Source organism: Dryas octopetala, chromosome 1 (assembly GCF_963921425.1).
Source record: "Dryas octopetala chromosome 1, drDryOcto1.1, whole genome shotgun sequence".
NCBI lineage: Eukaryota > Viridiplantae > Streptophyta > Magnoliopsida > Rosales > Rosaceae > Dryas > Dryas octopetala.
Genome location: NC_141366.1, coordinates 19,382,304 through 19,490,637, shown reverse-complemented (window position 1 = coordinate 19,490,637; position 108,334 = coordinate 19,382,304). Strand labels below are relative to the sequence as shown.

Below are 108,334 nucleotides of genomic sequence, written 5' to 3'. Positions count from 1 at the left end.
CTGGATGTACGCCACGTGTCACATCTTTTTTTGTATTTTTGTATTTTTTGTATTTTTCTATTTTTATAAACTTTGAAAATTAATTAAAAATAGCTCTGAGCTTAGAAAAATAAACTGAAAATTCTTATTGACTTGTCTTGACTAGTACTAATTTACTATGGGGTCAAAATGCCAATTTTCCCTCTAAAAATTTCCAAAAAATTTGGAAAGTCTAAATTTATTTCTAGAAAATCAAAATACTCTAGACTCTTTGGAAATTCATAGAATAATCTCCCGAACTTCAAAAAATATGAGGTCTGCACCGTTAGTCTTCTAAAAACTAACAATACCTTTCTCATGAACACTTGCTACCCAAAAGACCTCTCGGTCTTAGAGGAAAATAAAATTCCCTATAAAATAAATTCTAGAAAAATTCTAGAATTTCTGTAAAGTCTCAAAATAATTCTCTAAAACAAACTTTTGGTAATTTTTCAAAATATTTTTGAGAATTTGTCCAAGAGTTTACGAAAATTCTAGAATTTTTTCTGGAATTTATTTAATAGAGGAAAATTTATTTTAATTTTTTAGAAATAAATTTGGACTTTCTAATTTTTTTGGAAATTTTTAGAGGGCAAATTGGTAATTTAACCTTATAGTAAATTAGTGCTAGTCAAGACGAGTCTGTTGAAATTTTTCGTGTATTTTTCTGAGTTCGGAGCTATTTTTTAATTAGTTTTCAAAGTTTATAAAAATAAAAAATACGAAAAATAAAAAAGATGTGACACGTGGCGCACATCTAGTGCGCCACGTCAGCATTAACGGCCAGATCGTCAACATTAACGGAATTGTTGACGGAACAAGGTAAAATGGGACACGGATGTAAGTTATAGGTGGTAATCTGGGACAAAAAAACTTTAAGGTGGTAAAGTGGGAATGAGTTACAGTTTTGGGTGGTAAATCGATAATTAAGCCTAATATATATATGTCTTATGAATAGTGCATAAGGTGTTATATATATCTGTATACTTTCTTTTATTAGATCATATCTCAACTATGCATTATATATCTTTTTATTTACACTTTTTTTTTTGGGTTACATGGGATCAAGGAGTTAAATTTCGAAATTTCGTCGAAAATTTCGTTTTCTAGGGGTACAGAAATTTTAACACTAGTTCATCAATTTTTCGATCATATTTCGCCGAAATTCGATAATTTCGCGTCGCTCAGCCCAACCACCTCTCGATCTGTCTTCTCCTTGCTGGCAGCCATCTATGTCAATCTGTCTTCTCCTTGATGGCGGTTACAAACCCAGCCGAGGAGGGAGGATAGAGAAGGGAGAAAAGAGAGAGAAGAGAGAAAAGATCATATTGGGGAAGAAGAGAGAGATTAGTGCGACTGCAGGAGAAGAAGGAGAGATAAGAGAAAGATATATCTCATTTGTCATATGTGACATAGTGGCAGTGGCTGGGAGAGAGAATCATGGGAAGAAGAAGAAGGATTTGTCATATGCGACACAGTGGTAGTGGCTGGGAAGAAGAAGGAAAGAAAAGAAAAAAAAAAAAAGAGAAAAAAAAAAAGTGGAAAGAAAGAAAAGAAAAGAAAAAAAAAAAAAGGTTTAGGATTGATTGGAGTTTGGGGTCTTTGGATAATTGGAAAGAAAAAAAAGAGTTTGAGATTTCATTTGGCTTTTTGGGGTTTTGTTTAGTTATTTTTAAAACCTAAACCATAATACATTTCTATATATAAAATAATTAAAAATATTCTAAAGAGTCTAAATCCTAATATCTTACACCATATCTCAAACACTTTAGAGTATATAGGGTTTAGTATATAGATTATAGAGTATAAAGAGTATCAGAGTATATAGAGTATACAAAGTTTACTATTAGGTTTTAGTGTATAGATTATAAAGTATAAAGAATATACAAATTTTATTTATTCATTATACTAATTTTATTTAATAGTATTTGCCTCCAGAACGCATTATATTCATTTTATATCACATGAAACCTACTATATAATTTGGTTTTTTCAATATTTTTTATCAATGTAGTAGATAATATGTTAAATAAACATATAGTAAAGTTTCATTCAAAATTTCCGTATTTTGATAACAATTTCTGTCATTTGTCTAAATTTTGTCTAAATTTAAAAATCTTCGAAATTTCCTCGAAACTCGAAATTTTATTCCTTGCATGGGATGCAAAAAAGCTCATTTTTATAGTTATTTTGCAAGAAAGGTAAATCATAGATAAAAGGGATTTTTATTTTAAAGTCCAAATCAGAGGCCTTATTGATAAAACAGTCCATGCGGAAAACAGAATACCAACTAAGTCTACTTTTAAAAATTCCAAATTGACATGGTACAAAAGGTATTAAAAATCAGTGTTATTACATAAATGCCACCGGTTAACCCAAACCAACTCTAGAATGGCCGTTACATTTCATTTATTTGCAAACACTCAAGACGCTGACACATGTCTTCTACGTACACACACACACATACACACACATATATATATAGAGAAGTGCTCTAAAACTAACTAGTTAGTAAGTTAATACGAAACTAACCATGTTTTTGGGCCCACCACGTAACTAATCTTATAATACGAACCATCCATTTTTTAGTTCATACTTCAAAAATCATCATTGCAAAAAATCAACTAAATCGGAAATTATGTAGTCATCTAATTCAGATCAAATAAATAGACGATCACTGTTTTCGATAAAAGCATAGATTTAGTTGTTGTTATAATTAAATGGCTAAATGACTTCCGATTTTGGAGATTTTTTACAGAGATGATCTTTGAAGTAGGGCCTAAAAAATAGACGGTTCGAATTTTAAGATTACATTGTGCAGTGAACCCAACAGTGTGGTTAGCTTTGTATTAATTTACTAACAAGTTAGTTTTAGAGCATTCTTGTATATATATTCAAATTGATGATGAATATGTTATACACACTGACACATAATTAGCCTAAACATATCATGGTCCGACAACTTTTTCCCTTCAACTTCCTGGGCACCCACAACTCTTTCACTTCATCAACAATAAAATTCTCCACACCATTATAAAGCTTATGTTTATTTACTAATAACACCGGGGATTGCACATTTTTTTCACCAACACTTGGTGAAACCCACACTATCTTGCAAAGAAAAGCCTATGAGAAAGTGGCAACAATTATCACATGCACATAAAAAATCAAAATAAGTGAGACAAAATAGTCATTGACGCTACAGGAACATATTCAACTATTCTATATAAAAAAAATCAAAATAAATGAGATTTCATACTGTACAAGAACATCAAAATCACAGCAAAATATTATTATTATTAAACAGTAACAAAAATAAGTTGTTACTGACAAACAATAACAACCAAAACCTCACTTACATTTTCAATTTTAAGTAAACAATTGACAAAAAATCTTACATATTCAACTATTCAGTATGAAAAATCAAAATAAATGAGATTTTCATACCCTAGGAACATAAAAATTACAGTGAAAGATTGTTACTGTCAAACAATAACACTGATACCCTAGGAACATCAAAATCATAACAAAAGGTTGTTACTGTCAAACAGTAGCAATAAGAGGTTATTACTGATATTTAGTAACAATTAGAGCCTCACTTATATTTTCAATTTGAAGTCAAGAATTGATAACAAACCTTACATATTCAACTATTCAGTATGAAAAAATCAACATAAATGAGATTTCATATCCTAGGAACATAAAAATCACAAAAAAAGGGTTGTTAATGTTAAACATTAACAATCAAAGCCTTACTTACATTTTCGATTTTAAGTCAAGAATTGACTACAAACCCTACATATTCAACTATTTAGCTTGAAAAAATAAAAAATAAATGAGATTTCATACCCTAGGAACATAAAAATCAAAGTGAAAAGCTGTTACTGTCAAACGGTAGCAATAACAAGTTGTTACTGTCAAACAGTAGCAATAACAGATTGTTACTGACGAACAATAACAACTAGAGCCTTACTTACATTTTCAATTCTAAGTTAAGAATTGACAGCAACCCTAACACTTTCAACCATTGAACATAAAATAAAAAAAAAAAATCAAAATAAGTGAGATTTCTTAGCCTATAAAAACATGAAAATTACAAGAAAATATTGTTATTATCAAACAGTAACAATAGCAGATTGTTACTAACAAACAGTAACAACCAAAATCTCACTTACATTTTCAATTCTAAATCAAGTATGGACATCAATAGTTTATTTCTATTGTATACACCATTCAATAGTTTATTAGTAAGAAATTCATAATTGTATTATGCAGGTAGTGGTTAAGAAACATGTAGATTATTGCTATAAAGTACATGGGCAATGACATGGGCTTGAAAAGCATATTGGAAGTGGCAAATATGCATATAAAGTGGCTAAAAAATACATAGAAATTAGCTAGAAAGTCCATAGACAATGGCTACCAAAAGAAATTGACTACAAAGTAGCAAGTTATGGTTGTTACTTTTTGACAGTGGCAACATATAATCTTTTAAAAGGACATTGAGAAATGAATTTTTAGAGTTTTACATGTATTTACAGTGGCAAATAAACATAGAAACTAGTTAGAAACACCAATTTTTATTGCACATATTGACTTTTGCAGCAGTTTATTTAAGATATGGTATTTGTTACTATCTGACAGTGGAAACCTATTATCTCTTAAAAGGACATTGAGAATGAATTTTTAGAGTTTTACATGTATTTACAATGGCAAATTATAATAGAAACTAGTTAGAAAGATCATTTTGAATGCACATTTTGAGGTTGACAGCAGTTTTTTTAAGACATGGTATTTGTTACTGTCCGACAGTAACAAAAAACATGTCTAAATGCTGCAGTTTCTGCTAGTTTCTATAAGTTCTTTTGTACAAATTAGTGTTAGTAACAATCATATATATCAACTAACATTGGTTCAAATTAGTGTCACCGAAATTACACAAATGTAGTAGAGTCTCCAGCTGCACATCCACAATTACCTTTTCACAATTACACAAATGCAATTTAGAGGCATATTAGTTCTATACTCAAACAAATAAATAATTATAAAATTGTAAACAATTTTAACAAAATTTAACACTACATAGAAAAAATTGCATATATATTACAAATTCTAAAACCACATATGAATTCTCAAAATAAATTGAATTTTTATACACTAATTCAACCAAACTAAGCCAATTTATTAACATCATACATAACTTATAAAACCTACAAATGAATAAAACCTAATTAGGTTAACCTAATCAGATCCACACTGGAAATAAAACGGCAGAAAGAGAAATTACTGGAGAGAGATATCGTCGAAAGGAGAGATCGCCGGGGACTAAGATTACTGGGAGAAAGAACGACAAAATGAAAGGACGACGAGGAGAGAAAGATGAAAAACAATATTACACACAGAGATCGAACACTGAGAGGAAGATCACAAGAGAAAGAGAAAGAGAGAGAGAGAGAGAGAGAGAGAGAGAGAGAGAGAGAGAGAGAGAGCTTACCATAAGGAGATGGATGAGCTGCTTTGGACAATAGGTGATAATCAAATGAATGACAAGAACTGTTACACATATAAGGGCAAAAGTGGAAAAAATTATTTTAAACCCAAAGCCCCAAACATAATGTGGACCAGGTTAGGAGTGAGTGGGCCTACTTAAAACAAATAGTAAGGATGAGGATCCAAGAGAGAATAAGAGTCAAAATTTGCACTTTATAATCATTTACTTTATTGAATTACTTTTGTCGGTAAAGACCATTTGGCAACCATGTATATATATGATATTTTTGACCTATAATAAGATTTTGAACCTTCCTAAGAACAAGGGTTTAAATTTCGATTTTATGGGGGTTCGAAATCGAAATGCATAATCGTCAATTTTTCGGGATAATTTCGCTGAAATTTTCAAAATTTCGTCGAAATCCTCAAAATTTCTGCGAAATTTTAGATGATCTCAGATCTATGGAGCAAGAGAGGGCGGCGGTCAGGGGCGGCGGCATGGAGGAGATGAGGGAGAAAGAGATAGAGGGAGGAAGAGTTGAGCGGCTGAAGCTTGGAAGCAGTTGCTTTTCGGTGGGTTTCGGCGGCAATGGGGGAAAAGGGAGAAAGAGATGAGGGTGAGGGTGAGGGTGAGTTGGTGAGTTGGTGATGGTGATGCAGAGAGAGAGAGATAGAGATAGAGGAATAAAAGTGAGAGAGAGAGAGAGAGAGAAGCTGCTGCACAGGCGGAAGGAAAAAGAAGAAATGAGAAGAAAAAGGAGGAAGGAAAGAAAAGGAGAAAAGGAGAGTCACAGGGAAAGAAAAGGAAGGAAAGGAAAAAAAAAGAAAAAAAAAAAGAGAAAAGAAAACAAAAAAAAAAAAAAAGGAAAAAAAAAGAAAAGAAAAAAAAGAGAAAAGGTTTTCTTTGATTGGGGTTTAGGACTTTTGGGCAATTAAAAAGAAAAAAAATGGTTTGGGATTTCGTTTGGCCGTTTTGAGGTTTTGTTTAATTGTTTTTAAACCCTAAACTAATAAACTCTAATATATTTTTATATAAAAAATAATTAAAAATACCCTAAAGGACCTAAACTCTAATATCATATACGATATCTTAAACAATATAGAATATAGATTATAAAGTATATAGGGTTTAGACTGTTTAGTATATAGATTATAGAGTATAAAAAGTATTAGGGTATATAGAGTTTAGTATTAGAATTTAGTGTATAAATTATAAAATATAAAGAATATACTAAGTTCATTTATTCATTATACTAATTTCATTTAACAGTATTTGCCTTCAGCGCGCATTATATTCATCTTATATCACATGAAACATACTATATAATTTGGTTTTTTCAATGTTTTTTTATCAATGTAGTAGATAATATGTTAAATAAACATATAATAAAATTTCATTCAAAATTTCCGTATTTTGATAGCAATTTTCGTCGTTTCTGTCTAATTTCTATCGAAATTTAAAAATCTTCGAAATTTCCATCGAAATTTTCATCAAAACCCGAAATTTTATTCCTTGCCTAAGAATATAAGGTTTTTGTCTTTTTAAAAAAATTATACTTATGATATGTTTCTTGTATCATTATTAGGGGTGGGTTCGGTACGGTTATCGAACCGAAAACCCCAAACCGTGTACCGACCGAACCCTCCTCGGTTAGCCATTTTAGTTACCAAGACCGGTACCAGAATGTCGGTAAATCGGCACTTGGTTGGACCGGCATTCTTGGTCGGCTCGGCTCGGAATGGGTCCTGACCGGAAACAGAGAAAGAAAGATTATATAGAGAAGGAGGAGAGAGAGAGAGAGAGGAGAGAGAATAGTGAGAGAGAGATCACATCAGAAAGAAATGAGCAGAGAGGGAGAAGAGGAGCACTTACGGTTACCGAACCGAAAACCCCAAACCGTGTACCGATCGAACCCTCCTCGGTTAGCCATTTTAGTTACCGAGACCGGTACCGGAATGTCGGTAAACCGGCACTCGGTTAGACCGGCATTCTTGGTCAGCTCGGCTCGGAATGGATCCTGACCGGAAACAGAGAAAGAGAGATCACATAGAGGAGGAGAGAGAGAGAGAGATCGCATCAAAGAGAATGAGCAGAGAGGGAGAAGATGAGCACTTGGGGCAGCAGCTGATCCTTGCAAGTTTTTCTCCAGCAAATTAAAAAAACTTTCTCAATCCCAGCACTTTGGCCACAACCACCGGCATGATTGACTTCATCACCAGCTCCGGCCACATCACTCCAATCGAGGCCACCTCCACGCCGCTCTTCGCAGTCCCATACGCTGCCCCCATGCCGGCATGAAATAAATCACAATTTTGATTAATTTCAATTGAAATTTTTAGAATAAGAAATCAAGAAAATTAATTGAAAATTTGAAATTAAATTTGATGATAAGGCCTTATTTGACTTTTGGGTGTTGTTGCAAATTTTGATAGTTTTTTTTTTTTTTTTTTCTGGTTTGGTAATTGGGTTTATGGGTTTATGGGTTTATTTCAGTGTTGTTGCAGAAGGATGGGGAGGCGAAGAAGGATGAGGAAGATGAAGGAGGGGATGAGGGTTGGTGGGATATCCTAGGGGTGGGCACGGTACGGTATGGTACGGTATGAGCTCCATACCGATACCATACCGAAATTTTTATTCGGTACGGTATGGACATTTTTAAAACTGGTACCATACCATACCAGTGTTCTATGAATTCGGTATGGTTCGGTATGGTTTCGGTATATACCAACATTTTAAACTTTTTTTTTTTTTTTTTTGTCAAAAAACAATATTTAACAACCAAAAAGAAATACTTTTTCCCAACTAAAAGATAAAACAAAACCTAACCTGACAGTCCTCAAAGCCAAAATAGTTAAACCTTATGGCTTATTACAACATGGATGTCAGAGAAGAACATGAATTTAGGAAATTAGGGATTATACTAACAGGGATGTCGCTGACTCGCTAGGGAGTGGCCCGAGTGGGGATTGGGGATTTAGGGATTATACTGGAATAGGAAATTCGATGTGCCCACCCCTATATTATAGTCTATAGACTTGCCCCAAATAGCCACTAATTTGGCAACATTTAATTAAAATAATATTAAATAATTAAATTATAAATATATCGGTACGGTACGGTATTTTTCGGTATTGAAAGTTTCATACCTATACCATACCGATTTAGACTCGGTACGGTACGGTATCGGTACGGTATATAATCGGTATTGTTTTTCGGTATAACGTCGGTATGGTACGGTATGGTACGGGTTCGGTTTCGGTATTTCGGTAATAAATGCCCACCCCTAGGATATCCGCAAGTGAGTGTGGTGTGGGTTATTTTTATGTTTTTTAGTTTCTTGTGGTAGACATCAAAGTCTTTTCAATTGGCCATCAAAGCCACCTATGTCATTCAAGTTTTTTGTGATTTGTGGGAATTGTGATTCAATGGGGTAGGGTGTATCGTAAGAATGAAAACAACTAATCAAAGAATGTCATATATTTAAAAAAATAAATAAAAAAAAAGGTCTTAATTATTATATTTTATATTCTTAAAAAGAACTGGGGTTGTTTTGTTTAAGTCTTATTTTATTATATTAATTAATTTAATTTAGACATTAGGGTATTTTGGGGTTTGGTTTGGGGTTTGGAGTTTGAAGTTTTTACTTTTAATACATAAAATATATAATACATTTTTATACCCTAAAATATCTTTCTATATAATTTATATAATACAATTCTATATAAAAATTAATTAAAAATACCTTAAACCCTAATATTATACCATATCCTAAACCTTAGGATATACAGGGTATAGATATAGTGATATACCATATTCTAATATTATACCATATCCTAAACATTTTTATAGTTATATACTTATATACCAACTATGAAAGTATGCATTATAGTCTTAGGGTATAGGATATAAGGTATATGATTTAAAATTTTTAAAACACACAATAGGGTTTAGACTTGAGGATTTAGGGTGTGGGATATATGATATAGGGTTTAGAATTTAGTGTATAGTTATATAGTATAATATACAGTCATATATGATATATTTATGGTTCAATTGAAATAATTATATTAATTATATTATATAATTGTATTATATAAATTATTAATCATAGGTTTTAGGGTTTATAAATTATAGAAATGTATATACATGTATTATAGAAAGGTATTTTAGGGTATAGAAAATTAGAAATGTATAAAATTATATTATTTAAAATTAAATGTTATATATACTCGGTCCGATTCGGTAAACCGACGGTTCTAAGATCTGAGAACCAAAACCGAAACCAAACATACCGGTTCGGTTGGCAAACCGATATCTCGGTATGGTTCTTCTCCGGTACGGTTATTCTCGACATCGATTAGGCCGGTTTCGGGTTCGATCTCAGTTTTTCGGTCAAACCGACCCAGCCCTAATCATTATGGGTCAGAGCTGCATAGTTTTGCACTTATTTGATAAAAAATATAAACTGTGGATAAATATTGAATGTTTCTGAGTCACGAGTGAGGTGTTATATCTATTTTATCTAATAAACATCATATGTGAATCATGTAATTTTATATACTGTGACAAAAAAGGAAATCTATTTACCGATACTATGAATGTGGACAAGAATGCTCTAAAACTAACTAGTTAGTAAGTTAATACAAATCTAACTACTATGTTGGGCTCACCGCACAATGTAATCTCAAAATCCGAACCGTCTATTTTTTAGGTCCTACTTAAAAGATTATCCCTGTAAAAAATCTCTAAAATTGAAAGTCATGTAATCATTTGATTATAACAACAACTATTTATATGCTTTTATCGAAAACACTGATTGTCTATTTATTTGATCTCAATTAGATGACTAAATGATTTCCGATTTAGTTGATTTTTTGCAATGATGATTTTTGAAGTATGACCTAAATAATTGACGGTTTGGATTATGAGATTAGTTATGTGGTAGTCCCAAAAGTATGGTTAACTTCATATTAACTTACTAACCAGTTAGTTTTAGAGCACTCCTTTGAATGTGGATATAGCTAGATCTATTTTGGTGTAGTATTTGCTTGTTTGTTGAGTTTTAGCCCCCTTGGACCAAAAATAATAAGAAAGAAATAGTACAATTTTTTTTTATTTGGCAACCTTATTTTTTAAGAAATGATCATAATCGTTTGACCGCAAAAAACTGCAAAATGCAATGAATACTTTGAAGTAATTAAATTATTTTTATCAACCAAATTGCTTTCTTTAATAGTGATTTCCAAATTATAAATGAGATGTACTCATAGATCCTTGTATTTAAAAAAATTCAAAATCCCAATCATTGTTTTTACCAATCATCATCACATATATATATATATATATTTTTGGGTCGGACCAAAAAGGAAAATATATAGAATCTTTTCATAAAAATACAAAAATAAATTGGTAGATAGCAAGGTATTAAATTTCATTTTTTTAGGGTGCCAAAATCGAAATACATGTTTAATAATTTTTCGGGAAGATTTCGCTGAAATTTTCCAAATTTTGGCGAAATTTACTGAAATTTATCGAAATTTTCATATTTTCTCCAACTTCAGAAATTCACCAAAAATGGCTCGAGACTCCAAATAATTCACCGAAAAATTCTACGGACTCGTATTGATGAGTACTAATTTCCTATAATCTCAAAATAGTCAAATTATATTAAAAAAAATTATGAAAAATCCTACTCTTATAATTTAATTCTTAAAAAAATAATAATCGCCAAATTCTTAAATTTTCATTTTCTAAAATTCATTTCCACACAACTAAGCTCTAGAACCACAACCAAAGATCTAACTTAGTTAAAATAAATTTAAAGAAATTTCTAATTCCTTTAAACAAACTTTAAAACAAATTTGAAAAATTTAAGTAACAAAATTAACATAAGCCAAAATTTGGGTTGTTACACTTAGTGAAGACAAAGCTTGGCTAGATGAGAGGCACGGGAAAAAAGGAAGGAAAAAAAAAAGACTGAAGAGAGAAGCATGAGGAAAAAAAGTAAGGAAAAAAAAAAAGAAAAAAGGAAGGGGGTTTGGGCAATTAGAAAAAAAAAAAAGGTTTGAGATTTCGTTTAGTTATTTTAAACCTTAAACTTTAATATATTTCTATATGAAAAAATAATTAAAAGTATCCTAAAGGGCTTAAAATCTAATATCCTAAAAAATATAGAGTGTATGAAGTTTAATGTATAGATTATAGAGTATAAAGAGTATTAGAGTATATAGAATATATAGAGTATTAGAGTTTAGATTTTAGTGTATAATTAAATTATACAGTATAAAAAATATACTAATTTTGTTTATTCATTATACTAATTTTATTTAACAGGATTTGCTCCAGCGCGCATTATATTCACCTTATATCATATGAAACCTACTATATAATTTGATTATTTCAATGTTTTTTATCAATTTAGTAGATAATATGTTACATAAACATATTGTAGAGTTTCATTTAAAATTTCCGTATTTTGATAGTAATTTTAGTCATTTCCGTCTAATTTCTGTCGAAATTTTCATTAAAATTTTTTCGAAACCCGAAATTTTATTCTTTGTAGATAGGTTGCAAAATGAAAATAAACAAAAATTAGAGGACTGCATGCATAAAATCCTATAAAAGAAAAGACATCGTGGCGCCAGGGGTAGCCTCGTCATTGAAGAAAATTACAGGTGTACAGTTTCTTTCCTCCCTCTCTTTTCATACCTGGTTGTGGTGGTCTTCTGCTATTCTTCAAACGGACCTGACCTTCCCTATTAGTCTATTACCTCCCAAAACGCTCGTACAAATCTCTCTCTGTCTCTCTGTCTCTCTGTCTCTCTCTTTCTGTGAAACCCTATTTTTTCCTCTGGCACGAAATCCAATTCTGATTCAAACGAACCTGACCTTCCCCATTTTAATTTTAACGCATTCACACCAATCCCAATCCCAACCCCAACCCCACACACATAGAATTGAAGGAGCAGTCTCGGTTTGGATTTCCCAAATCTGAACCAGGGATTGGGGAAATTTCTAGGGTTTTGAATCTATTTTGAGGGGGGTGCATGGCGAACGGTACGGATTCGGAGGAGTTTGTGGTGATGTCTCGTGTGCGGACGGGCCTGAAGCGCGAGTTCGCGTTTGCGTTGAAGGCTCAGGCTGAGATCTCTGGCTCTTTGGGCCGAACTCGGGGCAGTAAGGCCCGGAATAATGGGGGCTCTGAGAATGACAATGGTAAGAGGTTGAAGAGCGCGACCAAGTACTACGGGGACGAGAAGCCGGCGGATGGTAGCGAGAAATTGACGAGTGGCGAGGTGGATGAGGGGGAGAATGTGAAGGTTGTGGAGGATTTGGGCGAGTCTATGAGTGAAGAGGATGCCAAGAGCGATGTGGTGGATTTTATGAGCGATGACGAGCCGAAAAGCCATGTGGCTGAGTCTGTAATGCTGACCCAGAGGGTCGGCGAAGACGAGTTCAAGAACGGTGTGGTGGAGATGGAGATGGCAATCGATGACGAGCCCAAGGTGGAGCTGTTGAAGAAGAGTGAACCCGAAAAGCCTTTGGTTAATGAAGAAATGGGTGTTTCAGTTAAGAACGGTGATAAGGTGGAAGGTGAGGTGATTGAGAAGCCAGTGAGGCGGTTTACTAGGTCGGCATTGAAGCCGAAGGTAGAGAAAATGGAATATTCACCGGTGAAAAGTGAACCCCCAGAGTTTAATTCGGATATGCAGAAGGTAGAGCAAATGAAGAATTCACTTGTGAAAAGTGAACCCCAAGAGTTTAATTCGGATATGGGTATGGATGACGAGCCCAAGACCAGTTGTATTTTTAATTTGGTGAATAAAGATGAGCCTAAGGAGGTGCAATTGAAGAATAGTGAACCTGAAAAGCCTTTGGTTGAGGACCGAATGACCATTTCAGTTGAGACTAGGGATAAGGTGGAAGGTGAGGTGATTGAGAAGCAGCTGAGGCGGTTTACTCGGTCAGCATTGAAGCCAAAGGTGGTGCAAATGAAGATTTCACCAGTGAAAAGTGAACCCCAAGAGTTTAATTCGGTTATGCAGAAAAACCCATTGGTTACTCCAATGAAACATGAGGTGAAAATGCCGAATACTGCGAGGAAGTTCACGAAACTGAAAGAACTTCTTGATACTGGCATTCTCGAGGGGCAGCCCGTGAGGTACCTTAGGGGAGCAAAGGTAGATTCTGTCCTTTTAGATTGTTGGTGCTGTTTCTTCATTGTATGTGTGTATTATTATTGATTTGTGGTTTTTGGTTTTTGGGTTGTTATGGCTTATTATTATAATTTTACTTGTTGTTAGGTAAGGGGAGCTGGAGAAACAGGGCTTAGGGGAGTGATTACAGGCTCTGCTATAACATGTCACTGTGATTCTTGCAAAGGAACTGAAGTGAGTATTTTGTAAAGCTATTTTATTTTTACTTTGTAAGTTTTATTTTGACTCTCATCTTTGAAGATTTGATAGATTAATTTATCAAATTTTGTAGGTTGTTACACCTACTGTATTTGAGCTGCATGCGGGTAGTGCAAATAAACGTCCACCGGAATATATATACCTTGAGAATGGGAAGACCCTTCGGGATGTCATGATTGCATGCCAAAATTCTCCAGTGGGAACTTTGGAAGAAGAGGTCCGACTTGCTGTTGGCTGCTCATCTATAAAGAAATGTATCATCTGTCTCCATTGCAAAGGTTGCTTTTTATGTCCACTTAAAAAAGTTACAATGTCTATTAATGAGTATTTGGCATATAACGTAACTTTATTGTATTATAATAAAATGTAGAATCTATTCATGAAGATGGTACTCGGTCAGCAATGCTACTCTGTAGTTCATGTATGGAGTTAAAAGAATCCCAAGCCAGGCCTGCCATAGCTACTAACAGTAGTGATGAGTAAGGTTTCTTTTCCCTGATTTTTTGGTTATACGTTATCGGTTTTTTTGAAAAATCTCTGTCACTGTGGGGTGGGTTTAATGTAATTTTGACAGCGAAAGTTACATTTTATGATAATGATCTTCAAATATTTCAAAATCTTTTGGTTTTTATATTTACTAAGATTTTGAATAACAAATGGGAGCCTCTTGTGGGATCTTGTACGGCTTGTAGCTCTAGCAGTTGAGAGTTACACCCTACACCCGAGGTCCTGAATTCGAATTTCTCCTCCCCGAATATTTTTGATAAAAAAACCATGGGAGCCTTGCTAAGAATAGGGGCCCATGTGGTTAGAATAGTGACTTCTTGACAATAATTGTTATTTTCTTCACATTTGATTGCATAGTTGTATTGTTTATGAAGTATTTGTTGTGAACAGTTTTCATGTCTTAGTAGCTTATAGCTGTGCAGTTGTGAATCTAGCAACAATTTCAGTTGTGCATCTTTACTGATTTTTACGTGTCTATCAGGATGTATGATATGTCATTCAGGGTTTTTATTCTTCTGTGAGATATTAGTACAAAAGAATATCTTAAATAATCTATTTATTTTATGTTCCGATTTCCAATTTAGGATGCGTCTGTTTTAAAATATTTCAGATCACCAAAGCCGGTTACAGTTTCAAAGTGTTTATATAGCTCGTCAAAGTGTTCAGATAGCTCGTCGAAGTGTCCAGATAGCTCGTTAAAGTGTTCAGATAGCTCGTCAAAGTTTTCAGATATTTTGTCAAAGTGTTCAGATACCGTGCCAAAGTGTAGCTCGTCAGAAAATAGGAGTCAGGGAAGAGTAACCAGAAAGTATCCATCCTCTCTCTCTCTCTCTCTCTCTCTCTCTCGCATGGCTTTTGCATCTGTGTCATGTTTATTTATTTATTGTCGGGCATTTACAATTGAGGCACTTGCTGTTTCATTTTCATCCTAGTCAGAGTACTTAATTCTTGTTGTCTGACATTCTTTTGAAAGGGATATTCGATTGCACAAGTTGGTTTTTAAGGAAGATGTTTTGCCGGATGGAACTGAAGTAGCTTATTATGCTCGTGGAGAGGTTGCAATTTAAATTCGTGAAGTTGTTTTTTTGCCTAATTGAAGTAGAATTTTTTTTTCTGAGTAGTCATTTTTTATTGGCAGAAATTGTTGGTTGGATATAAAAAGGGCCCTGGCATCATTTGTAGTTGCTGCAATGAGGAGGTAGTTTTACTTTCTGTTGAAATTGATATCATTGATGGTATAATTGGCAGAAGTATGATTCTCTTACATCTAATGAGCAGGTCAGCCCCTCGCAGTTTGAAGCTCATGCTGGTTGGGCATCGCGTCGCAAACCGTGAGTCCTTTGTTAAATTCTTTGGTTGTTGGATCTAAGTTCATGGTCTTGTATTGAGTCAGACTCATTATGGCTCTGTTCCATGACATGATTGAATTTGCAAGACCTCCATGGGCCAGAGCACCTGATTTTTGGGTGGAAAAGTGTTGGAAATTTACATTAATATGTTCTTTATCTGTTTTTTGTTTCTCTAAATTATTGACTTGACTTTTATTGGCAGTTACCTACACATTTACACATCTAATGGGGTATCTCTCCATGAATTGGCACTATCTCTTTCAAGAAATCAGAAGTCATCTACCAAGGAGAACGATGACCTATGCACTGTGTGCCTAGATGGGGGAGGTCTCATGTGTTGCGATAATTGCCCAAGGGCCTTTCATCCAGGTGATTTTCTCAGTTTATTTTGTTGATTTTTTCAGTTTATTTTGTTGATTTTCTCAGTTTATATTGTCTCATCAGTACATATTTCTCATATAACATGTGGAATTCTTATATAGTACATGTTATAAATAATTATACTATCGCAGCTTCTATTTGCATCCATAAAACTGCTCAAAATACCCCCTCACTAAAGAAAATAAAAAAGAAAGGAACTGACCAGCGGGGCAAAGAGATAGGGGGGAAGGGCAATTTTCTTTTTCAAATTCTTTTTTAACATTTGCTTTTAAAGAGTTGAAGAAGGGTAAAAATGGGCATTAAATTTAGGGGTGTGTTTGAGTAGTGGGTTGCTTCAATTTGCACCCTCTTTTTTTTTTCATCACACCCCTACAAAATTTGCATAACTATCCCATTTTATCCTCACTTTTTTATTTTTCTTTAGTTTCTGTTAAACTTCAGAAAAAAAGTATAAAAACAGGACTGATCTTGGGTGCTTCCATGGCAGTGCCATGGCTTGCAACAATGAAAATTTGGGTGATTTATACTATTTTGACTCCATGTCAGTGCCATGGTGTGCAAAGGGGGAGCAGAGAGGAGGAGAAGAGGAAAAAAATTTCATTTTCTTATTTTATACTATTAATAGTCTTATTATTTTGAAAAATATATATTGTTAACAATCTTATCCAATGTGAGCCTTATAATTTAATCAATAATTTTAATTTTTTTAAAAAAATTAGATAAATAAGGTCAAGATGAGTATTATGACATTTTGTGGGTGTGGTGAGCATAAAAAAGGGGTGTAAATAGAATTATCCTGAACTTTGGTGCAAATAGAAATACCCTTATTTTAAATATGAAAATGAGATGCAGTGTTTTTTTTTTAGTGGGAAGTTGATAACATAAGCATACATAAAAGCTAGCCATTTGACCGAAATACCGCAGATCAAATTGCAACTTAAATATTTTAGACTCATAATTCCTTTTTGTGTGCTGCACAAGCATGCATGTATATTGTGTTTCAAATGCATTAATATTCATCCAAAACATAGTTTAGATATCTGTGTTGTAGTTATAAACATATGGAAAAGGAAGAGAGAGAGAGAGAGAGAGAAAGAGAAGGGGATTGTACCCTTTATATCCTTGAAGTGTTCTTATGTTATGTGTACTTGTAACCTCTTGTGCATGAACTACATGTTTCATTTCTTTTTTTTGGCCAATTGCAGAGTGTGTTTCTCTACCAAGTGTCCCTGGTGGTACTTGGTACTGTAAATTATGCCAGAATTTGTTCGATAGAGAGAAATATGTGGAGAATAATGCCAATGCTGTTGCAGCTGGAAGGGTTGCAGGAATTGATCCTTTAGAACAAATAACCAACCGATGCATTCGTATCGTCACATCTTTTGAGGATAAATTTGGTGGATGTGCAATATGCAGGTTTTGTCTCATTTTAGTTGTCATGAACCAGCAAAATAATTTTTTACTATTATATCACACAAATATTTTGTCAACACCCTTTAATTATATTATGTTGTATTTCCAGTCATCTATATTAATATCTGCCATTGAGCAGTTAATGCTTTTCATATGTGTTGGTGGATTAACTTATTTTTTAATTATGATATGTTCATCACTTTTTTATAGATACATATTCTTGATTTTGATGTCTGCAGAAGCCATGAATTCAACCAGGAGGGTTTTGGTCCTGGCACAGTTATTTTGTGTGATCAGGTATTTTGATTGCTAACTAATTCCTGAACTTGCCGAGTCTTGACCTTTTGAACTGCTTTGCATTTCTACTTGGTTTATGAACAACCATTATGTTCTAAATGATGTGCTTCTTGTTTCCTCACTTCCCAGTGTGAAAGCGAGTTTCATGTAGGCTGTTTGAAGGATAAAGGAATAGAAGATTTGAAGGTGCCCCAGTCTTCCTCTGTTTTTATTGTGCACAGTATATTATCTGCATTTTCCTTGTTATGTTCTGTATTTTTGCTGTCTTTATAATATTTCGTGAATGTTAAAAACATTTGTTCTCCAGGAATTGCCAAAGGGGAAGTGGTTCTGTTGCCCAGATTGCGTCAAGATTCATTCAGCTTTGCAGAAGTTGGTAGTTCATGGGGAACAGAAGCTTCCAGACTCTCTCCTGAATGTTGTAAGGAAGAAGCAAAATGATAAAGGTGCGGAGAGTGGGGCTAATCTTGACATAAAGTGGAGGGTGCTGAATGGGAAAACTTCTACTGATGATGAAAGTTTGGAATTGCTTTCCAAGGCTCTTTTCATCTTCCATGTGAGTAAACTAGTTATTTGTTGCTCTGTTAAGAATATCTGTGATTTTTATAATAGTACCCAAGCTAGAGCAGTAGTAAATCATTTGATGTTTGTTTCTAAGAATGGGTAACATGTTGCTGTCATTGGTTGTATTTAGTGCTGTTAATGGATGATAGCACATGCAAGGTATTAAATATTGGTGTCCAATGGAAATATCTAGGACCCAAAAACTCGGAAATATCAATAAAACATAAACAATTATAAGAAAAATGTAGAAATTTTGGATGAAACATCATTAAATGTTTATTTGATCAATTATTTACTATTCTGACTGAAAACTAAAAAAATTGGTACACCATAGATTTACATGTATAATGTCCGTTTATAAGATTTAGGTTGAATATAGTATGCACACTGGCAACACTATTACTCAGAAATTGCTTAGTAGTTATTGAAATCTTCAAATTTTCATTCATAATGATGTAATACGATTGTCCACACTTTGTATTTGTATGGTGGATTTTGCGAGCAACTTAGTACCACATAGATCTCTGGGGTTCAAATACTTAATCATGCACATATGATCACTCATTCTTTCATTAATTAAATAAAATTATCTAATATAATAGATACCTTACCAATCAATGCATATAAGCACTTAATCAGCTAAACATTCATAAATTTATCAACACTTGACTCTAAACTAACAATATTAAGTAATTAACAATAATAAAAATATAATTAACAAAACATTAGGGAATATATAATTAATTAACAATGATAACGCTATTTTATGAAATCAAGTAATCAATACTCTTCAATTGCAAGTCTATTCTTTTTAACTAACAAATGCAATATACATGGCCATTTTGATCAAAAGAGATTGCTGTGGTTGGTTATTGTCCCTTTGATGACAGTGGAGGTTAGGGATGGACCCCCCAGCCTCCAACAGGATTATTTTTGTGCTCAGGTGTGTGCACAATGTGAGGCGGATGCCAAAAATTTGTTATAATTTGGCAAAATAGCAAAAAAAAACTTAAATTTCATTATATTCACAAATTTATTGGCCGTTTAATGCCAATATATTTCCACCTGTGAAAATCGAAATTGTCGGTGTTATTTCGCTTATAATTTGGTTATTTCAACCTTGCTCATGTTCCCTTTGTCCATATGGTGCATAATTGGGCTTCTGTGAAGTTATGTGATGATTTTTTGAGCGGTTATAATTTGAGGCAAAGTACTTATACTTCAATTTCATTTTTGTGATCTAGGATCGTTTTGCTCCAATAATTGATCCTGCCTCACGCCTTGACTTCATCAAGGAAATGCTTTATGGGTGAGCCACAATATTCTCTTTTTCATTAGTCATACTTAGCCTTTACTATTTTGGTTGCTTTCATTGTGCTAACTATTACAAATTGTAATGCCCGTTTGAATTCCACTTTTTACTGTTTATATAAACTGAATTTTGCAGAGGGACCATCGGAACCCAAGAATTTGGTGGGATGTACTGTGCAATAATTACCCTCAAGTGAGAATAAAGTCTAATTGTTTTTATATAACATTGCTAAGTAAACTTTTTGGTTTTGACATATATTGCTTATCATGCAGCCAATCGGTCATTTCAGCTGGAATGTTCCGTATCTATGGCTCAGAAGTGGCAGAGCTTCCTTTAGTGGCAACAAGTGCTGATTTCCAAGGACAGGTTATTTTAATACTGCTGCATGGATGATTGCCAGTTTTTTTTTTTTTTGGAATAAATGAAATTGATGGGATTTTTGGTTGTGATAGTTTTTTTCTTACCTGAGCTGTTATTGTTCTGTAGGGTTACTTCCAGACCTTATTTTCATGTATGGAGAGGCTTCTTGCGTTTCTAAATGTGAGAAATCTTGTGCTGCCAGCTGCTGATGAGGCAGAATCAATATGGAGAAATAAATTTGGTTTTGAGAAGTTAACCCAGAATGAGGTATGTGAACTTTTGAATGTTTTCTTGAAGTGCGTAATTAATTCAAGTTTCTTCTTTTCTTTTTTTTTTTGGGTCAGATTGTTCATTTATGTGTTTTCTTTTGCAGATATTCAAATACAGGGAACGTTACCAGATGATGATCTTCCATGGTACATCCATGCTGCGGAAGCCAGTCCCTAAGTGCCGAATTGTTGGTTGACAGGAGAGTAATTAATGTTGGATCATCTACGAATTATCTTTTGAATTGAAGAAGCCGCTATTTTGTACAGACAACCTTTTCTCTTGGGTGTACAGGAAAGCTGAAAATATACCTCAACCCCACAGGCCGATTTTGTTTTAGGATAGCATATAGAAATGAGAGAATTTCAGTTGGGAGACCAAACTGGGAGTAGTTTCTTAAAGAAAGCTTAATTTTTGTAACTGTTGTCTCCTGAAACTTTGCTTTATTATGGATGGTACTGTTACTTCTGTTTCTGGGCCTGGGATTCCATTTTTGTAGCCTATGTTTTCTTCCTTTTTCTGGTTGTCTTTGTAATTTCAAACTTGGATTGAGCTCCTTTAGCAGATCTAAATTAGTAAAGAAGGCTTCCAAAGGGATGATTTTCTAACTTGTATCTTTGTTGTCACCGTGTTATTTAATTTACATGTCAGATTCAAAATACTCTATATTCTTAGCTTATTAGTCATCAATTTCTAATACCGCATTTTTGGTTAAAAGTAAATTGTAGGCTTTGCTTTGGTAATGATCATCTTTGATGCTCATTGCTTATGGGAACCAAGATTGTGTCAAGCAAAACCCTAAAAGCCATACCTATCAATAATGATAGGATCATCGAATATGTTTAATCAAATTTTTCTTAGTATGTTTAACAGAAGATCTGCTCTTCTGTCGGGGTTGTCCCACGCAACTCCAGACAGCAACAACTGATAAATCCGTAGTTGTTGACGAGCATGTGGAACGCAACTCTGGACGGCAGCATGGCAACATATTTCTGCCGGTGTTGCTCGTCATTGTGTGTGGTTTGAATTGTAGACACAACTTATTGTTCAATCCCCCCTATATAGCGAGGGGATCACAAGAGTTGTGATTGGCTTGTTTTTCATTATTTTATTCTATGATATTTCAAATAATAATTCCGTTGAGGAACTAATTACGTGACAAATCAGGAACCAAATAAAAGCGGGAAAATTTGTACAATTTGAAATTCAAAACGATATAAAGCCGTTTCCTTTTATTATTTTTTTTCCAAATACCAAAATAATAATAAAAGGGAAAAGCACATTTTAAGAAAGCAAATTTACAAGATGGCCCCTCTAGAAGTTTCCTTTTATACCTGTATCCCATATCCCATCCCTCTTATTATAATTTGCCACACTCCCCCGCTCTCTCTCATTTCGTCTCTTTCGTTCTGTGTGCGTGGTATGTGCTTCTCCCTGTGACTCCCTTCTTCAACTTGTTTTTCCAAGAATTTCGATTCCATTTTATTTCATGAAAATCGTTTCACTTTGCGCAGATCAAACTCGGAAATTGGCAAAACGCTGTTCTTGATTTTGCTTTGGAATCGTGGTCTGTGAGAAAGATGGGTCAGATCCAGTACTCCGAGAAGTACTTCGATGATACTTACGAGTACAGGTACACTCATTCTTCCTTCATTTTCTTTAAGTTTCTCCTTCATTTTCCTGTTTCTTTTTTTTTTTCTTTTTTTTAATTGATTCAACTTTTTTTTTTTTTTTTTTTTTTTTCCGAATATCATCACAGGCATGTGGTTCTTCCTCCAGAAGTCGCCAAACTGCTCCCCAAGAATCGCCTTCTTGCTGAAGTAAGTGCTTAGGTTTTTTTTCTTCTATTTTTTATTCTCTCTCCCCTTTTCATATATGCATTTATCCATTGGGTTCTTTCTGTTTGTTATTTGGTACAATGTTTGTGTTTGATTGCTGAGGAAATGAAAGGAAATTAATTCAAACACTGAACTTGGCTATGCAAATGTGTGAACCCAGAATTCAGTTGGTGTTAGTTCGTTATTTGGTTTCATTGGGTTAATATTCCAATCTTAGAACCCAAATTAATATGTACTACGTTATACTGGTGTATGGTACTTCATCTAGTGGATTCTTTCTTTTTAGTTACTAAATCTTGGAACCCAAATTATTAAGATTTTTCTTTGTCAACGTGCAAGTTCTTGAGTTTGCCATTTTTTTTTTTATAAATATTTTCCTGATGTGTGAATGGTTTAGTGATAAGCCTAGTCCTTTTTTTGCTTTCTCTTTAAAAATCAGTGTGCTGTTTGGTTTCTGAGAATCTCAAGAAAAGGCAAAGGGGATTTAGATAGTGAAATATATGATTATACCAAGTTCTAAAAGCAGAAGCATTCCTTCACTTCAGTGAATTTTGGCCTTTGTTGATGTTAAAATTCCTTTTTTCTTTAAAAATCATTGTGCGGTTTGGTTTCTGAGAATCTTAAGGAAAGGGCAAAGAGAAATTAAGATAGTGAAATGTATGATTATACCAAGTTCTAAAAGCAGAAGCATTCCTTCACTTCAGTGAATTTTGGCCTTTGTTGATGTTAAAATTGCTTTTTTCCTTTAAAAATCATTGTGCGGTTTGGTTTCTGAGAATCTTAAGGAAAGGGCAAAGAGAAATTAAGATAGTGAAATGTATGATTATAACAAGTTCTAAAAGCAGAAATATGGTCTTTGTTGATGTTTAAATTCAGTAGAAGTATTCCTTCACTTCAGTAGAAATTTGGTCTTTGTTGATGTTAAAATTTATCAAGTATCTGAAATAAAATAACCCATATTTTCTATTTGCATTTTGTTTTCAGACTGAATGGCGTGCTATTGGAGTTCAGCAGAGCCGTGGTTGGGTCCACTATGCAATTCATCGCCCTGAGCCACACATCATGCTCTTCAGGAGGCCGCTGAACTATCAGCAACAGCAGGAGAACCAGCAGAACGTGCTTGCAAAGTGATCGTTGTGCTCAATGGAACTTGTAATCTCTAGAATTAAAGTGTTAGATAAAGAGGTTTATGGTTTGATCAATAGTAATTTGGATGTTTGGATCTTGGCACTCTAGTTTAATTCTCTCATTTGGAGAATTGTGAGGCGTAGGGGACTATTACTATTGTAAACTGCAGTGTTGATGACTTCTAAAAGATATATGTTGGTTGTTTACCTCTGGTTTACTGCTTTTCTTGTGTGGATTTGAATGATAATGTTCTGGTTATGGCTTTTAAGCTTTTTGTGGCACTGGTTTTTTAGTTGTTGGTTGTTTACCTCTGGTTTACTGCTTTCTGCTTTTAAGCTTTGAAGTATTCGAGTAATTGAAACTAGTCTTGAATGCTGAACAATATCGTAACTATGTACAAGCAAAGCTGATATCTCCTTGTTTGTTGAAACGTGGAAGATCGGGAACAATCATGTGCTTAGTTTGGTTGATGATTTTGTTTTCATAATTCAGCTTAGTTTCTATATCATGTAGGTTTCCTCATTGTTCTTGTTTGAATTATAGATTTACTTTTTGTTGCATGCTTTTATCTCGTGAGGCAAAAGGTACCGAATTATCTCAAGTCTTGATATGATGACTACAATTGTTGATGAGGGTGAAATTCTTTGGTTACCCTTTTCATGTTCTACGCTTTTTATTGGCAAACTCTTCGATTGCTAAGAAGAAAAGATCAAACCTCAAACTTTAAATGTTTGAATTATGACTTGTACAGGAGAATTGTCATATCAGATATTCTGAAAGTGTGTATGCCCAATGGGTTGCAAGTATATAGTGTGCTCTGGGAAGAGTGGGCATTTTGATCGATTAAATTGACCACAAATCAAACCATTCCGGGGCGGTTTGAAAGTTTATTTGACTCATAAACTGAACTTGCTATTTGCGATTTAGTAAGCATTTTAAACGATTTGTAAACTATCTAAACCAAACCAAATGGAATAGGATGTTTTTAATATTATCATACTCATTACATATTTATATTCTCTCATTTCTCATGTCTCTTCTCCCCTCTATCTCAATTCTCAAGTTCTCAACCTCCTCTAGTTAATGTCTCCATCTCCTTTCTCTCTTTGCAACTTCCCTCCATTTTCTTTTTAATTTCTTCATATTTTTCTTCATATCTCACCTTTAAAATTTGCACCCATAAGCAATTAGGACTTGAGAGAAGCCATAATTAATTTGAACCAAGCTCTGTTGAAACTCATCTTGAGCATAACTACCTCTACGAAATCTAATTCAACTCCACCGTAGGCTTTATTCATGTCGAGATCACAGGCTAAATCAAAAGAATCATCTGTCGTTTTATGGTTACGGTATTGGAACACTTGGTGAGTCACCAAAATCTCTCTTTGAATTTGACGATCAGGGACGAATGCACATTTAAAATGGGAGATCAATTTTGGAAACCAAGTCTTCAATCTGTTAGTAAGCAGTACTTTAGCAAGAATTTTATATGACAAGTAGCATAAACTGATTGGGCAGAATTGGGGTATATTTTTGGGTAAAGGACAATTTCTCAAGATTTCATCTAAATTTTCATCCAAAAAACCGCACGAGGGCAAAATAGACAATTGACACCCAAAGTCTTACCTAGTTTAGACGCAGTTTGACATTACCAAGAGTTATCCCCTTTCTCGAAAGAGTAGTGCTAAGGATCCGAATTTGTATTTTAAATCTAGGATCCCAAATGATGTGTCAGTATTTCATTGATTCATACATGAGCACTCAAATACTCATTTATTTGAGTGAAAGTAAAACACTAACATGTGTAGTGACACATTATTTGAGATCCCATCATTATTGTTCTCGAAATTTAGGGCACAAAAATGAACAAAGTTTGGTTAAATAGAGTGAAATACCTAACGTAAATTGTCAATTTTTCTCTCACTTGAAGGACACATGACATATTTTGAATGGAAATTTGGATGAGATTCTTGGAAACTAGCTGACATCGATGTATTTTTAAAAGTTTGATACTTAATTCACCAAATTTTTTTAATGAGAGTTATATTTAGCCACTTTGGTACAAGAAACAAGCCCTAATTAGACTCAAATTTCTTGCCCAATTCTGTTTTGGGTCACATCTTTGAGCCCAACACTTTGTTCCATCCATTTATAGTCTGTCGGGCTTGGCCCAAAACCTACCCAACCAATTGTTTTTTGTTTTTTTTTTTTATAACTATTTTCTCTGTTTCTTTTCCCACACACACATACAACATTTGATAAACCGAAAAGCAAAGATTTTTCCGCTGGCGAGCTGCTATTTCATTCTGCAGCAACCCGCGTCAGCTGGAAGTGACTCAGGTGAGTCAACATCTCCATGTACTTTTCTTTTTTCCTGCAATTTTTGGATGTTACTTTTAGGGATTTGTTCAGTTTTAAAAGTATGGTTGGATTTGTGCTCACTTATTATCCAATTCATCCAAAAAGGTTGATCTTTCTTTGTGTGATTGACTAATTTCCCATTTGGATCAAATTATGCTAAAAGTTCAATGCTTATGTTTTCTAATTTCTTAATGTGGAGTAGAGGGTTTGGTCATGACTCATGAATGTGAAGATTTGAACCATACTCGTTGTGTGGAGAATTTTAGTTGGAAGTTGTTCATTGTAATATCAGTTTTTTTTGGGGATATATATGGAGTTATTTTTGTGTGGAAGCTGGACTAGGCTTGTTGACTCAAGGGTATTCCTAGATTCTTTTCGGAAGATCATTGTTCTGAAATTTTCCCACGAATTCCACTGTCATGGATTTGATAGTCTTAGTTTATTCATTTTGTTAATGTGAGAGGGGTCTCTATGTAATGGATGTATATTCTGCTTAAAGATGTAAATTTTTTCAAGCAATGTTGTGGACGATCTTCTGGCTGTTAGTATACTTAATTGTGCATCCGGACTGTTAGGATAATGAAATCTCTGCATTGGTCTTCCCAGAGACAATCATTGGTACCATTTCCTGGATCACAAGTAATTGTAGAGCTAGTAATTGAAGCCATTGAGGGATTCTCACTTTCTTCTTAGTGTAGTAATCTTGGTTAGGTTTACAATATCAATCCTAGTGGGATTATGTGCAATGTACATGCATTGTAACTACCCGAAGCTAAAAGGTGTGTTTTTCTTTGTTTAGTAAGATCTGAATCCAAGATTTGCTATTTGAATTGAAATTGGAATCTTTATAGCCTTCTTTCTATAGTTTGAAGGATTGATAGCAAGAGATAATGCCTAGCTGCTTGAAATGTTTCCGTATTGTTATTATAATGCCTTTTTGGTGAAGCCATTCAATGGATAAAGTCCTTTTTGGTGAAGCCATTCAATGAATAAAGTTACATACTTTGGGCATACCACAAATTTCACAAGAGTATATCTGTTATAATATTGGCTGAGCTAGCATTTTGCCATCTAAGGCCTATCTTTACTGTCAACTGCATTTTCTTTCTAGCTTTAAGTCTGGTGAACATTTTCTTTGATTAAACTTGGTGTGTGCATTGGTTATGAAAATGAACCGGAAGTTTGTTCTCACTATAGAAAACTGACTGCAATTTTAAAGGCAATACAATGAAAATGTTTTGTGGGCATTGATTATCATAGTCACTTAATTTTCGAGTAGTTTCATTTAAGAATCTATCTGAATATGGTACTGATGTTTTTATGATATGTTTTTAGTTTCCTTTGGTACTCTCAATGACTCGTGCACGGAATGTCGTTGTTGCTACTGGCTTGGTGGCTTTCGCAGGCGCAGGCTTGGCATTTCCCTTTTACATGGCGTAAGTAGATTCCGTCTCATTAGTGCTGAATATTGAATACACACAATAATTTTGTTATTTCATGAGAGAAAAAATTGAAATTAGAATAATGTGGTTTGTGTTATCCAGGTCATCGAAAAAGCCTGTTATTGACCCATCAAAACCACTGTCACCCCAGGCTACTTTTCGAGGGCCTTATATTAACACTGGTTCCCGTGACGTTGGACCTGACCATCAGATCTACCCAAAGAAGTGATCTTTTTGGTATGGAATCTGCTCTTGGGAGTAAGTAAACACCAACATGTATTTTGTCTGAATTGAACCTGTTTCGAGTTTGCCACTTCAGATGAATGGACATGTCTGGGCTGGGGGACCAAGATTGTGTGTCTTGATCTAGCACAATTAGATGAGTGAGAGATCTAAACTTCTTCTCATGTTCACCTTTTAAATGTGTTAAATTGACTGGCAGTGAGATTTCTTGTTAGTAATAGAACTCAGATGTGTACAGAATATAAAGATATGATTATAAACTATTTTTAATTGTTATTATCATCTTTTTTTCTCTTCTTATTTTTTTCTTATGTCATTCTATAATTCCTGAAGGGAAATCAAATACAAGTTAAGTAAAAGTATAAAAGAAGAAAAGTTCATTAGTTAATGGGGTTTAAAAGTCCTCTACCTCTCGTATAGGACGGTCTATTGCAAATTTTCTCAGCTTGTATATGTATCGTGGGTTTGATGCCGATTTTACGTTTTATAGGGCCTAGGAGATCTTATAGGCCCAATTGCCACTCGGTCCAATAAACTTCCCAAGAAGCCCAACTTCTTATAGAACCCAACCCACTACCTGCAATTCATCTTTGATTTTTTCTTGTTATCTGAACGTCCTAGTCTGAACTCTGAATCGACATGGTTTACTACCGTCTTCCAAAATTGTGGACGTGATTTTTTCTCAACGGAGACTCGCTAAATGCTAATGGCCAGCTCTGTCAACATCATCACAACCCAACCAATAAGCTCTCGACGCGACTCATAGTACGTACTAACATGGTGTACACAATTTTACCTCCTGAAATTTAGCGTTTAGCTCCTCCAAGCTAAAAACTGGAACTGCCTGAGTTAGACAGACGGTGACAATCAGTCAAAGGACCCATTTCAAACTTGCACGCAAAGTCCTCCATTTCCATTTCTAGAACCTACCTTTCTCTCTTTCTGTTCATCACTTCAGTTTCAGCAGTGAATCACAGAGTTGAAGTATCAGAAACAAACCCATTATGGCACTTTTACTCTCTTCCTCTGCTTCTGCTACCATTGTTTCATTATCATCATCATCATCACCATCACCATCATCAATCAAACCTCTCAAAACACTTCCTTTCTTGATATCCACCCATAACCCAAATCGTAAGCTCCCAGGTAGAGCAAGAAATCTCTCTCCTTTGAGAGTAGCTGTGCCTGCAACCTCACCACAAACCACAGACCCAGAGCGACCCACACAAACAGAACAAGATGAGGATGAGTACGGAGCTGAGGATGAGCTTGAAGATGAGAGCTCTACAACCAAGTTCAATTGGAGGGATCACTGGTACCCAGTTTCTTTGATTGAAGATTTGGACCCTCGCTTGCCTACCCCATTTCAGCTTCTGGGTCGAGACCTCGTTTTCTGGTTTGATAAGGCCTCCGGCGAATGGGTCGCTTTCGATGACAAATGCCCTCACCGCCTCGCCCCCTTATCTGTAAGCCTTCTTCTGGATTCATTCTTTTCTTGATCATTTTTGTCTTACACTCTCTTTGCTTGCCGAGATATTTAAAGAAAAGAAAGAAAAAATAGACAATAAAATGACCCCAAGTTAAAGCTTCATGATTTATATTCAATTATAATGGACACCTAACATGCAATTATGGTTTTGAAATTTAATTAAATGAGGAATTGGGTTCATGAAGGCTTTCATGATTTCAATGGGGTTAATTGGTTTTTCAGGAAGGCCGGATTGATGAAGGCGGAAACTTGCAGTGTTCATACCATGGATGGTCATTTGACGGATGTGGATCTTGTGTTAAGATTCCACAGGCTTCACCTGAAGGTCCTGAAGCTCGTGCCGTTCGATCTTCAAGAGCATGCGCTACAAGGTTTCCCACGCTGGTGTCTCAAGGCTTGCTCTTTGTTTGGCCCGATGAGAATGGTTGGGAAAGAGCTAATGCCACCAAGCCTCCCATGTAATTGGTTCATTTTATATCTCCTTTTTGCATTTTTTTAAGTTAGGAATATATTAATTAGAATTGTTGAATAGTGTGCTTGAAGTGCTTTTGAGTGTTTAATATAGGTAGTTGTTATGTCCTGAATATTTTATTGAGCTTTGAAGTGACGGTAATTGTTTAATGTTTAGGCTACCTGATGACTTTGGTAAACCTGAGTTTTCGTCAGTGACCATCCAGCGTGATCTGTTCTATGGCTATGATACCCTCATGGAAAATGTCTCTGATCCTTCCCATATCGACTTCGCTCATCACAAGGTATATGGTTGAATCTAACATGTGGGGTTTTTCTTTCTTTTTTCCCAAAACACTTTCTGTAGGTTGGTCCTCTCTATAAGCAGATAAAGTTATGTAGTTTGAGAGATGTTAACTGTAAATGTTAGTGAAATGAGCAGCGGGTATACTGTATTGTAAGGGGATAAATCTACTGAAGTGTTCTGATACACATTTGTGCCTGTTCTAATCTAATGTTATTTACTTATTCTGCTTATCAATCTGAGTCAATCTTTGATTTGTATGTATTTTGGTGTTCCCTTTGGAACTTGACCACTATTTTTCTGCTTTGTGGTATTTGGCATTTGGATTCTAAGATCCAAATCAGGTTGTGTTGTTAGAAGATTGACAATGTAGGGAATTGACTTGGTAGATTAAGGAACATTGATACTTGACAGTTTAAGCACTTGTTCTGCTAGATAAGTTTCCACATTGCTTCTTGGTAAAAATGAAATCACTCCACAGGTTACGGGAAGGAGAGATAGAGCCAAGCCTTTGCCATTTAAACTGGAGGATAGTGGCCCTTGGGGCTTTGCTGGAGCAAATGAAGGCAACCCACGGATTAGTGCTGAGTTTATAGCACCTTGTTATTACTTGAATAAGTAAGTTCATCGCTCTCATCTTAGCACTAAAGGATGCAAGTTGCAACATCTTAGATGTGAATTAGGTGTATGTTGTACTTAGATGTTATCAACTCCCTTATTTCCTTTCATCATACTTAATCTACAGCTTTGTTAAAGTTTAATATTTGTAGGTTAGGAGTGTTGAGCAGCTTCTTAGTTTCATCATTTAAGAATTACTACCCAAACCCAAACCATAGAAAAAAGTAAAGAAAATGTGACGCTTAAGCAGTTAAGCATCAAGGGTTCCTCAATGAAGAAATTGCTGTCAATACTACAAGGCGATTTACAGAGAAACACTCTAAATTTGGAGAGCAACATGACATGTTGGAGAGGCATCCTCTAGTCTGTGCCCGTACAACATACATAATCCGTGAAAACTCCAACCTGAAAACATTTTTTTTTCATTTCTTGCTTCTAAAACTTAGTCATGCTTTTTCTTCTTTGCACAGAATAGAGATTGACACAAAACTTCCACTAGTTGGTGATCAAAAATGGGTTATATGGATTTGTTCCTTCAATGTTCCAATGGCACCAGGGAAGACTCGCTCTATTGTTTGTAGTGCTCGAAACTTCTTCCAGTTCAGCATGCCAGGGCCTGCTTGGTGGCAGGTAAGAACTTCATGGTTATCTTATTCTGTAGTTGTGCTTTATAGTAACAACTTGCATGAACCAACACGTCTTGTCCAGTAGGTTGCTCCTTATTGATGGAGATTATAATGGTCTTTGTGTTTTAATAAATTATTTTCTCTCATTACAACTTGGGTGCTGGACAATCCAAATGCTGAGAGGATATTTGAAATTCAATGGTAATTATTTAGTTTCCAATGGCAGTGAGACATTTATTTTCCTCCCTTACAGTATGTGGCAGTACACTTTGGAAAGGTAAGAGGTTGCCCAAAATTGTTTTCCCATGGCAAACACAGATTCTGATGCCCAAGAGTGTACAAATGCCACTAGTTCTTGGAAGTCAACATTCAGAAATTTATTGCTGTAGGATACCAGAATAAGAGGTTACAGACCTGAAATGTTTAATCTAAAATCAGATCATTAATGTCCCATTGTTTCTTAGTCATGTTCAGAAGGTGATACCCTGATTTTGTTCCACCAGATTATGAGACAATACTAGATGTTAAGTCCCCATTTTTGTCCATAGAGCACTTGATGTTTAGCTTTTCTACTTGATTCTTGTTAGTTGCATGCAATAAGTTGTATACAAACGTAAAAGAAGGGATTTGGTAGGCACAGGTCCATATCCTGAGCATCGGATTCCTTATATGCCCAGAAACAATATCACCTTTGGATGAGCTTCCAAAGATATAACTTTGATTTGTGTGAACTATATTGATCTTATTTTCATTCATTCCTTGTTTCTGAACATTTATCATTTTCAAGTCAAGTAAGAAGTTTCATTTTGTCAAATACTCTCTTTTTTCTTAATAATTAATAATCTGAAATGCTGTGCTTGAAGTAGGCAATAGGCTCGAGTGTTGATGCTTTTTTCTTTTTCAATTGAACGTTTATATCCTTATAATCTGGTGTTTCCTTTATCTCATTGTGTCAGGTGACTCCTAGATGGTATGAGCACTGGACTTCAAATAAGGTGTATGATGGAGACATGATTGTCCTTCAGGGTCAAGAGAAGGTCTTTCTTTCCAAGTCAAAGGAGGATTCTTCTGATGTTAATAAGCAGTACACAAAAATCACATTTACTCCCACACAAGCAGATCGTTTCGTCTTGGCATTTCGAAATTGGCTGAGGCGGCATGGCAACAGTCAACCTGAGTGGTTTGGTACGAGTGACCAACAATCTTTGCCATCAATGGTCTTATCAAAACGCCAGGTACGGAGCTTTTTGATGCATACATATTCAATACAGAGCTGCTATTTGATGCATACTCGATTTTGCTTTATTGGTTTGTATTGTCATTTTTTTTTTTGCAGATGTTAGACAGATTTGAGCAGCACACCCTTAAATGTTCATCATGTAAAGGAGCTCATACGGCATTCCAGACATGGCAGAAGTTCCTAATTGGGGCAACCGTTGTTTTCTGCTCAACTGCTGGGATTCCTTCAGATTTGCAGCTACGGATCATTTTGGCTGGGTTTGCACTTCTAAGTGCTGGCTTGGCTTATGCGTTACATGAACTTCAAAAAGAATTTGTATTTGTTGATTATGTACATGCTGACATTGATTAGATGTAGAGAGTGCTGCATCGGGACTTGCTCAAATTTTTTCTATTTGGTGTGCAGGCCTCAATTTGGATTATGAGATTTCAAATCTAGGTATTTTAGTTAACTTGTATAGCTAACACATTGTTAGGGATTGGATCCAACTGCTGAAAGCATTTCAATGCCTTTGAGCGTTGAACTGTTGCTGATGTAACTATGTAAGCATTTCACAACAATATATAAATGTTTGTGTGGGAAGATACAGACATTTGAGTTTCAAGTGATTGATTGTATTCAGTCGTTTCGTTTTTTTTGCGGCAAGGTATTCAGTCATTTCAAATTCATGAAATTATATTGAATATAGTTATTTCCTATTCGTTTCAAATAAGAGACTGTTAATAGCAAATGCAGTTGAAACTTGAAACTCATTCAAGAACTTGTTATTGGGAAGTGGACATGAAAAGTCATTGTAAGAGACATTTACACGCTTCGTATCTAGGATTAGATGAGATAAGTTCTTTTGTTCAAGTTGAAGGAAGAAGATGGGTTAATCATGTGGAAAACTTATCTCTTCTAATCTCCACATAAACAAAATGGTGGGATATTAACTCCTTGTAACTAATTCATCTTCTTCCTTCAATTTGGACAAATAGTTGGCCTCCATTTTTTTTTTTTTTTTCAATATACCTTGATTCTAGTGAGTTAATCTATCCAATCCAATATTTTGAAGAAAATTTATGCCTACTAGTGTATATATTGATATAGCTGTTCATGTCATGCAAGTCAGTGATCTTCTGAGGGGACAATAACATAGGTCCACGATGATTAACCTTGAATAATATAATAGGTGATGCATTAAATGAGTTTCAAAACCAATACTGATGCTGAGTTTTGAAAAACAAATTATTCTAAAGCTAAAATATATTTTACCAAGGCATCCAAAGATTGGTATGAGGAGCCACCTTTTTTGAGGCAAAGATTCACCTTCTCCTTTTGCCCTTCTTTCTCCGCCATTATTTTCCTAGTTGTTGTTTCTATCTGGCCTCTGTCCCATACCCCAACTGCAACCCAACCTTCCAAACATGACTTACATATCTTGCATTCACCATTTCATCAGTGAAACATGACATACCAATCATAGGGACCCCCACGCAAATACCCTAATGTAGAATTTCAATTTTCATCCATTGTGAGTTCAAAAGCTAGATGGGCCAACACTTATGTATAGGGAGAATGTGGCCCATATTGGAAGTGATCTCAAGGAACCCAATAGGTAATGGCTTATGCCACTCTGAACCATGTCCCATGTCACAAAACACAACTCATAGTTTGCTTTGGAATTCCACTTCCCAAATCATCCTCATCTTACGATCGTATACACTCATACCCAGTACCTTCCCAAGTTTAGTAATATTTTTGCCCCAAGCATACCATATAGCATAGCAAAAGTTCTCAAAATTCTGTGTACTCTGTTAAGTGTGAATAACAATGGTGCACTAGGATAATCAAAAAAATAAAGAGCACAACACACCAGTGATCAACTTCTCAAACATCCCAAATAATCAACATTCAACTCAATTTTGGAAGATAAAGCTCTTTTCATGATTTTAACAAAACCCCATTTCAGTGGATTGCAGAGGGCAGAGAATTAAACCTCAAAAACCCAAAATCATATTTTCATATTCAATCACAATGTGCTTAATAACATTAATATAAACTATTGAACGCAAAATGCTTGATAACATTGAGAAAGTAATTGGCATTTCCAGATCATATAACAAAAACCACAAAATCTTCCAATTATATCCAGCAATCATGAACACCAAGTTCCAATTTTCATTCCAGCAAAAGAAACTACAAAGGACCAAATACTAAACCCCAATCCCAATTTCAGACTTTACAACTAAAACCCCTAATTCCAACCCCAAAACACCATCCAATCGAACAATCCTAAGAGCTAGTAAACTTGGTCACCGCCTTAGTCCCCTCAGAAACAGCGTGCTTAGCGAGCTCACCAGGCAACACGAGCCTCACGGCCGTCTGAATCTCCCTCGAAGTAATCGTGGGCTTCTTGTTGTACCTCGCGAGCCTCGAAGACTCCTGAGCCAGCTTCTCAAAGATGTCGTTGATGAAGCTGTTCATGATCCCCATGGCCTTGCTCGAGATCCCAATGTCCGGGTGCACCTGCTTCAGCACCTTGAAGATGTAGATCTTGTAGGTCTCCACGCTCTTCTTCGACCTCTTCTTCTTCTTGTCAGTGGTGGCGGACGCCTCTTTCGGAAGCTTCTTCTCCGCTCGCGGCTTTTTCTCCGCTGCAGGAGCCTTCTCGGCCTTCTTCTCCTCCGCCGGCTTCTTCTCGGCTGGCTTCTTCTCCGCCTTGGGTGCCATTGTTAGTTGACAGAGAGCTTTAAGGTTAGGGTTTGTAGAGAGCGAGAGAGCAACAGAGTGATTTGAGAACGAGGCTTGCGATGTGAGGGTTTGGGTTTCGGCTTCTCTATATGTAGCAGAAGGGAGAGAGATTTGACTGGTTGGAATTGTGAGGTGCGGATCGATGACGTGGAGGTGTTGGATTGTTTGTAGCCAGTGAATGGACGGTTGAGATTGGATTTTGGTTGAGCGCGTCGAATATTTTGCTTTGTTTCGGTTTGACTCGTTTTTAAAGCGGGTTTTTGGGTTTCGCGGGTTAGGTTTTAAGGCGCGCTTTTAGTGAAAACCAAGTTTTAAAACTTTTAATTTTGTATTTGTATCCCTGTTCCCTCCATTTCGTTCTAAAAATTTTTAGAAGACAAAAGTTCAATCCCTCTACCTTGGATAGGGGACCAGATATTATATATGTATCCTAATTCCTAAAAACGACCTATACATGAGGGTCGGCAATGAGTCGGGTCGAACTATTCTTTCAGGCTTGGGTCGGGTTCGAGTTTAAATAAAAGGAGTCTAATAGGGTTTTCGGGCCGAGCCAGGCTTGAGCCTTAATACACAAGTCCAAGTCCTGCCCGTCGAGCTCGAGGATTGCAGTCTTGGAGGGCCGAGCCGAGCCGGGCTAGGCCCAAATGGGCCCAAAGTCCATTTACACACACATATATATATATATATCTTCAATAAAAAAATATAGGATTTTGGCTATATTGTTATTTGAACATGAGAACTCATGTAACAAACTTCAATTCTCAACTAACTAAGCTGACTAGTTTATTTGTCTAGTTTGTGAATCATAATATATTTAATAGGTTTTTCGTTTGTTTACTTTAAGAAATTATTAATATGCTTATTAAGTTATTATATAATACTATTATGTTAGTAATAGTATAATACCATAAATAATAAAGAGCAAATTACACAGAAGTATCTCAACTATACCGTCTATAATAAAACATAAATGTATATGTGTATATACAACTTTTATAATACAACTATAATTAAAGTTATTAAACCCTGATCGTTTATTAATTCAACCAACGTTACCTCACTTTTATATCTCCGATTGAGTTAATTTTTTGCATTGATTATTTTGAGTGAGAAATTAAAATATGAATAGTACGGATTGTTGAAAAATGATTGAGATTTGAGCTTCTACATATAAATACACTTAAAGAGTATAATTCTAATAATTTTCTCGTTGAAATCTTGTCGTTTCCATAATTGTGAAGAGCACAACGTGATTTCAACAATCTGAACCGTTCATTTTATACGTTCATAGTCAAAGATCATCATTATAAAAAATCGACCAAATCAGAATTCATCTATCCGTTTGCTTATCATTATAAAAATCACGATCGTTCATAAGTTGGATTACCGTTACCTAACTTCTATATCTTCGATTGAGCTAATTTTTTGCAAGAATGATCTTTGAGTGGATAACTAAAAAATGAACGGTTTGGATCGTTGGAAACACAATTTCATCGTATGTTTATGAAACATATGTAATAAAAACTATAAACCTCAAACACTCACCAAACTCCAAATAATACTTTTAAAACAATTCAAACCTCAAATAATACATTTAAATATTTAATACAGAGATTCCTTATATATTAAGTTATTAATACATGAGAAAATTAGATTAAATACTAAATCTCAATAATTTTTTGGTATAGCATGAAGACTATATAATATTTCAATTGAACTACCAAAATTAAATGTAGTTTTTTAGATTATGTCACAAATATGTTGGCCCATTTGATTTTTGCCTTTTTCATTTGACATTTTTGTCCTTTGGCCCATATATGATGAGTGTTAGTTAAAATTTATAAGGTTTTGACAAAATTGCCCTTAAAGCTTTTATATTATCTTGAAAATTTGCTAATGTAGTCTCAACTTCACATTTAGTTGTAACTGTACGACACTCACAACTTCAAATTTAGTTGTGATTGAACAACAGACACATCTAAGTTGTGAGACAATCACAGTTAAATTATGACTTAATTGAATTTTTTTTTTTCAGAGAAATTATACTACAACATAATATAAATAGAGGTCAAAACAATACTTTTACTCAAAATAATACATAGTATAGTAGTATGAGTTGTCTCTTTCAATTTACCAAGACAGTCACAGTTAAGTTGTGACTGGATTGAATTTTTTTTTTTAATACAATATAGTATAAATTAATGTAATATTTTTTATGTATTTTTATTTTTATTTTTTTTTATTGTAGTGGCATATGATGTAATATTTATAAATTCTAATACCTTTTATTTTATTATTTTGTTTGACTTTTCAACTAGTACCTAATCTAAAATGCTATTTAATTTTGGTACCTAAACAAAAAAGTTATTGAAATTTAGTAATTAAAATCAATAGACCTTTAATACATTATATAAATTATATAAAACCTAATTTATTGGAGTAAAAAACCAAAAAACCTATTAAATATGTTATGATTTACAAACTAGACAAATAAACTAGTCAGTTTAATTGGTTGAAAGTTGAAACTGGTTCTATGAGGTCTCATGTTCAAATTAAAACATAGCCAAAATCCTATATTTTTTTATATTGTGTAAACAAGCTTTGGATAGGGCTTTGAGCATGCCGTGGGCTTCAAGGGGTTGGCCCAAGCCTAGCCCAAGGGACTTTCGGGCTGCCCCAAATGTCGGGCCTAATTGGGCTTCGGGCGGCCTTGGCCGGGCTTTTTGATGAGGCATACCTATACATATATGTATTGAAGTATACATTAATTCCTAATATTTAATTGACAACACCTATTTGTACTTGGTATTTCATTATGAATATCCAAATTTTTTAGGGTTTTTTTTTTTAAAGTCCAAAACGAAAAATACTTTGATCGATTGGCCCACTTGCAAAAATACGGTGAAAGACCAGTTCACTTTAATGAGCCGAGTGTTCGGCACCTTCACTGAGCACTCGGTACAACCCACCGAGAGCTCAACAAATTGTCACTGTGTGCTCTGACAGTGACAATCATTATTATGTGCAACAGTAGCTATTTAAATAGCAAAAACACTCTATAAATTGCCACGAGCGGTCAGCGCAAAAAACACGAAACAAAACATAACGTGTGCTTTATTTGTACAAAGTGGATCTATTCATCATTTCAACCTTTTAGGTAAGTTTGTTTATCATTAAGGGCTGTAAAATAGACTTTAGAGTAATTTACTTAATATTTTATAATTCTCTTATTATTTATGTTGTTTTTCTTACGATAATATTAAGATTACCAACTTTGTTCACCAATCTATTGTAATTTTTAAAGACAAATTCTTGAATGCATATGTTTTCGTAGAAATGCCGAAAGGTTAAGCATAGTAGGTAGTCTGTTCGTGGCCACCCGGCATAGAATTATAGTATAAATTAAATTTCAATTTTGAAAGTCTGCATATTGTGAATATTAAAAATCTTAATCAATCACAAAGCTTATCCTTTTTAGCAATTTCAAGGTTTTACTAATGCTTTAGGGTATCTAGTCCGATAGTTAAGATCTTTGTGCCTATTAGAAACAGCTTTTTCTAATTAAATTGAATAAAGAAATAGAGTGTTTTTTTTTTCTCTTTCATTTTCTCGGTTATGGAATTAACATGTCAGTAAAGCCTTTTGTTAAGCTATCGGTACTTTCTCTTTTGAGAATCAACAAGTTTCATGGGTAAATTGTGATCTTGTGTGTTGCATGACTATCTGCATTTGTTAATTTGAGCAAAGATTTTGCACTTAGCCTGTACTTGATTTTAGGCAAAATGAATCCGAGATAGGTCTATGTAATAATTGGCATACTTATCCTAATTAAAGCAACCGTACGGTCTGTTGATGTGGTCATAGCCACATGAATAAGAGCCACATTGCCTACACGTTATATAGAATTGTTGAACAAATGACACAAAAAGTTTAACCTCTCACGTTTCTAGTCACACATACGCATAAAGTTTATGTGCAGTGACTATAAACACATGCACCTATGCATACGTACACTATCTATGTTTATCTTCTTATAATTTTCAAGTCTTACATCTCTAAATTTTTCATAAATCATCATCTTCTAATTTATGTCTCATTGTATCACATTTTGTTTTACGATATTTGAGAATCATCGTCAATACCTCGGCGTAGGTCCGGGATAATTCCTTATTCCATAGTATGTCTGGGACTATTTACAACTATCCAATTAAGAATTCTTAGCTGCACTAGCAAGTGCATGCATCAAAGATGCAGCCATCAATTCGCTCGAGAGGCCACAATTACTGCGAGCAAACATATATATTAATGATGAGGAACGCATTTTTGTTTTGCTACTAATACTTGTATACTTGCTCTGAAGCTATGCTTAACTTGCTAAGCTCTCTATATATTAGTTTACTTTTCTCGTTATTATTCTCTAATTTTTATACAATTTACATTATGCTCTCGTCCTTCAATTCAAATTCCACTAAAAATATTATTTAAACTTCTTGCATCTACAAACTTTCGATCTCCTTAAGTTTATGTTCTTATTTTTCAATTCCATTTTATTTAAAGTCTCATTTAATTTTATATACTTTACATTCTTTACAATTTAATTATAACTCGCATTTACTTTTTCAGCACTTCTTACATAGTTACATCTACTTTCTTCAATTTATATTTTTAGTTGTTCAATTCATCACAAAGTAAGAAAAACTCAAGTTGAGAAGAAGTTCCTTACTCGATCGCACATCGATCATTTGATTAGGACCAAATCCACAGCACAATAACTCAATTAAAGAATCCGACTGCCTTGCTAGCAAGGAGATTGCAGAAAAAACATGCATAAATTGATGGTCCTATAACTGTATAGGGCATAATGGAAAGTTTTGGGGGCAAAAGGCCGGGGTCAAAAGAGCAATTAATGATACTGGGTCCAAATATAATTTCCCCACCATAAAATCTCGATCTGTGAATTGAATAGTCGGTAGAAAGGCCAGAGAATGATACAAACATAAATATTCATGAAGTATTAACATATTGCTTCTTTTTATGAATTATGAAGAAAAATTAATAATACAAAAATATACAGAAAGATTAATAGTACAAACAAAATGGTAAAGCTAGATAGAATATAATCCATCTCATATATATTTATTGCAAGCACTAGCAGCAACGTACTAATTAGTACTAATTAAATAAGAGTACTATACATACATAGGTCTGTTCAGTGCAGTACAGTAGTCCATACAGAGAAGTTCCTTGAAAATGGAATCACAAGTCTCTCAGTCCAGAGAGAAATTAAGCTCTCCAATGGCAATCGATCAGTAAGCAGTCCGTTTAATTAATTACAATGTAAAATCTAATGCTTAACTTACACAACAAGAAATTCAGTTATAAATAAGTTCTTATTGATAAAAATGAACATACATATATATCAAACAGAAACAAATTAACTCAAGCATTAATTAATCATCTTTGCATGATCTGGTGGGATGCTTGGCTCTCAGCTTTGGCAGCCTTCATCAAAGAGTTGATCATAACCGGCGTATGCCCGACGAACAAGGCAACATGCCCCATAAGCTTATCCTTCCTCGAAAATGTGGTTCCACATGAACATTGCCACCTGAGATCCCCACAGTGCTTCTCATGGGTGCGCAGATCAGACAGCACCGAGAACTGCTTCCGGCTGCACCGCTTGCACATGTACATCTTCGGGCAGTGGCTCCGCTTGTAGTGATTCTTGACACAGATCATCGACTTGAGAGGCTGGAACTTGGCATGCTTTTGGTTCCACCTACACCCTTGTTGGGGACACGAGTACTTCCTCGGCAGTAATTTCGTCGAACACTTTGAGTTGTGGCTTGCACTAGTGCCAATGTTGTGCTTCATGGGGTTGCTTAGAGCAACACTGGTCTTGTACTCGTCCCCATGAGCCCTCATGTGCATTCTCAAATTGGCATCTCGCTTGAACCCTTTGCCACACACTTGGCAGTAGTGGGTGTACTTAGCCAACAAATCTGCAGCATCCAACTCAATAATGTCGTAGTTGTTATTATTTGGCAGCGAAATGCTTTGTAACCCATTATTGCTAAGAGGGAACTCTTTATTCTCTTCCAAATTCTGTACTCTATTGTTGCTGCAGCTACGATGGATAGTAGTAGCACTCTTACTCGTAGTGGTACAATCGTTGTAGTTTTCGCTGAACCAATTAAGTGTTTGATGATGATCAGTAGTGCTTGAATAGAATTCTGATGCCTCCTGCTGCTGCCCTCTTTCTGTTTGGGGTATGTTTTCGACATCTTGTTGCAATGATAAACGATTGGGTTCTGCCAGCGGAAGCTTGTGATCGACGATAGCCATCTGCTGGCAAGTGAACATCATCGAAGAGGCGGTGACGATAATTTCTTGGATGACATTGTTCATGCTTGCCATAGCTGCTAGGGTGGTTGACTCTGGACGAGGCTGCTGCTGAAAATGATGACTTTGATGATGGTCTGATGGGGCGATAAGGATGGTGACGAGTGATTTGGCTTCTTGAATCTTTTCTTTGAGGATGGAGAGGCCGTAGAGAAGAGAGGTGGACTGGCTCTGATGATCTGGGGGGGCTGATGATGAGGTTGATGCGTTTGGTTCCAAGGAAAATGATGAGGAATTTACATGATCTGCACTCATAGAATTATAGAATTGTAAACCTTGGTGTTGGTGTGACATAGTTTGGTAACAATTAGATTTGGCCCCAGAAATCATTTTTCATACTACTCTTTGGTATCTTTTGCTTCTCCTGCAATCTAGCTTCCTCCCTAGCTATCTGGTCTGAATTGATATGGTGTTTTCCCCGGATTGATTTGATATCAGATCTTTCCTTGTAAAAGTTATAAAACTGGTACTATGCTTATAGATTAAATAGGGTATGCTTAACAAATCCTATTGGTCTTTAATAACATAAAATATACACAAAGATGCTCAGGTAGAGAGAGAGAGAGAGAGAGAGAGAGAGAGAGAGAGAGAGAGAGAAGTCAACTTGGAGCTCGATCAACTTCAACTGAATTGAACCTCCCTACTTATGACCTCCCTCATATCTTACTATCCTCGCGTTGGGACAAGCCCTTCTGCTAGAGAGAGCTAGTTGGCATGTACACGTATGTATAAATTAATTAAATCAATCCGTTTACTTACATGAATTGCCTACTAGGGCTAGCTAATAGTATATTATATATATGCAATATTATATACATGAATTAAATTTGTTACATGTTTGGACAAGTGTATTATATGGCCCAAAAGTTCAATAAAAGATAAATTTTGTGAAGGTATTTTGGTTTTCTCTCAAGAATTGATGTCATGATATATAAATATCTATGTTTGCGCGTGAGTTGAAATTTTCAAATGAGTGATGGATGATATGCAAAAGATATGAGCAAGCAACCACATTCATGTACGTTAGCAGTCGTCAAAAAGCACGCAGCTACATGGCATTTTAGCCCATGCTGCTGCTGCTGCCCATGTTTAAATATAGAGAAGAACTTACCTACTCCTGTGATAGGGATAGGTGGTATCTCGGTGACAGAGATAGGTGGCATCTCAGACAGAGAGAGAAAGAGAGTGAGTTAATCATAGAGAGGTTGTGATATCACATATCCCTGTGATAGGGATATGTAAGTTATTCTCTTAAATATATACACATCAACTACTCTTGGATTGGATGGATGAGTCTTGCGAGTAGCGCCACCTTAATTAATAAATTGTACTGAAATTTTGTTCTCCTTTATACTTCAATTTCTTTATGTTTTAATTATCTTTTTTGATGAGGTTCTTTTTAAATGTGAGTGATTATGAACCATTGATGAATGTTTGTAATGAATGAAACTACATAATGAATAAAACTAGAATGTCAAAATAGGTTGGCTTAAACGACTTATCGAATCGTCTAAAGTAAAGAATAAATTGGATTGCGGGCTAGCTAGGGGAAAACTAAAATAATAATAATTTAGGCTGGACTACAATGCATAGAATCTTGCTTTCAACAAAAGGAACTTAATTTGTTCTAAGAAATTTTTGTTACCATAGAATGAATCCATTTTAAGACATTGAGACAATAGGGCGCATTATTGCCCATACATATATAGCACACTTCATGTTGTTACAAATTGCGCAGTCACCAGCAAGATCTCATGGTCAATTCATGTTCAAATGGTTCAAGAGGCATTATATGGGCCGGTTTTACAACTTAAAATTAAATCGTATTCCACAAAAAATGGTTAGATGCTTCTAGCTGGTCGCTTCTCCATACTACATGAAACATGCATTTGGTTTTGCATTTTGGGTCCCTACAAATTAAAGAAATGGTTTAATTTATACAACAATTTTTTTGGGTTTGTGGATGGCAGCATTTCTCATTTTTTTAATATTAATTAAAAATAATAATGTGTTTTGGGAGACAACACAAATTAATTTTCTAGGTTTTGATATATATATATATATATATATAGAGAGCAGTTTTGCTCACCTCCTAACTCAGGTGTATGCTCACCTCCTATCTAAAATACTGCCACGTGTTTGAAAAACTAACCATGAGTTAACTATTGTATTTAATTATTTATGATGTTATAATGATGAGAGAGAAAAATAATTTGACAACTCCTTTCTTATTTTATCCTTATCTTTTATTACTCAACTTTTTTTTATCACCCGTTAATTTCTCTTTTCTCTTTTATTTAATTATTTCTAATAATTTTTACTTCTTTTGTTTTTTTGCTCTTCTCCAGTACGTCTCTAGTATTCAAAAAATCACATCCATTTTTTTGGGTCTTCTCATGTATACACATTTATCTATTTTTTTAATTAATTAAAAAATAAAAATATTTTAACAACACATTTGCAATTCGAACAAAAAACTCATTTGCAAAGTTTTATCTAAAATGTTGGCCAAACAAAAATCTAAAACAACTCATTTACATATATAGAAAATCCAATAAAAAAGTTACATGAGTTCAAAAAAAAAAAAATTTATGTCATTGCAACTATTCTTCTCTCTTCAAATGCTGCAACACTTTGGATTGACCTAAGAATTTGTTTGATCTGAAAAGGTCATGTATGAGACAAGAAAGAAGAATTCTTAGGCAAAAAAAAAATGTGTTGTTGGAATATTTTTTTTAATTAATTAAAAAAGTAGATAAAAGGTGTATACATGAGAAGACCCAAAAAAATTGGATGTGGTTTTTTGGGTACTGGAGGCATACTAGAAAAGAGCAAATAAAAAAAAAGCAAAAATTATTAAATGCATGTGGTTTTTAGATACTAGAGGCGTACTGGAGAAGAGCAAAAAAACAAAAAAAGCAAAAATTATTAGAAATAATTAAATAAAAGAGAAAATAAAAATTAATAGGTAATAAAAAAGTGGAAAAAAGTTGAGTAATAAAAGATAAGGATAAAAGTAGAAAAGAGTTGTCAAATTATTTTTCTCTCTCATCATTATAATATCATAAATAATTAAATACAATAGATTAACTCATGGTTAATTTTTTAAACACATGGCAACATTTTAGATGGGAGGTGAGCATACACCTGAGTTAAAGGAGGTGAGCAAAACTGCTCTCTATATATATATATCTTCCTAGATTATATGTCCACGGGCATATCCTCCTTCATGATTAACAAAAAGAGGAAGTAAACGTACGCTTATGAATATCGTATAGCAACAACAACAATTATGAATCTATGATTGTCAAACTAGAATTTTGATGCTGGAATATTTTAAATTTTTAGAAAAAAACAATTTTGGTTCATGTGGTTTTAAAACTCCGCATTTGGTTCCTGTGTTTTATTTTGTTTGCAATCTTGGGACATTTTACATCTAACATGAAAATTTTGCAATCTTATAACTTATTTAAACTCGCTAATTATACTTAAAAATGACCGAAAATTATGTATGTAACATTGAATTTAATTTTCAAACAAAAATTTAAAGAAATTCCCAACTTAAAGTTCAAAACCTATAAATTTGTGAGCCTCAATCTCTGTAGAAGACAAATATGAAAATGAAAATGAAAATTGAAATTAGTTTTAGAAAACTCATAAAATGGTCTTTCAATTCACCAACAAAATTTTTCTTAATTAAAAGAAATGGATAAATTAGTCTCAAATTGCAAATTTGAGTTTTGTTAAAATTGTCCTAAAATTACAAACAGCATAAAAAATAATTATTAAATGCAAAGTTTTGAAACCACATATACCAAATTTACTTTAAGGATAAAACACATTAACAAAAGTCGCTTTTTTCGAGAGCAGTTTTGCTCACCCCCTTTAACTAAGGTGTATGCTCACCTCCTATTTAAAATACTGACATGTGTTTAAAAAACTAACCATGAGTTAAAAAGCTAACCATTTCATTATTTCTTGTTTATTTTTTTTTCCCCAAAACCCGGTTCCCCCCTTTCTCCTTTTTTTTTTTTTTTTTTTTTTCTTCTCCTTTCTCTCTATCTCCCGTGCTTCTCTCTCTCGGCATCTCCATCCCCAGCCCAGCTCACCGGCGCCGACCACCTACAACTAGTCAACTACCCTCTCCCTCTCCCTTCTGCAGCCTCTTTCTCTCCTCTGCTTTCTCTCCCTAGCGCGAAAGCTGCACACATCCAGACATTTAGAAGCCCATGGCATTTTCTTTTCAACCCTTTTGCTTTGGTTTTCTTTGCACTTGTCCCTTATATTATGTCAGCTGGTCCATTTTTTATAAGGTCTATATTTAAAAGAAAGAATAAATGACAGCAAGGTGTTGTTATTGATGCCATCCAAATCAAACATCAAATACCCATGAATATGTGCAGACAACCCACCCCAAAAATTTAATTGATAAAGAAAAATGGTGGGCTTCTAGATGTTCTGGGTTAACTCATGGTTGCAGGTGTTCGAAAAAGAACATGCATGTATGGTGGGAGGAGGGTGGGTGCAGAAGATCAATGGCAATTGTTGCTTTAATCTTTGTTGTGTGTTGTCGCATACAATCTGTTGCCACTTGTGCGGATCAAGAGTTTTTCCCAGTATCTAGTGGGTGATGGAGAGAAAGGAGGAGAAGAAAAAAAAAAAACAAAGGGAGAACCGGGTTTTTGGGGGAAAAAAAGAAAAAAAGAAAAATAAAATATTTATGGGTTAACTCATGTTAGTTTTTTAACACTTGGCAGTATTTTAGATGGGAGGTGAGCATACACCTTAGTTAAAGGGGGTGAGCAAAACTGCTCTCGCTTTTTTCCATATCTTTACAAATATAAGGAGTTTTGTGGGTTACTTGGTCTCATGCCCTTAGATAAAAGCATGCATATTGATTATTGACAATAACTTGGCGCTTAGATATTTTCTTTTTGAGAGGACTTGGCGATGTGAGCATCACCAATGAATGAGACAAATGATATATAGGGCAAACTTTATTTGTGGTGCCATGTCAGATTTTGGGGCTCCAATGGATGGGGCAAACCAAATGTTAAATTTGACCCAAGAGAAAAACAAGGTATATTTGACCCAATGTCAAATTAAAGCAAATTGGGGCCTATTTACTATTCAACTAATACAAAAAAGCTAACAACTTCATTATTTCATCAATTCAAATAAAGTAGTTTTTACTAAATCAATAAAATAATATTCTCTCTAACTATTTGCCTCATTCATTGAAATGACAAATTTTTGAGATAGCAAATTTTCATGTCAAAGTGCCACATGAGTTAGTAAATGACACTTTTAGCCTATACATTTGCCTCATCCATCGGTGATGCTCTTAGATTAAATAGATACGGTTTCTTAGGCTTCAATTAAATATTACTTTGAATAGGCATCAAGGTGTTAAATTATGAAATTTCGCCGAAAATTTTGATTTTTAGGGGTATGGAAATTTTAACACTATATTAAATATATTTCAAAAAATTTCGGCGAAATTTTCGACTGGAACCAGGGAGGCAACGACCAGAGGGAGAGATGTGAGGAAAAGGAGAGCCGGCCTCGTTGCCTGTTGTCGCCGGGGAGAGAGAAGAGAGGAGGAAGAGATCGGCCAGGGGAAAAAAGATCGGCGCGCGGAGAGAAGAATGGGAGATCGAGGAGGGAGAGGGAGGAGAGAGAAGAGATCAGAAAGGGGGATGAGTTACTGCCTGAGGGAGAGAGAAAGAGATGGTGACTGAATCATCACTGAAGTAATGAGAGATTGAGAGGGACGATGACCATTGGAGAAGTGGAGACTTGCGGAGAAAAGGAAGGAAAAGGGAAAAGGAAGGAAAGAAAGAAGAAAAGAAAGGAAAGAAAGGAAAAAAGTGAAGTGGAGACTGGAGACTCACGGGGAGATGGGAAAAGAAAGGAAAGCAAGAAAGAAGACAAGAAAGGAAAAAAAGAAAGAAGAAAAGAAAAGAAAAGAAAAAGAAGAAAAAAATGAAAAGAAAAGAAAAGGAAAGAAAAAAGAGAAAAAAAAAATTTAGGATTGATTGGGGTTTGGGGCTTTTGGGTAATTGGAAAGAAAAAAAATGTTTGGGATTTCGTTTAGCCGTTTTAGGGTTTCGTTTAATTGTTTTTAAACCCAATATATTTTTATATAAAAGAATAATTAAAAATATCCTAAAAGGCCTAAATTCTAATATCCTATACCATATTCTAAACAATATAGAGTATAAATTATAAAATCTATAAAGTTTAGTTTATAGATTATAGAGTATAAAGAGTATTATGGTATATAGGGTTTAATATTAGGATTTAGTGTATAGATTATAGAGTATAAATAATATACTAATTTTATTTAATAATATTTGCCTTCAGCGCGCATTATATTCATCTTATATCACATGAAACTTATTATATAATTTGGTTTCTTCAATATTTTTTATCAATATAGTAGATAATATGTTAAATAAATATATGGTAAAGTTTTATTCAAAATTTTCGTATTTTGATAGCAATTTCCATCGTTTCCGTCTAATTTTTGTCGAAATTTAAAAATCTTTGAAATTTCCGTCGAAATTTCGTCGAAACTTCCATCGAAATTTCGTCGAAACTTCTATCGAAATTTCGTCGAAACCCAAAATTTTATTCCTTAATAGGCATTAGGCTTATTAATTAATTAAATTGTCTTGAAGGTGATGGGCAGTCCTGTTGGATTGTTAATGATGGGCTGATTCATTAGTAGGGCCCATTAGAGTTGGTCCAGAACGTAAGCTGTGACTAAAAGGGAAGATTGTAAAATTTAAACCACAGTACTACAAGTCTAGAACCTTAAGGTAATTGTCATCTTTGTTCATTAAACACCGAGGATTTGAGTCATCTGGTGACAAAGTATTAGAATGTGAGTCATTTCTAACCTTTTTAAGGGGGTAAAAATGCGATTATTACTAGATGCACTACTATTTAATATGATGATATTTGATTTACTTATATAATTTTAGCCTACTATAAACCTTATTTATTTATAACAATTAAAAAAAATATTACATTGCATATCACATTAATTGATAATAAAAAATAATTGGTATCTCTTGAAACTAGTCCTTTGATAGGTGCTCACCCACGCGCCAATTGGCTTTCTAACAAAATATAACAAATTAAAAAAACAAGGGAGAAACTGCTCTCACCTTTCCCATTAGCTACTTACTAAGTCGGGCCTTTGTTTTATTTTTATATACCATTTCAAATTTTTTTATTTAACATATTACGTTTTTACTATTTTGTCCATGATTAATTAACTGTTTTCTTTATGAATTTTAATTATCCAAGGGCAAATTTTGAGTTTTTGAATGTTAAACTACAAAGTTTTTTGGCTTTTTACATATAGATTGATAAAGTATTTAGATTATTTTATGTGTATTAATTAATTATTTTTTGTGCATTAACTAGTTATTTATTTAATAGTATTTTTTTTTAGGGTGTTTTAAATTGCAGTTCAAACCCAGCTAGCCAAGACTTAAGTTTCAGACCAAATTTTAAAAAGCCCGCTACTGTTTATCCATCACTGTTCATCACATGCACTATTCATTGCATAGTTTATTTATTTTTCCTTTTTAAATGCTTCAAACAACATCACGGAGGATCATATGCATCTGTATACCACAAGAATTAAAAAAAAAAAAAAAAAAAAAACTCAAACGATATTAAAAAACATCATATATATGCATCCTACATCTGCAAGCAAGGAAGGTGATGCATCAGCATCTGCATGCAAAATGGTTCAAACAAATGATGATGTATCTGATCTCCAAAATTTTTTTAAAAAAAAAAAACCTATAAACAACATGATACAAGGTCTAGCTTGCAATTCTTGCCAGTATTAATTTGTTCTAAATTTCTAAAATAATATAACAACCAATAATTGATTTCTTTATACAGTACACAATTGGGTGGTATTTTTCTGACCAATGATAAATTGATAACACAAAAGAAGTTTCACCTAAAGCTTCTACTCCTGCCCACATTGATTTTTGGTGATACCAGGGGATTTAGATCCTCAAACTGTCCTAGGAGGATAAATAGCATAGATTAAGCTCCTTTTTGGTATATACTCCAGTTTTGATTCTAAATAGCAGTCTTGAAGTAATAAGTTAATTTAAACTAACAAAGTCTTAATCTTCTACTCTAATTGTGACAAGTATCCTCGAAAATTCTTCAAAACAATGTACAGAAACAAAATGCATGCACATGAAAACAACTACTGCAAGTACAACAACCAATGTCTTTCAGCAGTTCCTAAAACAAAATCCCAGCCTGCACCGACCCCTCATCAAAATCAATTAATTTCACACACTTCTTGAAGAAACTCTAAACAAAGAATACATATCTTGAAAATCAGAGAGAAGCTTCAACAAATTCTTTACTTGGTTTCACTTTCATCAGCAAGAAGATCGGACTCAGCTGCATCGGTGACATATCAGATCTGAACTTGCGCGATATCGATGGAGGAGGATCAGACTCCATTACATCAGCGACGCATCAGATCTGAGCTTGTGCTTCTGAGGAGGATCAAACAAAGAGAGGAGAGAGCGATGAGAGAGTGAGAGAGTGAGAGACAGAGAGAGCGATGTGAAACAGAGATGAGGCAGTCACATGAAACTAGAGGTATAGAAATGTTTTTTTTTTTTTTTTGGCTTTTTTACTCAAATACCACCTGAACTATAAAGGGTGTGCTCAAATACCACATAAACTTTTTTTCTTGCCAATTTACCACCTGAACTTTCACATATTGGCCAATTTACCACTTACCATTATTTTAGTTAAATTTTCTGTTTATTTCAAGGGTATTTTCGTCATTTATATAAAAAAAGCATTTTAAATATTAAAAAAAAAATCTAATTAAACCCCCTAAAAAAAAGGGTATTTTCATTTTCTATTTTTTTAGTTTTTAATTTTTTTTCTAATTATATTTTAAAAAAAGTTTTTAAAATAATAATATTTTTTTATTGTATTCAAGGGCAAAATGGGAAGTATGGAAAATTTTTTGATGATTTAACAGAAAAATGGATGTTAGGTGGCAAATTAGCACATATTAATAATTTCAGGTGGTAAATTGGCAAGAAAAAAAGTTTGGGTGGTATTTGAGCACACCCCTTGTAGTTCAGTTGCTATTTTGGTAAAAAAGCCTTTTTTTTTTGTTGTAAACTAATAGCTATTGTCCTTCTAGTTAATATTCATATTGACTGGTTTTTCCCTTAACTATCTTATAATTTTTGGACTAACAAGTAATTTATTAATTATTATTTTTATTTGTTGGAAGATATTCTAAGTTTGAATCTCCCCTTAATAAAAAGAAAAAAATAAAGATTGATTATTTTATATCCCGGTAGCTTGAAAGAGGGGTTGACTAACAAATCTTTTGACTATTGGGTTCTTTTGGGACTTTATGGGTTTCTTATAATTTTTTGCCTCTCAAGCATTATATGAGTCTTAAAAGGAGCAAATTAGTAGTTGGACCTGAAAATTAGGATGTTCGCATTTTGGTTATTTTTAGAATAGCAAATGAGTAGTGGAATTGGCTGGACGCTTTGTAGGATAATTGGGAATTCTCTTAAGTTGGGCTCTCTTTCGTTTTATGGGCTATGGCGCAATGGGTTATTTTGGGGTGGCTTCGGCTTTGAATATGTTTTACTTGGCTTTGGAGTTTGGACCTTTTGTTGGACAAGTGCATGAGTTTTAGTTGTTTTTTGATAGGAATTTCCTTTTATTTGTACGATATGACGGAGGAATGTAATTCGATCTTGGAACCTTTCGAACATTGTAGTAAAAAAATCACTAAACTAATATCTAGCTGATTGTGAATGTTTATTGGTATTGCTATTCTGGTTGTATATATAGTTTTGTTTTACTTGTTGAAAAATAGATAAATCATATTTTGAGATCACAAAAATTTTTTTCATGACCTACTTCTTCATCGAGTTTAATGTCTAAAGGTAAATTTTGGATATACATAGTTATTTGTAAAATTTGGATACGCCCAATAATTGATAAATCACTATAATTTTTTTTTTAAATAAGAATAAGTCCATTGTTCTTACTTCTTATTGAAACTTCTATGACCCACTCATTTATCGAATATAAAGCCTTAAGGTATATGAGATATGCTCAATTACCCATACACCTACATATAAAGCAAATCGTAAATTCGAGTATCTATGGCTTTGTAGGGGTTCAAACTCAGGCTTTATGTTTTTAGCACAATTCTTTTCATAAAATAAAGAGAAAATAAGAAAGAAAGTGGAGGGAGGGTGAGTAATAGGTTATGATTTTTATAGGTTAAATGTTTGATTCCCTCGAAACACAACTAAAAAATAAAAATGGTTTTTTTCAATTTTGGTACCTGAACTTTGAGCCTTATCCCAACTAAGTATCTAAATTATTATTTGTCATAATTTTATACTTAAACTTTTATTTTTTTTCCAAATTGGTATATAATATGACTTTTGTGAAAAAAGAATAACAAAATTTGGTCATATGTGTTACGCATGTCTTATATTTAGGGTTAATTTGGTCTATTCACGATCCTTTATTGACTTAAATGCCCCTAATTTTGATGTATTAGTTAAAAAAACACATTTTATATACTAGATTGAGACAAAATAAAAATTTAGGCATGAAATTATGACAAATAATAGTTTAGGTACCTAGTTGGGACAAGACCCAAAATTTAGGTACCAAAATTAAAAAAGATCCAAATAAAAAAGTAAATGATAACAGAAAAAAAGAAAAAGGGGAACTGTTGGAATTCAAAAAATTATGTGGGTAACATTTGTAGTTTCCATTTTGGCAGAAAGGCCAAAATTATAAAACACAAATTGTGCTCGTCTCTGTAACATAAGCAAAGGCATGCCCAAGAGATAAGACCGTAAATTCCATAAAGCCAGTGTGTGTGTGTGTGAGAGAGAGAGAGAGTGTGAGTGTGTGTGAGAGTGAAAGTGTGGCAATGGCATCCACAGCATCGACTCTATCATGGAGTTCTTCCTCGTTGTTTCAAAGCTTCGCTGGCAACATAAACGAAGGCACCAAATTGTCAGATAGAAGAACAGCCTTGGTGGTTATCTCCCAAAAGAAAGCCAAGAAAGCCCGAACGGTAATTATGAGAAAATGGTTCTCGTTTATTACTTGGTGTTTTTATGGTTACCCTTTTCCCTGGTGACCAAGAAAATTGAAAAAGGTACAAAATTTGTGTGGTCTCTGCTCTTTGAATTCATAAACGAAGAACCCACCTCAATTTGAGCCACATGGTTTGCTAGACATAGTTGAGTTTGCTTTTTGTTTAAAATTTTTTGTTTGTTTTTTATATATATATTTTTTTCTTACTCATGCTCAGCAAAATAATGAGTAAAAGTGTAGCATTATGATGGGTTTGTTGTTGTTATTTGTTGTTTTTGATAATGATGGTGATGTTGGGGTTGAATCAGATAATTCTGAAGGAGGATATAACTGACCTGGGAAAGAAAGGGCAACTTCTTAGTGTGAAAGCTGGTTATTACAGGAATTATCTGCTACCACTGGGCAAGGCCCAGATTGTCACTCCTGTGCTGCTCAAGTAATGCATAACTGACCTATCTTATTTGAAATCAGTCCATTTCTTTATTCTGTTAGTTTTTATTCCTCGTTACCTTTTTGACATTTTTAATTCTGAAGTATAAAATACCACTTGTAAATCTGCGATATGGTGTTTATGGAGTCAAACTGATTTGATTGCAAAAGGATTTAGTTGGAAACTAAGATAGGACTAATGCAGAATGATTATGGAATCAATTAATTTTTTTATCAAATATAAAGGCTAACATATGCACTTAAGTTACAGCCAACGATGGAGCAAGGAAGAATATACTAGTTGTGAGAATAATGTATGAAATGCTTGCTTGATATAGGGGTTGGTGTTTGGGGTGAGACTTGATCATCATTACTTAAATGCTGTCAAATGTAAATATCCTTGATAGTGTGTGTAATTGTACATCTGAAGGGATATGATAGATACTTCTTAAATGCATCCATGTGATTCATCTATTTGATAGTTTTTACTTGCCCCTGGAAATGTATTGGACACACCTCAATCCTTAGGGTGCAACAATTTCTTCCATTTTGAAAATAAAATATAATAGTGGAGATGAACATAAGGAGGGTTGAGCATTTCTTGTGTGAATATGGCTCTTCTCTTGATGTATTTTGTTGAGGCACAAGTCATTAACCTGCTTTAATTTATAAGTTATAACTATATGGTTTCTATCCAGTTAGCAAATATGTGACCTTTGTTGTAATGTATGTTATTATTCACCAAAAAGAAAAAATATTTCTCATTAAAGATTGATGAAGTGACATATCATACAAGAATTGTGTTTAAGACTACATTGTGTAGCATGGTGTGAGCTTTTGTTTTGGTAGGAGATGAATCACAATGCCCAAGGACATTCGTGCTTTAGCTTTGGGTAAAATTATTATATGCTCTATCTTAAGAACATATTAAAATTTCATACTTTTTATGTTCTTTCCAGGGAAATGAAGATCGAAGAGGAAAGGATTGATGCTGAGAAAAAACGGGTATTTAAATACCACTTGTATTTTCTCTTTCTGCCTTGTGCCCATACCCCTCATATATGTACTTAAAATTGTAACTTAAATCATAAATATGATATTAGATGTACTCTTTGTCATGTGTATATACATCATTGTAACCCCTTTACTCATATCATTCATCTATGGCTATGCGACTTTGAACATGCTTGTATTGTCATAAGATTATCCTGAATGCTTTAGATTATAAAAGAATGTTACTTCTGCCCATCTCTCTCTTTCATTCATTGTCATGTCAAAGACAGCAAAGCTTGTCGCTACTGGGGTGTACCAAGAGCACTCCTGTTTCTTTCTTTTTGGTACTGCCTATGTTTAAGTGGAATCATTCGGGCAACCATATGCTCATGATTGCATTTTCGTGGGGTGTTGAATGCCCAGTAACTCTTCAAATTCGTTTCTTTCTTCTCTTGGCAGTGGAATCTATATTGTCTGAATTTGTATTTTTAAATTGTCTTGTTAGATAATGTCATCTTGGTGCAGGTAAAAGAAGAGGCACAGCAACTTGCTTTAATTTTTGAAACTGTTGGAGGTTTCAAGGTGAAGCGCAAAGGTGGAAAAGGAAAGCTAATTTTCGGAAGGCAAGTTGTATTCAGTGTGACATTAAGCACTTTAATCCACTGTTTGCGGAAGTTATTTAACACAGACTTTTTTGTGCAGTGTCACCGCACAAGATCTTGTTGACATAATCAAGTCACAACTTAATAGGTAAGTTTCTTTTATTAGTAAAGATTATATCAATCACAATTTTCATATGAGCTTTTTTACTTATTCTGAAATTATCACTAGAGTGCAGGGTATATACCTTATAGTTTTTAAAAACAAGTATCAATAGTTTTACAATTAAAAACTGTTGCAGCAAAATTTTACTTTATGTAGTGTTAACAACTTTTCCAAACACATTCCTGGAAACAACTTTTCCAAACAGTTGAAACTTTGTGCTTACAGCTTTCTTATTGTTTTGCTCATGTGTTGTGCAGTTTAAAAGCTTGTAATAATTTCTAATGTATATGTATTTATGTATCTATATCTAAAACAATTACTTTGGAATGCAGAGGTGAATATATGTCCTATGGATTACTTTTCAAAATCTCTCATGTCCGTGCTTATCTAATTTTTCAATTCTCTGCTCTTTCATTCTTCTGTAGGGACGTGGACAAGCGAATTGTTTCGCTTCCAGAGATTCGGGAGATTGGAGAATATATTGCAGAATTGAAGCTTCACCCAGAAGTCACTGCTAGAGTGCGGGTGATTGTTTCTGCTAACTGAGGATAATCACTTTCTGGAGTCATCTTTGGAGGCCCACTTGAATGGACAAGTTAAATTTCTGATGTGTTTTTGCAGGAAGTACTATCATCATCATCATCATATGTTCACACAGGCACCAATTGGAGGGTGGTTGTAACCTAATGCAAGTAGAGATTTATAAATCTGGTGTAATTGGTTGTGCTGAATGTATGTTTATTCTTCATTACCTACAAGTAGGCAGTGGCTTTTGAGAACCCATATCTGGTCATTTCTTTTGCCATCTTTTATTTGAACTTTTTTTTTTTTTTTTTTTTTTTTTCATGGGAAATAACATTTGTTTATTATCAGTGATGATTCTTCTCTTTTAAGAGCATTTTGGTGCTGGGAGTTTTGGGGTTTGTTGGGCTTTAAAAAAAAAACCAGTTGAAGTGGCTACTGCTGTCCTGTCATTCATGAGGTTAAAATGGAGTTTAGAGAAGATATATGGATAGGTAGTTCTATTTAGATCCCAAAAATTTCTAAATATACCCTTTTTTTCCCCTGAATTTTGTCGTGTTCCCATATCACCCTTATGAAAAAATAACTCGAACAAAAATTCAAATGAATTCATTGTCTTCCTCCCCCTCTCCTCCTGCTGGTAGCAAGAGAGGTGTCAAATCTTGGCACCTCTGATCCTCTAGAGGCATTAGATGGTTGTAGAGGTGTCGGATTTCGATGCCTCTCAAATCATTGGAGTCTAACACCTTTCGACTAGAAGAGTCAAATTTTGGCTGCACCATGGTCACAGACTCACAGTGATGGTTTTAAAAGTTTTAATTAAGATGATTAAGGATAAAACTGAATTTTATTTAAAAAAAATATGAGATAGAGAAAGTATGCAAATTGAAGATAAGGGTTTTTTTGGCATACCTGAATAATAAGGATTATAAAAGTGTCAAAATGCTAATGGTGTCTCATCTCCAGATGGTGGAATTGGTAGAGTTGCTCTTTCTTTTTCTTTGTCTTTGTCTTTGTCCAATGCCTTGTTAGTTCCATCTCTTAATTATAACCTTTTGTCTGTTAGTCAGTTAACCAGATCTCTTAATTGTGTTGCTTCTTTTTTCCCCACTTATTGTGTCTATCAAGTTTCAAGACTTCTATACCAGGGACAAAATTGGCAGTGGTACCAGACGAGGGGATTTGTACTATCTAGACAATAGGTTATCAAACGTCGAGTGGCAGCTATGCTCATCATGTTAGTGACAAGTCTTTGCAAACTAGAAACAAATATGGTTATGGCATCGCCGTTTGGGGCACCCTTCATTTGGTTATCTATGTCAGTTATTTCCTTCACTTTTTGTTGGTTATAATCTTTCTGATTTTCAGTGTGATACATGTGTGTTGGCTAAGAGTCATTGTGCTACCTTCTCTCCCACCACTTCTAGAACAAGTACTCCTTTTGCCTTGATTCATTCTGATGTTTAGGGTCCTGCTCCATAACCTACGAACAATGAAATGCGTTGGTACGTTACATTTGTTGATGATTGTACCCAGATGACTTGGATTTATTTTTTGCATCATAAGAGTGATGTGTGCACTGTATTTAAGCTGTTTTATCATATGGTATGTACTCAGTTTGACCTACGGATCAAGATCCTTCGTTCTGATAATGGAGGCGAGTATATTAATAGGAAATTGACTGAGTTTCTTCATTTACATGGTGTGCTTCATCAGACGTCTTGCTCTCATTCTCCCTAACAAAACGGGGTTGCTGAGCATAAGAACCGTCATCTACTGGAGGTTGCGCGATCTCTTTTACTTGGTGGTCATGTGCCTACTCATTTATGGGGTGATGCCTTAAGTTCTGCAGTCTATTTGCTTAACAGGGTGTCATCCAGTGTGTTGGATTTCAAATGCCCTTTGGATGTTCTTGCAGATCATTGTGCCTTACCATATGTTCTTTAGTTGGAGCCTCGAGTCTTTGGTTGTGTGGTGTATGTACACTTATATTCACATCAACGTACTAAGCTTGACCCTCGGGCTCTTGAGTGTGTTTTTGTTGGTTATGGTTCATCACAGAAGGGATACAAGTGTTATCATCATGCTTCTCAGAAATTTTATGTTTCCATGGACATCACATTTCATGAGCATGCGTTATTCTATTCTCGGGGTGTAACAGATTCTCCACTTCAGGAGGAGAGTACCGATGAAGTGAAGAATAGGGATGATATGGATTTCTTTGTGGTTTTGGTGGTCCACACACCGGCTCTAAGGCCTCCGAGACTTCTTCTGCTTCTGGTAATTCTCTTACTGATGAGGTCCATGATAGTACAATCCCTTCAAGTGAACCACTGGTCCAATCTTCTTCAGATGTTTCACATGAGGTATTATCTGATCATATTCTTGAGTCTGATCCTACTCTTGATTTGCATGTTGAACTAGTTAGCCTATTTACTCCTGAGCCAGAATCACCTAGATATGAACTTCCACCTCATTCTACCCGTGGTCAACCACCTGCCCAGTATGAGCCTGATCTTAGAGCTAAGGTAAATATTCCATTAATAACCATGTATCCTCTCATAGGTTGTCTAAGTCATATGGTTCTTTTGTGCATCAATTATCCTTCGTATCTATTCCAAATAAATTGCAGGATGCTCTAACAGATTCTAGATGGACCCGAGCTATGACATAAGAGATGGATGCTTTACATAAGAATTCCACTTGGGAGCTTGTTCCTATACCAAAAGAGAAGAAGACAGTGAGATGTAGATGAGTGTTTGCAATTAAGCATAAAGCTGATGGTTTAATCAAGAGATTCAAAGCTCGACTGGTAACTAAGGGATATACTCAATCATATGGGGTGGATTATCAGGATACATTTGCTCTTGTTACTAAACTTAATACAGTACGTGTTCTCCTATTTCTAGCAGCTAATCTTGATTGGCCTCTGTTACAATTTGATGTGAAGAATGTGTTTCTACATGGTAAACTTGAGGAAAAGGTATTTATGGATCCTCCTCCTGGTATGCTAGATTTAGAAAAGTCTGGAATGGTTTGCAAGTTGAAGAAAGCCTTGTATGGTTTAAAACAGTCCCCGAGAGCTTAGTTTGGAAGGTTTTTTAGGTCTATGAAGAACTTTGGATACAAGCAAAATAATTTTGAGCATACCTTGTTCTTAAAGCGCAAGCAGGATAAACTTACTGCCCTTATTATCTATGTGGATGATATGGTGTAAACATGTGATGATCATGAGGAAATGTTTAGATTGTAAAAATATTTGGCCATTGAATTTGAGATGAAACAACTCGGAGACCTAAAATACTATTTGGAAATTGAGGTGGCTCGATCCAATCATGGAATCTTCTTATCTCCAAGGAAGTATGTGCTTGATTTGTTGACTGAAACATGTATGCTAGCTTGTAAACATGTTGATACTCCTATTGAGCAAAATCATAAATTGTTTGAGTATTCTAATGCTTCTCCTGCTGATAAGGGAAGATATCAAAGACTTGTGGGGAGATTGATTTATTTGTCCCATACACGCCATGATATTGCCTATGTTGTGAGCATTGTAAGTCAGTTTATGTATGCTCCACTCAAGCCACATATGGATAAGGTGGAGCGAATTCTGAGAAATCTGAAATATGCTCATGGTAAGGGGTTACTATTTGCTAAAGAGCAATGCTTAGGTCCTCATGTTTGAGGACCAACCTTGTCCTCATAGCCAATCAAATAAGTCCATGATAGGGTCCACCATCCCAACTCTCTTTTCTCTCTCTCATGATGAAGCTCATTTAATTGGCCATGAGGACAAGGTTTGAGGACCCAAGCATTTTGCTTTGCTAAACATGGTCATCTTGATGCTGAGGGCTATACAGATGCAGATTGGGCAGGTTCAGCTGATAATAGACGATCTACTTTAGGGTATTTCACTTATGTTGGTGGGAATCTTGTTACTTGGAGAAGTAAGAAACATAAAATTGTAGCAAGATCTAGTGCTGAAGCTGAATATAGAGGCATGACCCATGGTGTTTATGAGCTACTTTGGTTGAGGAAATTGTTGACTGACTTGGGGTTCAAAAAAAGAAAAGAAAAAGGGCATGAATTGATATTGTGACAACAAGTCAGCAATTAGTATTGCTCATAATCCTGTTCAACATGATCGGACTAAGCATATTGAGATTGATAGACATTTTATCAAAGAGAAAACTTGAAGTTGAGATCATTAAGTTTCCATTTGTGAAGTCCGAAGATTAACTAGCAGATGTACTCACCAAGACAGTGGTTAGCAGGGTGTTGATAACTCATTTATCAAGTTGGACATGTGTGATATCTACGCACCAACTTGAGGGGGAGTGTTGGCGTGAGTCAACTAACAGGTTTAATAGGATTGATTTTGTAATTAGTAATAGAGGAATTCTTGGGATTAATTTGATTTGTAATTAATAGGGTGATGGTTGGTAAGATAGTTAACTTTGTATACTTAATTACCTTATATGTATCTTGAAACTAGGGGTGTAAATGAGCCGAGCCAAGCCGAATACCACTGTGCTCAAGCTTGGTTTGTTTTAAATTTTTCGAGCTTGAGCTTGGCTTGTTTCTTATATAAGCTGAGCTCGAACGAGCTAAAAAAATTCGAACCCGATACGAACTCGAGTTGTATCGAACTTATTTACATAATTTTTTCTAAGATATTTTATTAGTTACTATTTTCAAAAAATATTAATTTTTATCGATCATTTTCTTCTTGAAAGCATTATAATATGTTAATTTAATTTAGAGTTAATATATATTTTTAATTAAATTAGATAGGCACCAAAGACTTCTTTAAAACACCATGTAGATGAATATGGTTTCCCTGAAATACAACTATATCAAATAATTTTATCTAAACATTCATAACTTATAACATTTGCAAAAATTATCGTTAAAAGGTATTAGAATCTTAATACCAAACAATACAAAAACAAAGTAGGAAATAAAAATAGTAAGTCCTCATATAAGTTATGAAAAAGGAGGTATAAAACATATAAACTAGAAAATTCGAGCTGCTCAAGAGCTTTCCCAGCCGAACATACTAAAGCTCAAGATTGGCTTGTTTTTTTACGAGCCGAGCTTAAACAAACTAAGTTCGAGCCGAATTTGATATGAACTTGAGCTGTATCGAGCTGATTTACAGCCCTACTTGAAACATACTATTTTATACCTCCATTTAGAGAAGAATACATAATCGAAAATTCACTAAAACATTTTTCGGCAATAATGGAACGTGCAAACCCGTGGAATGAAAAAGTTAGTGATTAATTAATTTTTGTTTCAACACAATGAGAGCTACGATTGGACAAAGGCATGTGCTGGTGTTGTTTATCAACCGTATGGCATACATGTTATGTGTGTAATGCACGTTACAACTATATAAATAGTTACTTTAATTAATCGTGTAAGACAAATTTTACAATTATTGCTTGTATAAATTAATAAATAAATTGTGAGAGAAATTTGATAGGTCGTCTGAGTAGAACTGCATGCCTCTCCCTTGTAAGGCCTCCACAGCATTATTAGGAATATCCCAACACAGATCTTTTTTTTTTTTTTTTTGGGGGGTGGGGGGGTCTGATTAAGACTGCTTAGAAGTGCCCAAAACACAATCATCTTCCATACTGAGAGGAAATAGTTAAAAATGCTTTTTACCGCTATAGGATAACTTTATAGTGCGAGAGCGTTTAAATTAATTTTAAAGGAAACTTTTATGTGTTTGTAACAAAAATGTTACCAGAAAAAACGTTGTTGTATAAAAATGATTCTTAAATAAGTATGCTCTAAGTTACTGATTTTCTATTGCAGGAGATCGTTGTTTATTTTATAACAAGTTTTTTTTTTTTTTTTTTTTTTTTTTTTTTTTTTTTTTTTTTTTTTTAAGGTGGATGATTTTAGCACTCCAAAAATAACTTGGTGCACTAATATACAATTCTCACACGTAGTTGTTGGGTAACTCAGTTGGAAGGGCCGTAGAATTATCCACAATATACTCAAATTCGATCCCCTATCCCCCAACTCAAAAAATATATATATATATATATGAGGAGTGTTCTAAAACTAACTGGTTAGTAAGTTAATACGAAACTAACCATGTTTTTGGGACCACCACATAACTAATCTCATAATCCGAACCGTCAATTATTTAGGCCATACTTCAAAGATCATCATTGCAAAAAATCAATTAAATCGGAAATCATTTAGTCATTTAATTAAGACCAAATAAATAGACGATTAGTGTTTTTGATAAAAGCATATAAATAATTGTTGTTATAATCAAATGACTAAATGACTTCCAATTTTAAATATTTTTTACAGGAATGATCTTTGAAGTATGGTTTAAAAAATAGACGATTTGGATTTTGAGATTACATTGTGCGGCGAGCCCAACATGGTGGTTAGCTTTATATTAACTTGCTAATTAACCAATTAGTTTTAGAGCATTCTTGTATACATATATATACAATTCTCACACATGAGAAGTGCATAAAATTGTTTTTGGAAATGCCAAATCATCCCATTTGTTTTTCTTTATAAAATTGGGGGTCCAACTATCCAAGGCCGAAAAACAAAAAAGAACTACAAAATAACTACACGGGGAGAGATTTTATCTGTGTAACCGATACACTGCCACGTGGTGTAACAAGTATACGTGGCGGTGTATCGGTTACACAGAAAAAAATTCTCCTATAGGGGACCTAAAAACCTCAACCACTATCACAGTCTCACCTTTCTCAAATTAAAGTGGTATATCAATAAATAAAAAAGAAATATAAAAAAAATTAGTGGCAATAATGGAACGTGTAAACCCGTGGAATGAAAAAATTAGTGATTAATTAATTTTTGTTTCAACACAATGAGAGCTACGATTGGACAAAGGCATGTGCTGGTGTTGTTTATCAACTGTATGGCATACATTTTATGTGTGTAATGCACGTTACAACTATATTAATAGTTACTTTAATTAATCGTGCGTGTGTAAGACAAATTATACAATTGCTTGTATAAATTAATAAATAAATTGTGAGAGAAATTTGATAGGTCGTGTGAGTAGAAGTTGCTGCCTCTCCCTTGTAAGGCCTCCACAGCTTTATTAGGAATATATATCCCAACACAGATCTTTTTTTTTTTTTTTTTTTTTTTTGGGGGGGCCAGACTGTTTAAGACTGCTTAGAAGTGTCCAAAACACAATCATATTCGCCTCTTAAGTACTGAGAGGAAATAGTTAAAAATGTTTTTACTGCTATAGGAGAACTTTATAGTGCGAGAGCGTTTAAATGTTATAGGAAATTTTTATGTGTTTGTAACAAAAATGTTACCAGAAAAAACTTTGTTGTATAAAAATGGTTCTGATATAAGTATTCTCAAAGTTACTGATTTTTCTGTTGCAGGAGATCGTTGTTTGAGTTGTTATATTATTTTGATATGTTTATAAAAGAATAATTTTTTTTTTATTAATTTGTAGGAAGAGATGTGTAGGACAAAAAGCGAGAAAACAAAGAAAAATATTTATTTAATAATTACTCCTTTTTTTAGATTTAATTGTTAGGCCTTTGTCGAGTGATTTATAAAAATATATAAAAGTAATTTTTAGTAGGTATAAAACAAGAAAACCAAGCATATATTATATAGAAAATTAGGATTAAATACCAAATCTTAATAATTTTTTGGTATAGTATGAAGACAATATAATATTTCAATTGAACTACCAAATTTAAATGTAATTTTTTAGATTAGGTCACAAACATGTTGGCCCCTTTGATTTGAGCCTTTACCAATTGACATTTTTGTCCTTTGGCCTACATATGATGGGTGTTAGTTAAAATTTATAAAGTTTTGACAAAATTACCCTTGAGACTTTTATATTATCTTGAAAATTGGCTAATGTAGTCTCAACTTCACATTTAGTTGTGATTGTACGACACTCACAACTTCACATTTAGTTGTGATTGTACTACACTCACAACTTCAAATTTAGTTGTGACTGAACGACAGTCACATCTAAATTGTGAGACAGTTACAATTAAGTTGTGATTTAATTGAATTTTTTTTAAAAAAATTATACTACAATATAGTATAAATAGAGGTCAAAACAATACTTTTATTCAAAATAATAAATAGTATACTGGTGTGAATTGTCTCTTTCAATTTACCAAGACAGTCACAGTTAAGTTGTAACTGAATTGATTTTTTTTTTTTAAATTTTAATACAATATAGTGTAAATTAATGTAATATTTGTATTGTAATATTATTTTTATTTTTTTATTGTACTGGCATGTGATGTAATATTTGTGAATTATAATATCTTTTACTTTATTATTTTATTTGACTTTTTAACTAGTACCTAATTTAAAATGTTATTTAATTTTGATATTTAAACTAAGAAAGTTATTAAAATTTATTAGTTAAAATCAATAGACTTTATATTATAAATTTATAACGAGTTAATGGCCCAAAACAAATAATTATTTAATGGGATTTCTCAGCAAAAGCATCTTGATCGGCTGACGCACACACTTTAGCTTTGATAGGCTGGCTTACATTGCAACGAGTGAGCGTCCAATGTCTTATTTTTTTGTTTTTTGTTTTGTTTTACGATATTGTCATTGTCCAGCAGTAATAACTATTGTTACTGTGCAATAATAATAATAATAAAAATTACATAAAAATAATACTTATATGTATACTTTCAGTTTTTTTCTTACATAAATATCAAAAATTAATTAATCAACATAAAACAAAAAATTCAAACTTATAGAGTCAAAGTAACAATAGTTGTTATTGTCAAATAGTCACAATGATTGTTACTATTTGACAATAACAACAATTTCGAATGATAAAAAAATGAAAGTATGTCTTGCCGAGCGATGTAGCTTCAGTGCCTCCACGTTTTAATGTGGGCTTCTTTATCATTTATAAGGATATGGGTGAACATTTTTAACCTTGCAAACATTAGGTAAGTTAATATTATAATGACATGTGTAGTGGACTCATATATGAATCATTTACTGTAATTAATTTGCTAGGCCACTGATGTGAGAGTTAGAGACAATGAGTATATACACTCATTGCATGAAAGTTTTAATCTATGTAGACAAAGCTGGTCTTGGAGAAAGCCAAATGAGGCAATTGTCTTGGGCTCCCAAATATTTCGGGCCCCAAAATTTTGTAGACCACTTATAAATTGCATTTGCCAAAATAATGTTAGAGTACTTTTGCTAAAATTATCTCATTTAATAATAGTGTACCTTTTTTGGAAATTAATAATAGTGTACGTATAAATTAAAATAAAAAGTCAAAAACTAAAATTAAAATCCAAAACACGCGGTTTGAATAAAAAAAAGATCTATCCTGAGATGTGATTTTCAAATTTCTAGTTTTTAAATTCCTTCTTGCATGTTCGAACCACACGTAAATAAATAAATAAACATTTTATGCAAATACATATATATATGTATATACCTGACGGAGAATCTCTCTATATCTCTTATTTGGATGTCTCACCGAATTAATGTTATTATAAACATCAATCAGATATGACCTCCACCAAGGACAAGTATTCGATCACTGCATAAACCTGAACATATATGCATACATGATACATATGTATATAAAAACTGATTCAATATATATACTAGTATCTCACCCCATTATTTGCGCACTTCCAGCACACTCCTCTAATATACACTTTCTTTGGTAACAATGCATCGCATCGATGCCTCCATGCACACCATTAATGGAGCCATAGAGTTTCATGATTTCACAGAAGTCAACGGTGTCAACTTTTATCGTCATGATCATCATCATCAGTTTGATAATATTCTTATCGTCGAGGGCAGTGATCAAGATCAAAACCCAGATGTCCATTTCGATTGTGATCACAACCTTATTTGTGGCTGCAGCAGCTTAATAATGGATGATCATTACAAAATATTTGGTCCGACCACCCCTCCAGCTGCAGATTTGTTTGCTCCTTTTAGTAATGCTAATAATAATTATATCACAGCTGCAGGGTGTGGTCCAAGTATTTTGTTAAACAATGCATTCATGTTGCCAAGTTTTGAAGGGGGGTTAGTGATGGAAGGGGGTCCTGATAAAGAAGTGGTCAATATTAATAATAAGAAGAACAATAATGATATTGGGGAAGTATCTTCAGGAAGTATAGCTAAGACAAAGAGATACCTCCGTACATCAAGAACTTTGAATTCTGAGAGGTGGAGGAGGGGGAGGATGAAGGAGAAGCTCTATGAATTACGGGCCTTGGTTCCTAATATTACAAAGGTATATCTCTATTATGTGAGCCACGTGCTATTATTATTATATATATGTTCAAATGTAACTTAGGGGTTATATTAATTATATATATGCTGGTCTTTGTGAATGCATGTTCAGATGGACAAGGCCTCCATTGTTGGGGATGCTTCACAGTATATGAAAAAGCTGCAAATGCAGGCAAAGAAGCTAAAGGATGAGATTTCTGATCTTGAAGCATCCTTAGTTGGCCCAGAGACAGATGATCATGGATCTGTGGAAAACATCAGAAAGATTCCAATGGCAAACACCAATCAATCAAATTCCAAGAAAATAATTCAGGTGCAAACATTATATAACTGACATAAATTTTCATGCCATTCAAACAAATTATTAGTTAATGAGATCATCACCCACAAAAGGAAATTGTGACATTATATATATATATATATAGTAACACCAATGTTATTTATATTCTAAGTAGATGAACCTATTTCAAGTGGAGGAAAGAGGATTTTATGTGAAATTGGTGTGCGAGAAGGGGGTTGGGGTCCCTGCATCACTTTACAAGGTTCTTGAGTCTCTTACAATCTTCAATGTTCACGACTCCAACGTGACTACTGCTTTTGAGAGTTATATACTCACAACTAAATTGAATGTAAGTGTGTTTTTTTTTTTTTTTTTTAATATTATCTCAAGTTAATGATTATCTTATCTATCATCTTTCTTCTTCTATCTTTCATCTGCTATTTATTTATTTATTTATTTTTTACTATTTCATCTGACAACTGTTACGTTTAATCAAATCAGGTAAATGAGTGTAACCAGGAAGCAGTTAACTTGCCAACTTTAAGGCGTTCGTTGATTGGGGCTCTTCTCAACCAAGGATTTGAATTAGTTCATTCAACTTTTTCTTCCTGATTTCCTGCTCTCTTAGCTAAAATTAATAAAGGACACATTGTGGGGCAACTTCTTATTGTAATTTATAAAATCACCTATTTATTAAGTCTTCATTCATACATCATCATTCATCGATCATTACTTAGAATAAGTTAAATAATAGATCATTTAGATATATAATTGTGAATTGACAGAAAAAAAAAGACATAATAAATATTGAAATAAGATATATAAATAAAAAGACTAACACAATATATATTTCTAGCAAATATTGAAATTATTGTAATTTAATCTAAGGCTAATTACAAATAAGTCAATAAAATATTTTAAAATTATAAAAATAGGTCAATGAACATTTTTCTAAATTATAAAATAGTCACCATTGACCTATTTATAATAAATGAAATTATACATTTTACAAAAGAAGACATAACAAAAACTACAAATTACAACTACTGTCACTAACATCACTAACTAACGTATGAAAATTTTAATAAATTACAAAAAGGTCAATCTATGCTTACCCATCGATGATGTCAGCAATATATCATAATTTTGAAAATTACAAAAAGGTCAACAACTAACCAGAAGTTGACACATGTCAAAGTAAAAGTCAACAACAGTTTTTTTTTTCCCTTTCTCCATTTTTACCTACAACAACGTGTAATTTTTTTTTTTTTCCCTTTCTCCTTTTTTTACCTCTAGCATTGTGTAACTTTTTTTTTTTTACTTGCAGCAACGTGTAACATATTAGACACTGTGTGATAGTTATTGATTTGAAATCAATAATTTTATGACAGATACTAAAAATCAGTATCTGTAAAAGCCTAAACAGATACTGAAACTGATAATGTTACAGATATACTGAAACATATACTAAAACAGATACTATAAATCTGTGTGACAGTATATGTTTTAGTAAATTGACAGTTTCTATTTCAGTAAATTGACAGTATCTATTTCAGTATCTGTGTGACAGTGTATGTTTCAATATATATGTGACAGTATCTATTTTAGTATTTATGTGACATTGTTTGTTTCAGTATCAGTGTAACAATGTTTGTTTTAGTATCAATGTCACACATATACTAAAGTAGATACAATCACACATATACTGAAACAGTTATTATAAATCTGTTTTAATATCTGTGTGACAGTGTCCATTTTAGTATCTGTGTGAGAGAGAAAGACAAACTGCAAAAGGATAATGAAAATCAGAAAACACATTATAGTACAGCTTAACATGTTCTCTTGCAAAAAGTTTTTCGTAATTGTATGTTCAATACCTCAACTTACATATGTGTTTCTTTTTTCAGTGAATGTCGCTCCAAACGTGAAATGCCATCGTTGTATCCCCATGCTAGAGGCATATTGTATGCACTGAAGGAAAAGGGAATTGATCTTGCCATCGCTTTTAGGTCACCAACTTCAGATATAGCAAAGACATTTCTTGACAAATTAATTAAGCATCAAGTCAATGTTTGTAGCCCAGGTGAGACAGCAGAACACCATTTTCTTTTTCCCTCTGGATGATATTTTTACTAAAATTTCATTTATGTTTATTTTATTCAATTTTTATTAAGAGAGTTGTCCAAAGGCCCAAAGGTGTACTGAACTGTAGTACACTTTAGACAATTTTTTTTTCTTGAAAACAATTATCTGATTAAGCAGGAGATCTTTTGAAGTTGGACACACAAGACAGATCATTTTCAAAGAATTCATTCAAGGATAACTCAATGCTTTTCTTTGATGACGAGAACAGAAACATCCCCTATAACTGAATTATATAAAGAGGCTGGTCAATGAAATCACCTGGCTGCATCTCACATGCATCACCGCCTCAAAACCTTGAGGCCTTGTGACATTCCATCTAAGATCATTGTAGAGCTTTGCAGGATCGGAAAGAGCTTAGAAGGGGTAATAATAGTAAACCTGAAAGATAGAGGAAAACATGGAACATTGTAGAGGCAGAGGCAAATTCATTGATTCTCTGCAAACATGGAACAATGGGCTGGGCCCGCACCTACTGCCCAAAGTGTAATTATGAAAATTAAAACAATGGGCTTAAAACAAATTAAAAAAAAAAAATCAGTAATAGGTTGGGGACCATAGCGTTATTGATCAAAATGTAATTTTTCAAATTATATAATTGACTAAAATGAGATAGCAAATTATATATTGACCTTTCTGTAATTTACAAATTATTTATTGACTTATATGTAATTTTCTATTTAATCTAATGGTTAAATAATTTTCGATGTGAGAATTCCTTCCTAATGCAATCCAATTATATGAACTATTAATTTCTATTATCCTCATTCAAGAATTATCGATACAAAATATCAACAAATTCAAGTTCATTTAATTATATAATCGCGAATAAATACATAGTGTTGTAAATATCATTATTTATGTGGTTATTTATTATCATGTTTAATATTTATCTCTTGTATTTATCTAGAGCAAATTGTATAGATAATTAAGAGGAGTCCGATTCAATGTAAAGGACTAATCCCTGGTCATCCAAGAGCCTATAAATAGAGGCTTTATGTGAATGAAAAATATACTCTGAATTCTCCCTACTTCTCTATTCTCTCTTGTTCTCTTTACATTTCTTTTATTTTATAATATGTTATGAGCACAAAACTTCTCTGATTCTGGGCTAACGAATGAATTTTCAATGAGAGGCGGCATAAGCTTATTCATCATTGGCAATCATCGTGATCTTTCGTTTTTGCTATCGTAATTTTATTGCTGATTGCATATTTGTTCTTTTCATTGTTTCAATCACACATCTTTACTGCATGTTTGCTACTACAATCTTTGAACCGCATATCTAGCCATATTCATACACTTGTAAGACATTCACGTATTTCGATATAGCATAACATATGCTTTATGATTCAATTGTTCTAGATCATCTCTTAAAATAAAGGCATAAATTCAATTTAGACACATAACTATATAAGCTATTTCAACGGGGTCCATGAATTTTAAAATATTTCAAATATACACCCGATCTATTATCTAAATTGAAAAATGAATTTTTGTCCATTGATTTGTTGAGAGATCAGTTAAATGACAGCTTGGCTTTTGCTGACCGGGATTAATTGGCGACGTGGCGCTATCTCAGCACACATTTCCCGCCAAATGAGCCACACGGGCCCACAATTTAATAATAATAGAGAGAGAGAGAGTTTGTGGGCCCATGTCAGGGGTTAGGTGGACCCGTGTCGCTCATTTCCTGCCAAATGAGCGACACAGGTCCACCTAACCCCTGACACGGGTCCACAAACTCATCATCTCTTTCTTGCTCGTTGAACACAAGTGAGAGATTTATATTCGAATTTAGGGGAAAACGTAATGTTTTTTGGAGACTAAATGGTCAGGAGAACATTCAACGAGCGGGAAAGAGGTGATGGGTATGTGGGCCCATGTCAAGTGGACATGTGTTGCTCATTTGGCGGGAAATGTATGCTGAGTTGGTGCCACGTCGTTAATTAATCCCCGTTAACAAAAGGTAAGCTGACATTTAACTGATCTCTCAATAAATTGATGGACGAAATTTCATTTTTCAATTTACATAATAAATCAGGTGTATATTTGAAATATTTGAAAGTTCGTGGACCCCGTTGAAATAGCATATATAGTTATGTGTCTAAATTGAATTTATGCCTAAAATAAACTACTACAACTTAATATATATATATATATATATAGGTGCATCATAAAAAAGGAGTTATATGTATTATCATGCCAACCGATTACAATTGTGTTTTGCTAATTTGATATAATTTATGTGCAGTACTTTTTATACGAGGCATAAGCTTATATATTATTTTTATTTGATACTCACGATTCATATAATAGCTTTTCAGATTGATGAGCACTACCTTTTTCTATTTGATTAATCAGATACCTTATTATGTTATTATGTTATTTAACAACTATATAAGGATATCATAATTGATTTTTACTTGATTCTTAATTCTCATAAATTCAATTAAGGGCTAGAAGATCCTTAATTTTCATAAAATTAATTAAGGACTAGAAGATTCTTAATTATCACAAAAGTCATCAAGACCAGAAGTTCTTTGATCATCAAATTCAATTGAGGGCCTAGATAAGGCCAAAGTGCTTCAGTTTTTGTACAGTAAAATGAGTGCTATATGTTCCTAAATTCCTAATAATAAAAGGAGGGCCTGAAGTTCCTCAATTTTATGTTATACAATTAAATAAGATAAGGACCTGAAGTTTCTTAATTATTACTTAACATACAAGGACCTAAAGTTCCTTGACCCCTACAAGGACCTGAAGTTCCTTGATCCATACAAAGGTTTTAAGTTTCCAATACCTATTTTGAAAACCATAGTTCTAATGGGTACCAAAATTTCGAACCTGAAGTTTCGAATATATCAAAATTGATGAACCTACAATTCAAGGATCATAATATTATGAACTTGAAGTTTCATAATTAATATGATTATATTATATGAATTTTCTTATGCAATTTTAATGTCAGTATTATTTTAATTATGTTTATGTTCCACTATTTGTTCTATATTATTTATTCATACATAAATAAGATAAGGGCCTGAAGTTCTTTATTCTCAACATTATAAAGACTCGAAGTTCTTTGACCTTAATTATTATAAGGGTCTGAAATTCCTTATCATATGATCCAATCGAAACCTGAAGTTTCCCGATCCAATCGAAACCTGAAGTTTCATGATGATTGGTCAATATTGGAACCATATGCAATGAAGTACACGTTCAATGATAATGCAAATATTACATATTCGATCATTGATGTCTTAATATTGCTATGCACTCGGTTTTGCTTTATATATGATATACACAATGATTATCATATATTATATTAGGACCTGAAGCTCCTTGATTTTGATTATTCATATAATTATACGAATATCTGAAGTTCTTCCATTTTTATGAGAACCCTAAGTTCTTTGGTTCTTATCATGTGATCAAATCATAATCTTTAAGTGTCTTGTTTTTATTATATATAATAAAGACTCGAAGTTTTTCAATCTTTATCCAGTCGTGTAACTAAATGAGAACCTGAAGTTTCTCAATCTCTATATACAAATTATGACCCGAAGTTTGTTGATTCATTTTATTGGAACCAGAAGTTTCCATAGTCTATTTTAATGCAATGTTTTACAATTAATTTCTGCTTTAATTTAATCGTTCTATTTATTTCCTTATTTTAATTCTTAACTATGCATTATTCTTTTTATGTCCTAAACATCGAACATGAAGCTTCGAGTATAGATATAATTCTGAAATTGAAATTCTAATTACTATAGCCTCAACCTTAGTACAAAATATAAAGAAAATATATGAAATTCTAATTGAAATTGAAATTGAGCAAATTATTTTGGCATGAAGTTCAAAATATATGAATCTTGTTAAGAACCAGAAGTTCTAACATAGTACAGACATAAAGAAAATAAGGACTTGAAGTCTACATATGAACTTGAAGTTCAAAGCTCGAACATTTTAGACTTGAAAGTTTTAAATTAAATTTATGCCCATGTTTTGATTCTGGAACTTGAAGTTTCAGAAATATATTAATGTGGACATGATGTTCATGTTATGACTTTTGAGGAGCAAATATTTAGAACCTGAAGTTCTAACCTACTCCAAATTTGAGGTTTTGGGAATACATGAGAACATATTATCTGTATTTTGCCAATATTGATTAAACTAGAAGTTCAGATCTATAAATATTAGATGTTGTACATTGTTAATTAATTCTTTTCATTATGTACACTAGTTGGCTATATCATTTTCTTTATATAGAACCTGAAGTTCTAAATCTTTGATTTATACTGTATTTATGCCTCCTATCACGGAATGGAGAGATCAAATTTATAAAGAAATTGATATTCTAACACATACAACGTGAAGCTCCTTATTCCTTGATTTTATTTAAAACCTGAGAAATTTGAAGTTCATGAAAAATAGGATCAGGATATGTAGTTCTACATTAAACAGTCAAATAAGAACTTGAAGTTCTTTGACTTTTTGTTCCTTTATCAGAAGTAGATGAAAATTGGAGATGCGATAGAACCTAATGTTCTTATGATTTGATTAAAATTTGTAGTTCAATGTGCATTACTTAATCAAGTCAGAACCTGAAGTTCCTTGATTTTCATGCTTATTGTTATAGAATCAAATTGAACCAGAAGTTCTTTGATCTATCATTCCATGATTCAGAATTCAAATTTTTCATAACTCCATAATTTTTCTTATGAACTTGAAGTTCTTGATTAAGTTTAGATTAAGCAGAAAACCTTTATTCATATGAGATTGTAGTTCTATACTTTAACAAGATTTAAGAATCCGAAGTTCTGCTTATATTTTGTATAGAAACTTGAAGTTTCATAGCTTTTAATGAACTCGAAAGTTTCATAACTTCAATTTAGAACATATTGGCATATATGTTCATAGTTGTTTATAATTAATTTATTGATTCTTATTATAACTTAAAGTTAGATGCCGAAGAATTATTTGAAACCAGAAGTTTCATATACCTACATGAGCATTGCAAACCTGATTATGCTTCGTCTTTATATCACCTGAAGTTATATAAGCAATTGAGTTTGTATAACCACTCACTCTATTGATTTTTATATATGCACTTATGAAAATTTTCCTTCCGTTAGGGGGAGAAATGACCGTTCCTGAAGAACGATGTGAAATAGCATAATATGCATATACTAGTCTTTTTCATACCATTCAATATGAGAATGAAATATGAATGAGAATATATATATATAAGAATGATAATGCAAATTTAGTGAATGCATTTATTCGAAAGCTAGATGCATATATTTACTACGAAACAGAAAAGTCATATATGGAAGTTTTGTATATGCCAACATAGATTGATGTCTTAACATGATAGTCCATCAATTTGGCATAAAATGGTTTATTGCACGCCTTGAAGCGTGACAAATCTATAGGTTCCAAAGTTTAGCTCCCCAGAAGTGGAGAGTATACGAAATGGTCCACACAAGCCCAATTAATTAAATTTAAAGATCCACATTCTGTATACAAATAATCCTAGAAGAGATGATAGTCCTTGAAGAGACTATAAAAGCCCCTAAAGAGGCATGTGTACCGATTACAAAGATATATATATTTATATCTAATGCATGCAAATGAGAATTGTGAGATTGTTGATATAATGATGATATATTTTGTTTATAGTAGCTACTAAAAATCATCATGAGCTATAATAATGTGGAACCACGTTTACTATAAATGTCGACAAAATTAAATGATTGGCCAAACTGGAAAGAGGCAATTCCAGTAGAATTGAACATCATTATAAACGTAGAATAATGAGAACCTATAGTCCAAACACCAAAGATGTTAACCCTGAAGGTTATAGAGTGTTTGAAATAAAGTGAATGAAATCACTATTTATAATGGCACAAAGTTTCTCTAAAGAAACATGGGATTGTGGTTATATATTCTCCTGTTATAAATGCAACCGCATTTTAACAAATTTAGTAAATTTAATGTGTTCATTGCATATAAAGAAAACCTTTAAAGATTATGAAATGCCTAAAGCATATCGCCAAAAGCGATTTCCTATAAGATATAGGACAAATTACTAAATCAAATCCCAAATTGAATGTGTCATGAAATATTAAGTGCTTGAATCAAATCCTTGAAGGATTGAAAGAGCCTGAAGCTCAAAATATGTACTCAACTTTAATACTATGAATATGGTCAAAATTGTCTCATTGAGTACTTTGATTTGAATCTGAATTCGAAAATTGTTGCAACATATTCAAACTTTTGAAAGAAGTTATGAATTAATTGAGGCCCCTGAAGAGCTCATAAGATTATTGAATGTTTGAATATTGGATTTGATATAAATGACCTTGGGAAATGAAAATAGTGTCTCGAGCTGCAGATCGAATACTGTACTAGTGAAATTCTTATGCCTAACGGTTATTCAATCTATTGGCACTAAGAATGATTATTTGCTTCCTAAAGAAGATGGAAGAGAGATCTTTGGTCCATAAACACCATATTTTAATGTGCCTTATTCAACTTAGCACAATGCAGTAGACTGAATATAGCATCGGTGATTGTGTCATGTAATTTTTCCAATACTCAAAGTATTTTCATAATAATTCATCTCTTTTATAGAGAATTTTTTTCTAACCACTTTATTTAGTGGAATTATATTTTGTTAGTATTGCTATAACCTCAACAGAATTTCAACATATGATAACAAGCTTATATCCCCTGATAGTATAGAAGCCATGTTCATATAAGCATTGCCAAACTCCACTCTATAGAAGATGGCATGTGAGATATTATTATTTGCTGGATTATTGAGCCAGTCAAATTAAAGCTTGTTGTTATTAGGGGGAGCATTCAACCATTTTGCGTGCTGTACTCTTTTCCCTTCTATTAGGTTTTTGTCCCACTGGATTTTTCCTAGCAAGGTTTTAATGAGGCAAAGCGCATCCAACATTGTATCAGTAATATTGCAAAAGTTGCACTCTTTTTCCTTCACTCTGGTTTTGTCCCATTAAGTTTTTCAAGCAAGATTTTAACGAGACAACCTTTATTGATTGGAGAAACATATCAACATCAGGAGGAGCGTGCCATCAAGCATCGTACTCTTTTTCCTTCATCCAAGGTTTTTTTGTCTCATTGGGTTTTCCTGGCAAGATTTTAATGAGGCAGTGCCGCACGCCCATCATAGTTATCAGAAACATATGAAGATTGTACTTTTTTTCTTAGCTAGTCTTTTTCTCATAGAGTTATGGCAAGTAAGGTTTTTTAATGAGGCAATTGTCATTGATCAATGGACACCCAAGGGGGAGTGTTGTAAATATCATTATTTATGTGGCTATCCATTATCATGTTTAATATTTATCTTTTGTATTTATCTAGAGCAAATTGTATAGATAATTAAGAGGAGTTCAGTTCAATGTAAATGGCTAATCCTTGGTCATCCAAGAGCCTATAAATACACAGGCCTTATGTGAATGAAAAATATACTCTAAATTCTCCCTACTTCTCTATTCTCTCTTGTTCTCTCTACATTTCTTTTATTTTATAACACATAGTACTACATTGTGTTTTTCGTTTTGTTGAATTTTCTAGTACTTTTATATGAATAATCCTTGAGGAAATTTCCGTGAAATGCTCATTCTAATTAATTAAGATGTGCGGTGTAATGGAGTAGGGCTCAATTTGTGCCAGGTGTATTTGTTGAATTAAAATCTTCTTCAATTGGTTGATATATTTTTAACAAATTCCAATAGTCCTATTAATTTTTAATGGTCCACAATCTAATAAGCTTAAAATCAAATCCCTAATAAGAAGCCCGGCCATAATAACCAAACACTTAATTTCTTAAAGAACCAAGTCTATATACTATGTTGATTAAATAATAATAATAAAAAGGTCTATATATATATATATATATATATATATATATATATATATATACTATGAAGCAGATACCCAAGTACTCTCAAATTAATAAGACCAAAACTTAATTCTCTTACCCTTGATTTTCCATTCTACTCAAGTTAATTAGGACTTGGCCCAAGAAGCCCATATTTCCTTTTTTTTTTTTTTTTTTTTTGCCAATAGCCCATATTTCTTTTTAACTTTGATCATGATGTGCAATTAGGCATAATATTAAGAAGCCGTAAACCCATTTTGGGCTTGGGAATGGATTTGAGATTCTATTTCCATATTTGGTAAGCACGTTGATGATATATGTGTTATATTTTACAAGAGTATGTTGTTCCCATAAAAGGTGAATTTGAAAGCCTTTGACCCCCTTGGGTTTGCTATTCTCTATTACTTGGGAAAGCATGTATTGTGGGTACTTATTACCAAATGCCCTCTATAAAAATTGAAAAATTATTTTAAACATAATAAATGAGGGTGTTATTAAAAAACAAATTTTGATTCTTTTTTTTTTTGCCACAAAATTTTAATTCTTATTATTGCACAAATCAAACATGGGAATGGTAATAATTTCTTGGTTACCATCATTTACAGACAATGTAATGGAAACTATGCATTCTTATTGTATAACATTCCTAAGGCCTTCTACAATGGGGATCCCCAAATACTCAATACCCAAATCAATTTTGGGGATCAAAAAGTGTAAAAATATAGATTTTTGGGATCATTAACACAATGGTGTTGAGGCCCAAATATGATGATATTAATATTTAACTCATTTACTTAATCTTAAAATTGATTAAGTGCCCGTTAATTAAATATTTAAAATATTTTATGATTAAGAATATTATATCATTGTTAATAATTTAATTAGCTCTTCAAAATGACACCAATATTAATATATTAATATTAAAATATTAAAAACGTTAAATACAATACAATTTATTTCATTTCACAATACAAACACATAAACTAAACCACAAACACATGATCTAAACAACATTGACCCTTCAAGCATGCGGTGCGCCTCCCGCTTGGATCCATATGTGCTTAATCAAATTTTCCTTCAAGTCTTCATTCACACGCCTATTCCTAATCAAATTACGATGGACATTCTTCTCAGGTAAAGATGATGGAGGCCCACCTTGTATGCTTGGTTCCACACCATCATACTCTGATTCTGCCCTTCTAATAGCCTCTTCCACGTTAAACTCATGTTAGGCTGGATCATCTTGCTGTCGCTTATCATCGACAATCATATTGTGCAATATTATGCACGCTTTCATGATATAACTCATATCATCCATATCCTAATAATGAGCGGGTCGTTTGATAATCTGCCATCGGGCTTTTAAAATCCTAAACGCCCTCTCCACATCCTTACGAAAGCCCTCTTGTTTCCTCGCAAACAACCTGTGAGGTTCCGAAACTAGATTGCGTATTGATGAAATTAGAGTCACCCACTTGGGGTAGATCCCGTCAGCAAGATAGTATGAGATTTCAAATTCCACATCATTGACACTGTATTTCACCCTGTGGGCTCTTCCAGATATCTCCTAATCAAAAAGGTGTGAACAGTCCAACACGGTAATGTCATTGTTAGAACCCGAAAATCCGAAGTTTGCATGCCAAATCCACGTGTCGTATGAGGCAACTGCTTCCAAAATAACGGTAGGTGTATGATAGTTCCTACGATAGTGAGCTTGCTCAACCATGGGGCAATTTTGCCACACCCAGTGCATGCAGTCTAAGCTTCCAATCATTCTTGGAAATCCTCTCTGGCGCCCCTTTCGCATAGGTCTTCTCATATCCTCCAAGTTAGGTCTGCGAAGATACTCTTCCTCATAGACGTGGGTGATGGCTCGACAGAACTTATATAGTGCATCCTTTATGGTGCCCTGGCTAATGGTTAGTAGCTCTGCAACCCCATCGAGGGGTTGGCCATACGCCATCACTCTCAATGCTACAGTCACATTCTGATGGGGTGTGCAACCAAGTCTACCGAGGGCATCTGGCCTGGATTGGAACCAATCATCATGGAGGCACACATCGTTCAGAATCTTGTTGAATATGGGTTGATGCATACAAAAGCGTCTCCAAAACGTCACTGTGTCTTCTATCGGTGCAGGGATGAAGTAATTCTACATCAGCCTCCCGTGAGCGCCTTCCCTATCCCGACGTGTGTAACACCAACGAGAACATGTATCATCGTGACGTGGACGTGGGGCGACTACTTATTGCCCCATGGACATAATTACACACTCCATTAGCCTTCTTCCTTCCTTTACCTTCTCGTAACTAGTATCGGAATCGTCATACTCGATCTCGAGAAGACTCGAAGATGACGACGAAGACAATGCGTAGTTGAAAGAATTCATCGAAGTTTTGATTGGATGATAAATTATCCTGAATAGATAAAAACTATATGAATTTTAATGGACGAAGTTATCACAACTATGTGAATAATCATATCATGCAGGGTTAGTGAATAGTCATATCATGCAAGGTTAGTGAATAGTCACTTTATGCAGGGTAAGTGAATAGTCACTTCATGCAAGGTGTGAAAATAGTCACTTTATGCAGGGTAAGTGAATAGTCATATCATGCAGGATACGTGAATAGTCACTTCAAATCCACTACATAATTCAAATCCTACCGGTAGAAGAATAGTCACTTTAAACATAATAATTCAAATCATAAACATAATTTAACTCTGAAGCATAATAAAAACATAATTTAACTCTCAGACATTATAAAAACATAATTCAAATCTCAGACATAATAAAAATATAATTCAAATCCACTAATTATTTGGAGGGTACCCTGGGTATGACTGGTTGAGGTCGGTCATATCCGGGTAGTACCCGGCTGAACTAGAGGTAGCACGTGCATGTCTTCTTGCAATTATTTCAGCTTGCTTTGATCCCCAATACTCTCTGTGCATGTCATTCATGTTTGTCAAGTCTTTGTCCATAATCTGACCTTCCTCCCACTATATCGCCATCTCAAGCTTCACCTGTTCTCTTGCTTCCCTCGCCTTTTCTCTTGCTTCCTTAGCCCTTTCTCTTGCTTCTCATGCCATGTCTCTTGCCATTTCTCTTTCTTGCCTCGCCCTTTCTCTGTCATGTCTCATTTCCTCAGCTACACGTGACCTATCATTATATTTGTCAATTGCCTCCAACATATGAATTTGGCGGGGATCAGCTGCCTTGGCCCGTTTTGCTTTATTTCTTCCTAGTGGCTTTGGGCGTGATGGGCCTACCGGTTTCCATGATGGTGCGTCATCATCTATATCAAAGCAAGTCTCATCTTGATCATCCGGTGTGTAATCGGTCGGTGTGTCCTGATCTCTGACCTGCACAGTTGAATTTGCAGCTAAATACTTGACACATTCTTTTAAATCTTTTCAAACGTGGAGCATGCTAAACTTTTTTTCATTGTTCTTGTCTTTATATATCTCAAGTGCGTCTGCAAACGACAAAAATTATAGCACATGAATAAATTATCAAGTATTAACAATAGAATAAACATACAACATTCAATTAAATATGTATATTCATAAAATAAAACTTACCACATCTTCTGAATTCGCACCGCTTTGACGTCTCCTTTCGGCATCCAAAAACGAGGCATAAAATTTATTGCAAAAAGCGGCAATGTCCTTCCACCGTGATCTAATTGCGCCCATCGTTCTGCCCGTTAGTGTGCCCAAATTACGTTGAAAAACAATGTAAACTTCAGCCCATAATACATCATTTTTTTGTTGTACACCGAGTTCCGAATTTGGAGACTTCTCTAGCCAAGCTTGAACTAGAGCAATATTTTCATCTTTGGCCCAACCAAGACCTCTAACCATATTGAATTTACTAAATTTGATGAAAATATGGTGTAAAAGAGAGAAAGATGTGAAGAAAAAAATAAGAAGGATGAGGTTTATATATAATTTTTGGTGTACTAGCCGTTATAAAATTAAAGGGAATTTTAAGAATTTTTTTTTGAATTTTTTCGGATTTTTTCGACATTTTATTTTTATTTTTTCTATATTTATTATTATTATTTTCAAAAATGACATTTAAATTTTCTAGGCCGTTGATCTTCAACGGCACGCAAATCTTGATCATTCATTTTGAAATGGCCCGCAAGGCCCACCTTTTCTGGGCTATTGGCAGGGAGCCGTTGCACCCATTCTCTCATTTGGGAATTGATGAAGGGGCATGCAGGGAGCTGCAGGGGCTGTCGGCTAATGTGGCAGCAGACTATTCCGTCATGCTCTAGTGGGTCCCACAGGCTGTTTTCACGTGAATGAGAGAGGGGTTTAGTTTTTTATTTTTTGTGGGCCAACCATTCATTTTGGTTTTGGGTATAGTCTATACCCAAAACTGGGGATAGTTTTTGGGTTTCAAAAAATTATGGGGATCACATTCCGACCAATTGTGAATGGGCTATACCCATTTTATACCCAAAAATTGGGTTTGGGGTTCAGTTTCAAGCTGCATTGTGAAAAGCCTAAGAAACTCATTTCGTGAACCAAACGGAGACCCAAGAGCTAGTTGTGACATGACTCTTACACTATAGCCATCATGTGTCACTTAAGACCTAAACTTTAGATATTCTTCAAGTCACTCCATCTATATTATTGGAGCAATTATTTTGTATATTCATAGCACATCGCAACGTGGTATAACCAAGCTATGTGTTATAATATGAGACAATGCTCTTGTTGATGTTTTTAGGGTTGCTAAGCTATGGCTTGTACTACCTTAGTTTTTTCTTTTTCTTTAATCCCTAAGACCCCCATTGTAAAAAAATAAATAAATAAAAATGAATGGGTGTGTAAAGCCCAAATGTATTTGTCTAGAATAATTATTTTAAGTATTGTGGTGGCAGATGTATTTGTACGTAGAGCTGCGAATTAGGAAATGTTAAAATGAGTATTAGACGTATTTTAATTAACAGATTCTATAAATGAAACTAATTGTAGTTGCTCATGGGCATTATTAATTAGAAACTTAAAATCAAATCTTTCTTTAGAATTAGCTGATTAAGAAATATAAAGATTTGAGTACAATTTATGCATATTCAGCTTAGGTGTTCGAATCTAAATGAAAAGTTTCTATACCCAACATAGGCCAAGGAAAACAAGAAAGATGTGGGTGCGGCATGCATTCACGTGTCCTAATTAATGAGATGTCTTACGATCTTGTGTTGTGCAACACATGCCAACTATTGTTGTTGTTTAATTTGCAAAATTACAATAAACATCACATTAACCAGTCGATGACATTGAGCTTGATTCAATGATTAGCTTTTTTAAGTCGAGGTTGATTCAATGTCGTCCTAATGAGGCAACTGTCTTGGGCTCCCAAATATTTCGGGCCCCAATATTTTGTAGACAGCTTATAAATTGCATTTGCCCAAATAATGTGAAATTTTTTTAAACCCAATCCAAAGATAAGAACAACCAATAAAAAAGAAAAAAAATCATTTGAATATATATAGATGGTTGAGGGCCCTATTTTTATGGTTTGCCTCAAGCATTCAAAATCTCAAAAGTAGGTACATGAATACCTAATGTACAAGAAATTATCGTGTATGTGTGACCGTAACCTCACGTGGCGGTGTAACCAATCTATTATAATTATAACATGTGTACAATTAAAATTAAAAACCTTAAACCCTAAATTTATAAACTCATTGTCCACATTTATTATAACATGTGGATTAGGTAATTAATACTACGTGGCGGTGTTACTGTCACATACATATTAATATTAATATACTTACAAAAAATAACATACCTATGTATATATTCATAATTTAATAAGAGATAATTTTAGCAAAATGACTGATACTATGCCCATTGTCGCAATTGAGGATACGACATTCACTTTGTTCCAATTAAGGATCCCAAACTTTCTATTTGGCTCAATTAAGGGTTTTCGGTCAAAAATAACAATTTTGAGGGGGCAAAAAGTCTCTTTACCGAAAAAATTATAAAAAATAAAAATAATTATAAAAATAAAACTAAATGAAACTTAACAAAAAAAATCCACAAACCCTCCCAACCCAAGCCTGACCCTCCCCACCCCCACCTCCTTCCTTCTCTGGTCAGCTACAGTCCTTATCGCTGGCAACCCATGCTCGACAAGAACTGCTCCACCATTTCCTCCCTCAAATTTGATTATCGACGACATCAACATCGATATCTCGTTGTCTCTTTCTTCTTGTTTGTTTGAATGGGTTTTGTGTGTATGGTTTGGGGACAAAAAAAGAATGGGAATTTAGGGTGAAGTTGCAGAGAAAGAGAAGAGAGAGAGGAAGATAGAGAGGGTTTAGGGAAAAGAGAGAAGCTAGTGCGGGGAATGGGGTTGCCAGCGAGGAGGGTCGCCGGCAATAAAGGACGGGTTGACCACAGAAGGGAGGAAGTGGAGGTGGGGAAGGTCGGGCCTAAGGGTTCGGGGAGAGAGTGGGGGGGAGTTGGGTGGGCGTGCAGAGAGAAAGAAAGGAGAGGCAGAGAGAGATGAGAGAGAAAGTGAGGTAAAGAGAGAGGAGATGGGCGGGGCTAGGTGGAGGAAGGTCGGGGATGGGGTGTAAGAGGGTTTGTGGATTTTTTTTATGATTATTTTTATTTTTTAATAAATTTTTATAATTTGTTTTAATTTTTAATAATTTTTGTAATTAGTTTTATTTTTTAATAATTAGTTTTAATTTTTTATAATTATAATTATAATTATTTTTATTTTTTATAATTATTTTTTAAGTAAAAAGACGTTTTTGCCTCTCAAAATTGATATTTTTTATTGAAACTCCTTAATTGAGCCAAATAGAAAGTTTGAGATTCTTAATTAGAATAAAGTGAATGTGGCATCCTCAACTGCGACAAAAGGTATAGTTAGAGTACTTTTGCTAAAATTGTCCCATTTAATAGTAGTGTACCTTTTTTTTAAATTAAAAGAAAATTAGGATTAAATACCAAATATCAATAGTTTTTCAGCAAAGTAGTAAGACACTAATTTTTTTTAGTTTAGGTACTAACCTAGAGTAAGACATTTTGGATTAGGTCACAAATCGGTTTGCTATACAGTTGTTACTGTCGAACAGTCACAGTTGTGACTGTTTCAAATTCATAAAAATTCAAAATTTATAAGGGTTTAATGATTTTGATTTAGGCTTGAGAGATTGTTGCTCGAGAGATGAGGGAGATGAATTGAAAAAGGTATGAAAGAGTGTATTAATATGTGACCATTACCCTTTTGTAATTATTTGTTTGGTGTGCTAGCTAACAAGGCTCCAAAACGATCTACATCCAAAGTAGCTCCTGAAGTCCTCAACTCAACCAATAAAGGCAGGCGTATCGCCTTAAGATGTGCCAAAGAGATATCGCATATGATTCTGCCACTTTCCATCCCTCCATCCCTTCTATATATTATCCTCGATCTCTAACTTATTGTAAGAGATTTTAACCTAATAATTATATGATACTAAAGTCACTGCTATATTTTGTATATATCTTACTATCTTGTTGCTTGTGACTTTTCTTGCAAGTTATGTAGGCGTCGGTCTGCATGACGGTGGCCTCTCCTTCGGAGGTACTAGGTCTGTCCAGGGTTTCGACTGGGACATGTCTGGCAGATCCGGTATTTGTGACTGAGGCCAAGCGTGCTAAGGCGTCGAAATCTTATTGCCCAGAGACTAAACATTAAAGTTTAAGGATTGCAAATGCTTGCAAATATTGAAAAAACAACAAATTAATAAAAAAATTATGACTGTTAGACAGTTACAGCTCGGTATAACCATGTTTTTTAAAGTTGGTACCTAAATTGAATTTTAGTATCTAAAGTGAAATGACATAAACCTTTTGGTAGTTAAAATTAAAAAACATTGTAATTTGGTACTTAAAGTCAACAGACCTTTAAATTAATAATAGTGTACCTACAAATTAAAATAAAAAGTCAAACACTAAACTTAAAATCCAAAACATGCGGTTTGAATAAAAAAAAAGATCTATCATGAGATGTGATTTTCAATTTCTAGTTTTTAAATTGAATTAATTACTATAGGGTGCATGTTATGCATCTTATTTAATCTCTAGTGCACCAATTAATTTTATTTAATAACAAGGTAACTATTAGTTGTATTGCAGTAGCGGATGCCAGCTGGCTTATTTATAAATATGGTTAATTGCCATTTTATTTCTTATTTTTTGTATTTCTCTTTCCTCTGCTCTCTCTCTCTCTCTCCCCGCTATGTCTCTCTAGCTTCATCATCTTCTTGTTCTTCTTCTTCGCAAATCTAAAACTTTTTTTTTTTTGTCAAAAGATCTGGAACTCAGATTTAGAAAAATATTGAAATTATAAACTGAAACTATGAACTGAAATTGCAAAATGAAAATGAAAATGCAAACTACAACTTTGAACTGAAACTGCGATTTTTTGAGTTTGTTAACTGTGTCAGACAACTAAAATTGCGACTTTATAAGAGTGTTCTCCATAACTGAAACTGTAGGTGAAAATTAAAAGTTTTTACGATTAAATTTGTTTGCATAGTGCTGAAACTGTTTTGGATTGTGGGTGAGTTTATATTACCTGAAAATTAAATTTGTGTTCTAGGTGGGTAGATGTTACCTGAAAATTAAATTTATGGTTGTTGGTGGGTTGATATTACTTTAAAATTAAATTTGTGAGATTGAGTGCTTTTGATAACTTTTTAGGCTGTGAGTACTTTAAAGTTAATGCATTCTTTTAAATTCCTAGCTTCTTGCATGTTTGAACCACACGTAAATAAATAAATAAACATTTTATGCAAATATATATATATATATATACAGGCTCCTTCTGTTGAAGTATACCTCAACTTATTTATGTTGAGGTATACCTCAACAGAAGGAGCCTGTATATATATATATACCTGCTGGAGAATCTCTCTATATCTCTTATTTGGATGTCTCTCCGAATTAATGTTATTATAAACATAAATATCTGATTTACAATCAAATATGACCTCCACCAGGGACAAGTATTCACTGCATAAACCTGAGCATGTTAACATGCATACATGATACATATATATAAACACTGATCCAATATATATACCTGATGGAGAATCTCTCTATATGTCTGATTTGGATGTCTCTCCGAATGTTATTATAAACATATATATCTTATTTACAATCAAATATTACCTCCACCAGGGACAAGTATTCACTGCATAAACCTGCGCATATGTGCATACAGGAGATGGGCGGGGCTGGGTGGGGGTAGGTCGGGGGTGGGGTGTGACCGTGTGAGAGGGTTTGTGGATTTTTTTATGATTATTTTTAATTTTTTATAATTAGTTTTAATTTTTAATTTTTAATAATTATTTTTTAAGTAAAAAGATGTTTTTGCCCCTCAAAATTGATATTTTTTATTAAAACCCCTTAATTGAGCCAAATAGAAAGTTTGACATCCTTAATTAGAACAAAGTAAATGTGACATCCTCAAAAAAAATTATTAGGTGTGTCCGATACACCGCTACGTGGTATAACCAATTCAACGTGTAAGGGTATTATTGAACGGTATATTTAATTACTAGGGTATAATATTAATAATATCCTCCCATATTATGACACTTTGGATTGATTATATCACATGACGGTGTATCGGTTATACAGAATAATTTCTCCATCCTCAACGGCGACAAAAAATATAGTTAGAGTACTTTTGCTAAAATTATTACATTTAATAATAGTGTACCGGCCTTTTTTTGAAATTAATAATAGTGTACCTAAATATTAAAATAAAAAGTCAAAAACTAAAATTAAAATCCAAAACACGCGGTTTGAATAAAATAAAAAAAAGGATCTATCCTGAGATGTGATTTTCAATTTCTAGTTTTAAATTCCTTCTTGCATGTTCGAACCACACGTAAATAAATAAATAAACATTTTATGCAAATACATATATATATACCTGATGGAGAATCTCTCTATATGTCTGATCTGATTTGGATGTCTCTCCGAATGTTATTATAAACATAAATATCTGATTTACAATCAAATATCACCTCCACCAGGCCACCAGGGACAAGTATTAATTCACTGGATTAACCTGCGCATTTATGCATACATGAGTATATCCAATATATATACTAGTGTCTCACCCCATTATTTGCACACTTCCACCACACTCCTCCAATATACACTTTCTTTGGTAACAATGCTTCGTATCGATGCCTCCATGCACACCAGTAATGGAGCCTTAGAGTTTCATGATTTCACAGACGTCGGCGGTGTCAACTTTTATCATCATGATCATCATCATCAGTTTGATAATAATCTTATCGTCGAGGGCAGTAATCTAGATCAAAACCCAGATGTCCATTTCGATTGTGATCACAACCTTATTAGTGGCTGCAGCAGCTTAATAATGGGTGATCATTACAAAATATTTGGTCTGACCACCCCTCCAGCTGCAGATTTGTTTGCTCCTTTTAGTAATGCTAATAATAATTATATCACAGCTGCAGGGTGTGGTCCTAGTACTGTGTTCAACAATGCATTCATGTTGCCAGGTTTTGAAGGGGGGTTAGTGATGGAAGAGGGTCCTGAGAAAGAAGTGGTCAATATTAATAATAAGAAGAACAATAATGATATTGAGGAAGTATCTTCAGGAAGTAGAGCTAAGACAAAGAGATACGTCCGTACATCAAGAACTTTGAATTCTGAGAGGTGTAGGAGGGGGAGGATGAAGGAGAACCTCTATGAATTACGGGCCTTGGTTCCTAATATTACAAAGGTATATCTCTATTATGTGAGCCACGTGCTATTATTATTATATATGAGTACGTGCTGCTATTTACACTTTTTTTTTTTTCTTTTTGCACACCATTTTTTCTCTTTTTTTCTCTTACACATTCCCTACCCTCTCTTAAAGTTTTAAAAATTCTCTTAACATACTCCTCTAATTACCCTAATGCCCCTATTATATCCATTTCACAAAATTTCTTAGCACAACACACTGATGACCCAACAGTCCAACACATCCCATCAACCAAAAAAAAAAAAAAAAACACACACTCACACACATGCACCAACCCCATCCTTCTACCTCACCCCGACCACCTCACTCCCTCCCTCCCTCCCCCTCCCTCATTGACCACCACCCTCCCTCCCTTTCTGTCTCTATCCGGCGACAACAACCCCGGCCCACCCCTTCTCAGCCCCTCCTTCTCCCTCACCCCGACCACCTCCCTCCCTCTTTTTCTGTCTCTGTCCAGCTCTAACAACAACCTCGGCCCACCCTCTCCCTGCCCCTTCGGCTGCGACCACCTTTTCCTTTTCCCTCTCTTTCTCTCTCTCCACCTTTAAAAAAAAAAAAAAAAGCGAAACTATAGGTTTCGGCACTGGTCCGCCGAACCAGCCACTACCTCCAAATTTTTTTACTATCGAACCAACCACCATCTTCTCCGGCAAGTTCATCATTTCCGGCAGCATCAAGGAAGAAGAGTGAGGCTTGTGAGAGAGAAAGAGAGTGAGGGAGAAGGTGGGTTCGGGAGAGAGGAGAGTGAGGTGAGAGAAAGTGGGTTCTGGAGAGAGAAGGAGAGTGAGGAGAGAGATTGGCAGGGCTGGGGGGGAGGTGGTCGGGGTGACTGGTGAGGGAAGGGGAGGGGCTGCTGGGTTTGTGTTTTTTTTTTGTCTAAATTGATGGGGGGTTATGTTGGGTGAGGGAATGAGAGAGTGGGAAAGAGAGGGAGGAGGGTGTGTTTGGTCTTTTCTCTTTGATTGTTTTTTTTTTTTAAGTGGGGTGTGCAAAAAGAAAAAAAAAAAGTGTGTAAATAGTAGCTATCTTTATATATGTTCAAATGTAACTTAGGGGTTATATTAATTATATATATGCTGGTCTTTGTGAATGCATGTTCAGATGGATAAGGCCTCCATTGTTGGGGATGCTTCACAGTATATGAAAAAGCTGCAAATGCAAGCAAAGAAGCTAAAGGATGAGATTTCTGATCTTGAAGCATCCTTAGTTGGCCCAGAGACAGATGATCATGGATATGTGGAAAACATCAGAAAGATTCCAATGGCAAACACCAATCAATCAAATTCCAAGAAAATAATTCAGGTGCAAACATTATATAACTGACATTAATTTTCATGCCATTCAAACAAATTTAATGTTAATGAGATCATCACCCACAAAAGGAAATTGTGGCATTATATATATATATATAGTAACACCAATGTTATTTATATTTTAAGTAGATGAACCTATTTCAAGTGGAGGAAAGAGGATTTTATGTGAAATTGGTGTGCGAGAAGGGGGTTGGGGTCCCTGCATCACTTTACAAGGTTCTTGATTCCCTTACAATCTTCAATGTTCACAACTCCAACGTGGCTACTACTTTTGAGAGTTATGTACTCACAACTAAATTGAATGTAAGTGTTTTTTTTTATTTTATTATCTCAAGTTAATGATCATCTTATGTATCATCTTTCTTCTTCTACCTTTTATCTGTTTTTTTTTTTTTTTTTTTACTATTTCATCTGACAACTGTTACGTTTAATCAAATCAGGTAAAGGAGTGTAACCAGGAGGTGGTTAACTTGCAAACTTTGAAGCGTTCGTTGATTGGGGCTCTTCTCAGCCAAGGATTTGAAATAGTTCAATCAACTTTTTCTTCCTAATTTCCTGCTCTCTTAGCTAAAATTAATAAAGGACACATCGTGGGACCACTTCTTATTGTAATTTATAAAATCACCTATTTATTAAGTCTTCATTCATACATTATCATATATTCATCATTACTTAGAATAAGTTAAATAATAGATCATTTAGATATATAATTGTGATTTGACAAAAAAAAAAACAAAAGACATAATAAATATTGAAATGAGATATATAAATAATAGTCTGTAATTTGTAGCAACCCATTTATAAAGAAAACTTTGTTGCCGCACCCACCTTTAATCAAACACACCACCAGCACCCAAGAATAAGCCTACTAATAATTTAGGCTTATTAATTACATTAATTTACATGTATGCCATTAGAACCCAGCCATTACCGCATCCTAGCAAGTCCACAGGACAGCTGGAAGCCCAACCCTATCCTTCTGACGTGCGCCGACGCACGCTGACATCACTGTAACTGAATTTTTGTGAAACTGTTTTTTTTTTTTTTTTTTTTTCTGGAATTGAAGTTTTTGCTAAAACTCAATATTTCGTTAAAACTAAAATCAAACACTGAAATTGAATTTCATTATATTAAAACTGAATTTCAAGAATTCAATTATACTGAAACTGAATTTCAAAAATTCAATTACACTGAAACTGAATTTCAAAAATTCAATTACACTGAAACTGAATTTCAGAAATTCAGTTACACTAAATTGAAGAATTCAGTTATGAATTCACTTACTGAAACTGAATTAAGTGATGAAATAATTACACCTTGACTAAAATGCAATTACACCTTAATTTAAAAACAATTACACCTTCACTAAAACAATTACACATTCACTAAAACAATTACATCTTTACTAAATTCTGTTTCACTAAAAAGAACACAGCAACCTTATAAAAAAAAAAACAACAATACAACAAGCCATCGAGATGAGAGGAGTAGCAACCACAGCAAGCCATCGATATGAGTCTATCAAACAACTATAGACTAAATTCAGTTTCAGTTTGAATTCAATTTCAGTGTATTCAGTTTCATTGCATTCATTAAATTCAAATTCAGTTCACTAAATGCACTGAAACTGAATTCGGTGAAATTGAATTTAGTGAAACTGAAACCCTAGACAACATCGTCCGATCACCTCACGAGCGACAAATACACGACAGTCGCCACTGCCTCGATCTGTTTCTACCTGCAAATTTGATTCATCATATTTCAGAACCATAATTTCATTCAAAATTCATTTAAAACTCATGTTTCACGAACTGAAACTGTTTCATCAATGAATAAAGTAAATTTGTATATACTTATAAATCAATTAAAAAACCCACATTTCTATCCGATTAACAACAAATTCAACTAAAACAGATTCACAAATTATACATTTCACAAACAGATTCACAAATCAATTTCAAATTAGGGTTTTCAAATTAGGGCTTTTGAACCAAACCGTCTGCAAATAGCTCACCAATTCAAAGGAAACAAAAAAATTCAAACGAACCAAACCGTCTATAAATAGCTCATTTTATCCTAAGCAATAAAATGGGATTTTTTGATTCATCAACAATTGGACCAATCCAAACACACATAAGTGACGAGCACAACGAGGAGAAAAAGATGGATACTTGACACGACGGAAATGGTTGCTGGAACACAGAGATCTCCGACGAGGTTGTCGCTGGCTTCTCTCCTTAGAAACGGAGGCGATACGGGTTGGGTTGGAGTTCTGATGGCACCATCGCACTCAGGACGACGAGAGGAAGCCATCCCTAGCAGTTCGACAACTCGTCCTCGCCGGAATCGGCGGATCGCCGGCGATGGAACTCGGGTCTGCTTAGACCCAATCCGGCATAGAAGTTTGGTTTCACGGCATGTGGAGGGCAGGAGGAGGAAGAAGGAGGGATGACGGTTGTTCTGAGACTGGTCTCACCGGCAACCGTCACCGGACGATGGAGAACGCGTCGGCACAGCCGCGCGAAGAGAGAGAGAGAATGCTGAGGAGAAATAAAGATCGAATGTGAGAGAGAGAAAGATATGGCTGGGTATTAATTGTCTGGGGATATAATTGGAATATTAGAAAAATTGAGGGTCAAACCTGGTTGGGTATTAGTTGACTAGGGGGTTTTGGGAGAGATTAAATGACTAATAGGGGGTTGTGAAATAGTTTTATTAAGGGTGGAGGTTTATAAATAACCAAGCTCAAATTTGGGGGTTTTAAATAGTTTACTATATAAATAAAAAGACTAACACAATATATATTTCTAGCAAATATTGAAATTATTGTAATTCAATCTAATGGTTAAATAATTTTTGATGTGATCGAGAATTCCTTCCTAATTAATGCAATCCAATTGTATGAACTATTAATTTCTATTATCCTCATTCAAGAATTATCGATACAAAATATCAACAAATTCAAGTTCATTTAGTAATATAATGTCGAATAAATTCATAGTACTACATTGTGTTTTCGTTTTGTTGATGACTTTTATTTGAATAATCCTTCAGGAAATTTCCATGAAATGCTCATTCTAATTAATTAAGATGTGCTGTGGATCGGAATGGAGTAGGGCTCAAGTTGTGCCTGGTGTATTTGTTGAATTAAAATCTTCTTCAATTGGTTGATATATTTTTAACAAATTCCAATAGTCCTATTAGTTTTTAACGGTCCACAATCTAATAATTAAGCTTAAAATCCAATCCCTAATAAGAAGCCCATAATAACCAAACACTTTCTTAAAGAAACCAAGTCTATATACTATGTTGATTAAATAATAATAATAAAAAAGGTCTATATATATACTATGAAGCAGATACCCAAGTACTCTCAAATTAATAAGACCAAAACTTAATTCTCTTAACCTAGCTTGATTTTCCATTCTAATCAAGTTAATTAGGACTTGGCCCAAGAAGCCCATATTTCCTTTTTTTTGCCAACAGCCCATATTTCTTTTAATAGGACTTGGAGAGATGAGTGAAGATGTTGGGTACACTTACGTTAATTGTTTTTTAATTTTAAATTAAATATTTATCCTTAATAGTTAATTTATATTAGGATAAAATTGTAAATTAATAATTTATTAAGTTGTTGAGGTTACTAATTAAAAAATTGGGTCCGAATAGCGGCACTTATATACATATATACTATGAAGTAGATACCCAAGTACTCTCAAATTAATAAGACCAAAACTTAATTCTCTTAACCTTGATATTCCATTCTACTCAAGTTAATTAGGACTTGGCCCAAGAAGCCCATATTTCTGTTTTTTCGGCCAATAGCCCATATTTCTTTTTAACTTTGATCATGATATGCAATTAGGCATAATCTTAAGAACCCGTAAACCCATTTTGGGCTTGAGACTGGATTTGAGATTCTATTTCCATATTTGGTAAGCACATTATGATATATGTGTTATATTTTACAAGAGTATGTTGTTGCCATAAAAGGTGAATTTGAAAGCCTTTGACCCCTTGGGTTTGCTATTCTCTATCACTTGGGAAAGCATGTATTGTGGCCGGGTACTTATTACCAAATACCCTCAATAAAAATTGAAAAATTATGTTAAACATAATAAATGAGGGTGTTTCTAAAAAACAAATTTTGATTTTGATTTTTTTTGCCACTAAATTTTGATTCTTATTATTGAACAAATCAAACATGGGAATGATAATAATTTTTTGGTTACCAGCATTTACAGACACTGTAATGAAAACTATGCATTCTTATCCCCTGAAATGAACATGGGTATAACATTCCTAAGAAACCCATTATGTGAACCAAACGGAGACCAAGAGCTAGTTGTCACATGACTATTACAAAAGAGCCATCATGTGTCACTTAAGACCTAAGCTTTAGATATTCTTCAAGTCACTCCATCTATATTATTGGAGCAATTATTTTGTATATTCATAGCACATCACCATGTGATATAACCAAGCTATGTGTTATAATATGAGACACTGCTCTTGTTGATGTTCGTAGGGTTGCTAAGCTATGGCTTGTACTACCTTAGTTTTTTCTTTTTCTTTGATCCCTGAGACCTCCATTGTAAAAAAATAAATAAATAAAAATGAATGGGTGTGTAAAGCCCAAATGTATTTCTCTAGGATAATTATTATTATAGTGGTAGATGTATTTGTATGTAGAGCTGGGAATTGAGAAATGTTAAAATGAGTATTAGACGTATTTTAATTAACATATTCTATAAATGAAACTAATTGTAGTTGCTCATGGGCATTATTAATTAGAAACTTAAAATTAAATCTTTCTTTAGAATTAGCTGATTAAGAAATAGAAAGATTTGAGTACAATTTATGCATATGCAGCTTAGGTGTTCGAATCTAAATGAAAAGTTTCTATATCCAACGTAGGCCAAGGAAAACAAGAAAGATGTGGGGGCGGCATGCATTCACGTGTCCTAATGAGGTGTCTTGCAATCTTGTGTTGTGCAACACATGCCAATTATTGTTGTTGTTTAATTTGCAAAATTACAATAAACAATTACATTAACCAGTCGATGACATTAAGCTTGATTCAATGATTAGCTTTTTTAAGTAGAGGTTGATGCCGTCATGCGTCATGCCTTCGGTCAGTACTCAGTGCCAACAGCCAACATGACATATGACTGATGCAAGAAAGCTCTACAAGTCAACAAGCATCTTTGATAAATCTATCCCGAGAAGGACTTAACTGCATAACCAGGTGTTATCCCCTCCTTCCCTTCTCTATCTCTCTCCATTTCTCTCTCTTTCTCTCCCTTGTGTCATAGTACATATCCCCTAACACGCGGATAAGTTTATTCTCATCTATCCCTTATTCCCTTGATTAATATCTTACGTCGTGTACAACCGTTATATGCAAAAATTGCTCCATTTTCTTACGTCATTTGTACTAAAAGTTTTTCTATGTGCCTGACCCATATTATACAGGAAACTACCATATTAGTACAAACATGTTTTCTTCAAGAAACAAATCGAACGATTAAACCAAAAATCATGCAATCATTAATTGATTATTTCCGCTGTTATAATAATTTGGCTTATTCGCGTCAATGCCCCATGAAAGTAACTTCAATTTTCAATTTGCCCCCTGAAACTTCATTCCTCCCACTTTGCCCCCCGAATTTTACAAAATACTATATTCCGTCATGTCCGTCTATGGATCCGTCAAAGCAGCTTACGTGGAGGGGTAATTAGGTCTTTTACCTGATGCAAAGCTGAATCAGACTGACAAAATGCCAAATCAGCTCCACATCAGCATTAAGTGGGACCCCTTTGTTCTTCTTCGTCTTCTTCAAATACAAGATCATGGGGTTTTTCCCTTTTATTTTGGGTTGCTGGGCGAGATGGGTATTTTTTTTATTTTTGTTTCTTTTTTGTTTGCAATTTTTGCTAGACGATCGTGACGATGGGGAAACGAGAAGCCGAACACAACCACCTGGTGTTTTTCCAGAGTTTCACAGAAGCAGTGGACCATTACGCCGCCGTCTTTGACTCGAGGTAATGCTGCCGCCGAACAAAGGGAACAACTAGCGATGGTTCAGGAGGGAGATCTCGAACATGGCAGTGGCAGCGGCATGAGGTAAAACATGGCAGTGGCATGGACCGGTCGATCGAATGCTATAGTTGTCGAAGCGGCTGAGAGCTCGTCGATACTGTTCAGCTCTGTGGTTGCCATTTTAGGATTTGGGCGTTTAGGGTTTATGAATTAAGCAGAACCGGTACAAATTAAAATTTGATTAGTTGATTGTGATTGTAATTGGGAGATTAAATTGTTTCTTTGATTAGTTTAGTGAATTAGAGGATAGGAGAAAAATTGGTTTGTGGAATTGATTGTAATTTTGTCGAGTGTTGAAATCATTCGGAGGGAGACAACATATCGTGATCGTCATCGCGGCCAAGGAGAAGGAGGAGAGGGAGAGAGAGAGAGAGAGAGAGAGAGAGAGAGAGAGGTTACCGGTCGGCGCCGGAAAAAGGGAAGGAGGTCGGTAGGTTGGGTAGCCATCGCAGGGGAGGCAGGACTGGGGGCTGCGAGGTTGCTGGGTTTTCACCCTCTTTTTGGTTTTTTTATATTTAATTATTTAATTTTTATGTTTTATATCATTTTTTAAGTTTATTAGTTTTTTATATTAATTTTTAGGCTTATCAGCTTTGCATCAGGTAAAAGACCTAATTGCCCCTCCACGTAAGCGCCACGTCAGCTACTTTGACGGATCCATAGACGGACATGACGGAATATAGTATTTTGTAAAGTTCGGGGGGCAAAGTGGGAGAAATGAAGTTTCAGGGGGCAAATTGAAAATTGAAGTTACTTTCAAGGGGCATTGGCGCAAATAAGCCTAATAATTTTAGGAGTAAATGAGTAATACACAATGATAAATTTGATGCGAAAAAACCTGGTGGTGTTTATCCCCCCTTCTTGTACAATTTCTGATTGATTAAAAAACAAAAAAGAAGTTAGGACCAAACAAGAGTTATTGAATTCAGTGTATGATACAATGTATGACTGAGACAAGTAGTGGTTAATTAAGAGTAGAAAGTCCTGTTGTTTCAAGTCAATGTGAGTCCTCTGGGTCACCAAACGCAGCAAAGAGGCTAAAATTAATAAAAAGAAGCTAATCTGTACAAGGCAAATACAGAATCTATATATGGACCCACTTAATTGATAATATTTCTTTAACATGTGAATTAGATCATATACTTGCTTACTATTTTAATCCCAAATATTTGGGTAATAGTTTGAGAAATGTTGCACCCATCTACTTCTTTATTGTTTTACTTTATGTACGCACATGGGTTGTCATGCATTTTACTCGTAAGAAGCATGTAAAATAATGTGAGAAACAGGGAAGAGAGAGAAGATAGATCAAGAGAAGAAAGAGAGATGGGTCGGTGTGGGGATAATATGAGTTATTATCATCATCATCTGGAGAGAAGAGTCAGATGATGGTGATGGGTTTCGGTGGAATTTTTCAGATCTGGTAGTGAAGAGAGAGAAGGGTAGAGAGACAAACAGGCTGAGAGTGGAAGGAAGAAAAAATGACCTACAATGCACAAGTGAGAAGATATTTATATCATGAGTATAATAGATATTTCACATGCTAAAAGGATTAAAAAAGATTAGTTTGAGAGCTGAGGGTCAAAAAAGTACGTCTAGTATTAAAAACAGTTATTTCACCAAATTTTCCTTGTTATAAAATGTTTAACCTATTGGGTCCATTGGGTTTTCACACCATATGTTGAATCTAGATGTTTATAATTTAGGGATAATATCGTTGCTCAACATTCATGCTCAAAATATTATCTCAAAAACGAGATTTTGATACTTAATTATTTGATTGTTTATTTGTGAAATTTACATATAAGTTAATTTTATCTCCTCATTAATAGGCACCAATTTTGTTGTCTAGGTTTGTCAACTCCCTCTCTCAAACTTTAAATAATAACAAACTCCAATGTCAGAAAGAACCCCATGTGATTCCTTTCACACTTGACATAAACATGAGTTCACATCCACCAGATCTTTATATATACATATTATTATATTATATATATGTATATATTATAGTACACAATTAGCTAGCTAGCTACCTAGTAGACCCCTCACTATCAAACAATGGATAGGAATATGGATGCATTTGGAAACCCTGTAGGAGGTCACAACATCAATGACTTTGAGTTGCAAGATTTCATAGATGATGCAAACTTCGATCAGTTCATTGATCTTATTCGCGGCGAAACTGAAGATCCAGTAGCTAATTTTGATTGTGGCGATCACCTTATCAATGGCTGCTTGGTTGGTACTAACCTGCAGTTTGGTCCAACTCCAAGTGGTTTGTTTGGTTTTGAGGATGCAATTGTGTCCAATATTCCAACTAATTCTTCTTTGCTTGCTACATTACCAAATTTTGATATTGGAGAAATGAAGGGATGGAAAGAAGCTGATAATGACAGGGAGGATTCGTCTGGAACAACCACGACCACAACGACAACCATGACCATGTCGACGAAGAGGCCAAAGGTTGACAGGTCGCGAACTTTGGTTTCGGAGAGAAAAAGAAGGGGGAGGATGAAGGACAGGCTCTTTGCATTGCGTTCCTTGGTTCCTAACATAACTAGGGTACGTATGTGTACAATATATGATGACAATGCAATTTGTGTTTCAATGTTGCATGCACATACACACACAATGAATGAGAAGGTTGCATATTATTTTGTCACACATTTTCGTATAAATAAAACTGGGTGAAGCTCGGTCATCAGGACTGGAAGCTTTTTGGAGGGCATATGATTCGGTGAACTATAATTAGAAAAAATGATACTTGTATGATTTGTTTTTTTCTAAATAATTTGTTGAAAATGTTCAGATGGATAAGGCCTCCATAGTTGGAGATGCTTTATTGTATGTGCAAGAGCTGCAGAAGCAGGCTGAGAACCTGAAAGCTGAGATTGCAGGCCTTGAAGCATCATTAGCAGGAGCAGAGGAATATCAAGGATCAACTGGAAATCTAAACAAGAATAAAGTTGCAGATCACAATAACAGTTCAGTTTCCAAGGGCATCATTCAGGTTCGATCAATTCTTCATAACCATTTGTGCATGCTTGTATACTAGAAAATAGACAGAAATTTTAAATATAGGGAAATGTTTTTTTGTCATATATCTAATATGTTATGTTGTAAGACTATGTACATTCAAATAAGAATATTATACCTGCTAATCAACGATCCAGATTTACGTACAGTTTCTCAGCATAATATTTCAAACTTTCTGATGAGAAAAAAAGTTCTCATAGTTGTTCATGCCTTTGCAGATAGAGGTGTCTCAAGTAGAAGAAAAAGGTTTCTATGTGAAGGTGACATGCAACAAGGGAGATGGGGTGGCCGCAGCACTTTACAAGGCTCTAGAATCCCTTACCAGCTTCAATGTTCAGAGTTCTAACTTGAACACAGTCTCTAATGACAGATTTGAAATAAAACTTGCTTTGAATGTAATTATTTAATAAATTATAACCTTCAATTTCTTCTTCCACTTTCTCTTTAACTGTATACCATCAACATTAATTGTGTTTTTTAATCTTAATTTCTTACTAAATAATTAATTGTTAATGTATATTGGTCAAAATTACAGGTAAGAGAATGCGAGCAGGACATGATCATCAACTTACCAAATTTGAAACTTTGGGTGACTGGGGCTTTTCTAAACCAAGGTTTTGAATTAGAGCCGACGTCGTTTTCACCCTAATCTATCTCTTTCACATGCATGCATGCAAGCTGTAATCTTACCAGATCAGAGTTCCAGGGATGTAACAAAAAGTTGTAATTATAGAGAGATTAATTAGTTGTCCAAGAGCCATGAATATACATGCATGCAATGAGAACAATTATATACTTGTAGTTTTCTAGATATATGCAATTATATGCTTGTAATTATTCCATTATATTAGACCTCCATGGCTCCATCGATGTATATTATTTTTGTTTTGTTGCGAATCTATCTAATTAGTTATATCTACAAATATGCTTGTAGTTTTCTATATATTGGATCAATTAGAAATGGTAATTACCCAAATACAAAATCTGTGACCCTAAATAACACAAATTTATATTTGGTTGGCATAAATTAGAAAAGTAAGTTTATTATGACCATATTATCATGTAAAAATTATTGACTAGTATAGATAATATTACACAATTTAGTAGACATAGGCACATGTAACTGACATGACATTATTCACTTCTTTTTAAGTTAGTTGAAATATTAAATTATAGACATTATTGTTCTATTGTTCTATTGTTTTTTTTTTTTTTTACATTAGAGGGAATGGATACTAGACCTAACCTAATTCTAATCTTTACCCAACCCACCCTCACCACTTGCAACACTTGGGCTAAACCATTCTATTGTGTTTTTTACTATTAAATAATATGCTCTAATAATTTTAATTTTATCAAACAAATGTTTTTTTGGATTTTTAAAATTTCACTATTGCAAGGACAACCTTTTTTGGTAACTAATAATATTAAGACCTATTATATGCCTAAAGATAAGTAGAAAATATCATTGGAACAACCGGTCAATTGAGTCATTTTGAACTAATGTGAAATATATGTCGCTTCCGCGAATCCATATACATTTTTTAAATAGAAAAAGAGATTATTGCCAAAAAAAAAAAAAAAAGAGAGGAAGGGTAAAGAGATGAAAACTCAAAATGATCAATATGAGATTAGAACGAAATATTGGTGAAATAAATTTTTTTTCCAAATTATAAGTTTGTCCATTGACCAATCAAAGATAACTGTGCAAGTCATGGATCCCACACAAGTACAATTGGCACATGACTCACCAAGACAAGGCGAGTCACCAGAGATGACATGCGACAACGTTTGAAAAGATCATCAGTCAAGTTAAATAAAGTGCCGAGTGATAAATTGAAGGATAATTGGTCGGTTGATTGCTTAAATAAATGAAATATTTAGTTGATTTGAATCATGAGCCAAATTAAAGCAATTAGCTCTAGTTAAATCAAATCAAGCCAATTAGTTCAAAATCAATCAAAATTTGGACTCAATCCCACAAATTATAAGATTCAAATTAGGGATTTCAGGTCAATACCACATACTCTTAGATATAAATACACAACTCCTGGTTTAGAAAAAGGGACCTCCGGGCTTTTGGCGAAACCAAACAAACTCTCTGACCAAAGGCAAACACCGAAAGAATTAAAGACAGTTCTTCATCAAGCTTATGAAGAATCATCAAGCACCATACACACATGATGATTCTTTCACCACCGAAGCCGAAGAACATTCACTACGAGACACATCTCGTAGTTCTTGATCAATCAAGATCAAGCTTTGACGGCCCTTGGTCAAACTCCATCCTCAAATCCGACAAAGTAAAAAGGCTTGAAGATTCAACCATTGGATTCAAGAACAAGGGCTCAACGCCCTTGGATCAAATACAAGTTTAGACATCGAATCAGAGGATTTCTTTGTAAAGAATACAAAGACCCATAAAGTCATTAAATACAAATATTTTGTACACCATCTTCTTGTTTTTTAAATTTGCAGGAAATGTTGTTTACAATTATCAATAAAAAAGCTATAGGGGTCGGTAGACCCCATGGTCCCCACCATGTCTTTGCCACTGTCAGCAGGATTCCTGGGCATCCCAGCATGCATAGCTTCATAAGCAACTATAAGTGAAGAGTAAACTGGTACATCAGTATGACTACATATATATCACAGAAAATCTATATATTGCTGTTAAACAGAAGCATCACAAACAGCTATATGTTGTAATTATACAGCTCACACAATGTATTCTGGCAGTAGAAGTAAATCCAAAAATATCTACTTTAATTATAACCTATTCACTAAAGGAAAGCTACTGTTTGTTAGTTACTTATCTTTCTTAATTGACAAATTTTCCCTTAAATCTAATATGAAATATAAGTTGGACTGTGAAACTCAGTTTTCAAAAATGACATCTGTTTGGCAATAAGGTGTGGTAGAGGTCATACTAGTCATCAAAAGAGCTTAGATACCATCCTCCCTTGACATAAAGGACACCTTTTCACAGCCAACCCAGCTAATAGTTAAGAGTAGCATAAATGAGTCCTTTCTGTCATGGGAAGGACATTTTTGGATCGTCAAGACTAGCATAAATGACATAAGTGAACACAAGATAAAATGGAAGGACATTTATGGGTCGTCAAAACTAGCATATTGGACCAGAAGGGTACCATATTTTGGAACGAGTGAGATCTGGGATCTGTCCCAGATCCTGAATTTCGAGGGAAGTAGCATAATATAGTAACTACATGTATGAGCAACTACGATTCCAGTGTAAGATAGGTAAATACAGACCAAAGAGCATACCATGGCACTGAAAAGCTTCCTCAAGCACCAGCCACCCAGAGGTTCAAACCATATACCTGATAAACAGGCAGACCAATTAATATAAAGATAATTAATAACCTTTACTGAAATGATGTCATCAAAGAACAATACCTGGCTACATATGATTCTCATGTGTTTGAGGTTGGAATTTATCGATCATGCACCATCATGAATATTCATGAAAGTGCTTAGCCAGCCTACAGATCTTCAATCATCAGTTTCAAGTTCTACCTTCAGAACATTATCTTTGATAGCAAGATAAAAAGCCATCCCATCTATTTGGATCAACAATAGAATCTGTATTGCAATCCAGCCCTATTTATGCAATGCCCATATCATCTATTAGATTGACCCTAATCTAGCAATCTTGGTCGTTAGCCAGCCTACAGATCTTCAACCATCAGTTTCAAGTTAGAACATTATCTTTGATAACAAGATAAAAAGCCATCCCAACTATTTGGATCAACAATATAAATTCTCTATTGCAATCCAGCCCTATATAAGTAATGCCCATATTATCTATTAGATTGACAATAATCTAGCAATCTTGGTCACCAATGTCAAGCATCCATCCTTACTGTTGTGCATATTAAAATTGCATTATCTGCTTTTACATAAGAATTTCTAGGAATGGAGAAAGTATCGATACCCACAGCCAATGACGTACATAGATTAAGTTCAGAGAACAGGGAAGTAAAATAGAATCAACAGATAAAAGACATAGAAGGATCAAGTCCATGAAACATAGATAAGAATAATCCAAAGAATTAAAAAAAAATAAAAAAAATCTAAAGGTTTAGAAATGGCGGATACTGACCTGAGCTTAAATGGAGCCAATCAAACAAATCTGCCTTTGCAAATTCAGCAAGGATGTAGTGGCCAAATTCTAAGGATCAATAATTTTGACTATGTTAGAAATCCATCTTGACCAACACTGTTTCTTTTGGATATGACCTGCAATGTTGTTCCTTTGGTGATCCAGGCAGTTACTTCTGGTTGATGTTCAAAACAGTTAAGAGAATGTGAACTTCCATCCTCCAGTTTCACACCATACACAAATGGGAGTCTGAGGGTTAGGAAACTCTCTGGAGGTAAAACCACTTGGGATCCAAGGCTGAACTGCAACTTCTGCTCACGTTCTGGGATTGATGGAGGTAGACATGATGCCTGCAAGTAAAGCGATTGCAGTAGCATAAGGAAAACTAAAATTTAAGTATCGAAGAAAGATCTTATAAACAGAACTAGATTGAACAATAGCACAAAATGTGTACCAACAATAAGTTTTGTAAAAGTTACAGCAAGCAATAATAGACAAGTGCATGTTACATGTAGTCCAAACAACTGAAGGATCTGCTATTCTGAAACACAACCCAATCAAGAAATAGTAGCAAACTAATTTATCGACCCTAGATTACTCTAATTCGTTGTCAAGTAGTAAAATGAAATATACGATTAACGTAAAGTAGTAATATTGCAAAGATCATGCACACTATACTTCAAGGGGAGATAGGCATACCTCAAATTGTATAACCGGGCAAGCAGCTAATATGACCGGAAAGGGAGGTGTTACCTACAGAACAGATGAGGCATCAGTGAGGGGAAAAACATTAGCATGAAATCAAACATCATTTAGTCAGATATAGCATATTCCAGTTCTTAAGAAAAAGGTCTTGCATATTTCAAATGCATAAAATAAAGAAGCTCTTAGGTATTGGCAATCCACAGAGATAAGCACTAAAATGAACTACTTGTAAACTAATATGTGGAATGCAATGTGAGAAAATGGCTTATAAGCAACATCCCATACCACAAAAATCCTTTGAAGCTGTGAAATTGTGCCTGCAAACTTAGTCCTTGGTGGATCCTGCTTATTCTTAGAGAGCTTGCAGTGTGGGCAATTCATATAGATTGGTAAATTTCTATTCAACATGGAGAAAGCACATCCACCATCATCAAGGCTAATAGACTGAAAGCTCCCTTCAAGGCGTTTGGAAAAATTGGGGAGTGTTGACACACTAAAAGATGTTTGAGTCTGCTGCTTCCCTGGTCCTGAGAACTGTATCAGCCCATCTAAATTTAAATTACCATTAGTTACTATCTCTTTTGACTTATTTACATTTCTCTCCTTATTTGCAGTAGTAACAGTCATCCTATTTGAATTTCGATGAACTTTACCATGGAAACCATTCCTACTCATTTTTGAAGAATCTGCCAGAATATGGTTTGAGTTTTCCTGAGATTCTTCAGGCAATTGATATGAGGACCCAAGGTCATTAAGATGCTCTGGATTTAATAGAAAACGATGGCCATGGGGGCACTCATGCTCAAATCCAACATGCACTATTACATGTTTAAGAGAATGGTTCCTTTTGAGCCTTTCACTGCCATTCAGGTTCACAGGGACTACATTACTACCTATTCGTAGATAGGGGTCACTGTTTGCGCTACTTATCCCGTTAAATGTTTCTTGAACAGATAAAACATCTTCATATTTTCGAGATCCTTTATCACTAGTCCGTTGTGCACTCGGATCCCTTGCCCTAGTTTGCTTAATACTCTTATCCAAACCTGATGAAGATTTCTTCCTCTGCTGAATAGGAGGAAATCCTGAGTCTGCAGATGCTGTTCCAGCAACCACCTCAGAAAAAGGTTTTCTCATAATAAAGTTGGGTAGACCTTTACCAAAACTGATTTTATTATTATCAGGCACAATGTCCTCTGCAGGTTTTCTATGACTTTCAACTCCAGATTTTAACTCTGAGTACAGCTGCACATCAGCTTTAGATTCAAACTTAAGGTTTGTACCTGACCTAACTACAGAACCTTGATGCACTGCACTGGCAGTTAAATCGTTGGGGGTTTTCTCTTTTTCCAGAACTATTGTCCATTTCGAAAGAAACTTCTGAGTGGAACAGAACCCACTTTGAAGCAAACCTTTACAAGGTTCATAGTACCTTGCACCCCCAATGCGAATCAAACTCCATGAGGAAGGTTGAATAGGCCCTGTATTGCTTACTTCAGGTAATTGAAGGGTAGGAAGGAGCTTGTCACAGTCTGGAAAGCAATTGAAAGTAACATTTGCTGATTCGAAGTCAAAAGGATCAGATCGTAGTCTCCGTGAACGACCACAAGAACAAGCATGAAGGAAAACATATCCACTAGAATGTTGCTTCATGGAAGCTCCTGAAAGTGGCTCACTAGTCTCGACATCATGTCTCTGGTGCATACATGGTTTTCCAGTCAAACTAACGGCATCACACAGTTGCCTTCCAGATTTCCAGATGGATGTGCATTCATCCTCCAACTTTTTTGCAAAATGCTGCACTGCATGTCCTTTAACCATTGAGTGGAAAGCATGGAAAGCCTTTTCCAGATGGGCTTCATGTTGTGAAGTTGGGTAACAAGCAGGCAAGTCTTTCAGATAAACCTCTTTGGCAGCTGGGAGGGTCCTTTCGCACCACAAAGTCGAAAATTTTGTGTTCAGTCTCTTACCACTTTCCAACCAAGATACTGCTAAATCAAGGGGATCCACACCTTTTGAAGAAGCTCCTTCAACCAGCTGTGGAATAGTATTCCTTAGACGAGGTTTTCTTTTACTAACTTCAGTTTCATCTATGCATCCACCTTTTGCAGAAAGAACTCCGTCAAGAATTTGTTGACTGGAAGATAACCAAATTTGGAAATTTGGAAGTTCAGGAGTAGTAAATGTCTTTCCAGATGCAGCTGACGCAGCAGCAACAGCTGCAGCAACTGCAACCATACCAACACCAGCAGCTGAACCACTATTGGAATTAGTTACCAGTCCCCCCCTCCCTCTTAAAATATCAGATTGCCTGTAAATGAACTCCTTCACTGATATTATATCTTCTTTGCTTGCGCTCTGACCATGACTTTCAAGCAGAAGAGAATCTGAGGTTGCCTTCCCATTCAAAACATCTTCCACAAGACCAGTGGAAAATTCAAGGGATTCACCTCTCTGATTTGTACACCTATCTAACAACAGAACAGCCCTTGATGCATCAAGTGAAAATAGAGGTGCAGAACTTGAAGCACCCCCGCTTCTTGACCCAGCATGACTGGTTTCAGAACCTGAGACTGTTCTACACTTCTTAATTAAGAAACGAATCTGTGCTTCAAGGGACGACTGCAGTTTCTTCCTGAAACTACCCTCCGATTTACTCACAGGGCGGGCAAGCACAACCACTGAACCAGAACCTTTAACAGGCAAGCTTGACCTTGCTAAACTACCCAAACTAGAAGACTGATTAAGTGAGGATGTATCTGCTGACTCCTCCACATTAGAACTGGGATTTGGCACATCAGAGAAATCGTCAATAAAAACAAACAGTGTGACTGGGGTACACTGTCCTGGAAACAAAGAAGTGTAGGAACCTAAACCTGACATAAGTGAAATGGCAGAAGCATTGTGAGTCAAGATGCCACCACTTCTGCCGGGAGAAGGATTGTTAAAAGAGTTTGCGGATGTGGTAGGCCGCGAGGAAGACAATGATGCACGTGGCTTGGATGGTGTTGGCTGCCCAGCTCGGGTTCTCACAGAAGGAGCCAGAGCATGCTTGGCAGCTTGTAATACCCGAAACTTTTTCAGGAGTTGAGAATCAAACCGTGATCCCTCCAGAATATATATGATTACATGGCAAACCTGCATTGCTCATTGAGTTAATTATAGTCCTATCAACTATTCACTGATATTATCATCGCCTAACGCCTATACATAAAACACCCAAATGTTCATTCTGAAGTTCTGAATGCTCAATAAAATGGTCAGAGTACAGGTAAGTTCTTATGCTAAGGAGCAAAACAAAACAATGCCCTTGCAAATTCTTTGTTGGTGAAATTTTCATACCATGTTCATAAATTACATGCCTTACAGCTAATCAAGAAATCTCAATCCTATATAGATTTGCACACATGGGTTCAAGTTTTCCCGGAAAGTATACACAAAGATACAAATAATGACCGCATTATGCTAAATTTTAAATTTTGTATTACTTTAGTACATAAAACAATCCCTATAAGTGTAACTGAAAATGCTTGTGTACAGAGAGTGAGCCCAAAATAAAAATAAAAACAACTTACAGAGAACATGAAGAGCATTCCTTGCAGGTCCCCGAACTCGTGCTCTTCAAGCACAGAGTCAAAACCCGACCCGGAATCCGAGAACCCATCGTCCATGGCTGGGCATTGAGTGGAGCAAAACTGCAAAAAGAGAATCCCCTTCTGATGCTCATGGAAATAACTGATGCTTCGCCACCTGAACCAGTCCCTGAGCTCCTCTTTCTCGACATGGAGGGTTTTGTCCAGATTGCCCGACCCGAACACATTGGAGTCGAGGATCCGGTTGATGAGATGGGCAGAGTCGTCGGGCCTCCGCCCAATAAAGCCCACTACGACCACGCCAGAGGAGGAGGGAGGGTCTGAGGAGGAGGAGGAGGCAGTCGGAAGCGTTTGGGAGGGTGAATAGGAAGTGGGTGTGGGTGTGGGTGTTGGTGAAGGTGAAGGTGGTGGGCGGATTAGGACCCGCATAGCTGATGGGTTCGGGTTCGGGTTTGGGTTTGGGTTTGGGTTGGGGTTGGGATTGGGGTTGGAGGTGTCCATCAATGCAAATTGGAAGGTCCTGTAAGGACTCTGGTTATTTGGTTTTGCTTCTTTGGACTTCCATTGAAGAACAAGAGAGAAAGAAAGAGAGAAGTAAGGTTTCTAGGTTTAGGCGAGGAAGGTTTTTTTCCGGTAGAGTATGATTTGGGCGAGTGACGTTAATTCATGGGTTTATAACTTTATAATGGGTTAAGGCTCAAATTGTAGCAACTGAAACTTTATCGGAAAAATTTTAAAAAACACACAATACTTTGATGTCAATTTTAATTTAGGACACGTGTTTAGTTTTGTATTAATTTAGGACATATATTTAAGTTTTGTATCAATATCAGATTATCCGTCACTTCTCTCAAAACCTCTGTTAAAAATAGACCACATAACTTGCACATGACCTATTTTAAAGGACAAAATTATCATTTCCTATGCGAATTAATACAAACCCACCTGCCCATCGTCTTCTTGCCACATAACATTGATTCCCTCCATTTTTTGGGATTTTCTCCTGAAATCTAACCTTAAGCTCTATAAAAACACTATCAACGTGAAACCCATCATCTAAAGATGAAATTATGCTCATGTGAGAAAAGAATAGAGACTTAGAGTTTCGAAGAACATATCTGGCATGTGACGATAAAACAGGTGGGTCAGAGGTGCTGCTATTGTGGTTTTCCGACTGCGAGGGTCTAAAATTTTGAGGATACTTCCCAAAATAAATACTTTTATTTATACAAATTTCATTTGTTGAAATAAAGGAAGTAAACATGATTATATAGTCTTAAAGAAATGCAATCAAATACAATCACATAATTACAACACTAATTAATTACATAATTTGCAGTAGAAGTAAACCTGATATATGATGAAGGTAATTAATTGAGGCATGTTTTAACATGTCGTACGTCAATAGATGAGTGAAGCGAAGGGCTATCCACTGATAGGCACGAGAGGAGTTCCTTCCAGGAGAGCATCTATTGAAGAAAATCAAAACCATACTAAGCTATATGGTGCAATCAGTCCGTATATCCGTTTAATAAAAAAATTATATTATATAATTATATTTTAATTTTTAATTTTAATTTTTGTTATCTTTAAAATTTAATGGTGTTCTTTTTATGATATAATATTGTTGTAAATGTAATATAATGAATTTTAATGTGTTTCATCTGTACTATATTATATATTTATGTTGATTTAGTATGTTATTAATAAAAAAATTTATTTTTAAAAAATAAAGAGCAAATTACAATTTAGTACCTCAACTTTACATGTTGTTTCAACTTAGTACCCCAACTTTGAAAACTTGTAAAAAAGTACCTCACCTTTCATTTTGTATCAACTTAGTACCCCAACTTTTAAAACTTACAAAAAAGTACCTCAACTTTCATTTTGTGTCAAAATAGTACCTCTGTTAGTTTTTCTGTCAAAGTGGCAGGGGTATTTTCGTCTTTTCCTTAAATTAAAAAAAAAAATTTCTTAAAATAAAAAAAAATTTCATAAAATTTGATGAAATTTTTTCGTAAAATTAAATTTTAAAAATAATAATTTTTTTATTAAAAAAAAATTATTATTTTTAAAATTTAAGGAAAAGACGAAAATACCCCTGTCACTTTGACAGAAAAACTAACGGAGGTACTATTTTGACACAAAATGAAAGTTGAAGTACTTTTTTGCAAGTTTTCAAAGTTTGGGTACTAAGTTGATACAAAATGAAAGTTGAGGTACTTTTTTGCAAGTTTTCAAAGTTGAGGTACTAAGTTGAAACAACATGTAAATTTGAGGTATTAAATTGTAATTTGCTCAAAAATAACTAAGAGCTCCGAATATCCGAAGAAGACCAAATTACCCGGCAAGGCAGGTATGGTATTGGCAAACTTGACCCTAACCCGCCCCGTTGCCATCCCTACTCTGCACCCCATTAAATGCACAGGTTAGCATCAACAGTCTCTTGTGTTGACCTGCGGAAGGTTCATTGTCGAACCTTTAAAAATTAAAATAAAAAAAAAAAAAAAAACATCAACACTCTCTTGTGTTTACCTTTTTACCCCTCACACCTGTTTCTACATTAATTCAAGTGTCCCTCTAACACCTCCATGCCTTCAGCCAAAACAACACCTCTTCGCCTTCACAATCTCACATACTTTGAAAAAAAAAAAAAAAAAAAAGGAATTACTTGGTCCTGAGGTTTGAGGGGACCTGCTTGTATTGAAGTTCTCATGTGGGAAAAATTATTGGGTGTATCTAATACACTGTTACATGGTATAACCAATTCAACATGAAAAGGTGTTATTAGACGGTATACAAGGGTTTAAATTTCAAAAATTTCGCCGAAATTTTCGATTTGAGGAGTGGGCGAAATCGAAACCTAGTTTCGTTAAATTTTCGGTATAATTTCGGC

The 108,334-nt window shown here is 34.4% G+C and overlaps 12 protein-coding genes across 13 annotated transcripts; 8 read left to right on the top strand and 4 right to left on the bottom strand.

The window, feature by feature from the left end:
- Positions 1-12,200: 12,200 nt before the first annotated feature.
- LOC147298912 (Acyl-CoA N-acyltransferase with RING/FYVE/PHD-type zinc finger domain-containing protein) lies at positions 12,201-20,845 on the top strand. The gene is made up of 18 exons (XM_086228814.1): positions 12,201-13,689; positions 13,813-13,899; positions 13,997-14,201; positions 14,294-14,402; positions 15,041-15,238; positions 15,404-15,485; positions 15,569-15,628; positions 15,709-15,761; positions 15,982-16,148; positions 17,366-17,576; positions 17,813-17,870; positions 18,000-18,056; positions 18,178-18,426; positions 19,679-19,743; positions 19,882-19,938; positions 20,019-20,112; positions 20,233-20,373; positions 20,480-20,845. Exons 1-18 carry the CDS (start codon positions 12,556-12,558, stop codon positions 20,570-20,572), a joined length of 3,120 nt encoding a protein of 1,039 aa, XP_086084940.1. The 5' UTR covers positions 12,201-12,555; the 3' UTR covers positions 20,573-20,845.
- Positions 20,846-21,769: 924 nt separating this feature from the next.
- LOC147298911 (cyclin-dependent kinases regulatory subunit 1) lies at positions 21,770-23,644 on the top strand. The gene is made up of 4 exons (XM_086257244.1): positions 21,770-21,793; positions 21,888-22,006; positions 22,133-22,193; positions 23,196-23,644. The coding sequence occupies exons 2-4, from the start codon at positions 21,954-21,956 to the stop codon at positions 23,340-23,342; spliced, it is 261 nt and encodes an 86-aa protein (XP_086113370.1). The 5' UTR covers positions 21,770-21,793; positions 21,888-21,953; the 3' UTR covers positions 23,343-23,644.
- A 1,925-nt stretch (positions 23,645-25,569) lies between these two features.
- Positions 25,570-27,661, top strand: LOC147298910 (uncharacterized). The gene is made up of 3 exons (XM_086250934.1): positions 25,570-25,679; positions 27,036-27,136; positions 27,245-27,661. Exons 2-3 carry the CDS (start codon positions 27,054-27,056, stop codon positions 27,369-27,371), a joined length of 210 nt encoding a protein of 69 aa, XP_086107060.1. The 5' UTR covers positions 25,570-25,679; positions 27,036-27,053; the 3' UTR covers positions 27,372-27,661.
- Positions 27,662-28,096: 435 nt separating this feature from the next.
- ACD1 (Pheophorbide a oxygenase family protein with Rieske 2Fe-2S domain-containing protein) lies at positions 28,097-32,716 on the top strand. Its single transcript, XM_086250923.1, has 7 exons — positions 28,097-28,851; positions 29,097-29,332; positions 29,503-29,629; positions 30,110-30,246; positions 30,717-30,876; positions 31,829-32,107; positions 32,209-32,716. Exons 1-7 carry the CDS (start codon positions 28,390-28,392, stop codon positions 32,461-32,463), a joined length of 1,656 nt encoding a protein of 551 aa, XP_086107049.1. The 5' UTR covers positions 28,097-28,389; the 3' UTR covers positions 32,464-32,716.
- A 1,495-nt stretch (positions 32,717-34,211) lies between these two features.
- Positions 34,212-34,892, bottom strand: LOC147298908 (histone H2B.2). The gene has a single exon (XM_086240775.1). It carries the CDS (start codon positions 34,822-34,824, stop codon positions 34,387-34,389), a length of 438 nt encoding a protein of 145 aa, XP_086096901.1. The 5' UTR covers positions 34,825-34,892; the 3' UTR covers positions 34,212-34,386.
- Positions 34,893-40,299: 5,407 nt separating this feature from the next.
- LOC147298907 (C2H2 and C2HC zinc fingers superfamily protein) lies at positions 40,300-41,685 on the bottom strand. The gene has a single exon (XM_086228947.1). It carries the CDS (start codon positions 41,575-41,577, stop codon positions 40,300-40,302), a length of 1,278 nt encoding a protein of 425 aa, XP_086085073.1. The 5' UTR covers positions 41,578-41,685.
- A 10,452-nt stretch (positions 41,686-52,137) lies between these two features.
- On the top strand, positions 52,138-55,387 carry RPL9 (ribosomal protein L9). The gene is made up of 6 exons (XM_086247476.1): positions 52,138-52,384; positions 52,716-52,843; positions 53,796-53,841; positions 54,355-54,452; positions 54,532-54,579; positions 55,020-55,387. Exons 1-6 carry the CDS (start codon positions 52,238-52,240, stop codon positions 55,138-55,140), a joined length of 588 nt encoding a protein of 195 aa, XP_086103602.1. The 5' UTR covers positions 52,138-52,237; the 3' UTR covers positions 55,141-55,387.
- Positions 55,388-64,837: 9,450 nt separating this feature from the next.
- On the top strand, positions 64,838-66,307 carry LOC147298905 (transcription factor FER-LIKE IRON DEFICIENCY-INDUCED TRANSCRIPTION FACTOR-like). Its single transcript, XM_086228936.1, has 4 exons — positions 64,838-65,416; positions 65,528-65,728; positions 65,871-66,044; positions 66,197-66,307. Exons 1-4 carry the CDS (start codon positions 64,838-64,840, stop codon positions 66,305-66,307), a joined length of 1,065 nt encoding a protein of 354 aa, XP_086085062.1.
- Positions 66,308-77,073: 10,766 nt separating this feature from the next.
- On the bottom strand, positions 77,074-78,737 carry LOC147298904 (uncharacterized). The gene is made up of 5 exons (XM_086228922.1): positions 78,586-78,737; positions 78,052-78,169; positions 77,850-77,932; positions 77,434-77,779; positions 77,074-77,319 (listed from the first exon to the last, which is right to left on the bottom strand). The coding sequence occupies exons 1-5, from the start codon at positions 78,735-78,737 to the stop codon at positions 77,074-77,076; spliced, it is 945 nt and encodes a 314-aa protein (XP_086085048.1).
- Positions 78,738-85,959: 7,222 nt separating this feature from the next.
- On the top strand, positions 85,960-88,426 carry LOC147298903 (transcription factor FER-LIKE IRON DEFICIENCY-INDUCED TRANSCRIPTION FACTOR-like). Its single transcript, XM_086228911.1, has 4 exons — positions 85,960-86,538; positions 87,664-87,864; positions 88,005-88,178; positions 88,316-88,426. The coding sequence occupies exons 1-4, from the start codon at positions 85,960-85,962 to the stop codon at positions 88,424-88,426; spliced, it is 1,065 nt and encodes a 354-aa protein (XP_086085037.1).
- Positions 88,427-96,036: 7,610 nt separating this feature from the next.
- Positions 96,037-97,663, top strand: LOC147298902 (transcription factor FER-LIKE IRON DEFICIENCY-INDUCED TRANSCRIPTION FACTOR-like). Its single transcript, XM_086228902.1, has 4 exons — positions 96,037-96,540; positions 96,788-96,988; positions 97,233-97,409; positions 97,550-97,663. The coding sequence occupies exons 1-4, from the start codon at positions 96,037-96,039 to the stop codon at positions 97,661-97,663; spliced, it is 996 nt and encodes a 331-aa protein (XP_086085028.1).
- Positions 97,664-99,342: 1,679 nt separating this feature from the next.
- On the bottom strand, positions 99,343-106,082 carry LOC147298901 (uncharacterized). Of its 2 annotated transcripts, none has more exons than XM_086254407.1 (7): positions 105,421-106,082; positions 102,131-104,983; positions 101,840-101,893; positions 101,141-101,490; positions 100,435-100,714; positions 100,303-100,358; positions 99,343-99,617 (listed from the first exon to the last, which is right to left on the bottom strand). In XM_086254407.1, exons 1-4 carry the CDS (start codon positions 105,937-105,939, stop codon positions 101,230-101,232), a joined length of 3,687 nt encoding a protein of 1,228 aa, XP_086110533.1. In that variant the 5' UTR covers positions 105,940-106,082; the 3' UTR covers positions 99,343-99,617; positions 100,303-100,358; positions 100,435-100,714; positions 101,141-101,229. The 2 variants fall into 2 exon arrangements, with proteins under 2 accessions (XP_086110533.1, XP_086110528.1); XM_086254402.1 differs by having other exon boundaries at positions 100,435-100,520.
- Positions 106,083-108,334: the final 2,252 nt, after the last annotated feature.

What these genes read in the sequence shown, in the direction of transcription:
- LOC147298902 (XM_086228902.1), top strand. Translation starts at nt 96,037, where the DNA reads ATGGATAGGAATATGGATGCATTTGGAAACCCTGTAGGAGGTCACAAC. An exon ending in TGGTTCCTAACATAACTAGG is followed by an intron (nt 96,541 to 96,787) that starts GTACGTATGTGT and finishes GAAAATGTTCAG; the next exon opens with ATGGATAAGGCCTCCATAGT. An exon ending in TTTCCAAGGGCATCATTCAG is followed by an intron (nt 96,989 to 97,232) that starts GTTCGATCAATT and finishes ATGCCTTTGCAG; the next exon opens with ATAGAGGTGTCTCAAGTAGA.
- LOC147298904 (XM_086228922.1), bottom strand. Translation starts at nt 78,737, where the DNA reads ATGGACAAAGACTTGACAAACATGAATGACATGCACAGAGAGTATTGG. An exon ending in CTCAACCAGTCATACCCAGG is followed by an intron (nt 78,170 to 78,585) that starts GTACCCTCCAAA and finishes TTATCTATTCAG; the next exon opens with GATAATTTATCATCCAATCA. An exon ending in GGAACTATCATACACCTACC is followed by an intron (nt 77,320 to 77,433) that starts GTTATTTTGGAA and finishes CTTTTTGATTAG; the next exon opens with GAGATATCTGGAAGAGCCCA.
- LOC147298910 (XM_086250934.1), top strand. Translation starts at nt 27,054, where the DNA reads ATGACTCGTGCACGGAATGTCGTTGTTGCTACTGGCTTGGTGGCTTTC. An exon ending in GCATTTCCCTTTTACATGGC is followed by an intron (nt 27,137 to 27,244) that starts GTAAGTAGATTC and finishes TGTGTTATCCAG; the next exon opens with GTCATCGAAAAAGCCTGTTA.
- LOC147298912 (XM_086228814.1), top strand. Translation starts at nt 12,556, where the DNA reads ATGGCGAACGGTACGGATTCGGAGGAGTTTGTGGTGATGTCTCGTGTG. An exon ending in CCCAAGGGCCTTTCATCCAG is followed by an intron (nt 16,149 to 17,365) that starts GTGATTTTCTCA and finishes GGCCAATTGCAG; the next exon opens with AGTGTGTTTCTCTACCAAGT. An exon ending in CAGTTATTTTGTGTGATCAG is followed by an intron (nt 17,871 to 17,999) that starts GTATTTTGATTG and finishes CTCACTTCCCAG; the next exon opens with TGTGAAAGCGAGTTTCATGT.
- LOC147298908 (XM_086240775.1), bottom strand. Translation starts at nt 34,824, where the DNA reads ATGGCACCCAAGGCGGAGAAGAAGCCAGCCGAGAAGAAGCCGGCGGAG.
- ACD1 (XM_086250923.1), top strand. Translation starts at nt 28,390, where the DNA reads ATGGCACTTTTACTCTCTTCCTCTGCTTCTGCTACCATTGTTTCATTA. An exon ending in AATGCCACCAAGCCTCCCAT is followed by an intron (nt 29,333 to 29,502) that starts GTAATTGGTTCA and finishes TTTAATGTTTAG; the next exon opens with GCTACCTGATGACTTTGGTA. An exon ending in TGGTCTTATCAAAACGCCAG is followed by an intron (nt 32,108 to 32,208) that starts GTACGGAGCTTT and finishes TTTTTTTTGCAG; the next exon opens with ATGTTAGACAGATTTGAGCA.
- LOC147298905 (XM_086228936.1), top strand. Translation starts at nt 64,838, where the DNA reads ATGCATCGCATCGATGCCTCCATGCACACCATTAATGGAGCCATAGAG. An exon ending in ATTCCAAGAAAATAATTCAG is followed by an intron (nt 65,729 to 65,870) that starts GTGCAAACATTA and finishes TATTCTAAGTAG; the next exon opens with ATGAACCTATTTCAAGTGGA. An exon ending in TACTCACAACTAAATTGAAT is followed by an intron (nt 66,045 to 66,196) that starts GTAAGTGTGTTT and finishes TAATCAAATCAG; the next exon opens with GTAAATGAGTGTAACCAGGA.
- LOC147298907 (XM_086228947.1), bottom strand. Translation starts at nt 41,577, where the DNA reads ATGATTTCTGGGGCCAAATCTAATTGTTACCAAACTATGTCACACCAA.
- RPL9 (XM_086247476.1), top strand. Translation starts at nt 52,238, where the DNA reads ATGGCATCCACAGCATCGACTCTATCATGGAGTTCTTCCTCGTTGTTT. An exon ending in TTGATGCTGAGAAAAAACGG is followed by an intron (nt 53,842 to 54,354) that starts GTATTTAAATAC and finishes ATCTTGGTGCAG; the next exon opens with GTAAAAGAAGAGGCACAGCA. An exon ending in ATCAAGTCACAACTTAATAG is followed by an intron (nt 54,580 to 55,019) that starts GTAAGTTTCTTT and finishes ATTCTTCTGTAG; the next exon opens with GGACGTGGACAAGCGAATTG.
- LOC147298903 (XM_086228911.1), top strand. Translation starts at nt 85,960, where the DNA reads ATGCTTCGTATCGATGCCTCCATGCACACCAGTAATGGAGCCTTAGAG. An exon ending in TGGTTCCTAATATTACAAAG is followed by an intron (nt 86,539 to 87,663) that starts GTATATCTCTAT and finishes ATGCATGTTCAG; the next exon opens with ATGGATAAGGCCTCCATTGT. An exon ending in ATTCCAAGAAAATAATTCAG is followed by an intron (nt 87,865 to 88,004) that starts GTGCAAACATTA and finishes TATTTTAAGTAG; the next exon opens with ATGAACCTATTTCAAGTGGA.
- LOC147298911 (XM_086257244.1), top strand. Translation starts at nt 21,954, where the DNA reads ATGGGTCAGATCCAGTACTCCGAGAAGTACTTCGATGATACTTACGAG. An exon ending in GATGATACTTACGAGTACAG is followed by an intron (nt 22,007 to 22,132) that starts GTACACTCATTC and finishes ATATCATCACAG; the next exon opens with GCATGTGGTTCTTCCTCCAG. An exon ending in AGAATCGCCTTCTTGCTGAA is followed by an intron (nt 22,194 to 23,195) that starts GTAAGTGCTTAG and finishes TTTTGTTTTCAG; the next exon opens with ACTGAATGGCGTGCTATTGG.
- LOC147298901 (XM_086254407.1), bottom strand. Translation starts at nt 105,939, where the DNA reads ATGGACACCTCCAACCCCAATCCCAACCCCAACCCAAACCCAAACCCA. An exon ending in AGCTTCAAAGGATTTTTGTG is followed by an intron (nt 101,894 to 102,130) that starts GTATGGGATGTT and finishes TCTGTTCTGTAG; the next exon opens with GTAACACCTCCCTTTCCGGT. An exon ending in GCCCGGTTATACAATTTGAG is followed by an intron (nt 101,491 to 101,839) that starts GTATGCCTATCT and finishes CTTTACTTGCAG; the next exon opens with GCATCATGTCTACCTCCATC.